General features: G+C 46.7%; 2 protein-coding genes and 1 pseudogene across 3 annotated transcripts; all 3 read left to right on the forward strand.

Moving 5' to 3' along the window:
• The first annotated feature begins 16,854 nt into the window (after nt 1-16,854).
• On the forward strand, nt 16,855-100,343 carry omd (integrator complex subunit 5 omd). 2 transcript variants are annotated; one of them, XM_050167356.3, is made up of 7 exons: nt 16,855-18,670; nt 29,732-29,928; nt 44,078-44,356; nt 62,273-62,416; nt 76,762-77,097; nt 85,919-86,317; nt 99,068-100,343. In XM_050167356.3, exons 1-7 carry the CDS (start codon nt 17,752-17,754, stop codon nt 99,584-99,586), a joined length of 2,793 nt encoding a protein of 930 aa, XP_050023313.1. In that variant the 5' UTR covers nt 16,855-17,751; the 3' UTR covers nt 99,587-100,343. The 2 variants fall into 2 exon arrangements, with proteins under 2 accessions (XP_050023313.1, XP_054920403.1); XM_055064428.2 differs by lacking the exon at nt 44,078-44,356.
• LOC129381506 (putative polypeptide N-acetylgalactosaminyltransferase 10) lies at nt 94,328-99,078 on the forward strand (annotated as a pseudogene).
• An 18,862-nt stretch (nt 100,344-119,205) lies between the features above and the next one.
• On the forward strand, nt 119,206-120,008 carry LOC126517600 (alpha-crystallin B chain-like). The gene has a single exon (XM_050167370.3). The coding sequence runs from the start codon at nt 119,337-119,339 to the stop codon at nt 119,856-119,858; it is 522 nt and encodes a 173-aa protein (XP_050023327.1). The 5' UTR covers nt 119,206-119,336; the 3' UTR covers nt 119,859-120,008.
• Nucleotides 120,009-121,896: the final 1,888 nt, after the last annotated feature.

The following is a 121,896-nucleotide window of genomic DNA, read 5'->3' on the forward strand; positions in this document are numbered from 1 at the left end:
TTTTGACAATGACCGGCTGGCAATAGCTATAACGCGTTCAAGTCAGTTTTTTCTCTTGATTAGGACGGCACCGAGGCCTAGGCTACTGGCGTCAGTGTGAATTTCGGTATCGGCGTCCTCGTCGAAGTGCGCAAGTACTGGGGGCGACTGCATGCTTCGTTTGAGTTCTTCAAATGCGTTGGCCTGCGGTGTTTCCCACTTGAACTCGACATCACATTTAGTTATATGTGTCAGCGGCTCAGAAATGCGTGAAAAGTCCTTGACAAAGCGCCTGTAGTAGGCCCACATGCCAAGGAATCGACGCATTGTCGATGGGCTGTGGGAACTTTGCGACGGCAGCAGTCTTCTGCGGGTAGGGCGGACTCCAGACTTGCTGATGACGTGGCCTAGCGAAGCGGCACTTCTCTGGCTTCAGAGTGAGCCCTGATGACTTGATGGCCTCTATAGTACTGTCGCAAGCCGCCTAAGGTGATCGGCGAAATTTCCGGCGAAGACGACGACGTCATCCAAGTAAACAAGACAGGTCTGCCACTTCAATCCTGCTAACACTGTGTCCATGACGCGCTGGAACGTGGCAGGCGCCGAGCACAGCCCCAATGGCATGACCTTGAACTCTTAGAGGCCGTCTGGCGTGATGAAGGTAATCTTTTCGCGATCTCTGTGGTCGACTTCTATTTGCCAGTAGCCAGACTTGAGATCCATCGACGAGAAGTATTTCGCGTTGCAGAGCCGATCCAATGCGTCGTCTATCCGTGGAAGGGGGTATACGCCCTTCTTCTTGATCTTGTTAAGTCGACGATAATCGACGCAGAAACGTAGGGTTCCGTCCTTTTTCTTCACCAAGACTACAGGAGATGCCCACGGGCTTTTCGACGGCTGGATGATGTCGTCGCGCAACAATTCGTCGACTTGTTCTCTTATAGCTTCACGATCTCGCGTCGAAACTCTGTAAGGGCTCTGGCGGAGTGGTCGAGCGCACTCTTCGGTGATTATGCGATGCTTTGCGACTGGTGTTTGTCGAATCCTGAAGACGTCGAAAAGCAGCATTTGTATCGTCGGAGCAGACTTCTGAGCTGTTGCTGCTTAATCATGGGGAGACTTGGATTTATATCGAAGTCTGGTTCGGGAACTATGGTCGTCGGGGTAGATGCGACAGAATCCGAGAGGATAAACGCATTACTGGTTTCCAGAATTTCCTCGATGTACGCGATCGTAGTGCCCTTGTTGATGTGTTTGAACTCCTGGCTGAAATTTGTCAGCAACACTTTAGTTTTTTCCTCCATACAGTCGAGCGATCCCTCTTGCGACGCAAATTTCACGGTCTAGCAATAGACGTTGGTCGCCCTCGATGACGCCTTCTACGTCAGCGGTTGTTTCGGTGCCGACGGAAACAATAATGCTTGAGCGCGGGGGGATGCTCACTTGATCTTCGAGCACACTCAAGGCGCGGTGACTACGAGAGCTCTCCGGCGGCATCGCTTGATCTTCCGACAGCGTTATCAATTTTGACTTCAGGTCTATGATTGCGCCGTGTTGGTTCAGGAAGTCCATGCCGCGAATGACGTCTCGTGAACACTGTTGGTGGATAACGAAGGTGGCAGGGTAAGTCCGGTAATGAACAGTAATTCTTGCCGTGCAGATTCCTGTCGGCGTGATGAGGTGTCCTCCAGCGGTCCGAATTTGGGGACCTTCCCATCTTCCCATGCAGTCTTAACGTTCTTCAACTGGGCGGCGATAGGTCCACTCATGACGGAGTAATCGGCTCCTGTGTCTACTAAGGCGGTGACTGCGTGGCCGTCGAGAAGCACGTCGAGGTCGGTGGTTCTTTGTCTTGCGTTACAGTTAGGTCTTAGCGTCGGATCACGGCAGATCCGACGTTGACCTGTGGCTGGTACGTGGCGTCGTCAGGTCGTCTTTCGTCGGCGTATTCTTTGCTTCCAGACTTCGTCGGGACGGCGGCGTGTCGTTATGTTGTCGAGGTAGTTTCTTCGGCGTCTTCGTCAGCGGCGGAGGATCTTCGTCAGTTCGACGAACAGCAACCGCACCTCCATCGGTTGCTGCTTTTAGTTTTCCGGACATGGGCTCGCAGACCGGCCCCGGGCTGGGTCAGTGTATGGTCGGCGCTGCGGCGAAAGTAGCGGCCTGGTGACGGCGAACGGGACGGTCGTCGAGGGCTCCATTGAGTGGTGGCGAGGTAGTCGGCGATATCGCGAGGTCGTTCGCCAATCTGTGGTCGCGGCGCGTTAACGGCGAAACCTCGCAGTCCCATCTCCCGGTATGGGCATCGGCGGTACACATGGCCGGCTTCTTCGCAGTGATAGCAGAGCGGGCGGTGGTCGGGGGCTCACCAAATGTCCGTCTTCCTCGCGTGGGTGCGCTGGGCGACGGGTGTGCGTGCTGGCGGCGGCAGCGGATGACGTAATTGCGGCGTGCGACGGCGGCGTATGTCATCGCTTCTGGCTGGGGCTGCGATAATTGTGGTTGCACCTCAGGAATTCCAAGCGATCGCTGCACCTCTTCTTTCACGATGTTGGCGATCGAGGCCACTTGAGGCTGCGACGAAGGCAAGACCTTGCGCAGTTCTTCGCGCACAATGGCCCTGATGGTCTCGCGCAGATCGTCCGTGGCCAGTGATTGAATTCCTGCGTAGTTGGTAGAGTTCGTACGGTGATTGAATTGCCGGTTCCGCATTTCGAGTGTCTTCTCGATGCTGGTGGCCTCGCGAAGGAACTCTTCTACGGTCTTCGGTGGGCTTCGTATCATTGCGCCGAAAAGTTCTTCCTTCACACCACGCATGAGTAGGCGGACTTTCTTCTCCTCGGGCATATCCGGGTCGGCGTGGCGGAACAGACGGCTCATTTCTTCCGTAAAGATGGCAACGTTCTCGTTAAGTAGCTGCACCCGGGCGTCCAGCATAGCTTCGGCCCTTTCCTTGCGCACGAAACTCGTAAAGGTGCGCAGGAAGCCGCTACGGAACAGGTCCCATGTGGTCATGGTCGACTCCCGGTTCTCCAACCACGTTCTGGCGGCGTCTTCTAAGGCGAAGTATACATGCCGCAGCTTGTCGTCGGAGTCCCAGTTGTTGAAAGTCGCGATTCGTTCGTAGGTCTCCAGCCAGGATTCCGGGTCTTCAGCAGCTGCTCCATGGAAGGTCGGTGGGTCCCGAGGTTGTTGCAGGATAACGGGGGACGCTGGGGTAGCCATTGGGGTTGTCTTAGCCACGATCTTCTTTGTCGTCTCAGGTAGAAGTCCGTGCTCTGGGGGCAGTCCTTGCAGTCTGCGGCTAGCACGCTGGTCTTGGGCGATGTTGGTTTTGTCCTCGGGCTTCGGGCTTCGGGCTTGGATCGCGGCTTTGCGGGGGCGTTCGGTACATGGACACATAAGCACGTCCGCCAGGTGCCACGTGGTAGTCACGGTGAAGAAAGCAGCCAAGCTGGTAAAGACGAAAGTATCGTTTTATTGGGCGAACTTGCGCCTTCAAAAACAGAAGCTTTATTCTCGACACACATGGCGGTTGCACGGCTGCCATTATCCGCCATGTTTACTCTCTGATTGGCTGTGTAGAGCTCACGTGCCTGGAAATTTGTACCGGGAAACGGAAGTTTTGCGAAATGTCATTTTGCGTTTTCATCAAGATGACGAAACGTGACGTGGAGCTGCAAATTTTATGAACTAATACATTTTTTTTGGTCCTTGGCAGATATATTGTGATGTTAGCGCTTCAAAAAGAATGTGAGCGGTAGCGTGCAGAAGCCAGTGCAATGCATCTGCAATGGCGCGAATATGTGGTGGCGATCCAAGATGTGCGCCATGCCAGCTTGCTGATTGGCTGAAGGAATATCTCGTGAGGAGCGTCACAGGAAGGGCTGTTTCGTAAACGTCATTTTGACGATGCGTGACGTTGCGCTGGGCCACCATTGCTGAGATTTTCCGCCATAATTTTTGCTGCGACGAGCCGCACGAATTATGCTAATGAACAGCCATATGCAATGGCAGCCGAGAGGAATGCGTACCGCCACATTTTCCCCGTCGTTTGGCGCCATGAAAATCTTTTGTTCGTTACGCGTGCTCATAGTATTTGCATCGCTCTCGGGTGGTGTTGGCATTTGTGTTTGGGGCCATCATTTTTTAAAAGAACGCGTTTATACGAAATAATATTGGATGAACATAGCAAACTATCGGCAATGTTGTCCACTTTTCACTGCTGCATTTGTATTGTAATCAAGATTAATGCCTTTTCGCACAATCAAAAGTTATGACAATGGCCTCTTTCTAATTTATAAAAAGAAATGTACTCAAGGCGGCGCCTTGAAGTTTCCTCCCGTGGTGCGAGTGACCAGCGAAATGAACAAGAGATGGCAGCGCCGGCGCTTGCGTCGCGCTAGTGGATATCTCTGGCGCGCGCAACGCTATCGGTGATATTCGGCCGTTTCTCAGCCAGCCGATCGAGTCGGGCTGAGTCACTTGCGTTTCATGAGATAGCGATAACGTGGCCTAGAACGTGCTCGCATCACCACTGGTAGGTCGCGTACGTTGTCTCAAGCAAGAAAACAAACGCGTTGGCGCCAACCATGCGATGACTCATTCCATTTTCCGGGGGCACGCATCCTAGTTAATGAAGCCGACGACGGCTTGTACGCAGCAGACGACGGAAGCGAGAAGCGTTTTCGACGGAATAATCATACGCTTTGAGATAGCTGCTTTATTTTCACTGCGGAGGAAAACTGTTTTGCTTTACCGATAACGCTACATTCAGTGCCTTCATTACAATTTCTTAGGCGAAACGTCAAGTTGGCGTCACGTTACGTAAGCAAAACGGGGCCACCAGGGCCATTTTGTTTACGTCGCGCCTACGTCACGCATTGAAGAAAATGGCGGAATGTCCAGAATAGCGCCCCAGGCTACACTCAAATAACGGCGACAGCGGCGAACACAGTCGGCGATCGTCGAAAAATCTGATCAGCGGGTCAAGCGCGTCGGCTTTTATACATCATACGTCGAACCTTCCAGCGTAATCGCTGGGATCCGCGTACCTTCCACAAATTTCTACATTATTCGCGTCGCGCACACATGCAATCAGATAACACAAGGCTCGGTCACAGACAGCGGATGGAAGCATCGATAACATTCCAGAAACTTCCAATACATGCAGGCGTGTCCTGCGCTGTGCGATAACATTTGTTAGGCGGTGAAACGTGTCGCCCGATAAAGACAAACAAGTACACATGTCAATACTTACCGATAACCCGACTAAACCGGCCAGTGCTTCAATGACAGCGCTAGACAGCACAACAATGATGTCAGGAAAGGATACGGTAGTCACTTGGCTGAGCACTGCAAAAAGTGCGTATGCACACCCATGTTTGGTGACATAACCTTCCTGAATAAAGGAAACACAAAAACAGAAAGATAAATAGTTGAGGCATATTTTATAAGGAAAGCAGGCGGCAAGCGCGTCAGCTGTACATCTTTGAGTTCGCAAGGTAAGAAAAGTGACGTTTCTGTCACTTCTTTATCTAGAGACCTGAACTGTTTGACCATACAATCGTATGTATGATATGATTCATTTCAATCTTTGTGTGTATGATAATGAGTGCATGATGTACGTGGATGCGCAGAGCATAAATAGATGACCGTTCCTAATAAACGCCAGTTGGAAGTAGCGCCAGTCCTGTCGTATGTGTTCCTTCGACTTTGTCTTCACCTTTATCGCTTTTTGTGGAAACCGTCAAGATGAACCAACTCACTCAAATCAAGGTATTGTCGCCATATTATGTTCTAGGAGTCGCTAATGGTATTCGGGCTCCCGACATCGAGGAAATCCAACTTCAGCAGTGTATCGGTTCTATCGGTTCATTGGTACATACTTATGCTTTGGAACGATACAAGAATGAGCGCTGCCTAGCAACGATGGTGTTTATTCCTCTAGTAAAATATTATTTATAAGCTGCAATCGCCAAGTGTTTACAATTCACAAGTATATGGCAAATCTTTCCTGATACAAATAGTTCACTGACGCAGGTATCACCACACTTATGAACAGCGAAATCTTCGAAAATCTCCCCGTTCTTTGTTCTCAGTATTCCTTCAAGATTTTACATACGCGCGAGATGTTTGACAAGTATATACAAGGCGGCCCTTTATAGGGACCAGCCAGAGCCTTCACCGTTGTGCAGTACGTTCATAAAGTGTCCCACAGTTTGAAATATATTGAGCAGAAGACAGGCGGTAGACCTTCGTTCAGTGCTCCCGTTAAATTACCTAGGTTTTTCACGAAGGTCAACCGAGGGAGCAATGGAACAAAACCATGTGAAGTTATTTACAACATTGCTTTATCACATGGCCTCAGCTGCTACATGTAGGCCCAATGGGTCCTGGCGTGGGCCATATATTACGGGAACATTCAAACATGCTAAAGGGTGTGCTACTTAATGTCTATAGCCATGACAGGTTTACTATCATGAAAATATATCGGATACAAAGAACGCGCGGGATTTTTCAAGCTTTTGCTGTCCACGAGTACGGTACGCGTGGTGCCCGCATCAGTACCTTAGTTCACGAAAGAGTTGGCATATCTTGATTGCGAATTCTAAACGTGTCATGCTATTGTGCACTTGGTGATTAAAAAAAATTAAATTATGGGGTTTTACGTGCCAAAACCACTTCCTGATTATGAGGCACGCCGTAGTGGAGGACTCCGAAAATTTCGACCACCTGGGGTTCTTTAACGTGCACCTAAGTCTAAGTACACGGGTGTTTTCGCATTTCGCCCCCATCGAAATGCGGCCTCCATGGCCGGGATTCGATCCCGCGACCTCGTGCTCAGCAGCCCAACACCATAGCCACTGAGCAACCACGGCGGGTGACTTGGTGATTACTGCGTATAAATAGCATTTTACTATATGAATAAACAGCGTACTTGTTTGGTTAGCCAGCGCTCGCGTTGACTTTAATCCAGTTGGTTTTACGGCCGCAAAACTACAATTTGATGATGAGGAACGCCGTATAGTGGGGGACCCCGGATTAATTTTGACGACCAGGGGATCTTTAACGAGCCCCTAATGCACGGGGCCCACGGGTGTCCCTGCATTTCACCCCCACCGAAATGCGGCCGCCGCGGCCGGGATTTGATCCCGCGACCTCGTGCTTAGCAGCGCAACGCCATAGCCGCTATGCCAGCGCGGCGGGTTTTACGTTATCCGTCTCCTTTTCTGTCCCGCTCAAAAATGACGCATCCTTGCATAATGAGTAGAATATGTTACTGCCAATGTTTTTGCTAGATGAGCTCAATATTGTCATTGGAAGCTTTTATCCTCCTCCCAATTGTTGTGATGAGTTTGTGGAATAGACTGCTGTATTATCTAACGCACTTGGTAAGAGTGCCCACTCGCATTCAAACCCGCTCTGGCACAATTCTTTGAATCTTTTTCTGGCTAGCAAAGACATGTGCCCCTGCAGTCTAGATGTACAAATTTATTGTGATATTTCAGACCATAGTATTGTGTCTCTCACACACCAACTAACTTTCATCTGACAAAAGAGGCAAACATTGTACCCGTGTTTTGCATGTGCTGGTGCAGTGGCCGATTTAGACAACTCATTCGCCACTCTTTGAACAATATGAGCGCTCTGTGAACTAGTCCCTCTTCAAGGTACTAGTAACTAAACGCATCAGTGGTTTCATTCCCCATAAGCACCTGGCGTGGTTGCTTAGTGGCTATGTTGGGCTGCTAAGCACGAGGTCGCGGGATCGAATCCCGGCAGCGGCGGCCGCATTTTGATGGGGGCGAAATGTGAAAACACCCATGGTGCTTAGATTTAGGGGCGCTGTGCCGTCATGGGAATGACGGTATATATGTCTGCGAGGCTTGTGTTGGCTGGTGTTCTTCACAAAATGTTTCCATTCACGCATGCATATTACTTCTTCCAGTGACGTTTACTCACCTACAGTGCATAACCAAGCGAAGAAAAGTAAAAACAGACGACAAACTGTTCCAAAGCGAACACGAATCTTGTTGTTTGTCTTCCAACTTTAGCGGCCCGCTGATACTTGTTACATTTTATATAATTGTACATGCAATAACAAGTTATCATACTTAAACAAAACATGTTTTTCTGTAATGATAAAGCTAAAACAGCTTTTTACGTGCTGTTTTAGCAGAAAATGAATCATTGTGACAGACGGAACGGTGCTTCCCTGGCTCTCCGAGAACGATGCCAATCCGAAGTCACAATATACCGGCATTCCCATGCATACCACAGCGCAGCAGCGCCAGATTTCCCTCTAGGTAATATATGGTAATATAGTGAGAAACTCTGGTCAGTCCCCTAAGCGTCCTCCAAGTTTTTGCCCCTTTTTACATTCGAGATTCATTTCGATAGGTTCGCCCTCTGCAGCAATTCGCTGGAACTTGAATTGCCGCGGCACGGCCGCCTCGATCACGCGCGCACGGCGGGGCTTCGTCGTGCGCGCGTGATCGAGGCGGCCGTGGCCGCGGCCAACCAAAAAGTGTTCTGTGTGTAAGCATGATGTCGATGGGGTCGACCGGGCGAGCTCCACCACTGGAAAAGCTGGCGCCACCATCGGCGTGACGTGCCATGAGGGATCACGTGGACACAGCGGCCGCGTCAGCTGCTTCGGAAGCACCGAAGCGAGCTGAAAACTAAAGTTTAAATTTTCACCTGAGCCGCTGTTCTGATTAAGTGGTGAGGTTTTACCGCCTTGGGTGTCTGCTTGACAACATTTGAAAGTACTATAATATGTAGTGGCTGCCTTTGGAGGCGTGCAGCATGGTTGGCTACTGCTCGGTGCCGCCGTGCCGGACGTACGCAACGGAGCCCGTTGTCAGTCTTATTCACACGTAGCCGCAGGGTAAGGAGCTGCGTGAAGCTTGGCTTGCAAAACTTAGAACCGGCAGACAGCCATCGCCTACAACTCGGGTATGCAGCAAGCAAAGATGCGAGGAATATTTCTGCTACGGCGCTGGGACTGCGATGTTCGGTGAGTAGCAGAAAACGCGTACTGAGACGCTCGCCCGCGCCCGCTGCCCGGCTAATGTCATGACGGTTTGGTCTATGAACTTGTTGATGCTAGATACTGGTGAGTTCACTGAAACGGAAAGGCAGCGGTATAGACGCACATTTAAAAAAATGCACTTGATTACGAAAAAGAAGCAGAGGGAAATCGCAGGCTGAGAAGACCGATAAACATACAGTGCGACGCTACTTGAGAAATAATATTTAAATGTCCAAGAATTTAGAAGACAAAAAAAGATTGAATCGTTGCGACGGCACATCACAGTCGCCGTAGGCGTCGAAGTCTGTATAACGAAATTAGTTTAGGACAGTTCTGATAGCGTCCACGCAACAATGGTTGCTAATCTGCTGTAAGATGTTCATATGCTGCGGCCTAAAACTCACGGCAGGGTGCGAAAATGAAAAAAAGCCAAACAAACGCGCAGACATGCATGCAGACGCGCAGTCGGTCGCTGCGAACCCGTGCGGTCGCTGCATTGAGGCTTCATTGTGTTATGCCCCATTTGGTTGTACAGACAGCCCACTATAAGAACACATTTCACATACTTTACTCTCAGCGTTTGCCTACCTTTCACGTTAGAAGCCGATTCGGGAGACTCCATCGCGGCGACCGCGCGCTGTTAAGAATGGTCATACGGGGTGGCAACGTGCCAGCTTTCAGCCCGCTGCACGTGTTTCAAGCCCACCAGTTCGGAGAACTGCGAAGAGCCGACAGCCACGAGGCGCGTGATCAACTCCGGAAATTGGTACTTGGCCGCACCACCCGGGACAAAGCAGTTCTACGAGGCCCTCTGACGTCGGCACTGAAAGCTGGGCAGTACCGAGAACTGCGGATGACCGGCAGCCACGTGGCGCGCGGTCAGCTCAGGCATGTGGCACTCCGCCGCGCCACACCAGACGGAGCAGTTCTACGAAGCCCTCGGTCGTCGACTCCGGAGCCTTTGTGTGTATGGTTTCGCACCTGTGTGTTTGCGTGTGTTTGGGCGATAAACGATAGTGCGGGGCGGCGACAAGTTTACAATGCTTGGACGAACCTTCCCGACCATTCCTGCTCCGACCCACCTCATCCTCCAAGCCGGCACACCTCACCCTCCATTCCTGCTCCGTCCTCGTCCGAACGATGACGTCGAACTATGACGTCAAGCGGAGAGCTTATAAGCAGCGTTTGCCGGCTGCTAGGGAGTGCTCGTGCCGTGATCGTTGTCGGGAGCTGACTGCTCTGTCATACTAGAAATGTACTAGTGAGCTGTGTGCTCGTAAACTGTTTGCTGTATGTTAGTTTTGCGGGCTCCATATGGGAGTCGCGCTAGTCGGCCAATGTATCTTGCTTAATCTGTTAATATGTAAATAAATCCTGTTCACCGAGTTCCTGTCAACGACCTTCATCTCCTTCAAATGGTGGCAGCGGCGAGATAGTCCGACGACTCCTACATCTGGTCGACAGCGGTAGGACCGTCCGCCAAATCTTACATCTGGTGGCAGCGGTGGGATAGTCCGACGACTCCTACATCTGGGCGACAGCGGTAGGACCGTCCGACGAATCTTACAGCGCAGTGGCGTTCACTGTACGTATTCGGTAAATAGCAGGCACGTACCCAGGATATTTTTCGGGGGGGGGGGGGGGGGGAGGTAGCTTTTCTACGCCAACCAAGGTAACTTTTCTACGCAAATGAGGGAATGGGGTACCTTTACTACAACAAATGTGAATAATGCCCACCATTCACCATAAAGACGCATAAACCCGCAAAAGATAAATGAAATAAGGTTGATCTCACAGGTACGCCTGTGAGATACACCTCTCCTTTACTTGGCAAACAACACCCTACATCAAATGTACTCGCGAATGAAAGAAGCGCAGGAAGAACACTGCCAAGAACAAGTCAGAAGCGAAAGTGTTATATAAAGATTTCTAGTAGCGTTTCTTTTTCATTAGCTCTGGAAGAATTATAGAGAAATATTGCGGAACAATCACAGTTCTTTTGGATCCCTCATTTACCGCTCTACCAAGTTCAGTGCCAAAACCGACTCGTGCTGCTATATGGGAAGCTGCGTAACGGTTGCCCCCGTGGCCGCCAGTCCCGTACAACCGCGTCGGGCGCAGGACGCTGCGGTTCTAGACTTAGTGCGGCCACCGTGAAAAGTTAGAAAAACACCCACATTAGCGCAGCAGAGAAATGGCTACGTCAAACGGCTCGACTGATAACTGTAGAAGCGTCATTCAAAGCACACGGAATTGTTCTCCCCTTCCGGTGGCGTCTTCTCTGCTTTCTTTTTAAATAAAAATATCACCATCCTCATCAACTTACTTTTGTGATCACTGCAGGACGAAGACCTCTCCCTGCGATCTCCCATTACCCCTGTCCTGCGCCAACCGATTCCAACTAGCGCCCGCGATTATCCTAATTTCATCACGAAAATTAGTCTACTGCAGTCCTCTACTGCGCTTCCCTTCTCTTGGTACCCACTCTGTCACCCTAATGGTCCAACGGTTATCTAACCTGCGCATTACATGACCTGCCCAGCTCCATTTGTTTCTCTTACCATGAATTAGAATATCGGCTACACCCGTTTACTCCCCGATCCAAACCGCTTTTTTTGTCTCAACGTTATGCCTAGCATTCTTCGTTCCATCGCTCTTTACGCAGTCCATAACTTGTTCTCGAGCTTCTTTGTCAGTCTCAAAATCTCTGCCACATATGTAAGCACCGGTAAAATGCACTGATTGTACATCTTCCTTTTCCATGATAATGGTAAGCTTCCAGTCAGGAGCTGACAATGTCTGCCGTGTGCGATCCAACCCATTTTTATTCTATGTATTTCTTTCTCATGGTCATGGTTGTCTGTGATTAATTGACCTAGGTAAGCGTACTACTTCACAGACTATAGAGGCTGACTGGCAATACTGAACTGTTGTTCCCTTGTCCGGCTATTCATCATTATCTTTGTCTTCTGCATATTAATCTTCAACCCGACTCCTACACTGTTAAGGTCCTCAATCATTTGTTGCAACTCGTTTCCAGTGGTGTTGAGTCGGACAATGTCATCGGCAAACCGAAGGTTGCTGACGTATTCGCCGTCGATCCTTACTCCTAAGCCTTCTCAGTTTAATAGCTTGAATACTTCTTCCAAGCACGCAGTGAATGGCAGGAGAGGTTGTGTCTCCTTGTCTGACCCCTTTCTTTATAGGTATCTTCCTACTTTTCTTGTGTAGAATTAAGGTGGCCGTGGAATCTCTGTAGATATTTTCCAAGATATTTACGTAACCGGTCTGTACTCCTTGATTACGTAATGCCTCTATGACAGCTGGTATCTCAACAGAATCTAATTTTCATAATCTATGACAGCCATATATAGAGAGGCTGATTGTACTGTGCAGATTTTTCGATTACCTGCTTAATGATGACTCAGAAAGGTTTGGGTGCGAGCTAGTTGGTACGGATAATTCATATTTAAAACAGCGCCAAAAAACACGGACAAGGACACAGCGCTTGTCCTGTGTGCTCCCTTGTCCGTGTTTTTGGCGCTGTTTTAAATGTGATCCGTTGTAGAGTATCCCTTCATGAAGCCAGCCTGTTTCCTTGGTTGGTTGAAGTCGAGTGTTGCGCTTATTCTAATGCAAATTATCGTGGTGAATATTTTAAATAATACTGGGAGTAAGCTAATGGACCTATATTTTTTTCAATTCTTGATCCATAAATATTTTCACGAAACAATGGTTAAATTTGTTAATTTTCGCTTTTCCTTCCTGTTTGGCTGTTGCCCTGGCTCTCTTCCTCAGTAAATTGCTTAATTTCTCATCTTGCGAGTCTTCTTTCCAGTTGTCAATGTTGCACGAAAAGTGCGGTACAATTAAGGAAAAACCAGACATAGCTGGTGACAGTCATATTGCTTATGGGTTTAACCGTTATTGCAGAGTTTGATCATGGATGCTGTTTCGCATTATTTTATTTCCCACCTTATCTAACCCATATCAAATCAAATCAGCTTATTATTATTACATCATGTGTTAATTACAGCATATAAGATGTACAGACCAGGGTATATTGTTCCAGAGGATCTGCAACCATCGCGGCGAGCCGTCACTCGAGGAAATAATAAAGCAAAATAAAAAAATTAAATGTAACTGGTGTTTTCTACGACCGCAACACGTTCTACAAGCATACAGACCAGCTGACTACGAACCAAATCCCTTTCCTCGTCCCTGGATCAGTCTAAACAAAGAAGGTTGAAGTTACGAAGCAAGAGCGATGCACATGATTGTTGAATAGATGGTGACAATTGAACGCATCGAGAATTAATCGCGCGGGAACCGAATCGGTGAGAAAACTGGCCTTCACACCCCAGGAGATGCCGATAACTATCGCCATCCTAAAGGATTGAAAAAGGCAGCTAAATCTTGACCACGGAATAGCTGCCAAGTCTCAAGATTGATTTGGCGGCGCTTTAGGAATGTATGGGAGGAGTAGTCCATGGCATGGGCGGAGACGGGGAGCGTGGGGTACGCCGCTGTATTTCGGGGGGGGGGGGGGAGGGCTCCCCCGGGCCCCCCCTTGGGTACCAGCCTGGTAAATAGATTGAGTCTGTAAACGATTATATGCTTTCAGCTTGCCGAAGGTTATTATATCGACAGCCAAAAGCTTCCCTCGTTTTGAGAGTACCTACATAAATGTCCAGGAGGGCTGCAGCGTGGTGTTCTTATTGAGCGCCGTAAGCGAAACCTATGAGGGGCGCGCCGCGTGATCCCTCATACTACGCAAGGGGGGCGCTTCCGACAGATGGCGACTCTGTAACTCCTTGCCTCCAATACGTCACGGCGTCAAGGACATTTTGTTACGACGGGTTGTGCAAAAAGGGATTCCTGTAGTGGAATGTGAAAATGTTTATACAAATAAAACTGCAAATATAAATGGCTATATTTGGCTACAAATTTGTTTCGCTCTTTTTTGTGTTTGGCTATAATTGGGCTACTATTTCTCTAGCTTTGGGCCACACCGCCTTGTCCGACCTGGCAACACTGGTATCATGGAGAATGCTGTGAAGCACGGAGGAAGGAAACTAAGGGCGCTATTCTGGACACGCATGGCGGCTGCACGGCCGCCATTATCCGCCATGTTTACTCTCTGATTGGCTGTCGAGAGGTCACGTGTTTTGAAATTTGTGCCGGGAAGCGGAAGTATTGCAAAATGCAATTTTGCGTTTTCACCAAGATGACGAAACGTGACGTGGAGCTGCAAATTTTATGGACTAATACATTTTTTTGGTCCTTGGCAGCTATATTGCGATGTTAGCGCTTCAAAAAGAATGTGAGCGGTAGCGCGCAGAAGCCAGTGCAATGCATCTGCAATTGCGCGAATATGTGTTGGCGATCCAAGATATGCGTTATGCAAGCTTGCTGATTGGCTGAAGGAATATCTCGTGAGGAGCGTCACAGGAAGGGCTGTTTCGTAAACGTCATTTTGACGATGCGTGACGTTGCGCTGGGCCGCCATTGCTGAGATTTTCCGCCATAATTTTTGCTGCGACGAGCCGCGCGAATTATGCTAATGAGCAGCCATATGCAATGGTAGCCGAGAGGAATGCGTATCGCCACATTTTCCCCGTCGTTTGGCACCACGAAAATCTTTTGTTCATAATGCGTGCTCATAGTATTTGCATCGCTCTCGGGTGGTGTTGACATTTGTGTTTGGGGCCATCATTTTTTAAGAGAACGCGTTTATACGAAATAATATTGGTTGAACATAGCAAACTTTCGGCAATGTTTTCCACTTTTCACTGCTGCATTTGTATTGTAATCAAGATTAATGCCTTTTTGCACAATCAAAAGTTATGACAACGGCCTCTTTCTAATTTATAAAAAGAAATGTACGCAAGGCGGCGCCTTGAAGTTTCCTCCCACGGTGCGAGTAACCAGCGAAATGAACAAGAGATGGCAGCGCCGGCGCTTGCGTCGCGCTAGTGGATATCTCTGGCGCGCGCAACGCTATCGGTGATACTCGGCCGTTTCTCAGCCAGCCGAGTCGGGCTGAGTCACTTGCGTTTCACGAGATAGCGATAACGTGGCCTAGAACGTGCGCGCATCACCACTGGTAGGTCGCGTATGTTGTCTCAAGCAAGAAAACAAGCGCGTTAAATTGGCGCCAACCATGCGATGACTCATTCCATTTCCGGGGACACGCATCCTAGCTATTGAAGCAGACGACGGCTTGTACGCAGCAGACGACGGAAGCGAGAAGCGTTTTCGACGGAATAATCATATGCTTTGAGATAGCTGCTTTATTTTTACTGCGGAAGAAAACTGTTTTGCTTTACTGATAACGCTACATTCAGTGCCATCTTTTCAGTTTCTTAGGCGAAACGTCAAGTTGGCGTCACGTTACGTAAGCAAAACTGGGCCACCAGCGCCATTTTGTTTGCGTCGCGCCTACGTCACGCACCGAAGAAAATGGCGGAATGTCCAGAATAGCGCCCTAAGGAGAGGCCCTACCCCCTCCGCGCGCTAGGATAAAAAGTGTGGCGGAAATGACGTAGTAGGTTCTCATTTTTTTGCTGCTTTTTTATTTTTTTTTGTTGTATGGCCACCACGGAGGAAGGAAACTAAGGAGAGGCCCTACCCCCTCCGCGCGCTAGGAGAAAAGTGTGGCGGAAATGACGTAGTAGGTTCTCATTTTCTTGCTGCTTTTTTATTTTTTCTCTTGTATGGCCACGCCTTTTGGGCCACAATGGCGGCGTTGTTATGGTTTTGAGCGCGCACACGTGTTGCTCTGGTAGGTTTCGGGCCGTGGCAAAGGCGCTGAGTGGGCGGGTTTGCGTTAGTCACCGTGTCTTGTTGCGCTGTGTTACCTGCACCGTGCTCTGCCAGATGTTGCGCGAGCGCGCGACACCACGCGCAGCGCGGCGTGGTTTCGCGAAAGATGTAAACAAGCGAGGAGGGTGGCCCAAAAGGCGGAGCATCGCCATGAGCAACGCCAAATTCCGGCTTCACTTTTGCTTCACAAAGAGTGACGTCAGGGCCTCTCCTAGTTTCCTTCCTCCGTGATGGCCACGCTTTTTGGGCCACAATGGCGGTGTTGTTATGGTTTTGAGCGCTCACACGTGTTGCTCTGGTAGGTTTCGGGCCGTGGCAAAGGCGCTGAGTGGGCGGGTTTGCGTTAGTCACCGTGTCTTGTTGCGCTGTGTTACCTGCACCATGCTCTGCCAGATGTTGCGCGAGCGCGCGACACCACGCGCAGCGCGGCGTGGTTTCGCGAAAGATGTAAACAAGAGAGGAGGGTGGCCCAAAAGGCGGAGCATCGCCATGAGCAACGCCAAATTCCGGCTTCACTTTTGCTTCACAAAGAGTGACGTCAGGGCCTCTCCTTAGTTTCCTTCCTCCGTGCTGTGAAGGCTGTGAAGGAGACGGAAAGAAAAATGTGGGAAGAAAGAATGCTCGGAAAGCCAGCGCTATCAATGTATAGGTCACAAAAACAGGAGATTAAGAGAGAGCTCTTATTTGAAAACTCGCGAGGCAGCTCACTATTATTCGAAGCTAGGACGGGGGTTTTGAGAACGAAAACATACAGGGCTAAATTTGAAGACGTGGACCTTCGGTGCACAGCTTGCGGAGCCGAAATAGAGACCACTGAGCATATAGTGCTGAGATGCACAGACCTTCGCCCAACCCTGGCAGAGGGAACAGTGGCAGATATGGAAGGGGCATTAGGTTTTCCCGGGGAACGAGGACAAATAGACGAGAAAAGAGTGGCAGTAACGAAGGCATAGAGTTTCATATTAGTTAGAAACTCTATGAACGAAGGGGAGGCTAGAGGATTGGTGGAGGACACGGAGGAAGGAAACTAAGGAGAGGCCCTGACGTCACTCTTTGTGAAGCAAAAGTGAAGCCGGAAGTTGGCGTTGCTCATGGCGATGCTCCGCCTTTTGTGCCACCCTCCTCTCTTGTTTACATCTTTCGCGAAACCACGCCGCGCTGCGCGTGGTTTCGCACGCGGAGCGCGCGCGCTCGCGCAACGTCCGGCAGAGCACGGTGCAGGTAACACAGCGCAACAAGACACGGTGACTAACGCAAACCCGCCCACACAGCGCCTTTGCCACGGCACGAAACCTACCAGAGCAACACGTGTGCGCGCTCAAAAAATCAGAACAACGCCGCCATTGTGGCCCAAAAGGCGTGGCCATGCAGCAAAAAAAATAAAAAAGCAGCAAAAGAAATGAGAACCTATACGTCATTTCCGCCACACTTTTCTCCTAGCGCGCGGAGGGGGTAGGGCCTCTCCTTAGTTTCCTTCCTCCGTGGTGGAGGAAGTCAAGGGAGAGATAATACCATAAATCGGGGAGATAATGTTTCCTCTACTGTTTTTAGATAGTTATTTTGGGGGGAGGAGGGGAGTGAAAACTAGGTTAAGGAAAAGAGGATATAAAGAAAGGGAAAAAAAGAATAATAATAAAATAAGAGGGGGAGCAAAAGGCTAGGTGTCGTCAGCCGCCGCCCGTTACAAAGGGTATAGCCGCCATCCATCCATCCAGCTTCAGAAGGTTTTCTTCTAGCCTCTGTACTTTCGCTGTTTCAATAGGCCGCTGTGATCTGTTCTTTGGCATCTAGTTTCGCGTTGGTTGGAAAGTGTGTGGGTCCGGATACTACCTTACACGAGTTCTACTCCACCTTGCGCTTATCACGCCATGCGCTCACCTGGTCGGTTTGTAGCAAACTGAGAACGGAGCATGGCAAGCGTGATGCATTCGCACGCTGACAGCAACAATGCGGCGGCCGACGCGCTCAACGACTTGCGTCTTTTTCTCGCGGGTACCTCTAGCTACGACAGCAAGGTTCGAGGTTCGGATGTGGCCAAGGCGGCGATACGGCTGCTCAAGACACTGCCCGTGGCGCGGGAGGCCGTGCTCGAGTACATGCACAACCTCTTCGACGACGCCGTCAACCGGCACATCATGCGGCTCGACTCCGAGGAGACCGGCGTGCCCGTCGAGCTCGAAGAACGCGACGTGGCCGTCGAAGAGGTGCAACGAGTTCTATCCGGCTTCATCAAGAGCAACCTGGGTGCCTGGGCGCCTATCATATCGAGCTGGTCGCTGGAGCTGCTCGGCCACCTGACGCGAAAGTACGCCGACCGTCGCATCGTACACTACTCGTCTAGCCTGCCCGAGGTGTTGCAGATGTGGATGGCGTGCCCGCCGACGCGCACGCTGATCGACCTGACGACCCAGTGCTTGTCGACGCTGATCGACACCAACCCGGACAAGTGCATCGACACGCTGCTCGAGACGTCGGTGCAGCACTCGCCGCACTTCGACTGGGTGGTGGCGCACATAGGCTCTTGCTTCCCGCACACGGTCATCACGCGCGTGCTCGCCTGCGGCCTCAAGGACTTCATCAGCCACGAGGACGAGGCGATGGGCGCCGTCGAGAGGAACGTGCCCAAGCTCGCCTCGGTCGTTGGCATCCTGGGCCACCTGGCCGGACAGCACGCGGCCGACATTCGGCGCGTGCTCGTGGCGCTCATGCAGGAGAGCTTCGCCGCGAACCCGACGCGCGAGCAGCTCGCCACCATACCCTTCCTGCTTCAGCTGGCGTCCATGTCCGAGCACCTGCTCAACGCCGTCGTCTCTGAGTTCACCAAAGTCCGTGAGTCAACGTTAAATAACAAACAGATGGAGGCTCCATCATCAGTGGTCAAACAAGACGCGTCTCTGGAGCTAACAGTTCAAATTGTCTTCGTCAGGGCGAATACAGATCCCCTTGTCGAAATGTGGCTTTAAGAGACATCTCTTGTTTGAACACCAAACATTACCAGCCCTACCATACCTTGCTGCAGATTTTACCCTTCTGTGCTACCTTATACTTTCCATGAGCGCAACCGATTTGCAAGGAAGCACCAGTGTTGGGTAGGTCACGTGACATAGATTGGGTAATGGTTTACATGCACCAGTCTTAGTAAGTCTTGGCCCGACATAGACTGTGTAATACAGTGGAACACCTTTATAATGAAGTGCTTGGTGCCTCGGTAATCGTTTGTTATACAGGTCACTCCCTTGTTAAAATCATGCGTAATGCGTGTCACAATAGAAGTGAGACATAATTATTTATTTGTTATACAGGCTATTTCGTTTTAGAGGTGCTCAACTGTATTTCCCCATCGTCGCCCTTTTAAAGCTTTTGGTACAGCTTGGTACCTCTGCCATGGCACTAGCTGTGGTCCCTATCTTACTAGAACTCTCATCATAGTGTGCTTGCTAGTTTGCAGTAACCCGTCATTATTTGGGTCATGAGCCCACCCGATACATTAGACAAAGTAAATGTGAGGAGAAAGTCGCAGAAAAAATTTAATGACTGTGTGACCTGGGGCAGTAGGTGGCCACAGTGATCTCAGTGCCTGTGGCAAAGCACCTCTGGTAGTTCTTGCTCAGTTTACCTCACCTGCAGCATTTGAAGGCAGCACCTATCTGTCCATTTCACTGTTACTGCACCAGCCATCGAGTTTTGTGCCCAGATTAGGTGATGAAAACTTGCTGCCGAAATTGTGCAATGAACATGAGAATTATGTCTTGTTCAGGGCTTTCCATTCTATTTATTTCATTATTTCTTCATTCATAAAGAATTCCAAATGCCAAGGCAAGGGCAAAAAGTGTCAAGAAAACGTCAAGGTGTTAAGAACAGGCAAGTGACCAACGAGTGATACAAGCAGAGCCATCTTGCGATACTCGCCCGAATTATCAGCAGAGATGCACGCTAGCTCACCGCCTGCCAGTGAGCAGTGATTGACAGTGGATGCTGCAACTTTGCTTTAGAAAAGCTGGGGTGGGATTTTGTAGCGATGACTTTTGCCGATGCTAATGCCTTTTGGCGCTTGTTTGATTCCAGCGAGCACCTTTTAATGCGTTTGCATTTTTGGGCTACTTCACGCACTTTTCGAGGGATATCTATCTATCTATCTATCTATCGATAACATTCATGAAATTTCCAATGCATGCAGGCGCGTGCCGCGCTGAGCGACAAAGTTTGTTAGCCATTGAAAAGCGGCCACTTTGAATAGATTGGCGTGTTTAGACAAGCTTGTGAGTTGACAATACATTATTAGAAGAAGGGCGCTAATCAACATACACACAAATGAAGGAGACATGATGGCACTCGTCCTGTCTGCTTCGTCCACATACATGTCAATTAGCGACCCCCTTCTAATAGCTATGTGGTACCTACTGGCCCAACAAGAAGTACTTATATGTTAAAGTGTTAAGTGCGAATCTATCTGGCTATCTATCTATCCATCTATCTAACCATTTGGGCTGCTGTGCTGAGGTAGCAGGGTTCGAAACCAACCACCAGACCAACTTTGGGTCACTGAGTATGTAAGAAAGTGCACACATGTGCTGCCCTTCAATGAACCTGACATGGGTAACTGTAGATGTGGGACTGGGTAGGTGCCACTGTTCGAAGAAACTCTTTGACGCCGACTTTGAGCACTAGGTATGTGCCAGTCGGTCTATGCTCGTCTTCAATGAACCTCTTTGATGCCAACTCGGCTCACGGCGTATGTGCCAGTAGGTGTCTGCCACTCTACAATGATGAAAAAGACAACAGCAATCCAACGTGTGCATTAGCAGGCTGCACCAAAAATGCACTGGTTATGTGCCGCTTTTCAAAGAACGCCTTTTGTGCCAATGTTTTACTGAGCTGCACCATGAATGCACTGGGTATGCGTAGCCCTTCTCTGAACCTCTCCCCAACTTGAGCCACTGAATGTGTGCCACTAAGTGTGCAGCAAGCAAGAAAACAAATCTCAGCTTTCACAAGCACTTGCATGCCACATTTCTTATCTCAGAGGCCACACACGGACTTCTCGGTAGTGCCACTAGATGACGCAGCGTGCCCAGAAATAAGCGCGAGAAAAGAGCTCAGTTGCCACATGATGCGTTGCTCAGCGTTCACACGCACCAACACACTGTGCGTTTTGGAGGCCACGCGCAGGCTTCGCTGCAGCAGCACTAGATGGCGCCAAGTGTTCTTAGGGAAGTGTGAAAGAGTAGTCCCATAGCAGTGTATGCCTCATGCATAATTTGTTTTAATGGTGACAACACATTGTGTAACTATATTGATTCAGTGCGAACGCATTATCATCAATAGTCGTCACATGGGTTCTGCGGCAATTTTTTTGTCGTTAAGGAGCAGCACATGTGCAGTGGCACATAACCCAGCGACGGAAGTTGGGTGTCCAAGAGATTCATGGAAGAGCAGCATAGCTCGAGCGGCACATGCGAAGTGTTCCAACTTGACATGAAAGAAGCTTCATCAGAGCTGAAGAAAAAGTGCACATTCTGCAGAAAGTTTTATGCTACCTTGGTGTCAACAGGGTCAAGCCATGCTCATGAGGGCCAGCACCACAATGTTTGCTGTGGTTTTGATGAATTACTTGAAAACAATTGAAAGAAAAAGGTCAGAAAGGAATTTGCAATGTAATGAGTGTTAAATTATGTAGAAAATGATGTCCTTGGAGAATGGGCCTGGTGGTTCTCATCTGAACATTTAAACATCATTTCTGGAAAACATGATATTTGCCTACAGAAGAAGCATTATTTCTGCAACTAACAAAATTTTCAGTTCAACATACTGCCCAATTGTTGTAAATTATCCGATGCATCTACTGAACTTGGACAGTTGTGTTACTTAAATTAGATTTCAAACGCATAAGCATTTCCGTGCCTACCCAACAAGAAATTTTTCTGTCGCATTAGACAATGAATGGCTCATACTTCCTTAAGCAATGTCTCATACCCACGTAAGGCAGAGGCTACAAGCACTCAGCAAAGTGGAGCGAACAATGCATACATTCATTGATATCACCCATACAACACACAGAACAGCTAATGTTTTAATAAATAACAAGCTCCAAACAAGTATCTGAGCCATCACTAAAGCATCGCATGCGTTCCTCAGAAAATATAGCGGTGTTTTTGCAACAGCTTCTCTAAATTAACCCTAATTCACCTTAACAACTAGCTTGTGGGTTCAACTCCCATCAAAGGTCGAGGGTTCGAGTGCCTTAACCTCACCTTAATTAAGATCAATGGGCGTGGGTTCGAGTGCTGTAATGAACTCTTATCTTAATTGGACCTGCCTTGTCATGTTTGCTATCAAGCATGATAGGCGAACAACCGATGAAGGTTGATAAGGGTCGGATCAAGTTCCATAACATAATAATGACGCTGGGCTGCACGGAAATGAGCAACTGGCACAATGCTTATGCATACTTGGACAACTACCAGAGGAGTTTCTGCACGTTTGTAATATTAAAAATTTTCTTCACAAGTTGACCTTATAGGGGGATGTCAAAGTCGAAAATTTTATTTTGAAGAGAACAATTTTGAAGGTAAATTTGGTATGTGTAATGAGGAATTCCTTTGCTAGGCACCTGCAATTTAAAAAAGAAATGGTTTAGGGGTACTTGAGGAAATGACAAAAATATCTGACGTCCCATATGTGCTTATCATCCCCCCTCAAAGCAGGAAATGTTGTCTAAGTTGTGTGGATTGCAAAAAATGGTACCTGCAGGAGTTATGGTGAACATAGTAATATATGGAAGAAGGAAGCATTGATTTCAACTAAACCTGCGCCATCTACAAATTGTGGTTTCCTTTTCGTTTTGTGGGTGTGAGCTTGGCCGGGTGGTTTGAACATGCATGGAACACATGCATGATTCATTTGATTATGGTAGTGTATTCCAACTGACTGATGCCTTGCTGCTAAGTAGTTCAAAATTATGTGCCCACAATAATTTTGGAAGCTGTAGTCCGTCATTTATTGCATCTAAACCGCCAGTGTCACAGACTGCCAGGGAAGAATCAGGGGATTTGAAAATGCCAACATAGTAGATGCCCTGTGGCTGTTTGATATCCTTAATTCAACTGCTGCAAGCAGCAATTATGGGCTTGCATATTTTCAGTGTACCTTTACGGTATAGCTGTTCTTCAGAACTTCCCTCTCAGTGCTTGTAGAAAGGTTTTAGAAACCCGTGGTGTAAGTAGAACAACACTTAAACAATGCTGATGGGCTTTCTTGCCATCTGATGAACCAAATCTGTAGCAGACGTGTGCTTTGCGCAGTGCCATACATTATGCAAGCTTTATACAGTAAATCTCGAAGGCACGTTCAAACTTGGAAGCTTTAATCACACGACTAGGTGAAATCCCATTATAGTGGGCGCATTCGCACCTCGACCCACTTGATGATATTAGTAATATCTTGGTGAGATCTAGTTGGTTCGTGTTCTGAGCTATACTGAAACAGTGCAACTGATACAAGGACACAAAGAGACACAAATACCACGTAACAAGCACTGACTGCCAACTGGATTTTTATTTTAGGAATGCCAGCCTTTATATAGCCATCCATCCCAGAATAAGCATGCATATAAATAAATATATACATGACACTTTCATAGTCCATCATGCAAAAATGCAATTTCTTTTCTGATAATGCTATAAAATATCAGTTGGCTATTGGCGCTTGTTCTGTAGTATTTGTGTGCCTGTGTGTCCTTGTATCAGTCACGCTGTTTGAGTATAGTTTCAACGATATGTTCATTGCTGCCTGCCTCACTAGATGCTGTGTGCATGCACTGAATGCTTGTCACAGGTTTTTTTACTAATTCATGGTTAGTGCATAGGTGGTTGGTATATGTATATCCAAAAAGTTGAGATACACTGCACACACAACAAATGTAGATATCATATTGCGAGGGCAGATCCACTGAAGAGCTTCCATTAAAATTATGCAGATCCCACGCACTGTGAGAATCGGAAAACATAGCTTTCATAAGCCTGCAAGGCAAAATGGCATATTGGCCTCGAGCTCCACCACTGGAAAAGCTGGCGCCACCGTCGGCATGACGTGCTGTTAGGGATCACGTGGGCATAGCGGCCGCGTCGGCTGCTTCGGGAGCGCCGAAGCGAGCTGAAAACAAGAGCTTAAATTCCCTCGTACGCTGCGGTCCCCATTTAGTGGCGAAATTTTCCCTCTTCGAGTGTCTCCTTTTCAACGCTTCAAAGCACTACAATGGGTAGTGGCTGCCTTTGAAGGCGCGCAACCAGGTAGGCTACTGCTCGGTACCGCAGTGCCGGACGTACGGAACGGAGCCCGGTGTCAGCCTTATTCACACGTAGCCGCAGGACAGGGAGCTGCGTGAAGCTTCGCTCGCGAAACATAAAACCAGCAAACAGCCATCGGGTACAACTCGGGTATGCAGCAAGCACAGATGAAGGAAGATTTCTGCTATGGCGCCGGGTCTGCAATGTTCGGAAAACGCGCACTGAGATGCTCGCCCAAGTCCGCTGCCCGACTAATGTCATGACGGTTTGGTCTAGGAACTTGTCGATGCTATAGATACTAGCAAGTTCACTGAAGTGGAAAGGGAGCGGTAAGAAGCACATTTAAAAAAAGCATGGCATATGGTCATGTTTGTGTTATGAATTAATGCACTGGATTACAAAAAAGAAGCAGCGGGAAATCACATGCTGAGAACACCGATAAACATACAGTGTGACGCAACTCGAGAAATAATATTGAAACGTGCAAGAATTTAGAAGAAGAAATAAAAGATTGAATCGTCGCAACGGCACACCACAGTCCCCGTAGGCGTCGAAGTCTATACAATGAAATTATTTTTGAACAGCTCTGATAGCGCCCACGCAACAATGGTTGCTTTTGTACTGTCAAATGCTCATATTCTGCGGCCTAAAGCTCATGGCACGGTGCAAAAACGCACATGCGGCGAAAGCGAAACAGTGCACAGACAAGCATGCAGGCGCGCAGTCGGTCGCTGTATTGAGGCTTCATTCTATTATGCTCTATTTAGTTATACAAACACTATAAGAACATATTTCACATAGTTTGCTCTCAGCGGTTACCTATCTTTCACACAAAAAGCCGGTTTGGGAGACTCCATCGCGGCGACCGCGCGCAGTGGCGTTCACTGTACGTATTCGGTAAAGAGATAGCGTCTGTAAACAATTCTGTGCTTTCAGTTTGCCCAAGATTATTATTTAGACAGTAAAAACTTCTCCCGTTTCGAAAGTACTTACAGAAATGTCCGGGAGAGCTCACGTGTGGTGTTTTCAGTAAGCGCTGACAGCAAAACCTATCAGGAGCACGCCGCGTGATCCCTCATACTATGCCAGCGAGGCGCTTCCGATAGATGGCAACTCCGTAACTCCTCGCCGCCAGTTGCGATAAGTGAGGCATGCTTCTCTATCTGGTAATATTTATTAGTGCAGAAAAGTTTTTTGATACCAGAACAGTTCTAGGTTTCTTGAATGATGTATTCCTTGTTATTAGCCCAAGAAATTCATAGCGCATCCTCTCGCCAGAGGATGTTACTAGTGTTTCTGTATAGGATGTGGCTCCAGGCCCTTGGGTTGCAAGGGCTCTGTCAAGGATGTAGTGCTGACATATTTAGTATATACATATGTTATTCTTCTGCAATGGATCTTTCATTTTTTAGTGTACATCATTAGTCATTGCCATAATCTTATTTCATATGCATTTAAGCGTGATAGCCGAAAGTGGACGTGGAGGAGCCCGAATGGCGAGACTAGAAATGAAATAGACTTTATACTCTGCACTAACCCTGGCATCATACAAGATGTGGACGTGCTCGGCAAGGTGTGCTGCAGTGACCATAGGATGGCAAGAACTCGAATTAGCCTAGACTTGAGGAGGGAAAGGAAGAAACTGGTACATAAGAAGCCGATCAATGAGTTAGCAGTAAGAGGGAAACTATAGGAATTCGGGATCAAGCTACACAACAGGTATTTGGCTTTAAATCAGGAAGAGGATCTTTGTGTTGAAGATATGAACGATAATCTTATGGGCATCATTAAGGAGTGGGCAATAGAAGTCGGCGGTAACTCCATTAGACAGGATGCCAGTAAGCTATCGCAGGAGACGAAAGATCTGATCAAGAAACTCCAATGCATGAAAGCCTCTAACCCTACAGCTAGAATAGAACTGGCAGAACTTTACAAGTTAATCAAGCATAAGACAGCTGACATAAGGAAGTATAATATGGATAGAATTGAGCATGCTCTCAGGAACGGAGGAAGCCTAAAATCAGTGAAGAAGAAACTAGGAATAGGCAAGAATCAGATGTATGCGTTAAGAGACAAAGCCGGCAATATCATTACTAATGTGAATGAGATAGTTCAAGTGGCTGAAGAGTTCTATAGAGATTTATACAGTACCAGTGGCACCCACGACGATAATGGAAGAGGGAATAGTCTAGAGGAATTTGAAATCCCACAAGTAACGCCGGAAGAAGTAAAGAAAGCCTTGAGAGCTATGCAGAGGGGGAAGTCAGCTGGGGAGGATCACGTAACAGCAGATTTGTTGAAGGATGGTGGGCAGATTGTTCTAGAAAAACAGGCCACCCTGTATACGCAATGCCTCATGACCTCGAGCATACCGGAATCTTGGAAGAACGCTAACGTAATCCTAATCCATAAGAAAGGGGACGCCAAACACTTGAAAAATTATAGACCGATCAGCTTACTGTCCGTTGCCTACAAAGTATTTACTAAGGTAATTGCAAATAGAATCAGGAACACCTTAGACTTCTGTCAACCAAAGGACCAGGCAGGATTCTGTAAAGGCTACTCAACAATAGACCATATTCACACTATCAATCAGGTGGTAGAAAAATTTGCGGAATAGAACCAACCCTTATATATAGCTTTCATTGATTACGAGAAGGCGTTTGATTCAGTCGAAACCTCAGCAGCCATGGAGGCATTACGGAATCAGGGTGCAGACGAGCCGTATGTAAAAATACTGAAAGATATCTATAGCGGCTCCACAGCCACCGTAGTCCTCCATAAAGAAAGTGACAGAATCCCAATAAAGAAAGGCGTCAGGCAGGGAGATACGATCTCTCCAATGCCATTCACAGCGTGTTTACAAGAGGTATTCAGAGACCTGGATTGGGCAGAATTTGGGATGAAAGTTGATGGAGAATACCTTAGTAACTTGCGGTTTGCTGATGAAATTGCCTTGCTTAGTAACTCAGGGGACCAATCACAATGCATGCTTACTGACCTGGAGAGGCAAAGCAGAAGGGTGGGTCTAAAAATTAATCTGCAGAAAACTAAAGTAATGTTTAACAATCTCGGAAGAGAACAGTAGTTTACGATAGGTAGCGAGGCACTGGAAGTGGTAAGGGAATACATCTACTTGGGACAGGTAGTGACTGCGGATCCTGATCATGAGACTGAAATAATCAGAAGAATAAGAATGGGCTGGGGTGCGTTTGGCAGGCATTCTCAGATCATGAAGAGCAGGTTGCCATTATTCCTCGAGAGAAAAGTGTATAACAGCTGTGTCTTACCAGTACTCACGTACGGGGCAGAAACCTGGAGGCTTACGAAAAGGGTTCTACTCAACTTGACGCAACGAGCTATGGAAAGAAGAATAATGGGTGTAACGTTAAGGGATAAGAAAAGAGCAGATTGGGTGAGGGAACAAACGCGAGTAAATGACATCTTAGTTGAAATCAAGAAAAAGAAATGGGGCATGGGCCGGACATGTAATGAGGAGGGAAGATAACCGATGGTCATTAAGGGTTACGGACTGTATTCCAAGGGAAGGGAAGCGTAGCAGGGGGTGGCAGAAAGTTAGGTGCGCGGATGAGATTAAGAAGTTTGCAGGGATAACATGGCCACAATTAGTACATGACCGGGGTAGTTGGAGAAGTATGGGAGAGGCCTTTGCCCTGCAGTGGGCGTAACCAGGCTGCTGCTGCTGCCGCCGCCGCCGCTGCTGCTGCTGCTGCTGCTGCATTTAAGCGCCTTACAGTGACTGTTTTAAGGCACCTATACAGCCACATCACATCTACCTCTCGTAATTTACCACTGCATTGCAACTCAATAACGCTAGCCTGGCACTCGCACTCTTTGATCATACTCAGTCTTTGCACCACAACACACTAATTCATCAGCATCAGGCTTTTCGATCTCTCATCGAAACTCAGTAGGAGCTCTGATGGCCAAACTCGGTATGAGCTCATGGCCACTATTGCAGCATAATGAAGGTTGCAGGGTAGGTCCTGCCATAAACAAAAATTTTTGGCGTGTAGATTCCAGTAGGCATTACTAGTTGTCCGCCAGGCTGTCTGCATTTGAGGGCCTTTCCATGGCAGTCCTAACATTCTTCAACTAGGTGGCAAAGGGTCTACTGATGATAGAGTTGTTGGCTCCTGTGTCCATTTAAGCAGTGACTGCGTGGCAGTTGAAGAGTACGTTGAGGTCTGTGGTCATTTGTCTTGCACTGCAATTCGGTCACATCATAGGATCACGGCAGTGCCGTGTTTTCCCAGTGACGTAATACGTTGTGTCATCAGGTCTTCTTTAGGAAGCATTTTCTTTGCTTCAAGGCTTCATTCAGGGTGGCATCGAGATGTTTTTATGGTCTTTTTGGCATTTTTGGCAGCAGTGGAGGATCCTCGTCATTTTGATGAGTAGCAACCGCACCTTCATCAGTTGCTGCTTTTAGTTTTCAGGATACCGATCAGCCATGTGTTGGGCCAAAGTATGGTCGATGCTGCAGCGATACACAACATCCTGGCGATGGCGAATGGAAAGGCCGTCAAGGTTACCCAGTTACTGCCAGGTAGTCAGCAATGTCTTGGGGCGTTCCAGTTGTCGCAAGCATGGCAGGTTCACGCAGAATGCTCATAGTCCCATCTGACAGATTGAGCAACTGTGGTAGATGTGGCTGGGTTCTCCACAGTGATAGTAAAGTCGGCAGTGCTCTGGAGCACACCTTACGTCTTGTCTTCATTGAGTAGTTGCACTGTGGATAGGCCCACATGCTTGCGGCAGCGGATGAGAAAATCGCAGCATGATGGGGCTTTGGCTAATGCGCGGAGGGAGAACACGGTGGCTGACAACAGTGTAGGTCATTGCTTCTAGTAGAGTCTGCAACGATTCAGGCTGCACTTGGGACACTCCAAGTGACCGTTGAAGTTCTTCCTTTTTTATGTCTATGATCGAGGTAACCTGAAACTGCAACAAATGAGTGGTAACGTGGGTAACATGTAGCCAGATTACCTGCAGAGGGAACGTCTTGCTCAGTTCTTCGTGCACAATGGCCAAGGGTAGGTCCTTCGCATACCTTCCAGAAAGTTCATCGCTATTTATGTCGTGCATACTATCTGATTGCACAATGTTTGGCACCAACATAGACAACAGAAAGAACCAAGAATAACATTTGAGAAATTTTCGGTGCATGCAGGTGCGTGTTGCACTGAGCCTTAAGTTTTTAGCAGTTAAAAAGCAGTCCCTGGAAAAAGGATAAACAGTGATGAACAATGTGCGCGTGTCCATATACATATGTCAACGTGCATGGATGTTTGTAGTAGCATTATAAGGATATACTATGCATAGCATACAAAGCACATATCACATACCTATACTTATTAAGTTAAGAATCCTGGAAAATAGTTCAACGACTGTAATTCCACACCTTGACACCAGTGTATTTTATTGTCCTCTGTTCGTAAACATTATTTGCAAAAGGTACTGAAAATTTATCGTGATAGAAGGAATTGTTTGCTGCTGCTTCCAGCATGAAATTGCTCGCTGCTAACCACCATGCCTGCCCTGACCGTCACGCATGCCGATTGACCACTTACCGCCTTTGCAGTGTCAGCGGACACACTCAATAAGCTGTCAACGTTGATGGGCAAATGGGAGTCGGCCAAGATCCCCGGCACCCGTGACCTGCTGAGCCTGACCGTCGTACTCATTGTGCAGAGCGGCTCAGGCGATCTGCGCTTCCTCAGCCAGATTTTGGACATTGCATCTGGCGAGAGCGAATTCTCCTCGGCACTGCTGCCTGCGGTAAGGACCATTGTTGGCACCAGCTTGTGCAGAGGTGGACAGGTTTCTTTATCACAGAAGTGTCTCAAGCATTTGTTCTTGCTTAAAGGAGCCCTAAAACACTTTTTATCAAAGTCGAGAAATGCATTTGCAGTCAAAATAGACTGTTTCAGACATACCTTGCTGCAAGAAGTACTTCATTGCATTCAGCAGAAGTGGAGTTACTTGCAATCAAAAATCGCTTTTGGTCTCCTACATGGTGCTCCCACTTCTTCTTTAACGCCTTGCACTACGAAGGCTATGGTGGTGTGGCGTGTGCCCACCATGCGCTGCCTACTGAACGTCACCATGGCGCGCAGTTCAAATTTGGTTTTGTATGTTCACATAGACACCACTACCGATTTTGGTGCCTACGACACACCAGACTCGCAGGTTATTCCTCAACCTACGGTTGAGTTCACAGTGCCTTATCCCTTTGCTGTGCTACAGTGAACTAGATAGCTATGTGCAGCTGTGTTTTCTCGCACCAAGCGGCAAGTAGCACATTTCCTTTCGCACTTATCACTACAGCAATCGCACAATTTTCTAGGGTCGTACGAAACCCGTCGTCTTTATGTTCACTCATGCGGGTACATCGGCAGTGTCCATATCTGGTAAGTCATAAATGCCACACTGCGGAATCACGTTGAAATGGATTCCCAACGTAACGAACTTCGACCGTGATGGCAACACACCTCAAAGGTGTGCAACTCGGAAAGCAGGTAACCTGTTTCAGGCACATGAGCCGGCCTGCCACGTGCCTGGAGCTGTGTTACCCACAGAGACGAATCGGAGCATGCTGTTGTCCTCGGGGAGTGGGCTTGCTGTGGCATCGCGCGGCGGCCGTAATATCTGTATCATGCAGCAGATGCTGCTACGTGCAACTGTGGTGGCTAACTGTATGGCAAGTATGGGCGCTGGCCAGCTGGCATTGAGCCTGTTTCAGCTTCCTACAAGAACGGCCAGTGCCAGCCGTTTGGGCTACGGCGGAAATGAGACGATTTTCTGAACAGCAACAGACGTGTGCCTGTTTAATGCCTTGCTTGAACTCCGTGCCTGCTTGAACCTGATAATCAAAGCAGTGCCTTATCTGCATCAGCGTTCGAATGCATACAGCCATGGCCGATCTGAAGCAAGTGCCTGCCCAGACTGGCCATAACACAGCATGCACAGTTGTGCTACTTATATGTGGAACATGGAAACACTCACATCAAAATAAATGCTGGCTAGAGAGCATCGTGAATGCGCAAGGTTTCCTACAGGATGTGATTCCCCTGCTCACTAGGCTGTATGATCTAGCGCTGCTGTCGGTATGGAAAGCTTGTGCATCCGGCGCCTATAGTGAAACGTTTGCTATGTTCACCACGGGGCTCGAGTGTGCACTTATGCTCATGTGCTCCAGTCTGGCCATGCATATGGTGCAGACCGGCATTGTCCTGCACCAGCTTGACCTACGGATAGTAGCCACATTCAACTTGCACATTTTGAAGCGGTGTCGATGGGTCAGTAGGAAGCGCTGCAGACTAAGGCATCTAGACAAAAGCAGCGTAGCTTGCACCTGCGCTGGCAAGCGTACATGTGGCCTGACCTTAAGCTTCTCGTGGTTTGAGGGTAGCTGAATGTCCAAAACTAACAGAAATCAGCGAGACCCGAAGGCTTCAACGCCGATATGCAATGCAGCCAAAATTTCCTTTCTCTGTGAGCCGATGTGGCTGAGCGTGAGCAGATAGTCGGCTTCTTCCGAAAGTATGTATTTTTTATTGAAATTTGAAATCACATTTTTGGTTACTTCAGCCCGTTTGCTAAATTGTGTTAATAAATATACAGAGTAACAGTAGGGAGAAGTGCACTGATTCAAACACCCTTCTTGATAGATGTCCACTATTGCCCAACAGCAGCCATGCATGGGAATCTGCTATATGACAAAATATTGCGGCCTGAAAAGATTAAGGAGTAGACTTCTCCTACAAAGAGTGTTTGAGTAAAAGGCGACTTCGTGCTGTGTTGTGCTATGCATGCACAGCTGCAAAATTTGTCTGAGATGTTCACAGCAGCATATGCTATCCAATAACTGTGTTTTTTCACCAATTCCAAAGGGTGCTTCATGACCCCCTTTAAAGGGCTCCTTACCAGGTCTGGCCATTTTGAGCTGACAAGCGCAGAGCATACAATGCGCCCTAACGATTGTGTTTGCAAAGAATTACATTGGCATGCGCCATGGAAAAGTCTGAAATTTGAAACCGAACGCTGTTTTCTCTTTCCCTTGCGGCAACCGCGCTTCAAGCTGGTCGGTGACGTACTCGTGTCTGCAGTGTGACGTCCCTCGTGGTGACAGGTGACTTTGAGAATTAATCAAGGCAACATCTGTTATTTGTGTGATCTGTTGCTTGAATTGACGAATTGAAGTTTAGAGAAATAATAAAACACACAAATGGAATGTCTGCGTGTTTTTTTTTTGTTTTACTTCGTACCAAAGCAAGAGAGATGTACTTCCACTTCCTCAGCTTGCTCCCCTGGTCGTGCAGTTGCCCGCTCAGACACCAAAACTATGCCATTTTCTGCCATGTTCCAGCACGTGATCATGCTCTGCGATGTTCTGCTTCACTATTCGTGTAGCACTCACTTGGGCCGCTAGTCAGTCTTCCTTGTGCACAGCGCGCAAAATCGTGCGCTCCGTGAAACGAGACAATCACAGCAGCTCGCGCACGACGCCGTCAGCGGAAATGCACTGTGCCGCAGAAAAGCGAGGAGTAAAAAAAATGAAGGCGGGGCCCGTGAGTTATGCGTCATGCGATCCTCGAGGTCTGGTGTGGGAGAACGCAGGGAAGGAATTTTGCTTGCGGAGGTTGGACGGGGTGAGTGGAGAGAGGGTATTTCTTGGCAGTGAAGCTCGCCTCCTGAAATCATGGGTTCGCGGCACTGAAATATTTATATGTCGGCTATTAGTGAGTCCATTTGAAAAATTTTTGTGGCAGAACGCTCCGTAGAGGACATGCAACAACTTCCAGCGTATAACCGAAATTTGCCGTGGGGCTTGGTGTGGGGCCCTTTAAGGTCTCATGGTATTTCCTTACTCTGGTGTATATTGTGGATAGATTATTTTGTATGGAGTGTGTGAATATCACCGATTGCTTTTTTTTTAGCTTTGGTGTTGATCTTGTGTTTATTTTTGTATTTGGTGTACTTTGTACTTTGGTCTTAATTTGTCTATCACTCATCAGTTTTTAATGTAACTCTACAATTTTGTCATTGACACTTTTAATATAATTATAATATTTGAGAAGTTGGTAATTAATTAAGACTAATTATCAAATTAGGCGGGATGAAAAAAATAATTTGAATATCTCCAAGCGACTGCAAACAACACTGCCTTGGTTCTGTTGAGCTACGTGGCCTTCAAATATCTTTAAACTCTGGGTAAAGTTAGCTGGGACACCCTGTATATAGCAACCTTGCAAGACTTGTCGGGAATGGGCATCCATGGAAATATGTTAAACCTAATAAAAAGCTGTTTGTCTAATTGTACCTCCCGCATCAAAATCTCCAATGTATTGTCACATTCATTTATACAGGAAACTGGTTTACCCCAGGGAGGTGTGCTCAGCTGCACACTCTTTATCATTAAGATAACTGCACTCTATGCTTCATTATCACCGGAAATCTTTTATTCCATCTACATAGATGACGTACATATAGCCTTCAATCCGATGACCTCGCAGTATACGAGAGACAGGTACAACAGTGCTTGAATAAGGTGTCTAAGTGGGCAGGCAAAAATGGGTTTAAAGTTAACCCCCCGCAAAAGTTCTTGTGCTCTTTTTTACAAGAGAGAGAGGCCTGCTTCCAAATCCTTGTGTAGAACTGTGTGGACGACAAATACCCGTCAACGAAGAGCACGAATTTGTAGGTATTATACTTGGCACTAGGCTTATTATCATTTCGCACACAATATATCTCAAAGGGAAATGTCTAAAAACAATGAACTTAATGAAAATTCAATTCCGCACAACATGGGGTAGCGACAGGAAGTGTTTAATGAATCTTTACAAGAGCCTCATTCGATCACGATTGGACTATGGTGCCCTGGTATTTAACTGTCACCCTGAGCGCACTAAAGATGCTAGATCCTGTCCACCATCTAACTATCTGTCTGGCCACTGGTGCTTTCAGAACAAGCCCTATTGAAAGTTTATACGTAAATCAAATGAGTGGTCACTCCATCTGCAGAGAACATATGTCAGCATCACATATTTTCTCAAAATTCGCTCTAATCATGAACATCAGTGTTCTAATACCATTAATGATATGACGTGTGCTACACTTTTTCATAATCGTCCCTCTATGAGACAACCTTTCTCACTATGTGTGAGGGAGCTTAGTGATGACATGGATGTTCCACTCCTAGAACATCGCTTAATGCCTTCAACCAAGCTGTTACCACCTTGGGAGTGGCAGGTGGTAGCATGTGATATATCTTTTCTAGAAGTTAAAAAGCACGCTCCAAAACTCTGAATCCAAATGCATTTCCTAGAACTACATTCGAAGCACTCATGGACAGAGTTTTGCACAGATGCTTCTAAGTCTCATGCCGGGGTATCTTACACAGCAGGCGGTCCATCCTTCTCAGAATCCGGTGTACTGCACCCAGAAACGAGTATCTTTACGGCTGAGGCCTAAGCACTATTGTTGGCTGTGAAGCAGATAAGGAAATCAAGACTTCAATGTACAGATTCCCTAAGTGTCGTAAAAGCCTTTAAGTCACTCTGTAAAGACAAAAACTGTGTACTTATAGAGCTTTATTTCATTTTGTATAGAGCGTGTATATCTAACCAGCATGTCATATGCTGGGTGCCTGGCCATAGAGGCATCGAGGGTAACATTCTGGTGGACCAGATGGCCACATCAATTGCATCGCATGCTGTTAATCCTACCGCTGCTGTCCCTGCCGCAGATGTTAAGCTTTTCTTACGACAGAAACTGCAAAGCCAGTGGCAACGCTTGTGGGATGCGGAAGCAAATAGGAAACTTCACGCGGTAGAGCTGCAGTTAGATTTCTGTCCCTCCGCTACATAAATACAGGGAACTGAAGTTCTATTCTGTCGTCTCATAATAGGACACACTTATGGCACCCATAATTTTTTTACGTACTGGAAATGAACCTCCAACCTGCAATAGATCTGGGGAGAGGCTGACCATCCTCCACATTCTCCTGGAATGTCAAGAAGCCGAAGCTGAGAGAAAAACATTTTTCCTCTAGCATACTGGCAGCACATCCCTCTTCATCCAGTAATGTTTCTTGGTTCAGAACCAATTTTTGACACCAAATCAGTCGTAGACTTCTTCAGCGATGTTGTTACGTGTTACTAGGCCAATAATTTCGTAGCGTATCCTCTCTCCTGAAGATGCCACTATGATACAGTTGAACCCACTTATAACAATATTCAAGTGCCACCAAAACTCCATTGTTATAACAGATAATGGTTATAACTAGGTTGCATGAAAAATATCAACATAGAGGTTGGCAGAGCTCATATGAGAAAACCATAATGGTGAGGAGGCCACTGCCCCTCCCCATCCACCACCTTCCTCCATCCGGCTGCTGATTGTGTTCACCCGTTTAACTGTTTAACTTTGCTTCCTGCTGCTGATTGTGTTCACTCGTTTAACTGTTTAACTTTGCTTCCTGCACACTCCGATTGTGTGTAACAAGCCTTGACTGTTGGCATTCAAGAATGGCACTGCTATAACAACTGCAAAGAGGAGTCACGGGCGACAAGCAATATGTGAGCTCCATCGAGGCATCACTTTGGTGACTCCAAAAGGGGCCTTTTAAAAAAAATGCGAGAAGGTTGCCGTGGCAGCTTCTCGCCACCCATGTATTTCTCACTGGCTTGCATGAGAAAACCTCGTGTCTGTCGGCTTTGCTTGCTTTACACGAAGCTAGCCGCCATTCTTCTTCAAGGCATCCAGATGCTCCACATAGTGCAGTGGTAAGTTCCTGGCGAACTTACCGCTGCACTATGTGGCCTGCTGCACTGATGTGGCCATCATTTTATGACAGATCCGTTGAATGAAACTGGCTCATGTTTAAAAATACACTGTGCGCATTAGTAGACCAGTATGTTCCACTCGTTAGTATAACGAACGATAAGTTGAAGCCTCGGTTTACTAAAAAGCTTCAGCAGATGAGGAACAAGAAAAAAACGCTTGTATAATATTGCTAAGTGAAATTGCACATCAGCTGCCTGGCAGAATTACAAAACGTACCTTAAATCGCACTGCTCCGCTTTAGGTGAAGTTAAAGATAACTATTTTTCTAATGATCTTCCTGAGCTGCTTTAGAACAATCCTGCCAAGTTATGGAAAATAATAAAGCCTAACAGGAAATCCGATCAATTTTCATTACAAAACACCAGCAATATTCCTATTCCAGACAGTGAATGTTCGGAGGTCTTTAATTCATTCTTCAGCTCTGTATTTACACAGGAGAACACGTCAAATATACCTTGTGTTTCAGAATTAAGCTACCAATACATGGAACCTATGCAGGGCCTCTCTTCTCTCACAAATAACTTTAACGTGTCTTCTTCATGTGGCATAGATTGTATAAACTCAAAGATTTTAAATAATACAGTAGAAATATCAAGCAAAATTCTCCTTCACATATTCATACAGTCACTTGCGACTGGCCACCTTCCTGCAGATTGGAAGATGGCGAAAGTTATACCTGTATTTAATATGGTAAGAGGAACTCCTGTGAGAATTATCGTCCCATTTCCTTGACATGCATTCCCTGCAAGTTGCATGAACGTATTATCGCTTCGCAGATTTAGAGACATCTTGAGACGAACAAATTTTTTTCATAATCAGCATGGTTTTAGGAAGGCCTTCTCATGCGAGACAGTTATTTGAATTTACAACAGATCTACAAACTGACTTAAATTATAACTTACAAATTGATTGCTTGTTTCTTGATTTTTCGAAGGCACTTGACCGTGTCGCACATTGTCGCCTAATATCAAAACTGTCCGCACCCAAATTGGATTTTCTTACCTTGTCATGGCTCCGTAACTTTCTGTCGGCAGCAGCAGCAGCAGCATCATCAGCAGTTTACTATTGCAAATAACTGCTCTTCCTCTGTAACAGGAATTTCTTCTGGTGTACAACGGGGTAGCGTCCTTGGTCCCTTGCTTTTTCTAATCTTTATTAATGACCTACCTCCTCGAAATTTGTCCTCCACTATAATAATATTCGCCAGTGACTGCATAATTTATCGCCCAATTAAAAATTGAGATGATCATCTCGTTCTTCAGCGAGACCTTCAACAAATTATTAGCTGGTGCAATAAATGGCTAATGATATTAAATACCTCATAATGCCAAGTAATGTCGTTTACCCGGAAGTCTGCAACCTCACCGTATCCTTACGATATTAATAATTACAATGTTGCAACGGCTGCACAGTATACAGTAAAACCTTGTGAATTCAAAATCCCGGATAATTCGAAGGTTCTCTGCGTTCCCGTATTTTCCAATGTAAATTTGACTGGATAATTCGAACCGGCGGCCTAGGCCAACCTGGTTAATTCGAAGATTCCGGGTGCTATGCGGCAATTCTCGATCCCCATTTCACCGCAAACCCGACGAAATGACGGCCATTCGGAGCTGCGAGGCGATGCCACATAGCAGTCGCGATTATTTATAGACGGAGCACTCGACCCGTAGTACTGCTAGCACAAAAATCAGACCACGGTCGCTGCTCCTTGCAGTCGCAGCGTCATCGCGTGTTCCATGCCGCTGCCGCTGGCTGCCATTTGCCCATTCTCTCTCCGCGCCTGCAGCGAAGTGTGTGCGCGCAACGTTGGTCTGCGCCATTTCTTTGTGTACGGTGGTTAGGAGTCTTGCAGCTAGCGTGGCGTTTCTTTTTTTTTTCTGAACTGTGCAGAAGTGCCAGTGAGCGAAGATGCCAAAGTATAAGACTTTAATGCTGCAGCAGTTCTGCTTGATCCAAGAAGCAGGTAAGAACATGTGTTCCAAGACCGAGTTGGCTGAAAGGCACAGCGTGCCCCTCTCGACGTTGTCCACAATATCGAAGAACAAGTCGAAGGTACTGGAGGCCTAGAGCGAGACATATTCTTCGAAGCGGTCGTGAGTACATACTCCCATGTACCAAAATGTGGAATTGGCTTTACTTCGCTGGCTACGGAAAGCAAATGCAGCCCCCCTTCCCGTAAATGGAACGATACTGCAGCAGAAGGCCAACGACTTGGCTCTACAACTTGGGCATGAAGAGTTCAAGCGTAGCAATGGATGGTTCAGCCGTCTTAAAGAGCGCAATAATTTGACCTTTGTAGCCGTCTGTGGCGAGAGCGGTAGCGCAACCGAGAGCGTCGTCGACGACTGGAAGAAACACACATTGGCTCCATTCCTTAACGAGTACGGCACAGACGATGTGTACAGCCTTGACGAGGCAGCCCTTTTTTACAAGATGCTGCCCACAAAAATGTTCACAGCAAAGGACACTGCAATCAAGTGTTGAAAGCAGGGCAAGGAAAGAATTACCGTTTTGTTCGGCGCGAACATGTGCGGTAAACACAAGCTGCCGCCACTTTTAGTCGGAAAGAGTGGAAAGCCTCGCTGCTTTAAAAATGCACGACTGCCACCAAGGGATGAGCTTATCTACTGGCACAACAAGAAAGCCCGGCTGAGAGGTGCAATATTTAAAGATTACGTGCGGCAGCTTGACTGCAAGTTCGCAGCCACAGGCAGGAATGTACTCTTCATCGTTGATAATTGCCCGGCGCGTGGTAACATCCAACACCTGAAAGCTATCAGGATCGTGTTTGTTCCTCTGAACACCACGTCGATCTTGCAGCCAATGAACCAAGGCGTCATTCACCACACGAGGAAGATTTACCGCCACCACCTGCTCAAGCGCATGCTCCTTTGCTACAACAACGGCAAGGAGTACTTCATCGACCTCCTCGGGGCCATATGCCTTATTGTGTATGCATGGAAGCAAGCGGAAACCACTTGATCATGCGGTGTTTTGAACACGCTGGCTTCTCGAAGGAAAGCACCATCGATGCTGGTGCTGACTATTCATGTGCACTTGATGAAGGAGCCGAGTATTGTGACTGCATCAATGCACTCTGCAAAGAGGATAGCGAATCCGGTGCAGTCGGCTTCGCTGAGTATCTGAACTTTGAAAATGAACAACAAATGTGCTACTCAGAGTTGGAGAGTGAAGCTACCACTGGTGCAACCATGTGCAATGACAGCAACGACGACGACGCTAACGAGCCCTCCCGAGCACCCGCTCTCGGGGAAGTTATCGAATCGCTGAACGTTATCCACAGTTTTGTTGAGTTCCACGTTGGAAATTCTCAAATGCTGCACGTAGTTGGCCAACTAGAAAACATGGCCCTTGGCGCCTTGAACTACAGGACGCTGCAAACCAGCATCTCTGATCACTCTAAGTGATCCAAAGATTGCCGAATAAAGGTAGTGCATTCCTGCAGCGAAATTTTTTGCCTGGGTTGCATTTCTGTGTGTTCGGTTAATTCGAAGATTTTTTGGGGTCCCAATGACTTCGAATTCACAAGGTTTTACTGTAAAGTACCTAGGAGTTCTATTCACATCGAATATTTCTCAGACAGAGCACATCACGTCTTTCAGCCAACACCTCCCATTCGTTGGGGTACTTGTGACGCAACTTTAGAATTCTTCCTTATAATGTTTGCAAGCTAGCTTGCCTAACTCTTGTTCGTCCCAAGCTCGAGTATGCATCTTCCATTTGGTCCCCTCACCAGAAATACCACATTGAAACGCTAGAAGGGATCCAGAATAGAGCAAGCCGTTTCATCATAAACGATTACAGCTACCAGTCCAGTGTAACACAAATAAAACTTAAGCTTTCATTACAATCCTTGAGCACTAGCCGAGACATTGCCCTTTTATCACTGTTTCACAAATTTCTTCACTCCACTCAAACACTCGCATGCTTGAAGCGACCCTACTCCATGTCACGTAGGCTTCATAATCATTTCAGCTATGCCCACCTTTACGGTTCTACAAATGCATTCCATTACTCGGCTCTTCCTCATGCTATCAGATTATGGAATTCGCTCCCAGACAGCATTGCATGCCGGTCCAACTATGATTCATTCCGTGACACCTTGGCTGACTACATGACTAAAGAAATGTGAAGTTGTACGGTTGTCGCACAAGGCCTTTTTGTACTTGCACCATCTTTTACACCTTATTGCCGTGTTATTATCGTTATGTCACTATGTTTACCCTTTCGTTGGAATGTCACATTAGTAACCTTTCTGTCTTTCTATTTTAATTTTTAATACTGTTTAACACTCTGGTCTTGTTAATTACACGACTTCATAGAAAACAATCTATGTGATGTATTCCTTGATATTGTATTATGTTTTCTTTTTTTTTTTTCCCAGTGAATCGTGAACTAAATAATTTTTTCATCTCGGTTGCACTTACAGTTATAGTGTGTAAACTGATGCGGTTTTATAGATGTCATATATTCTATGTATTTTTTATGTACTGCTCACCTTACTCAATGGCTCACTTTGAGGCCTGTAAGGTTATTTTTAGCCCCGATGAGACTGAATCATCTGCCAAACCTCCTGTGAAGACAACATTGCAGCAGCCTGCCCTACCGTGTCATCCCTACTGCTGTTGCTATGACTATGCAACGAGCACATTCGTGACGATCGCCTCATCATACAAGTGTTTAGTTTCCACGTCTATAGCAGTGCACTTTCTTTTCACCAGCAACATCGTGTGTTGCCAGTGGTCAGCGGGCAGATCAACCATCTTCCGTTTGTGGGGGTTCTCCTCTGTACTCTTGGGACAAAGGAACTACAACACAGTAGAGCAAACAATCACAAGGGCATTTATTGCACCTTTCATAGATCAATGCCTGCTAGCCGAGTTGCTATCCCCAAAACATGCTGATGGGCGCACGACAAATCTAGAAGTCTGACTCACCGCGACCGGATAGCGAGCGAAGATGCTCGCCCCATGCTGAATCCCAACGCCTGGTCGTTCGCGTGCACGGTCACGTGAATGGTGGCGCGTTCGAAGGCGGCCACGCGAGACAGTCTCGCAGAAGCATGGGTCGGCGCCCGCGCGGGACGTCCGCGCCCCTCGACGATCTCGAACCAAAGAGCAAGCGCCTTGTCTTTCGGCGCCCAAGTAACCCCGCCTGTCGGCGGCGTTAGCAGCGCAACACTTGCGCCATCTCTCGTACTGCGCCTCAACCACTCCGACCGCCGCGGGCGCCAGGCCACGCGAGCCGTGCAGGAAAACAACATATCAGGAAACGCGTCAGAGTCGCGCATCCCCACATCCCCCCAACCTTAAATCACTACATATTCTGGCGAGACATGTGACACGGTCTGACATCAACCCGTGCTTCGCGAACAAGATAGTACATGCAACAGTGGCCGCGCTGAGGAAATGTTCACACGCTCTCCATAACATGCGAGCCCACATTGTCCCTGGGTACACCGCTGGCGTCCGCCGGTCACAGCAGCAGCTTTGCAGACTCGACGGCACGATTCCAAGCCAGGACTCCGAAGACGACGATGCAGTAGGCGGTACGAGCAAGCGTCGCTCGCGCCGACGCGCCCTGCTGGCAAGAGCCGCCGTAGCTGTCGGTGACCGCCGGCTCTTTTGTCCGCCGCCGAGGGTTGTGAGCTGGATACAGGAGGCCGCCGAAGTCGCTGCGCCGAACTGGCCACAGCATCACCATCGCCCGGAGTGACTCGATCGTAGTTCGGGGCAGCAGCGCAGACGATGTGCATGTGACAGCAAGCCAGGGGTGACTCCAACCACGCTGCGTACACTCAACACACTCGGCAAACACTTAAGTAGTGCAAGGGAGAGGAATTATGCATGCGCATCGCCCACGTGGTACGATGTTCAACTCGGCTAGCAAAAGATTGGGTAGCTAGTCAGATGCTAAATTCATGTGAACGAAGCTCGCTTCCTTGAGTCGAACGAGTAATTTCAATTCGTGCGAGGCTAAATAGAAGGAGGGAAGCAAATTGCAACACCTCAACGCCACGGTCCACCAGGTTGTGTCCCTCCACGTGCGACAGGCAGCCTCGTAAAGCCTTAGGCCTAAACCGTCGCTACCCTGACAACAACCGGCATCCAAAAACAACACCCAAAATGAGCGCAAAACAGGCAGCCGCGAGGAGACGTCAGCTCTGCGAGGTGGTCCTACTCCACTCGGTGCACACAGCATCCGAGTTGACGGCGCCCACCGTCCCAGACGGTGTCGGAGCGCCCGGTACCAGGCCGCAATACCAGTCAGCCCGTAGTGGCACCCGTGGCCCGCGACCACCCGGCTCCCAGAGCCGCGACTTCATCAGAGTCAAAGAGATAGAAGAAGCTATTTACATAAGAAATTCAGACCACCCACGAGGCTTCCGTACTCACTCGCTTCAGGCTTGGCAATGCTCCGCGGGCGCTAAGCCTCGCTCTCCCAGGATGCAGACCACGTGGCTCTCGTACCGGTGAATGCCATTAAAAAAACACTTTCGAAAAGGCTTAGCATGTTGACATGTTCAGACACACTACAGCCACCGTCGCCTCGCTCAAGAAAGCACGCCGCCAACGCTAGCGATCAAAATCCGCGCTAGCCCTACGCTTCGGTTCAAACAAAGGTCTCGAACGAAGCAAAACTGTTAAATCTATCGTCCGATGCCCCAAGAGGTCCACGTTGGGCAGCCAGATGCAGCGTTCTCCTCCGTGCTCTTGGGACAAAGGAATGACAAACACTGTAGTGCAAACAATCACAGGGGCATTTATTGCACCTTTCATAGATCAGTGCCTGCTAGCCGAGTTGCTATCCCCAAAACATGCCGATGGGCGTGCGACAAATCTAGAAGTCCGACTCACCGCGACTGGATAGCGAGCGAATATGTTCGCCCCATGCTGGATCCCAACGCCTGGTTGTTCGCGTGTACGGTCACGCGAATGGTGGCGCGTTCGAAGGCGGCCACGTGAGACAGTCTCGCAGAAGCATGGGTCGGCGCCCGCGCGGGACGTCCGCGCCCCTCGACGATCTCGAACCAAAGAGCAAGTGCCTTGTCTTTCGGCGCCCAAGTAACCCCGCCTGTCGGCGGCGTTAGCAGCGCAACACTCGCGCCATCTCTCGTACTGCGCCTCAACCACTCTGACCGCTGTGGGCGCCAGGCCACGCGAGCCGTGCGGGAAAACAACATATCAGGAAACGCGCGAGAGTCGCGCATCCCCACACGTCTCAGCGGTGAGTCCAATGAGGCTGAGAAACCACGTGGCCAGGAACGACTTCGACACAGCCCACAAGGACAAGCGCGCGCAATCTGGTAGCAGTGCAGTTGGTCTGGTGCATTTGTGTTTCAGAGAGTGGTGTGCCACAAAGCTATGGCGCAGCCCATTTGTGTTTGGAGGGCTGTAAGGGCGACGGGAGAGAGGCGCTTGAGGCTGGCGATGTGGAGAAGGCTGGAAAATGAGCTTGCGGCGCTTGTTGGGGCGGTGAGCCATCATGCAGTGGCTCGAATTTCTGTTTTTTCTTTTCAAGGATTTCGCATTTTGTTATCTTTCAGCAGACACCCAGTATCCAGACTTCATCGCTATAACCTATAATGCGGCGTGAGGGCATTGTATTAAGCGGGTTGTTTCACCATAGAAAACGTACAGAATTAGATGGTGCAGCAGCTTCTGATTGTTATAAGCGATATAGTATTGTTAAAACTGGTATCGTTGTACATGTCAACTGTAGTAGTTTTGTATAGCACATGCCTCCAGGCCCTTGCACTTCAAGAGCTCTGTTAAGGCAGTAGTGCTTCTTGCAAATGCTTGCCTGTGGCATATTTTAGTGTATCATCATGCCTTCACAATGTATATTTTGTGTCCACAGTACCCCTCATTAGCCATTGCCATAATTTTATTACACACAGAGTTACGAAATTACAGCAGCCATTTTTTAGGCTCCTTTACAGCCACGTCCCATCTACCTCTTGTAGTTCATCGCTCCACTGCAAACTCATTAACATTGGCCATCCCTGCCCCTTGTGCCAAAAAGCCCCATACATCATCGATGGCTTTCTGCGCAGGTTCCCAACGCAGCTGGTATGCTGCTGGACAGTGTACTGCTGGAGATGCAGCAGCGGGTGTTCGCAGGAGCAACCGAGATCCCACTCTTGTCGGCACTGGAGGCCCGGCTACCCGAGCTGTGTGGCTGGCTGCAGCGCACACGCTGTGGGCCCCGCACCATGTGGCTCTGGAATGTGCTGTCCCTCATATGTGTCCACCGCAAGGAGAAGACGACCCTCACGGTGCTCAGTCACCTGCTGGGCCGCATCCGTGGTTCCACTGAGCTGCTCTTCTTTCAGGTAATGAAGCGGCTGCTTCTCTTCGTTACCGAGGAAGTTGTACAGTGACTCTCATTTTCCCCTTGAAACCTTTTAATGCGATTAGCATTCCTGGGGACATTGTTTTGGAGCCCTCTTTCCGGTTTGTCAGTTTGTATCCAACCTGTTTCTCCCAGTGACCCAAGTTGTCAACTAGCTTGGGCCTCTAGGTATGTGCTGGTATGTGTCTAACTGAGCAGACATGCACCGCGTTTTCTCATACCAGCGTTATGAAGGCGAGTTTTCGTTGTCATCGAATTAGATGCATTCATGTTTGCTTGTGCACACATGACACCATGCCTGTTTATTTTGTTAGTATGCCTATGTTTACAAGTTTATACAGCCGATAAAACTACTATACTTGCTTCGTATAGCTGTCCACTAATTGGCTGTCGCAATCGATCCTTCGGCTTTCGAGCAAAACTGCGACTTTTTTTTTTTTTACAATGTCAAGTCTAAACCTAGACGTCCCGATGGAAAGGTTGTTGGAGACAGTGTGCCACATCCGATTCTGTATGAGACAGACCCTGAATGCAAGGACGCAAAGGTGGCACTCAGTACCTCATTCTCCTTATCTTTTGCACGTGGTGACGCCGCAACAGAAGGGAGCACACCAACACGATTATGATCAGTGGCAATGACTTCGTCATCTTCATAAGACATGACACGTTAAGAACGCAAGACGAAGAACGTAAATGCAGCGCCTATCTGCCAGCAGACGAAGGAAGAAGCATGCAAGCAAGTAGACGGAAGCAGTGGCAGAGACCTAGTCCAACCTCAGCGACTCTGCCGTGGCAGTCTTGGGTGGCAGTAAGGGGACTCAGGTGGCTGAGGTAATTGGAGCCATTCAGCAAGCTGGCAGGAAAGCACATTCGCTTCCCTCCCACCGTCGCCTCACAACTGCGCTCCCCTCGCCCTGCCTCTCGACTCCCTCACCTTCGATGGTCTCCATTCAATGCACCATTCGTGCATCATGCTATGGTGCACGAGTACTTCAGGAACAAGTCCTCTTTCTAACTTGAACAGATTTTCGGGCTCCTTCGAGTTCGAATTATCAAGATCCGACTGTAGTATCATTGAGTATTTTGGTTGGCAGCGAAATTGCCGCTTAGGGCCGAAACATGGTCAATCCGCCCGTCCGTTACGCCCTCGTTTGCCTACGTGTGGATCGCTCTCCAGTTGAGACGGACAAGCGGTCGCAACTTTGCAATCCGCACGCCTGCTCGTCTCTCATTGGCTGGTCCGAGGTGGACAGCGTCGGGCGTCGTCACAGCAAACATGGCGCTTGCTCGAAGCGAAGCGGGGACGCGAGGCCTAAGCTACAGCTGCATCAGAAACCATCTATTTTGCTCCTTCTTGTGATATTTACTAGAGTTATCTGGCACCCACGGAAATAGACATTGAAGGCAGCAAGCCACTGTACCCTTCCAGGCCTCATCAGTGCATGCAATCGCCGACAGAAACAGCTGGAGCACAGGAAGTGTGTATTTTGTTGACGAGAGTGTCGGACAAAATTTTTAGCCGTTCTCTTCGTGACTTTTTGTGCCATGCTTCGTGTGTATGTCCCAAACGAGAAGCCCATCACATACACGTGCATTCTGAGCAGGACACATGTTCAGGGCGTGGCAAAATAGATAGTCTCGGATCAACGCACCCAGCGTAAGCGATTGGTATCTGTTCTGTGTATGTGGCTTGTTGCCTTGAAGTGGTGAATGCCAGTCCTTTGCAAGTTTCAGGAGTAATGATACGATCAGTAGTGATAAGCTTTCATTGCCTCATTCTCGCTGCGTGTGCTATACTGTGTGTGAGCCGTTTTGCTGGCTGCAATGCACCGTGGTGACCGCGACGTTCGAGCTGTGCTCTTGCTGTCATGAAATGTGTTCGTAAGCTATAAATTGTTATTTATATATGCGATGTGTTGCAACGTTACTAGGTGTAGAAGTGCTCTTCTACGCAATGTGCGTGTGCTCAGAAGTGAACTGCGCAGAAATGTTGCCGATCGCGTTTTCATATGTAGTACCCTTATAGGGCACTACATATGATTACGATATGGACGTAAATATTAGTGTAAGAGCAGGAACATTTGAGACTGCGAAATATTCTTGTGTGCGCATTTTCTATGCCTTACGTGTATGACAATGCATAAAATTTTTAATTCTTGTAAGTTTATTTCCTTTTTTAATTGTTGTTACTCATGAATAAACAGTACATATATACCTACGCAAAATATCTTTTCTCACTTTACCGGTCACCATAGAAAAATTAGGGTAAATTTTTTTCTAAATAGGTCCCTCAGAAGAATTTGAATCTGCAATAAAAAAAATCGACCCTGGGCGATTGCATATGGCGAAAAAAATCGGCCCCGAAAGGGTTAATACAGTTTTGAATTTACAGATTGCTTCACATGTTTATAGCTAAAAACCACAGAAAACTACTTTTATTGTGAGTGCAAGGTGACAACACGAGCATTTGTGTGGCATCTTCCCTGTCCATCAATATGGCCTTGCACTGTACATCTAAAATGTCACACCTGCAAAGCTGAGCATCCACCCTTACATTTCAAAAGCTTTTTTGAATGCTTGGAAGTTGTGCTTATAAGCACAGTCTGATAGCAAATCTGCACCACCTTAATTTAACTGCAATGTAAAGGGATGTTTGTGCATAGCTAAGCTGTTCTAGCATGACTGCAGGAATACAGCATTGTCCAATGGCGCCGTATAGTCCAAGCGTAACCGTGAACAACTAGTAAACAAAGCGGCTGATACTACTAAGCTGACCCATATGTAGGAGCATTATATTATCTAGGCCACATGCAAAGTTGCTTTCAGTGTATTACCACAGCTTTGATTTGCCAAGTTATATTACGGCACACAGCGCTGGAACAAAGTCTGTACAATGGTGAGCAATGCAGCAAGGAATTAAAGATTACTTGTAATGTGCGGATTTGAGTAGTAGATGTGAACGCATACCCAATTCACCGGTATGCGTGTTTTCTCATGGAACAATTTTAAGTTTGGCACAGAGGCTGAGCCACTGTGGCCTCTTGACTGCACATTTCTGTGCTCTCTCAGTGCTGATGGGGCTATCATTCATTTGGCTACTCGAATAGGGAATAGATAATGGAGTACAACAATCTTGCAGTTTTACGCGGAACACCTTGTTGCAGTATTCACAAAACTGAACCTAAGGAACTATTCGCTGGTTTGTTATGGAAATAAAAAAAAATGGCAATGAATCTTTCCTCATTTTTTTCAATGAAGCCCTGTCTTCTGCCATATGAGCCTTCATTTCATTGTTATGTGCATGTTAAAGCAGCTACTAATTAAGAAAGACAAACACAAAACCACTAACTACATCAACCTTTTCACACCACGAGAGGTCAATGAATTTGCTGCTAAGCTAAGTCACTTGATAATCTCTGTTTGCTTTCAAATAAAATCCAGGTTTTGGCCAGCTGTTATGCTATGCATTTTTCATTTTCCTGAAATATGGCTGTGCATCAGCTAGCTAGGTTGTTACTACACAAATGCATAAACAACATACAGCCCATGCCCAACTAACTCAAACAGCCTGAGTAGAGCTTACAGTAGTTCATGTATCATGTGCATCCTGTGTGAGCTTATTTTTTATATGTAGAGCAACCAAAATAGAACCTGCATGTATGATGCTGACAGTATGAAACAGTCTCAAGTCGATCAACCTTGTTTGCTGCCACGGGTGAGAGAGGGAGCATGCTCGTCATGGTATTGCTTAATTTTGTGCACTTTGGTAATGTTTTGTACATTGTTGAAATGCGAAATTGGGTATGCCTAAGTAGTAAGGTGGCAAAAGATTAGCCACCCAGGCTGGCAAGAAAGAATGCAGTTGTTTGATTTCACTCAAAAAAAGTTATCTTATCAGCAATAAAAATTATTTGCTTTCAAATAAATATTCTCCTTGGAGACATCTCATGAGTATATGTCTGCATAAGGTCACCGCTATATGTACATATTGCTTTTATGCCAGTCATAATGAATTGTACACTCCCAATCCTTGCTGCATCAACTTAACCACTTATGCACAACCTTTTTGCACACGGTGAGAACTTCATTCATCGCTGAACACATCATTTAAGGTTATGTTTTGTTTGGAAAGTTTACAAGCAGCAAGTATTAAATTTCTAATATGCATGTTTGATGCGTCACTTCATCTTTGGTGGCTTTATACATATACAAAAAAAAGGCATTTCATGCATCCAAGCACACTTAATATTGACAGAATTTAAAAAAAGAAGAAAACGTGAGCAAGCAAATGTAAGCATATCAGCAAGCTGTACTCAGAGCCTCGCATGCGTGCTCAGTGGTAAAAATGGGTGCCTTGGCGACCTACGTAGCTGTATTCCGCGACAGATGTGCATGTGTTCTGTATTCTGTATTCTTGCAAGCTGTCACTAGCATTACAGAAACTGCACCATCGTGCCGAACACGGAGATTTCGGATGAATCACTTCCGGCGATATTATAACTTTTGCGTAACGTAGAATGTAGCATGTTGGATGATTCGAGAGGTTTTACTGAACCAGCCAGAACAGCGCGCGCTGAAAGTAATTGTCCGAGAATACGTCCCAAGTTGTGACATGATGTGATTGCAATGCATTTTTGAAAGGTGGCGCAGATAAGATGGCTGTGCGGAGTTTCGAAGAAGGATGACGGTGCCAATGCAACACGTGCAGCTGCAGAACAGAATGTGGCAGCCTAGAGTCTCATTTTCACCATGGCGTGGAAACTTGAAATCACATCTGCAAAAATGTGCCAGTATCATCTGCAGAGGAGGCGATGTCTGCTGTCAAAGATAGTTGCCAACCTTGAACACCTTTGCTCCTCCAAACGATTGCCAGCTGTCAACAGACTGTGCCGTCCAATAGGAACTCGCGTGCGATCCGCTCGTGCGGATTGGGCATGCACCGAATTTTTCCACACGATCTGTCTTTTGGGCACCCACCCTGATCCGCATGCAGGTGAAACGGACGGGCAGATTGACCATGTTTAGGCCCTTAGCGTGCCTGCGGATGTGCCCATAAGGTTTTGTGATCCACAGATGGCACAGGTATGCAATATTCATCATAATAATCATCACAACATATAAATTATATCACGTATTACACACTTGTCAGAAGATTGCTAATCACATTATCGTCGCCAAAAGATGGATGCAGTGCCAATTTTTTATTGTGGTGCTGACTGCTGATTAGTTCTTGCTCAAATTTCGCAGCAAATTGCATGTTATTGTCCATAACGTTCAATATAACATTAAGCTTTGTTATTTGTCTGGTTTTTCAAGAAAGGGCACTTGTGCACCTTGTTTGTTACATGAGAAGAAGCACAGACGTGTTTCCTTTTCCGGCCTCTGATTTCTCTGTCAAGCAGCTGCAAATTTGGCTTGGTCACAGTCTCTAACTCCTGTTAGAGCATGCTCCACCTCATTGTTATCTGAATTAGAGCACGGTAGGAAGCAGTTGAATGAACTATAAGTATTTTCAGTGCAAACAGTGAAGACAATATTCTGTCTACATTAACACTGCGAATTCCTGCTCGGTTTTCATGAGCAATGTACCAACTAGCATGTGAACGGGTCTTACTGTGTAAATGAATACAGCGTAACTGAATACAGTAACCTCTAAAATTGTATGAATCATGCAGAGTTGAATTGAAAAATTTTTTGTTCCAGTTCAGAGAAAACGGTTCAATTCTGATTAAACTCTGGAGTGAAAGAATGGCAGTTCGAACCGGTTTAAGCCAGTTATGTCCGTTTACGCCGCAGTGCCCATTTGATACTGAAATAAAAGTTGATTGATTTAATGACTGATAAGAATGGTTGTAAAGAAGCAGCATAAATATATTTATCAATTTATTTTGTGCAGAAACTTGACAGTGCTTCTCAGCTGCGTGGAGCAAATAAAAATAAAAGTATGCCTACAGTAGGCCGGGGCACAAGTAGCTGCCAAAGAAATTGCATTTCGGAAGCACACCTCAGAAACAATATGTCATTTATACCACACCTGCTCCAGTTTACAAAGCAGTGTAGTCTAAACAAGTGCCCAGCTAGAAAGCTATTCTTTACTTCATTAATTACATACCTACATATCATGTGCGTGAGGTATTTGAGGACATGGCTTCGAATCACCGTAGACATCAATCTTTTCATTCCATTTGTCTAAGTGCTCGACCTTGTCTTCACCTAATCCTCTGGTTGCTGTCTAGCGCACTTATTTCAGCGTATCACATTGTAGTCTGTTACAGGAGATGAAGATGTGTGCTGTCCTATAGTTGCTTTACACACAGACCAGAGTGACTTGGAGATAGCCATATTGAATGCCACGAGGTCCTTCTTGCCTACAATAAAATTCGTGTTTGGCTTTCTTCGTGGACCAACCGCAATTTCTTTGTGTCTAGCCATTTTCGTAGGCTACCGATCCTGAAGGTAATGCAATCTAACACAGCATAAAATCTGTACCGTGGTGCTGTACCACCATGCAGTGGTACCAGCGTTAATATCAGCATGGTAGTATCTGTGATACTGGTACCACCATTTTTATTTGTACTACCGGGAAGGGGTATCAGTATCAGGGGTAAGGAGATTGTTCTTCTACCCTTCTCTTGTGACAGCTGCTGTTTTGATTTCACTGCTTTCACACCTTTCATTGAGATGCTGTGTCTCTGTCAAAGATGCAGACGCTGTTGCTTGAGATACCGTGCCTCTGGTTGACCAACACTGCACGAGGTTCTGAACTGGTCCTTAAGAAAGTGGCGCGTGAAGCACTGGTTGGCTCCCACATATGGGTAAGGCACGGTGGTAAGGGGAGTGCCACCCATTACATATAGTGTGACATAGTGCCGTAAATTATCACCTCCCAAAGCGTGCTAGACGCATTCTTGTGTGGCAACCAGGGCGGTGCCTCATAAATGTTATTTTTGGGATGAGACAATGGTTTATGGCATATTGGGACAAAGAAATAAGCATTGCCAGTGATGAAACGCCATTTACGCCATTGAGCTTGTCCAGCAAGTGGAGACCATGACGAGTGAGAGCTCTGAAAATGCAATGATGGTCAAAAAAGAAATGTTAAACTAGCGCGAAACACAACAGGACGTAAAGAAGACATGAACAACACGAACACTTACTTACAACTGACAATACAAGAAAGCCTTCTGCCCCCTTGTGGAACATTACACATGTGTGGAAAACCACAATCGCAATTTTTTTTAATTGTAAATGCTGATAAAACATGAGCTTAACGTAACATAAAAGTTTTTGGTAAAGTAAATATAGGTAGTAAGAACCATAAACATGGCAGAACAATAACTTTCTCTTTTTTTTCTTTCTTTCTTTTTTTCTTTCTTTCTTCAACAGCCCGTGACGAGCTACACGCAGTCCCGGAAAAGCCTAAGCAAAAGCAATCCTTTTTCCATTTACAACACGAATGGCGTACTAACAACTGTTTCCAGCCCCTGCCTCATCATCTCGGCCACCTCAAGGACCTCACATTGCCTTCTTTCTTTCCCATGGTGAAGAACGCTAGCTTGATTTAAATTGTGGATGGCAGCCGCACGGCTTGCAGTGTAATGACAAATGAGCTCATCCAACAGGCAAAAATGATGCGGCATGCTCTCTAAGGCTGTCACTAATTCAGCGACCTGTCTGTCTGATGTACACAGGGCCGCACGTCAAGGGAATCCTATAGACCACACCTGTAGCGTGCAGTACAGTTGACCAATACTTTAACAGTACTGCGTGAGCATTGACTGGCCGACTGGTCAGTGGCTTCTAACAGTGCAAAGTGACGAGATCAACAAGAGAAGCGCATGCCACCAAGTTCGCTGGAAGTGCAAGTTTCGTCTGCTAGGCTCTTTCCATACCAGCACGACACAGCCCCAGGCATGAATACCTCGGTGCATGCTCCCTGGCTTTTTGGAAGTAACGGCTTGCCGTGAACTTGGTATGCGGGCACCATGCTAGCTGGTCTCGTCGCTTTTCTCAACGCTTGCGCAGTGCTGTTAAAGAATCAGTCAACTGCACAAGTTGCCTCACATGTCTGGTTGGGCAGTGTGGTTTTTTACGTCGGGCTCTGCCAACTCTGCTGCACAGGCTCGGCAGTTTGCAGGCGGCAGTGCATGCTATATTTGCTAGCCACTCTCTTTTGATCGTGGAAAACACGGTGAACATAGGGCAGCACCTCCTGATGCATTTGAAAGATTCTTCCGACACTATAATAAAAACTTAGAGCGCTAAAAACACAAAGGACGTGCATTAAACATGAGTTGTGAGTGAGCGTGTGTAGTGTGTGTTTCTTCATCTAGGTCCCTTGTGTTTTTAGCACTCTAAGTTTTTAATACAATGCATTACCAACTGGCCCACCTATCCATCCTCTTCCGACACCTCAATTTAAAACGCCTGCTTCTTAAGCCTTTTCAGTATGGTCTCAGCCACACTTACAAGGAGGGCAACTCGATGGGAAGCCTTCAAGTAGTTGACCTGATTAGCAAAGCTGCCACATATTGCATGTGGGCATGACTTTAATAGTGAATATTTCAGACAGGAGCTGGCAATGCGTCTTTTTACAAGTCCAGCGGCAAAATTTCCTTCGCTGAGCATGGCTCGTTAGCCCAACACACATGATTGCTACGTTCAAAACCTATTTTCGAATCCAGATACTGCAACTTTCCTTCATTTCACCTGGCTGAAACCAAGTGCACTGGAACCTGTGTGAAACTTGTACAGAATGTGGTTAGCAGCATCTGCCACATGCTCACCACTGGGCAGATGCAACAAAGCAAGAAAGTCATCCACACATCTAACACTGCATGAACCTCTGTCAAAGCTTTCCTTGTCAAAATGCACAAGAAAAATCTTGGACAACACTGGGGCCACCGAGGACCCTATACCATTGCCTTTCCTTTGGATGTACAGTTTTTCCTTGTGAAAAACCACAGTTGAAGAAAAGTAGCATGTGATAATTGGAGGAAGCCATCCACTGAAATGACGCAGTTGTTCTGAAACCGCATAGGCCCTGTACTATTTATCGCATTACATACAGAAACCAAGACTGCTGCGTAAGGTACTGAACAACAGAGGTCCTCGGTGTTATTCCCTGGCACCCTGCCTTTCTTGCCACCTTCAGCCAGTTTTCTTCTTATAGCTGGGCAGCATCTATACACGCCAGTGCACAGTGTGGCACGGTGTGGTGTGGTGGGGTGTGTCGTTGCAAACATGCACTAGACCCATTTTGAGATTGTGGCTAGTATCATCTCCAACCAATCTGCTTTGCCAGTTGCCATTTCATGCTTACATCTACTCTCGATTACGGTAGAGCGAGCAATTTTTTCTCGCATTTTTGCAGAACGTATGAATGAGGTGCTACTATATCTTTAAAAGTGATTGCTTGAGATTACCACCTCTGTGTGCTTGGTATCTGTGACCAATGAAGCATGAATGACGATGTGCCATTTTAATTATGAAGGCTCATTGTAGAGGCCCTGAAACAATTTTTAGACACAGTAAGAAAATGTTGACGATGTGTACAAGAGGCTCCGCTGTGAACATATGAGTCAAATATTATTGCACTGCATGCAGCACGGAGTTTACAATCGTGTTGAAATGAGCAAAAAAATTGCTTGCTCTCGCTTCTGCAATGTCATCTTGCAGTATTATGACAAGCTGCTGAACCCTCAACAGCCATTGGCTGATTTCGTGATTGCGGGAACTTTCTCGGTAATGCATATTTGATCATTTTGAGTTTATGAAACATACACATGTCTGCGATCTCAAAAAGACAGAAAAAATTTCATCTTTGTGCCGCTGGTCTACGCGCGGCAGTTGCGTGTAGCTGCGTCTGCTGTGCCTGGCCTTTGAGATAGCAGCGGCATGCTGTTAGCATATTCTACCATGGGCACCACGGAGCACCAGGGTTGAGCCCTTTCGCCGCTGCGACACTGATCTGTTGGCTGGGGCTGGGTACTCCCCTGTGTAGCTTCCAGCACACTAGCTTAGATGAAAAGAGAAAGCCACATATTGCTGCGTTAACTCCACTGATACTTGAAGGATTAGAAAAATTTGTGCGGCATGAGATTTGTGAGACAACATCCTTTAATTGTGAGACCTTGCTAGGATTAGTTGGAAAAGTGTTTCAGGGCTGCATTAAATAAAAGGTTCCTGCGTACGAAAGCAAATTCTGCACGTCTTATCTTTTCTGATTGTGAATGTGCCATGCTATAGTTTTCTTTTTTTTAATCGTCAGCATGTTACATTCAGGTGCACTTCTATTTTCTTACTTCAAGCCTGCGAACATATTGTGCGCATTAAAATTCAACAAATACATCGCTGTGTTAATCACACAGTGTTGCATCTCTCTGTGCACTGATCTGAACAATCAGAACATGCCATAAATACATCAGCGTTGCCAGATTGGAAAGTCGGCACGACACCAGAAACTCGCTAAAATTTCCCCAGATTTCACCAGAAAATAAAATTGCCTTAAAATGCACAAAAATGACCAAGAATTAACATTCGTCAAGCACTCATCTTATTATTTATATAAAATCACGATGAGAAGCCTTTAACCATCCCTTGGAGCATCGTAGATGCCTGAACGAAACCTGCGTAGCATATCGTCTGTGATAGTGAACTTCACGCAACACCCCTCTCTAGAGGTCAACGTTGTGCGAATTCGTACAATGGAATCCAAAGTTTTCAGCGACATTTTGTTCCTGTACTTCGTCTTAACACACGTGACCTGACTGAAGACACGCTCCACCACTGCATTCGACACTGGGCAAGAAAGACATGCCAGTGCATACAATGCAAGTTCCTGGTAGGGCTTTTCCCCCATGGCATTTTTAAACTTGAAAATTCTAGCCCAGAATGCTGCAGAATCCTCAGGAAGTTTCCCGTCGAAGACTGCCTGCGCAACAGGTTTTTGTGACAGCGAAACGAGCGGAGCGTCAGCACGTGTGTTGGCTAGCCACTTGACGCATTGCCGGTGGCCCGGCGTTGCTCTTCCCGTGCTTCCCACGGTAAATTCATTCCTCCACTAGAACAGCCTATTGAAACGACTTATAACTATACGTGCGTTGAAACCTAGCGCTAGCATCACACGGTAGCACAAACCTTAGTTACAGTAAGCTTTATATAGTTCACTGTACCCTAGCAGTAGCACAGCAACAAAGGGATTTCATGAGGAATAAACCAATACAAATATAGACCTTAGCATCGTGGCGGCCGCAGGCGCTACCTAGTGTTAAATGTTTGGATGAGCAGCGCGGGTGGACGGTAATTTCGGTAGAGTGGTTTTCCCAGATTTTGTCTGGTGTAGTAGTTTGTTGGCCTGGCCACCAGGAGCTCTACATTTTCACCAGATTTCTGAAATCTGGTGGCCCATTTCACCAGATGGCAACGCTGAAATACATGCATATAGCTCGGACCTCCAAATAGTCCGATTTGTGATTTGGGGATAGCAAAAATGAAAAAAAGAAGTTATGTTTTCATCTACATATAATTGGAAGAAATTGGTCACTGAAATAATTTATTTCCATTGCACTTCATTGCATTGCATTATGGGATTTTACGTGCCAAAACCACTTTCTGATTATGAGGCATGCCGTAGTGTGGGACTACGGAAATTTCGACCACCTGGGGTTCTTTAATGTGCACCTAAATCTAAGTACACAGGTGTTTTCGCATTTCGCCCCCATCGAAATGCAGCCGCCATGGCCGGGATTCGATCCTGTGTCCTCGTGCTCAGCAGCCCAACACCATAGCCACTGAGCAACCACAGTGGGTTCCATTGCACTTCACCCTTTAGTCATCGTCTATTGCATTTCACTGTTTAGTCATCGTCATTCATTGCACTGTCCTCCGAGAGTTCATTGTAGGCGATATCTTCCCATAAAGACTCGTCTTCAGTGCCATCAGGTGCGTTCAATATCGAACTTTTCTTGAATGCATAATGGATGAGTTTCTCAGGAATGCAGGCCCAAGCGTCAGCAATCCACGTTCATAACATCGCTGGAGAGGCCCATTTCAGCCGTCTGGCACAACGTTACTAGACTAGCTTCAGTTTTCAAACTCGGCACCGTTGCGCAGAACCGCCACCTGCCCGCGCCTTCGTGGCACTGCAGTCGCACCCGGCTTCACTTCCTCACTAGCCGGCTACGCGGGCGGGCGTGACTAAGCACGCGGTGCAGCGTTGGTGTATTCTGTGGTTTGTTGTTGACGGCAAATTTCAGCAAGCATGTCATCCGCGAAACTGTAGTCTTCGCCGAGTTTTTCAGAATATCGGCAGACGATGCCAACGAGCTGCATACCTGGCTGCATAGGCGGCTATCGGAGCGATGCCGACAGGTAGGCGCACGCACCACTTTTTCTGTGCTCCCAGCAATGCGACGCTTCGCTCGGTGTGGAACAGAGCGATTCTTCGTGCTGACCGGGAACTCTCGGCGAAATCTACGGCACGCGCTCGTGCCATTGCTCCCGCGTTCGTCGTCGTCTTCCACAGCTGGCTGCGTTGCCGTTCATCATTACAGCGTGGAATTTCACTTCTCTTCTGTCGTTGTAATGGGGAGGCCGCGTTTACGGGAGTATGAGCCATTGTTTAAGGGAGTATGAGCCACTCATTGTCTTACGTAATGGACAGATTTAATTTTGAAGAAATTTGATTTTGAACAATCCCAAGCGGCAAATGGCAGGCGAAGGCTGCTAACCACACCGCCGAGCAAACTCGAGACATCGAACGCAAGTGACAACGGCGGTCTGCGGGCATACCGTCAGTGATGTCGTTCTCTCTGTCGCAGTCGACTGTGCGTGTAACCTCATAATTGAGAAATACGTTAATGAACCCTTGGGATTAACCCAGTGATAAACACAAGGGCCGCATGTTTCAGCTTCGCTGGTTAACCATTTTCACGGAGCGGCAGAAACCCTTTTTTTTTTTTTTTTTTTTTTGGCTTGTGTGTTCAAAGACTGCCCTCATCTTTATTTTTGTAGCGCTTCTTTGGCATGGTGAGAAGCTTCAGTGGGGATGAATATCATCCTACAATCACGCACATTGGCCAGATCTTCAGGCTCCTGAGTCTAAACTGCGTGAAACGTTAAGATGACGCGAAGAAACGCACGACATTTAGAAACGCAGCTTCTGCGCTTCGCTGTATGCATTTCTTCCTTTCGTGCAGTTTACCCTTCTTTCAGTATGAACCAACTGGCCCGATAAATCTTATTGCTGTAGGTGGATACCGCTTTCGCATGGTATCACTAATTCGGACAAGGGAGAACGCCAGTGAGCGTAAAACACGCGCAATGTGGCCGTCCACACGAGCTCAAGGCTGCGGCGAGGCGTCTGCAGTGGAGCTCGATGGAACGGCGCTGTCATCTGGCAACTGTCACAGAAGTGGCGACAGCAGCTGTAAGCGCGCGGACGGAGAGTTTTACAACTGAAGCTAGTCTAGTAGCGTTGGTCTGGCAGGAGTCACTTCAGGCCCTCCCAACCTCATCCACTCCATATAACAGTGCTTGATTTAGTCTTTCAATGGTTTATTTATGCACACATCAAGCGTTTGCAACTGGGACATCACCCTCCCGGGATTAAGACGAGCTCGGTTGCCAGACTTGCTCAGCAGTCGATTCCTTGGGTTGGCCAGGCGACAGCAAGAAGCTTGTGGGAGAAGTAGTCATGGTAGCCCCAGCACTGCTCTGGGCTGCTGGCACCATGCAGACTTTACCTAATCAAGCACCCATCCACCCTTTTTCTTGACAGAGGACGATGACATTATATGGAAAATTATCCACTTATGGCAGAGTCTTCCATTTGAGCACCACGTAAGGTGGTAGCTTGTGACTGTCTGCTGTGCAAGACAAACATTACGGTGATCCGTGTCTTCTCACTTCCACTTGACCCCAAGAAAACTTGCCTGGAGCCTTTCTGCTGCACCCTTAGTTCCGAGAGCGTGTTCAGATACACTGGCATTTCATTATCATTGCCAATCTGGCCCAGCTGAATGTTGACCGGCTTTCGTAGTGAAATCGCGTGATGCTGAAAGGTCACAAGCAGCATGTGCCAACATAAAGAAAATCCAGTGTGGCGCTAAAATGTGACTCTCAGTGCTCACTTGCGTTAAAGTCCATCCACAGAATGCCTTTTTTTCTAGCAATCTCTCTCGCCTTTGCTTGCAGCAGCTCAATGTTGACAGCGAGGTGCACAGCTCATTGCTCTTGAACTAAGTGTGTCAGGTGCAGTTCAACTTCAGGGAATACTTCATTCTTCGGCCCCCAGAAACTGCTCAGGCTGCTGCGCACAAAGAGGGCTTCCTTTTGCTGCCTCCAACCGTGAATGCTGTTCTCTTTCACACTGAACTACTGCCCCTGCAGCACAGCTGCCAGTGGTTTCGGCAGCTACGATCACTTTCCCTTTAAAGTAGCCAAATACTGCTTTTTTGGTCCTGACGTAGTGGAAAGTGTGGCCGTCAGGAAGTCAGCGCGGTTACAGTGGCGACTTATGATGGTGCAAAAACCTGATGATGATAGTGCCGAGCAATACCGAAACCTGAACTGTGAATTTGGGCTCAAGATCATTGGGATGTGATTTCATATCATAAAATCTGGAAAATAAAGAATGACTATATGTGGGTTTTTACGGTATGTCCCGTCATAAGGTGCCACTCACCATATTGCCATTCATGTGCATCGTTGGTCCGGGCTTGATTATATTGGACTCGTTTCCGTGGTGTCGCCATCGTGGTTGCCGACCACTGAGCAGAAGGTGAAGGTAGATCTTTTGCCGAGGTGGCATTTGGATGACCCAGGAAACAGCCGCTGTTGGGAGGAAGCCTATTCACCCAGGACCAGCACCTGGTCACCACTGCTTCGACGGCTGGTGCACTGTTTCACCTACACTTTACACTTGCTCTTGTCTTGTCCTGCCAGCCTTTCTTTCCCTCCATGGTCACAGCACTTGCCAATTTGCCCATTCACCCTATGAGTGGCATTCCCTGATTGGTTCTCTCATTGTCATGGACTTCTTTAATTGGTTCACTTATGTTATTGTCTCTCTCTCTCTCTTCTTTTTTCACACTCAAGCCTTGCCATGCATGGACAACCTCGTCCCGCACTTTCGTCTCGTGTTTCATGCTAGCATCTTTGTGCGCTTTCTTTTCCGCACCACTTCACCACATTTCATCATATTGTCACGTGGTAGTGACTGTGAAGAAAGCAGTCAAACTGAGAAAGACGAAACTAGCGTATTATTGGGTGAACTTGTGCCCTCAGAAACAGGCTACGCTCAAAGAAGGGCGACTGCGGCGAACACAGTCGGCGATCGTCGAAAATCTGATCAGCGGGTCAAGCGCGTCGGCTTTTATACATCAACCGTTGAATGTTCCAGACTAATTGCTGGGACCCTCGCGCCTTCCAGAAAGCTCTACATTATTCACGTCGCGCACACATGCAATCAGATTACACAAGGTTCGGTCACAGACAGTGGATGGAACCATCGATAACATTCCAGAAACTTCCCACACATGCAAGCGCGTCCTGCACTGTGCAATAACATTTGTTAGGCGGTGAAATGTGTTGCCCGATGAAGACAAGTACACATGTCAATATGCACGCACTCCACTACTGTCCATCCTTGTGTAAGACCTGCACCCCCACTTTAGAGTGCGAGAATGCGAAAAAAGTTTCACTAAGTGTAACACGCATATTGGTGTGCTACTTAATTTCCGCAAGCCACTACTAGATCGCATTAGTTGTTCTACCAATGATGGTATTATCACCATGTCCTGCACTTGGCAACAAACCTAACTCTGGTTGCAGATTCCGACAAGGTGGAGCTCGTTAGGCCTGGTTGGCAAGAGTAGCAGACAGCAAGCCGTTGCCAGAAGTTCGCTCTTAAAATGTTGGTACCAGTAGGCCACATGAGTGATTGGGTGCGAGACCACAAGCATGGGCTGAACTGATGGCCATGTGCATGAAGCAGAGCTTGATGAGCTGTCAACCACTGTCAACGCCTACCAAGTTTGTGTGTGCACTCACCGGATGAAATGGCGCAAGATCACATGTGGGCATAAAGCCACTGAAATTTATGGGGTATTACTCAAGTTCGCACATGCGCACCTGACCCTTCTTTGAATCGCATCGCGCCAGCACAGCGGCAGTCGCTCGCTAGCACTTTCGCAGCAGCCCTAACAGTCAGAGCTGTGTCCCCTAAGCCGCGGTTCGCAGTGAGTTGCGACCACAGTGCGTTCAGGCCAGGAGGACAAGGTGAGTCAACGGCGGAGCATTCTGCACGTCTGAGGCGAAAAACCGCACAATGTGGAAGCCACACAAGAGGCTGATAAGTGTTCAGTTCGCACAGAACGGATCCGCACTCGGGCCCAGGGGTGATCAGTCGCTCACGAAGGCTGAGCGCAGCAGGAGGACAGCGTGCAGCGGTCTCAGCGGCTGGATTGACATGCGGCCTGTCACAAGCTCCTCAGCTGAAAGACCAAGACACATCGGGGGAATAGCGCTTCTCCCCAAGCAACGGAGAGGAAGTGTCTCCGGTTCCAAGATAAGGAGAGATCGGGGTGTCCTGGTTGGCAGTGTCGTCGAAGAGCAGTGAAACATGTCTTCTCCCCACTACCCTTAGCGAGCAAGCACGTGAGCATCGCACAGGGTGTGCATGTGATCCCACAAACTCTAAACTGATTTTGGGCAGCACAGCCTAAACTGTCAGTGTTGCTGAATCAGCACTGCACGCGCTGTCTTCTCTTCATGACGACTGGCAGTGCATGTCGATCTGCGCAGTGGTGGAGCACGGAATGCACCCGTGGACTTTGCGATCATGAAATTTCGATTAAATTTTATTTTAATGGAGCACAACACTGAACAAAGTCAGTAAATTAATTTTCTGCTGTGTTGGTGCTCTGAAAAACAAGATTGATTTTATTATTGCAAGAGCAGTTATATGGACACTCCAGTCAAATTTATGCTGTCGGCGTTACTATGACATTCCATGTAAAGTCCAAGTGCATCGCGACTGTGCGCCTATAAGTCTGACGGAAAGCAGGAGGGTGAGCCGAGAAGGATGGTGGCTTGGTGCAGCGCCTCTCCTCACGCACGCAAGGGGGGAATCGGGGATGTGTGCACACTGGGAGAAGCTAGGTTAGTGCGCATCGCCTCTTTTACTCCAGCTTCTGCAGCTGAGTGCAGACATGTGCATCCCGTCTTGGAGGTAACTCACAGTGCGTTCGAAGGTTAGGTGGTCTCGCATAGATGATGGCTTCACATGCACTCTGTTCTCACGCACCTAGTTTGCATTGAAGTAAGAGGCAGCATGAAGGGAATTCACTCGCTCCTGCTGCACGCCAGGGTTCTGACGACGAGTGTCCACGGTCATAGAGTGAGCTGTTTCCACGCTTGCCTGTGTGCACAGGACAACGTACTTATTAAGCTAGTTCGGAAGAAAATGTTTAGAGCAGTTTATGCAGCTGATAAAACTTGTATCTTTGCTTCATATAGCTGTCTAATAATTTGCTATCATAACGTTCGGGTGAAGACCCGAACGTTGACTGTCTTGTTGCAACTAGTTTCTTGCGCTTTTTTTTTTTAACTGCCCAGTTATTTGGACCTTTTTGCAGCATTGTTTGTGTCCTTAAAATCAGTCAGTGACTGTAACTGTGTTCATAGTCAACTGCCAGTTGGATTAATTTGCATAGCTGTCTGGGTGCTGTTCAAGGCTTGAGTCAGTAGCCATAAGACTGCCCACACTCGGTAAAAAGAAAAAAGAAACTAAAAGAAAAGGGCAGGCCTTACATGAGCAAATATAGGCATTTGCTGAAACTGTGGCTAGTCCATAAATTGATCCGAGTCTGTAGTGGTGGTCCTCTGCATGCAGGCGTTGATCTACCAGGTCGAGGTGGTTCACGTGAACTGCCTGACTCACACCATCTCTCATCTAATGGCTGAACTGCGATCAGGCCGAGTCCCTAACCCCACCCAGTTGGTCGAGAACCTCAAGAAACTCAGCGGCAATGCTCAGGTAAGCGACAACTCCCTCGAGCACCATTTCGTTCCACGTTAGTGGCTGCTGCACATCCATTTTGACAAAGTGTACTTCTAGCTGATCATGCCCGACAAGCCATGAAACACAAAAAGAGCTCAACAGCATCAAGAATATGTCTTTGAAGTATAAGCGAAACTTCAAAAATTGGCTGTACACTTCTTGAAAACTTCCTGTAGCTGTGCTAACGCCAATGTAGTAGTGGTCTCGAAGTTGCTGAAGGAAGTTTTTGATAACTTTTTAGACCTTTATCTGTGTTTGCCTGTTACTTCAATGCCAGTGACCACATTTATTTTTTATGAGAATGAACAGGAAGTAACCATTATATAAACATAAAAAAATGTAAACGGGGCAAAAGAAAAACTTTCCCCACAGTAGGATTACATCTCGTGTTCTCTCATTGGTGAGCCAGTTGTTTTAACCATTAGACCCCCCCCCGTACCTCAGTTGGGAGTGACCGAACAATGGCAACACGTGCAGCTTGGCATAGGTCCGGCTTTGCATATCCTATGCAGGAAGAGTCTGGCATTGCTTGTACACCCAAGTCCTCTTAGCATGATTAAACCTGTGAGACATTACGTTATGTACATGCACTGCAGACGGGACATGCAAGACAATGGAGGTCAAGACAAACTTCTCTTGTCATATTGTGTGCCTCGTTTCTGGTACACGTTGCATAATGCAATGTCAACTATGCGTCAGTCCGCTCTCCTGATGCACATGTGTGTTGCAAGATATGTAGGCAAGTGAGCACTCTCCACACATATTTATGTGTGGAGAAGAGCATGAGTGCTCTGTTCTGTATATAAACACATCTGTCCAAGAAAAGGTAGATTCTTGTTGCCTGTTGTTATTGCATGTCGTTTCCTCTTTTTTTGCACTTTCAATGTGGCTACATTTGTGCAATCCACAAAGTCTGTTTTGCTAAACACAATTGAATGGCAGGGTTTTAGTCTGTGTGGACAATCAATGCAATGCAACTTTCTAATGTACAAGAAACCAAACCTTTCTAGTACATTTTACAAGCTTTAGAAACCTAAATGTACAACATACATGCAAGTATTCTCGGTCAAAAAACAATAAGTACGCCTTTGATGTGAGAGCTATATAAACATTTGAAACACCTCCTGCCGCAAATGTAATTCAACATTTCATAATACAGTACACCTTCATTAATTAACTCCAGTTAATTAGATTGTTCGATTAATTCGGTCCCAATCAAAGGTCCTAGCCAGCACCCATGCATTTCTATGGGCCCAAACTTTTGTTATTTAGATCCTCAAATTGGCCTTTGCCAGATAATGCGAAATTGAGCAGTCAGCACACACCCGCCTGACCCCTATAGTGACCCCAATACCGAATCCTATAGTGGTAGCATCTGTACCAGTGGAGCCAAGGGTACAGTGAATGCGTCGAACAGACATCATCTCTTGTCAAAAATGCCCAATTTGTACCCTCCCTAGAAACAATTTCAAGCAAAAGCAGTAGCTCACAATGTCTGATTACGGTATTTACCCGATTCTAACACACGCCTTTCTTTTTTTTACTTTTCTTTTCTTTAGAAAAATGTGTCAAAAATTGCCTGTGCAGTGAAGCTGGGCATGAAACCAAAACTGCCTTCCCAATGATTGTATGCTTTACCTCACATGGGTGTATTGTGGCAGAGCTAACTTCAAAAACTGTGTAGCAAAGCAGACATGAAAAAAACCGGCTGCCTTTATGCAACTTGCTAAAAATCGGGTGCGTGTTAGGTTTTTACTTCATTTACGAGCTTTGATTTCATTCCTACGTTAGTTTACTACTTTGAATTCATAGAAAGCATGCGTGTATTTGATTTGGGGGTGTGGTAGGATAGGGCAAATACTGCCAAAAGAAATAATGGTGTGTTCTGGAGTTTATTCCTAATCTTGTTTGATTCGACCCACCTGATAATTTGATCAATTTTGCTGGTCCCGTTAGGGACCAGCAAAACTCGACTGTAAGCCAGTATGTGTACATACCTTTCAAACCATTTCAAGAAGTTTTCTAGAAGTTTTGTGTTTCATATGAAGGTTTTATGGCAATGCTGCTAAAAGGGAACATGGCAGTAGAATAGTTGATTTGGTCTAATTTTGTTATTAATTCTTTTCCCTGGTTTTCCGATCATTCTTTCTATCACAGTGAAATATTATGAAGAAATGCACACTAGAAGGGAAAATAGCACTTAAGTGCATTGCCTAATGACATCTTATCAGCAGGCGATACCCTCCTGTCAAACAAATTGCGAAGAACTTGTATATTGAATGACGTATGAGATCATGATCAGTTCTTTAGAACTTTGAAATTGTTAGTCGAAAAAAGATCTCAGTTCAAGGGGTTCTGCAAACATCTGTGAGCGTTGTGCAAGGCACTTTGCATGATTCCATGTTTTCAGACGCTTTTTAAGCTGGAATTAGTGTGCCTTAATATTGTGATATTTTCAGGCTGAAGTACAGACAAACTCTGTGAGTTTGAGAGCCAGTACATGTGGGCATACCTGATGCCTAGTAGCGTTGAATAGAGCATGTGATACTTTAATGCTAATTTATGTCATTTGAATTATGCATTCATATTATTCTAATTCTTGCATAGCCAACCTTTGAAAAATTGTTACCATTGATCTTATAGATCCGACAATTAAAGGCTTTCACATACTTGAGCCATATTGTGAAAGGAAATTTTGTCTTCCACCAAGAACAGCATGAAGCAACAGAGAAAACTGATACAGGTTTCTCAGCAGAAGAAGCTCCTGTGTTGAAAAGTTTGTCCTGATCTGAGGATTGAGTTTTCTTTTGACTGCAAATCTTTCTTTCTGAGAAACCTGCATTGCTTTCCTCCGCAGCTTGGTGCTACAGTCAGGTGGATGACAATTTTCTAGGGGTGTGCAAATACTGGAATATTCGATTTTGGATTAAATAGCGAATGTTTGAATTATTTGATTCACAAATCGAATGGGTCTAGTATTAGATTTTTTAAATGTTTTTGGTAGCTACAGTGAATGGCCATAATCAGTGCCTTGACGCAATATCTGTTGGTACAAGGATTAACCAGGTCGACTAGAATTATCGAAACGATTAACGCTATGCGAACAGAGGGTACAACAAAAGCAGCATGTGTAAAGAGCACGGAAGCACATGTGAAGAATGTACCGATTAGCCACTGCAAGGCGTGCTAATTGTGTCAGATATGTGAGTTCGTTGTTGTTATCAGTGCTGGGAAACTAATTTGGTGTCCCCTTAATAAGACTGGAACATATTATAGTAAAGCATACTACAGAACATTGCCTGCAATATTATTGGCCTTAGTGGGTTCAGTTCAGTATAAGCCTCACCAGTTCTTACTGCTGAGGCTTATATAGTGCTGACTAACGGCCACGTCCTCTGCTACAGAGGTTTTCCAGACAAGAGAGAATATAGAGTAGGATTTCTAGTCCATAAGGACATAGCGGGCAACATTGACAAATTCTACAGCATTAATGAGAGAGTAGCAGTAATCGTAATAAAGCTGAATAGGAGGTATATAATAAAGGTAGTACAAACCTACGCTCCAACCTGCATTCACGATGGTGAAGGAATAAAACAGTTTTATGAAGATGTTGAATTAGCAATGAGAAAGGTGCAAACTCAGTATACTGTAGTCATGGTTGACTTCAATGCATAAGTGGGGAAAAGGCAGGCTGGGGAGCAAGCAATTGGCAACTATCGCATCAATCCTAGGAAGACTAGAGGAGAGATGTTGGCAGAATTTGCAGAAAGGAATAGGTTCTGAATAATTAATACCTTCTTCAGAAAGCACTACAATAACAGGAAGTGGACTTGGAAAATCCCTAATGGAGAAACAAGAAATAAAATAGATTTCATATTCTCTGCCGATCCCAGCATAGAGCAGGATGTAGAAGTGTTAGGTAGGGTAGGCAGTGACCATAGGTTAGTGAGGTCTACGATTTCGCTAAATTTGAAGAGAGAAAGAGCGAACTTGGTCAAAAAGAAAAAGGCTAATCTAGGTGCAGTAAGGGTAAAAGCAGACCGATTCAGGTTGGTACTACTTGCAAATATGCAGCCTTAGAACAGAGAGATGGAATATGACATAGAGGCACGAAGCAAGAAACATTTAGGCGTGGAAACTCTGCGGTTTGCGGTGATCAGAAAAGGTCACAAATCCACGGAGCAACTATCATGCTGGTGGCACCTGGCGACTGATAAAGAAATACCGCCATTTTGGTTGCCAAGGCAACCGGTTGCATGTGTTGCTTGCGTTTGGCCGTGCGCTTCTTTAGTGCTGGTAACCTCAACAGCAACAAATGCTACGCTTCAACCATTTGAGCACAGTAAAAAATCAAACGCATTCTTTTCAATGACCTCTATAATAATATGATCTGTAGCTTCTGGTTGTACGTGGCGCTATTGTTTGCCTTCAATTCACTTTGCCTTCAATTTCTTCGAGTATATGACCAGGTTGATTTTCCTCAAGCTCATGGGCCTCGCACGCTGTATGAACATCGCTGACGTTCACCATCGTAAATGTTCCTGGCTTGTCATGTATACTCATTCTTGATCTTTTAACGGTCACAAGACTGATATTTGATGACTCTTCCCAGGAAGTCCGCTTCTTTTTCGAGGATGTCAAATATGCTGGTGATGTAATAAAGATGCAGGGAACAGCTTTTGGACGAAGTCCAGGTTCTTTTTGGGTGGTCCAGGATTACCTCGCCTCTAAGCTCACCATAGTATTTATCCCATTTCATCATGTTTCTCCTGAAGTGCTTTTTGCAGACGTAATCTTTCAATGTGGGTTGACAGCAGTTCCCAGGAATCACCGCAGCCCATGCTTGCAGACGTTCAGGATTCACCTCTTCACCTTTTCCCTCGAAGACATCTACCCGCTTTTCCGGTTTTCAACGAAAGCAAGATCAATTCCAAAACAATTCCAAAGAAGGGGGCATTTGCGTGTAGCAGCGCTGTTAGTATTACCGCCCTCTAACAGACACCGACTGTTGCTGTTTGGCTTTTAAGGCCGCACAAACACAATGTTACGGCATGCCCGCTGAAGCGAACGTCTGTGTTGTCTCGTCTGCTTTGAGCGGAGGGCACAGGTGCCGCCAAAGGGAGCACGCTCAAGCGGTCTGCCCAGGCGTCTGCTCTTGTTTTTTTTTCTATGGCTTGCATAACGCTCCACAAGGCGCCGCCACTGCATGCCCCCCCTTACCCGTCAGCGTATGCTATTTTTGTGACTTTACGTGGTCGCTTGCGTGCGCCCACGATGATGGGAGTTTCAACTCCTAAATATTCTTCCTCCGTGCATAGGGGTAATGAAGGAAACAGGAACTAGGCTGGCTTCAGAAGCAGCAATCGATGTGGGTGGTAAGGCACCAAGGCAACTAGTAGGTAAGCTCTCCCAAGTTACAAAGGACCTAGTAAAGAAAAGACAAAGAATGAAAGTGTCCAACCCAAGAGATCAGATAGAATTCGTGGAATTGTCGAAACTGATCAACAAGGAAAAAATTAGGGGTACAGTAAAACCTCGTTAATTCGAAGTCATTGGGACCACAAAACATCTTCGAATTAAGTGGGTTTTCAAATTAACCGAACATACAAAAAAATGCAACCCAGGCAAAAAATTTTGCTGCGGGAATGTGCTACCTTTATTCAGTGATTTTTGGATTACTTAAAGTAATCAAAGATGCTGGTTTGCCGCGTCTTCTAGTTCGAGGTTCCATGGGTCATGTTTTCTACTTGGCCAACTATGTAAAGCATTTGAGAATTTCCAACATAGCACTCAACAAAACTGTGGATAATGTTCAGCGATCCGATAACTTCCCCGAGAGTGGGTGCTCGGGAGGGCTCATTAGCGTCGTCGTCGCTGTCATTGCACATAGTTGCATCAGCGGTAGCTTCACTCTCCAAGTCTGAGTAGCACGTTTGTTGTTCATTTTCAAAGTTCAGATACTCAGCGAAGCCGACTGCACCGGATTCGCTGTCCTCTGCGCAGAGTGCATTGACACAGTCGCAATACTCGGCTCCTTCTTCATCAAGTACACACGAATAGTCGGCAACAGCATCGACGGTGCTTTCCATCGAGAAGCCAGCGTGTTCAAAACACCGCATGATCAAAGTGACTTGCTTCCATGCATACACAATAAGACATATGGCCCCCAAGAAGTCGATGGAGTACTCCTTGCCGTTGTCGTAGCAAAGGAGCATGCACTTGAGCAGGTGGTGGCGGTAAATCTTCCTCGTGTGGTGAATGACGCCTTGGTCTATTGGCTGCGAGATTGACGAGGTATTCGGAGGAAGAAATACCATCCTGATAGCTTTCAGGTGTGGGATGTCACCATGCGCCAGGCAATTATCAACAACGAAGAGTACATTACTGCCTGTGGCTGCGAACTTGCAGTCAAGCTGCCGAACGTAATCTTTAAATATTGCGCCTCTCAACCAGGCTTTCTTGTTGTGCCAGTAGATAAGCTCATCCCTTGGTGGCAGTCGTGCATTTTTAAAGCAGCGAGGCTTTCCACTCTTTACGACTACAAGTGGCGGCAGCTTGTGGTTACCGCACATGTTCGCGCCGAACAAAACGGTAATTCTTTCCTTGCCCTGCTTTCAACGCTTGATTGCGGTGTCCTTCGCTGTGAACATTTTTGTGGGCAGCATCTTGTAAAAAAGGGCTGCCTCGTCAAGGTTGTACACATCGTCTGTGCCGTACTCGTTAAGGAATGGAGCCAATGTGTGTTTCTTCCAGTCGTCGACGACGCTCTCGGTTGCGCTGCCGCTCTCGCCACAGACGGCTGCGAAGGTCAAATTGTTTCACTCTTTAAAATAGCTGAACCATCTATTGCTACACTTGGAACTCTTCGTGGCCAAGTTGTAGAGCCAAGTCATTGGCCTTCTGCCACAGTATCGTTCCATTTACAGGAAGGTGGGCTGCATTTGCTTTCCATAGCCAGCGAAGTAAAGCCAATTCCACATCTTGGTACATGGGAGCACGTACTCACGACCGCTTCGAAGAATATGTCTCGCTCTAGGCCTCCAGTACTTTCGACTTGTTCTTCGATATTGTGGACAACGTCGAGAGGGGCACGCTGTGCCTTTCAGCCAACTCAGTCTTGGAACACGTTTTCTTACCCGCTTCTTGGATCAAGTAGAACTTCTGCTTGAACAGGATACAGAAACTTCTCCTATATCTAGCGATGAGGTCAGAAGGGCCTTGCAAGACATGAAACGAGGAAAAGCGGCAGGAGAGGATAGAATAACAGTCAATTTAATCAAAGATGGAGGAGATATAATGCTAGGAAAAGTGGCGGCTCTCTATACGAAGTGTCTATTGACTGCCTAGTTCCAGAAAACTGGAAGAATGCAAACATTATACTAATTCACAAAAAGGGAGACGTTAAAGAACTGAAAAATTATAGGCCCATTAGCTTACTCCCAGTATTATATAAGATATTTACCAAAATGATCTCCAATAGAATGAGGGCAACACTGGACTTTAGTCAACCAAGGGAACAGGCTGGCTTCAGGAAGGGATACTCTACAGTGGATCACATCCATGTCATCAATCAGGTTATCGAGAAATCCGCAGAGTACAATTAAGCCTCTCTATACGGCTTTCATAGATTACGAAAAAGCATTTGATTCAGTAGAAATACCAGCAGTCACAGGGGCATTGCATAATAAAAAATACAGGCAACATATGTGAATATCTTGGAAAATGTCTACAGAGATTCCACAGCTACCTTAATTCTCCACAAGAAAAGTAGGAAGATACCTATAAAGAAAGGGGTCGGACAAGGAAACACAATCTCTGCAATGCTGTTCACTGCTTGCTTAGAAGTATTCAAGTTATTAGACTGGGAAGGCTTAGGAGTGAGGATCAACAGCAACTATCTCGGCAACATTCGGTTTGCCGATGACATCGTCCTGTTCAGCAACACGGCAGAGAAATTACAATGAATGACTGAGGACCCTAACCAAGAAAGTGTAAGAGTGGGGTTGAAGATTAATGTGTAGAAGGGAAAGATCATATTCAATAGCCTGGCAAGGGAACCAGAATTCAGGATCGCCAGTCAGCCTCTAGAGTTTGTACAGGAGTATGTTTATCTAGGTCAATTACTCGATACTCCCTAATGTAAAATTTGAGCACAGCTACATAGTTGTTTTCATTTCACGATATATTGAGGCAAAGAATTTGAGAGAGACATATAGCTGAACGGGCAATCATCAAAAATCTGGTCTGCGGGTCAAGTGCATCAGCGATTATACTTGACTCGTCAAAGGTTCCAGCCTAATTGCTGGTGCCGCATGGCTTCCATAAAATACTACAAAATTCAGGTCGTGCTTGCAATCAGATTACAAAACAATTGCAAACGATGACATTCGAAGCAAGCATGAATGTGACCAAACAAGCAAACCAAACAAGTGCGAGCGAAAGCTGACATGAACAGACAATAGTATGAAACGAGCGGTCCGGCTGAGACCAAATATGAGTGCACATCAAGCTGTCGGGTGGGTCAGCATGACACCGTTTTCCCAAACGCACGTCACTGAAGGGTCTGCTGCCATTGGTCTCCGCTGTTCGCGGCTCGCATCTTTCATCTTTCTCTGTGCTCGTTCATTGGGTTATGCCACCGACGCCAACGCTCGCCACAGGAACGGCCGCCTAAAAGCTGCGCTGTAAAATCAGCAGAGACACTTAAGCCTGCTTACGTGTGGGAATGCGAAAGCATTGTACCGTTTGTAGACCTTGGAATACCAGGAACGCGTTCATGTTATACACTCATGACGTGGCCCCACCTCCTCCTCGTTGACTGAGCCGTGATGAGCCCTATGATGCATGCACTAACACCTTTAGTCAGCCAGGTGACTGTGATGTAGTGTGTGCAATGATGCACACATTAGGCACGCCTTCAGTCAGCCTGAGCCGTGGAGGCGCCGTGACGTCGAGGAAGTGTGCTCGTCTCACACCCCAGAGGCCCCATTTCAATTACCATCCGGACTGAAATTTACCAAATTTTCTTTCAAAGCCATTAATTTACTTTGTTTACAGGAACCTGCCTGAGAAATTTGACATCGATCCGAGCATTTCTTTTACGTGTTTTTACTGTTTGCATCGTCAGCCATTTTTTGTGCCATCTTTCGGTCACGCTGACGGATTTTCGCACAATGGGGCATATAATGCTTTCGCATTAATAAAGGTGGGCAGGCCATGTAATGCGTAGGGTAGATAATTGGTGGGCTATTAAAGTTACTGAATGGATGCCAAGGGAAGCAAAGCGCAGTCAAGGATGGCAGAAAACTAGCTGGGGTGATGAAGTTGGGATATTTGCAGGCAGAAGTTGGAATTGGCTAGCGCAAGACAGGGGTAATTGGAGTTCGCAGGGAAAAGCCTTTGTCCTACAGTAGTCGCAAAGATAGGCCGATTGTGATACTATAAACCTGCACCACTGCACTACGTCGCAAAAATGCAGTGGCTCTGGCCATCGGCAGTAACTTTTACACGGCAGGCACTGCATTGCCACGCCGCCACTATGCCTACCTACTTACCTCAGTAGCCGCAGGGTTTCACATGTGTGGTTCAGTTTCACAACGCAGGATTCATATTGCCTAGCTGGGGCGATAGCTTCTATCACTGCTCATGGTGACATAGGAATTGGTTGCAGTATTTTTCAGATTAAATAATACTTAATAAAACAAAATTATGTTCAATGTGCACCTGTTTCTCAAAGCAGCACCTACTACTAAACAACTGGCATTTTCACGAGTAACGATTCGATGGCACTTTGTCTTGCAGGCGGAAAGCAGACACCGACTGTCTCAGTGAGGCGGCTCAGCTGACTTGCAAGTAGTATATTTCATTGGCTGTTCATTCCGATGACATTGAGAAAACTAATTTATTTAAGCCCATATTAATCTTGCAGTAAAAAATAAGCGCACTATGACAAGCTGCGCCCAGATCACAAGTGCCGCCGGCCATGACTGCTGCGGTCGGAGATCTAGCCATATTGTCTCGCTCAGCCATGTTTAGATGTGAGCAAAATGCAAGAATGTGCATTGGGCGCACGTTAAAGAACCCCAGGTATTCAAAATTAATCCAGAGTCCTCCACTACCGTGTAGGTGGGGTCTATGCGACAGCACGTACCGTTGTTTGCAAACATAGTGTAGGACTATACATCTCTATTCATAGGTACCTAAGTTACTCATAGCTAGCAAGATTCTTGTTAAGTCTTTCGTTATCGCAAGAAAATGGTTGTTTTTGATAGAGCTTGGAAAAAAATTATTTACCACTACAAATAACATCCCGGCACACATTGCAGCGTAGCATATTGTGCATAATGAAATGTCCTTTCCACAAACATTGTTGCTACACAACAATATTTATTATGTAAAACATAAAAATTTCAGAAAGTGTCATTTTTGCTGCCAGTTGATAAAAACAACAATAAAAAAACATGATATCTAAAAAAACAATATCTAAGGAAATTCAGAATATACATTTGAAAGATAAATAACTCAGGAATAGTGTCTGAAAAATATAAATGCTCAGTACTCCGCCATTCTTCAGACACAAAAAAAATGAAGACCAGTTGATCGCTCATGTCATGCGGTAAAGCAGTTGCAGGATTTTGTGAAGCGTAGGTGCACTCCGCCCTTTTCCCACAAAACGTCTGATTTTTGTTCAACTTTGCAGTCCTCGTAACACATTTTGCAGTTCCGCCTTCTCGGCACCTTCTAAGGATGGTCCGATGAGAAGTCCAAGGAACATATTTCACCAGTTCGTCTAGAGTCATGCACCTCTTCCAGGACCGATCACTCTCAGCATAGCTGAGCAACTACAAGATTATGCATCCAAGCACATCTGTTTACATTTTTGCAGATTGTCTTTACCACCTCTGCAGAGAAAAAGAGTAGAAGGAAATCCCACACCGTTGTAAATTGACTTGCGCCTATTCGTAGGGCTGGGCCGAAATGTGCTACAGGGTGCCCCTTCATCGTGTGAACAGAAGTTTCTTTGTTGCCGATGGCAGCACATCATAACTAAGCAAAGTAGGCACCCTGAAGATAATCAGTAGAGCTCTCAAGTCGTGCAAAAATATTGGCAGATAAGTGTGCACAAAGAGACCGCTGAAGGCCGTTAAGGAAACTCACCGGTGAGCACCTGTGGATGTCCCAAGCTCGCTCAAAATATCGTCACCGTCAGAGCTTGAGTGTCTTTGCTGTCATCTTCTGAATCGTAACTTGAGTCCTCATCAGTAAATTGAAGTGCGGGTGCAGCATAGCTTCAAGCATGACACTTTTCTCGTGACGCAGCTGCGCGGGATGACGCCGTTGAAGCGACTTTCGATAACTACGCAGTAGCACCAGCAGCGCCCCTTGCAGGGATTGTACAAGATAAGCGAAACCTAAACTCTTAGAAACTGGCTGAAAATGCCAGGTCCACATGTTGGACATTAGAAGGACCTTCAGAAATAGACTTTGGTGGAATAAAACGACTCAGACTCCAAACCAAAGCCCACTAGTGAACAGCTGGCATTATTTTCAGTTAATTATCACCGCTCAGCGTTGTTGGACGACAAAGCCGGCAATATAATTTAATTTGTGACTTGCTGAGAGTCATTTGATTAAAAAGTGTTGGTGCTAGTGTGGCGTAATCGTGAGCAGCACGCTTTTTTCTCAAGCGACACAGGAGGTGACAGCCACGCCTCTTTTCTCTAGAGCATACGCACATTAGTTCGCAAAAAGGTCCGTCAAAAATCACAATATCGCCTGAGTGCAAAAATTTAAACTGATTCTGAAAGTGCAGTGCCTGTGCTAACTATTGGGTGGCCTTTAGTAGATAAGAAACGGCTCCAACATGTAAAAATTGTTGATCTAAAGCATCAATCACTGGTGATCGATTTGAATAGGCGTGGTAACGAAAGTATAAAGTCATGTGATTAGCCTCCTGAGCATGTTCAGCAAAATTTGGAAGCATAAAGATTTGTGGTACATTTTCTGATATTCAGTATTTGATTTTAAATCTACCATTTGGTATTCACGCACCCCTACAATTTTCTCTTTCGTTAACCTTGCTCCACCTTATGAGCTTCTGCAGAACTGATTTGCCCTTAACAATTTCCTGTCAGCATCAGTATTCCCATCAGTAGCCCACTATCGATGGTTGCCAGTTGGTATTGTGCCACTCTTCGGCCACTCTTGGTCAGCTAGCGCATTTCATTGGGTTATTCAGGAACTCTTTATTCCGTTTTGCATTTCTGTTTTTGTTTTTCGCCACATGCAGATATTTAAAGTGCCTCCATAAAAGGGGCCTGGTTGGTTCGATGAGTGCTCGTAGTTTTCGCGCTGCTGTCGGCATCATGCCACTCAGCCACAGAAACATGGCATTTGCGCACAACTTTTTGAACTTTGGAAGTAGTGCTGACACGGAAGGCAACTTTGGTTTGTCATATTTCAGCACGGGGTTCACTTCCTTTTCCGAACCATTTCAAAGCTTCCATGCGCTGATATCAAGACATCCTGCGTGTTTTAAAGGTTCCTCTTCTTATCTGCAGCGTGTTAGCATCCTTCAGCCAGGATCTGGCGGCCGCTTAGGGAGTCGAGTTTTTCACCAGAAGACAACCAGAAGTCGAGGTCACCATTGCACTAAGGCTAGTCACTAAGGTTAACATTCTCCTATACTATATCTCGAGAAATTCTTTACGTAGAAAGCTTATTAATAAAGGAAAAATGAGACATCCACCCAGTGGTAGCAATTGCTACAAAGGAAACCCATATGGGTTCCTCGAAAGAAAAGTCTCGCAGTTGAAGAAAAATTCGTCCTGGTCCGAAACTCGAACCCGGGACCACCGCCTTTCCAGGGCAGCTGCTCTACCATCTGAGCTAACCAGGAAGCTAGCAGATGGCTAGGCAAAATCGAATTTATTGACAACTCGAAGCAAAGGCAAGAGTGTGACGTAATAGTTCTGCAGAAACCCACAAGGTGGAGGGAAGTAATTAATAAAAAGAAATAAATGTCTTGTGGCCCTCACGGGAAGGCTACAAATTAAGCTGTGCAGGGTGATATGGGCTGTACTGGTTTTGAAGTGAGGGAAGCTTGCATTAAAATTGAGTATGAAGAACAACTGAGCAATGTGGAAGAAAGTAAATGGGCTGGGAGCGTGTTGAGATATCTCTACAGGAAAAACATTTATTCACAGTGGAGGAAAAGAACTAGGAAGCTTACCAGCAAGTATACGGCCTGTAGGATGGGCAACACAGCAAAAAAGAATGTCAAGCGGAAAGTCAGAGAGGCTGAAATAATCTCATGGGTGGCGGCAATGGAAAAGAAACCTGCCATGAGTAACTACTTGAGAGGAAAAAACGAAATCAGGAAAGAAACAATTTATGATAACTCAAAGGGAAGCTCATTACTTTTTGAAGCGAGATCAGGATGCCTTAGAACACGCACCTATAAAGCGAGATATAAGAAGGAAGAAGAAGCATGTGCTTGCTGCGGTAAAGCTAGGGAAACTATGGAGCATGTTTTATTAAAGTGTGAAGACGTCTATCCAGCGGTTGATTTAGGCACCACTGGCCTCCTTGAAGCATTTGGGTTCAGCGAGAGCAGTGGAAAAGTAAACATGTCTGCAATAGGGATTAGTAAGAGGCGATTGGAGGATTGGTGGAAGAAAAGTAGAGAAATGGCAAAAAACGGAGACGTATGAAAGCACAGGTCGCAATAGGGAATCAGAAAATTTGGTAGTGGGAGTTCATAGTGTTTTTTTTTATTATTATTATTATTGTTTAACCTAGGTATGACATTGGGCAGTATAATAGCAAGAGCTCGGCGGCGCAACCCATCGCCCCATTCCAAAGGGGACGTTCATAACATCCATCCATCCATCCAGAGATATTTGCTGGAGTATTACACTGGCCCCCTGCATTGGAATTGTATATACTGAATTTTTTTTTTTCTTTGTGTGGAGTAACAATGGTGTTTTTATATGCCTTTTCATAAAGTTCTTGTTTAGTTTCTTTCTTTCCTTTCTTTTTTTAAATTCATTTTAATGATCGTGTTGTTTGGGACAAGTACCAGTGAAAACAGCATTTCCTCCTCTACGATTGAAAATTATGTACTTTAGCTGCGAGCATGTTGTGTGATAGGCAGGAAAGTATTTACTAGACTGCCCAATAAACTGCTGCTTTTCCCACGGGCAGGAAAGTGTTGAAGTCACATTCCACTACAATAACTTAATACTTCATGGAGTCAAGCACGGTAACAGTTGTGTGACGAGATCCCGCTTTCCTGGCCTTCTGTCATGTTTCTCCACCAGGTTGGTGTGCGTGTTAGCAGCACTGTCTGCAAGTTCGCCGAGGTCTTGGCCGAGCAGATGCAGCTGTCCTCTGACCTGACGTACGCTGATGCTGTGGCGGAGCTACTCTCCACGTCTGTGCAGCCAGAGGCCATGTCCCCCACAGCCGTGGTCAAGGTGGCCGCGGCAGCTGTTGCCTACTTCTTCGCCATTGTCTGCAATCCGGCTCACTACGGGCCGTCGCGCAAGTACACGGCCGCCTGCGTCTGCTTCCGTCTGCTGTCCACGCTGTGCACGCGCTCCGTTGCGCAACACTTGGCCCTCCGCAATTTGCTCTCTGGAGCACTTGACAACAAGGTGAGAGCGTCCGCTTGACACCACCCGTCGCTCACTGCACACGAAGGGGTTTGCTATCGCAGGCGGGGCCCCCTTATGATGAAGTCGTATCTGAAACAAAACTGCGTATTTAATTGCATAATAATCGCACCCCGAACTTGCCGCAGCGAAATGTCATGCGCCAGGTCTAGCTGATGATGATAGTGCTTACCGTCTGTCGAGTGCTGTGCAAACTACTCTTCAAGACTTACCAAGCGGACTGCACGCGCCAAACAGATTCTTAAGCAGATGCCCCATTTCGTTCCCTTCACTTTCTGCACTTAAAGGAGGAAAAAAATCTACAACCAAACTTGCCTTGGCTTCATAATTTGTTGGCTTTATGATGGTTTTGGTCATCAACAAACAAAAAAGAGGTTCCTTTTGATTTCTCTCATCTGCACTCGAGGGCACGCACCAAATTGTGAGCAGCAACGGCAGTGGCCACGTTTACATTGATCGGATAGAGGTGTACCCTCTTCATATGCCAGCGCTTATAACACAGCTAAGATATTCGCCCACCCTTAGCGGAAACGTGCCATATTAGGATTGTATAAAGACAAATGCTACAGTTTTCACAGCATGCTCGCCATGTGTTTCTATGCCAGTGGCAGCTGAACGTGCCCATCTCTGTTTCTGTCCCCTCAAAGTGGACATGGCTACGTTATTGCCACAGACTTGCCGATATTAACGGTATTATTCATGATTAATAGAGAAGAAACTGTTTCACTGCACGTAAAGTACCGTATTTACTCGATTCTAATGCTCCCTCAATAGTAAAGCGCATCCTTTTTCCGTGACCTAAAAAGAGGAAAAAAAAAAAAACACCCTCAATTGTAACGCGCGCCCGTTCGCTGTGACCCAAAAAACGTCCTTTACAGTACCCCAGGCCTCATTCTTCTATACAGAAATACAACTTGCTCTCATTTGGAAAAACAAGTATTTACTCCCAATACAATAAAGTTGCGATAAATAGATAAAGTCGCAGTTTCGCCCGAAAGGTGCAGCATCGATTGCGGTAGCAAATTAGTAGACAGCTACACGAATAGTAAGGATAGTAGTTTTATCAGCCGTATAAAGTTTTAGACATTCCTTTACTAAATAAATTAACAAGCATGGTGTCACATGTGCACAAGCAAACATGAACATGTCTCGCTGAATGACCACGGAAACCCTTTATCAAGACGCTGGAGTGAGAAAGTGCGGTAGCAGGAGTGGGCAAATTGACCTTTGTGCGGCTTCTCACTTCAACGCGAACTAAGCGACGAGAACACAGCACGATGCGCCTAGATGTGTAGACTGTCTCCATCGCAGATCACTTTCAAGATAGGGGCCGCGCCGTACACAGCAGCCGCTGGAGTAGAACGTCTCTCCTGGTTGCACCAGTCCTGCACGCAAGCTTAGGGAACTCCGAACACCCATGATGCGGCCCGATTTCCGTCCGTCTCCGCAAACGTGAGCACTTTCCTTTTATTTGCTACATCATGATGAACTCGGCGTGTCTTCCTAGTCGGCACTTCCATGCACATAGAGCAAATGGAGCGAACGGGAAGATGGACGGTGGACTAACCTAAGTCATTCCTAAGCACACATACTGCAGCACACATGGAGGAAGCTACAGCAGCTAGGCTCGATGCACGTACGAGTCAGTGATTTTGAAATGCTGATCGCGATATGGTATCGCAGATGTAGGGTCATACTTCATTCTGACGTGCACGTCATTTTTGGACCCGTTCTAACAGAAAAAATGTGCGTTAGATTCCAGTTAATACGGTACTCGTGAAAAAAAAATCTCGATGGGCTCGTTCCGTCGGCTGCCATTTTTGCTTTTATGTCCAGCACTGTTACAATGGCAGCTGCCTGTTGATTGACCTGTCGTCATCCCGCAGTAAACGCATTCTGACACATTCTCATTTTCGCCAGTTTGCAAGGTGGCAGTGTGCTTTGTAGTTGTTTGTCTGTTTCGTTGCCATTACGCCATGGGGTGGTATGCTAGTTTTACGGCCGTGTTTAAGCTTAAAGGGCCCCTGAAACGGTTCGGACAAATGTTGTAGACGCGTAGGGTACAGCGTAAGTAGAACATTCACACCACAATTTAAGTGAAGCGTTACGTATTAATGGAGCTACAAGCGATTAGAAGTTACCCTCCTCCCTAGTCATGCTTTTCCTCCTCAACTCGTTCGCCGAGCGATCGGGGCTAAGCTCCGCCTTCACTGGTTTCGCGTCACGATGCGACGTCACATCGTCCACTTCCGGTTGTTTTGGAGCCCGCCCCCGCCCGCGTGAAACCTCTCCGCTAGCCGCTTGGCCGTCGACCCCAAGCGAGAGCTATCGAAGCAGCGTGTGTTGCGAGCATTCTGTCGTAGCGCCGAACGTGTCTGGTATTCCGGTAACCACAGGCAAGCTGGTCATTTCGGCAAATGACTGGAGGCATATACTCAAGCTGATGAAGGAATTTTAGCGTAGACGTACGTGCGGCCTGATCGGTCTGCACGGTCCAGCCACTTGTTGGCGCAGCGCTTAACCAGCCAAACAAAGCGCTAATATTGCTCTAACCAAGTGTAAAACATTTTAAACATTTGTAAAAACAAAGTGTTGATGATTACACTCCTGCGAAAAATACACACCAGCAGCCAAAGAAGAATACACTTCGTTACTGCTACTGTGTATGGTTGAGCTCTGTGCCACCAGGTGGCTGCACCGTGCAGACCATTTGCATTTGCGTTTCTGCTCATCCCATGGCTCATCCCGTTACGGCACAGTCAAGCGGCCAGACCCTGTCCCCTTGCGCTTGCATTTGCCCTAGTACCGGACTCGCGAAACGCTATTGCGTTAGTAATCTTCCGGTGTAAAGTGACGGCCACAAACGCGCAAGCCCTGGCGCCGATCGGATAGCGGCAGTCCGATGCGCAGCAGCCAGCTCGCTCGTATGCTGCCTTGCAGAGGGACACGATGTCGCAGCTTGACATATTGCCAGTCGCTACGTTTCCAGTCCACAAAGCAACAAAGTCGAATCATAGTGCTCGCGAAAAGACTGAGACCGACTCTGACCGCGGAGCTCTCGTCAAAATGGAGTACGTTGTAACACAAGCAGACGACACTTGCTGTGTGCCGGAAGTGCTTAATTGTATTGAAAAATCGTTCTTGTGCATTCTCTTTATGTTACTTTCTGTTTATAAAAAACAAATGAACTAACATTCCAACTATTACGAAGATCATTTGTTTACTATAAAGTTGGAAAAATTATTAATCACGCGCCCTGGTCAGCCAATCGGATAGCTCGCCCCACTGACGTCATATGGGTGATTTTCGTCATATGGGTAGGGGCGGCTTAAAATTCCGCCTAGCAGCGTGCCCCGATCGGCAGCGCTGTGCATTTTTAAAACCTTATGATAAATTACACGCTTTACGCGGAGCACTTAGATGTGTCAATTAATGATCAGAAGGACCTACTCTAACGACTCAGTACGTTTGTAGAAAATCGTCAAAATCGTTTCAGGGTCCCTTTAAGGCTGTTACATGGCAACCGTGCTGCCAGTAGGCATTTCGGCATTGATGGAATCCAAGTAGGGTACTGGAAAAATAAGTGTGAAGAGCTGATAGCTACTTGCAGGATGTTCCGGGCTTTTTGTGAACCCAAAATGGGTAAGTTCCCTCACGTTGAGGAGGCGGTCCCTGAATACGTAAGGGACCTGCACAAAGACGTTTGTGCAGTATCGTTAGAAATGATAGAGACAAAGGTGCACACAATTTCCAAAAAGCTGGAAATCATCGCAAGGGAGTTCCACACTAGCTCCAGTTGGACGACTCGCTTCATGCGATGAAATTGTCTGTCGCTGAGGCGGCGAACGTCATGCCAGTGGCTCTGATCTGCGTATCAAGACAAGATGATAGACTTTCACTGCTTCGTCACAAGGATCCGTGAAAAGAACAGCTTCCTCTTGTCGCAAATAGGGAACGCCAACCAAACTTCGTGGACCTTCAACATGCCCTGAAATACAACAGTCTGCGAGAAGGGTGCTTGGAGTATACTCTTGAAGACATCTGGTGCAGAGTAGCTGCAATGAACCATTAAGTTTGCAGTGATGGCAGACAGGCGAAAGCTGCCACCATGTGTCATGCTGAAATGCAAGACTGTTCCAAAGGGAAAATTTCCCTGTGGCATCCACATCCACACTCAAGTAAAAGGGTGGATGATAGCAGAAGTCATGGTCGATCGGATCTATACTGTTCGGGGACGAAGACCAGGTGCGCTTCTGCTTCCCTCGCTTATTGTGTTGGACAGTTTCCGAAGCAGTCTTGTCGAGAGTGTTCATGCTAAGCTTAAGGAGCTATGCACGGACATTGTAGTGATCCCTGGGGGTCTGACGTTGCTGTTATAGCCTCTCGACGTGTCACTGAATGAACCGTTCAAGCACAATGTGGATGGCGGCGACCCAACGTTATTTGACACCAAGCGAAAAATCTGAAGATTGTCCGCAGAGGTGCTTTGCTCCTGGATCATTGAAGCGTGGAGCAGTATCTCTGACGACGTAGTGGCCAAGAGCTTTAAGAAGACCGGCATATCCTACGCACTGGACAGGACGGAAGATGACTTTCTGTGGGACTGCAAAGATGCCCCAGTGGTGACACTGCTGGTTCCGACGATGAACCTTGCACCAATGATAGTGGAGATTCAGTCAGACTAGGAATAAAGTGAGGGGTCATTATTGAATGAGAAAACAAAAAATAAAAGGGCAATGTGCAATTCATGTAGTGCCTACATAATTTATTTATGTATTTATTTATTTACCCTCAGGGCCGAAACATTACAGAGGGGAGTGGGTAGAGAATAAATACAGTGCATAGTAACATAATAATAACAAAGTAATAATGAACATAATAGACGTATATCACAAAGCATGGTAAGGTATGGTAAATCCTAATTATACAATATTAGCTAAGGCATATTTAAATCTGGTATTATCGTTAATGGAAACAATGTCGGAAGAAAGGTGATTCCAATCTTGTGAAGTTCAAGGTGAAAAAGCGTAAAGAAAGGTTTTAGTATGACATGGCTCGATACCAACCTTAAAGCGATGGTCAACACGATTAGATATATAATGTGGCTGAAGAATGAATTCGTCACAGAGGGTAGGGTGATAGTAAAGCCGATGGAAAAAGTTCAAGCAAATTTTTTCGGCGGGATGCTAGAGATGGAAGAGACAAATCAGATTTCATAGAAGCTATACTAGCAGTGCGGTTATAACAGAAACAGATGAAGCGAGTAGTGCGATTCTGCACCATTTCTAGTGACGCAACCAAATTGTTAATGCTTGGATACCAGACTGGGGGTCTGGGATCCCAGACTGGAGTGGCATATTCTAGTTTAGATCGAATGAGTGTTTTATATAATAAGAGCTTTAAAGATGAAGGGGCTGCAGAAAAGTTACAACGCAAGTAACCTAACATGCGGTTAGCGTTGTTAATTATCTTCTCAATATGCAGAGACCAACTTAGATTAGAAGTGATATGAACGCCTAACTACTTATAGGAGGAAACCGCGGCTAAGGGAGAGTTGTTTAGGTAATATGGAACAGGACTACTGGATGCGTGAGAGATACGCATCACTTTACACTTCTTAATGTTTAATTCCATTAGCCAAGTATTGCACCAGTTAGATATAGAATTTAAATCTGACTGGAGAATGTTAGCATCGTTATCAGTAACTATTTCACGGAAAATAATGCAGTCGTCAGCGAAAAGATCAATATTAGAAGAAACTAAAGAGGGAACGCCGTTAATGAAAATGAGAAATAGAAGGGGGCCTAATACGGATCCTTGTGGGACTCCAGATTGAACAGGACATTGGTTAGAGGAAAGTTCGTTGGCTACAACAAATTGGGAACGATTTGAAAGGAAATCTTTGATCCACAAATAAAGACTACTATCAATATTAAGTTACCTAAGTTTATGAAAAAAAGAAGTATGTGGGAGACCTTGTCGAATGCTTTAGAAAAATCTAAGTAAATACAGCCAGCTAATGAAGAGCAATGAAGAATTAGGTGCAGTTTATGAGTAAATGATATGAGCTGCGTTTCACACGAAAATGATTTCCGGAAGCCATGTTGAGCTGGTGAGAAAAAGGAGTTAGATTCAAGAAAGGCGACAAGGTTCGAGTTATAATATGTTCTAAGAGTTTGCAGCATGTCCTAGTAATGGAAATGGGTTGATAATTACATGGTGAACTTTTATTGCCCAATTTGAAGATTGGAATCACCTTCCCAATTTTCCATTGGGTTGGAAGAGTTGATGTGTCAAGTGATCGCTGAAATATTTTTGTTATTATGATTGAACTGTAGACACAAGTATTTTTGAGAAATTTGCAATCAATAGAATCATAACCATGTGCAATAGAATCATAATAATGTGTGCGTTTATGCCTTACACAACTTTTATTTTTGGTTATGTTCATGATAGCTGTCGTACAAATTCTGACCCACAACTTGTTTGCGTTTTCGGTGCTCAAATTGTTGTTGTTGTTGTTTTTTTGCGGAAAATTTACCCCGCATAATAATTGCACCCCTAAATTTGTGCAAATTTTTTTAGAAAGAAAGTGCGATCATTATGTCAGTAAATACGTACCTTTTTTATATCCTACATGGCAGAATTGTGTTAATTCGATTTTTCAGTTAATTCAATCCCGACCAAAGGTCCTGCCCGGCCCTATGCATTTATATTTCCCCAAGTATTTGTTACTTCGATACTAAAGTTGGCATTGGCAGGGTAAATCGAACTTGACCAGTTTGCACTCATGCACTTGACCCATGTTTTTAACACCAATAACAACCCCTTTAGTTGCTGCATCTGTCTCAGCGGAGCTTAGAGGACATTGAAAGCATTGAACACACGTCATGTCCCTTGAAAAACTCCTACTTTTAGGCCACCCTAGAAAGATTTTCAAGCAATAACAGTAGCTCACAATGTCTGATTACTGATTACGGTATTTACTAGATTCTAATGGGCGCATTTTGTTTTCCAAGAAAATTGGGCCGAAAATTTCCTGGGCAGTGCAATTGGATACGAAACCAAAACCGCCTTTGCGGTGTTCGTACGCTACTGTATAGCAGGGCTGTATTACAGCGCAGTTCAATTTAAAAGACGTACAGCGACGCTGAATTTAAAAAATATGCCTGCAATTAAACAAAATCGGGCGCGCGTTAGATTCATACTTTAGTTAGGAGCTTTAAGTAATTTGTACATTAGTTTTCTACTTTTGACACACAGAAAGTTGACGTGGGTTTGATTCGGAGGTGTGTTAAACTTCGGCAAATACTGCCAAATAAATGAGCGGTGATTTTTCGTGTTCTTTTTTCTCCTGCATGCTGTTTAATTTGACCCACCAGATAATTAAATCAATATCATTGGTCCCGTCAGGGTCGAATCAACGGAAGTCGATGGTATTCATAATTAAAGGCCAACTGCAACGAAATTCTGGACCAGGTAAAAAGCCCCGTTTCAGATCATTTAGGTATACAGTTGCCTCAGGGGAAAATTTTACGCTTAAAATGCGAGTGGGCGCTTCGTAAAACACTCGCAAAACTCTATGTTTTTCATGCCGAAACTGAAAAAAATTCCGCCATTACCAGTCGCCGGAAATGACGTGCTTTAAAGACTAGAGAACTGGCACCCGGGTCGTCTGCTTCCCTTGCTTGTATGCTGTTTTCATGTATCAGCAGGCAGGTCCTGCATGCCTGCTAGGCCACAGACTCATGATACTCGGCTAGCTACTCCTTGCACTGTGCCCACACTGTTGCGTGCCTGCGATGCTCTTTTGATGCAAAGTATTCTCAGTGTGCAGCCAGTTTTCTCCATCTGGTTGTCTACGTTCAACAGTAGAGCCTTGATACATTTTGCCTCCACTCGAAGAAGAGCCCATTGGGGAGGCCATGGTAAAGGCGCAGATATAGTCCGACTTGATGCGGACGAGATTCATGTGTGACGCAGTATGCTACATCGGTGAAAATTGGACACTCTTCAGTCTAGTGTGGCTGGTGCAGGAATAGAACATGTCCTATCGCACGCAGGAGCCCATGAAACAGGGTGCATCACGCTTTAGCTTGGCTGACCAGCAGCATGCTTGTCAGCCAAGCGATGCAGTTTGACGCAGTTCGATACAGTCAATACAGTCGAATTTTCTCCTTTGACAAACAACAAAGCGCTCTCTTGCCGTGCACTTCTGCGCTTCCGCTGCGGGAACAACTGATTGCCGCACTGCTGCGGGTCACGTTTAAAGTGCTCGGTAAAATTTTAGACGATGAGCAAAATGAAAACAAGGTGAAAGCAGGAGCCACCGTTTCGACAAGTGGACTTGTCTTCTTCAAGGCGACATATGCTTTCCTCACCACAGTATATATAGGTGGGATTCTTGTAAAGGGGAGAGGGCGTAAGGCGGGTGGGTGCAGCAACGAGCGAAGGTGTGTTAGCAGCGAGGATGTCGAATTGAGAATAAAGGAGTGCTGTGCACAAGGCCACAGGTAATAGAGGGCAGTGCACTTCAATATGGAGTGCATAACACAGTGAACAAACACAAGCGCTGTACTGCAACTAGTATTGGTTTATTACTGGATAAGCATACATAAATACACGTTCCAACACATGCACGGAGCACTTGAGCAAGAGAATGATGCAGATAGTAAATTTCCTGTGCAGCAGATTTTTACTCTAAAGGAGTTTGAGGGCACCTTTAATCTGGAGCCATTCACTGCCACGTCCCTTGTAGCCCATCATCAGCCTTGGAAACCAATTGATTAATCAATCATTGCAGGTCTCTTGGCGATTTGGCTCGTGCCCACGACGGAGCACTGAAGTGTCCCTGCGACGACCTCGCTTTGTGCACCTCCTTGACGAGAACCAGAAGTTCGCCACGTCCATCAACTTCCCGCAGAGCCACTCGTCCATAGTGCGTGTTGGTGTCATTGGCTCTGGGCTGCGGAGCGTGCCTCCATCGCCGCCCATCGCAGATGAAGAGGTGGTGTTGAACAAGCAGCTCCTGCTGGAAGCGATCACGGCATGTTGTGCCCTGCCGTGGCGCAATGACAGGCCATCACCCACGCGCACTTCCCCCGTTGGTGGCATGAAAATTGTTGCACTGCTCTTAGTCGAGATGATATCGTCGGATGTCATGTTCAACGGGCTTCCTTGGCCAGATGAAGATTTCCTCAAGGTAATGACCCTTTGTAGTATTTCCTTGTGGTGAAACTTGTATTTATGTTTTTATTATTAATATTTTTCCGTGGATGAGTCTGTCTCGTCCACGTGTTTAGGTGCTCTTTCAGAGTGCCAGTAACAGGATGCGTTCATCCAAACCATTTTGACGTTCTGTCGAGATCTCTGTTTGTTCTGCTAGGGAGCCCATAGACCCTGTTTGTCCAGCAAAGATTCAAGAAGTGGCAGCTGCTAGTTGCATGTTGCAGTACCCATCATGTTGCAGTACCCATCTTCGTTTGACTTAGTCATCAAGCTCCAAAGGTGATTTGCTTCTGCATGAGAGCATTGATAGTGACAGCAGTGTTTTCAGCGCTATGACACATCCAGTAACTCTGATGTCACCGACTACAACAACAGTTTAGATATGGTGCAGCACTGGACAAAGATGGGTGGAACCTTCTGCTAGTGCCTCCTAATTTTACATTTGTGTATTTTCAGACACAAGTTGTGAATTTGCCAGCTCGGTGTTATATATATTTCGAATCTGCAAAAATTTGCTTTGCTATCCAGATATGCAATGAAAAAAGAATTAAATTTTCTGAACACATTTTTGGATATTTTGCCGGCACTTAAGGGTTAAAGGGACACTAATGGAAAACAGGAAGTCAAACTAGATCAACAGATTATTCATCTAGAACTCTATAATCATATCCTGTATGCCAATAAATCACGTTGAGGCATAGAAAAAAAATTCACAGACGATTACAATACTCCCTTATGCAAATTTTTAGCACACTTGTTTAGGCATTTTGAATTCGCAAGACATTGTGGCAAATAATTTGATTCTCAACGACAGAGTCCTGTTGGCGGCGGCACTGAGCCTTTGCTTGGACAGCTCATTGTTCAGAAAGGAAGCGTGAACACAGAAACGCATGCCTCGTGCAGAGCGCATTCTCTAGCGGCGGCGGCGCAGGCGAAGTAACGCATGTGCAATGGGTCTAAAGCCCATGCCAGCGCTTTGCTTCCATATATGGTATCAGTGTACGCGCTCGCCGCATGCCTTGTCACTGCCGTGAAGCATGTCTCATGTGGCACGTCTTTCCTCCTCACCCTTTCACCATACTCTCCTCCTCTGCTTTCCCCCGCAGGAGCGTCTGCGTAAGCAAGTGTTTTACGTGTTGCGACACCACGTACCCAAGCACACAAGGGTTGGACCCTCCCGCGTTTAACCGTGCGGCGCTTAGCCATGTCCGGGGAAAAGGGGATCCTGGGGGTTGAGCCGATGCTGAGTGTTAGGACCTTTAAGGACCCTTGGCGGAGGCAACACACTCGTTTGGGCTCGGCATCACGTAGACGGCACCCCGGGACTGACCCACCTGGGGGAAATATGTAGTTGCCTTTTCCTGTCTCCCTCTCCCTCCAGCCTTCGTATTTCTCTCACTTTTCATCTTTCCTGTCTCCTACTCATTTCTTTATTACTTCCGATCTTCCAGGCAGCAAGGGTTAGCCTTATGTGAGTAGCCAACATAGGTTATGTCATATTTGGTTATAGTGGTAAAGTACAGCTGGCGTTTGAAGGCCCTGTTTTTACTGACCCTGCAGCATCCCCTTGTAAGGCTCCATGGTGGGTGGCTGGCATTGTTGCTGAAAACTGCATGTCTACCTATGGCTACTTCCTTCCCTCCACTACCTGATCGCTCCCTGAAGAGAGGGCGCACCGATGAAATCTTTGAATGTTTTGGTCGCCAAAAAGAAACCTTCCTCCGATTTTACGTCATCCACTCTGAAAAACAAAAAAAAAAACAAGCACGAACCATGTCACCTTTTGTTGTTTCGAAATCCTTAACTCAAGCATTTGGACCAGGCTATAAAGCATCAAAGATGCCTAGCAGCGATCTCCTTTGGAAACTCCGCGACAAAAAGCAACATGAGAAGCTGCATAACCTGGTATCGTTTGGAGATGTACCAGTGGCAGTTACCCCGTGCTGCACAATGGACACCACCCATGGTGTTGTTTCCGATGATGACCTGATAGAGCTAACAGAAGGTGAATTATTAGAAGGCTGGAGGCGATCAAAACGTAATAAATGTTAAGAGAATTCTGCTAAGGCACGACTGAAAATAGATTAAAACAAAGCATCTAATACTTACCTTTGGTTCAAGTGTGCTCCCTGAGAATATTGAGACAGGGTATTTGAAGATCCAGGTCAGACCGTATGTCCCAAACACTCTGAGATGTTTTAAATGCCAGCGATTTGGCCACAGTTCACAGAACTGCCGAGGCCACCAAACTTGTGCTAAATTCAGTGCTCATGAGCACTCCCCTGAATCGTGTGAGAACTCTCTCCACTGTGTAAACTGTGATGTGGAGCATGCCGCATACTCGCAGTCGTGCCCTTTGTGGAAAAAAGAAATTGTGACAATAAAAGTAAAAGAAAACATCTCATTCAAGGAAGCATGCAGGCGTGTGTCCTACCTGCCTAAAGTCAGTTTTGCCAAAGTGACGCATCATGGGGCAGCACCACTACAGCCTCCAGCAGTTTTCCAGCCCACACTTCTTAGGTGCTGGTGGCACCGTCTGGCTGCTTGTTGTCACAACAACCAGCCAGATGGCGCCACCAGCGCCTAAGGAGTGTCGAGACTCTCGCGATCACTCCAAAAAAAAAAAGACAAAACTCACGTCACGGCGCCACAAAAGGGCCTGTGACCTAATCTTCATCTCTTAAACACACAGCACAAAACACATTTATCATAATGGAGACACAAATAATACAAAGGAATGTTAGAGGACTTCATAACCATGATAATATTAGAGAACTCCTACAAAAACATAATCGAAAGTTGCTGTGTGTCCAAGAGACACATCTGAAACCTACGAACACAAATTTTCTTCGAAATCACACCATCTTTCGAAAAGACCGTGATGAGGCTAACGCCTCCGGCGGTGTAACAATAGTAGCCAACATGTCTGTAGCTTACCGACACGTCGCCCTTCAGGCGTCCCTTGAGGCACTGTCAGTTTGGGCCATTCTTAATAAGTTGGTCACTGTATGTACCATTTATATACCCCCAAACCACCATCTCGAAAAAACACTTTTATAACCTCATTGATCAGCTTCTTGAGCCTTAGATGCTCGTGGGAGATTTTAACGCTCACAACACGATGTGGGGAGCCTCACGATGGGGCACGAGAGGTCGACTCATTGAATACTTCCTTTTAAACTGTGGTGTGTGCCTCTTGAATAAGAAGGAACCAACCTATTAGAATCCTCACCATAAGTCATACTCGTCAGTAGTCCTGTCAATCGGCTCCACTTCTATATTCTCTTATTTAGAATGAGGTGTAATTAAAAATCCATTTGGAAGTGATCACTTCCCAGTAACATTGAACTTAGTAAACCAACTTGACTTCCCTCCGCACGTCCCTCGCTGGAAACTGGCCTCAGCTGACTGGGAATGTTTTAAGGAATTCACCTATTTATCACAAGACTTTATAGATAATTTTAATATAGATCATGCTGTTTCATACCTTACCAATGTTATCATTGACGCCACCGAAAAGTTCATTCCTTAAACAAGTGGCACCCCATTCAAAAGATGGGTCCCCTGGTGAAATGACGATTGTAAAGAGGCACGGAGGAGACAAAATAAAGCTTGAGGCAAACTATGTGAATGTCCTACAACCGAAAATCTATTAGAATTTAAACACGTTAAATCCCAGGGACAAAAGACGCGACGACAGGCAAAGAGAGCAAGCTGGCAAAGGTTTCTCTCCAGCATAAATTCATATACTTACTGAAGAAGCTAAAGTATGGGATGGGCTGAGAAGGCTAAAGGAACAAGAAATTAATTTGTCGTCCCTAGTGGGCAATGAAGTGAACAGCTTGGAAGACCAAGCTGATGCTCTTGGCAAACACCCCCACAGCATAGTGGGGGTTGAAAGACGGCGATAGCGAGGAAAGTGGAAGAGGAGGGTATGGTGAAAGTGTGAGAAAAGAAAACATAGTGTCGCGCAAGACGTGTTCTGCGGCGATGATCGCTATGAGATGACATTGTTTGTTCTCCATTGACACCATCAATAAGGCATGCGGTCCACTGATACCATATATCGAAACTAAATGCTGCATGACCGGAGGTCTGTCTGCGGCAGCTGCTATGAATCGTGCCCATGCATCACCCACGCGCTGCCTCTCGCGATCTCTAGATTAGCGAGGCAGTCGCACCACACTTTGCTCCATTTGCAACATGCTCCATTTGCCGCACAAGACAGCTTGTCGGTGCTGTCAGATTTGGCAGATGTAGCTGTAGAGATGAACTTGGGACGACAGGGCTAGGTGAGCAGGATTTAATTGCAGGATTTACATTTAAAGCAGGACATACATTGGCTGACTAGCGCGACTCCCATATGGAGCCCGCAAAACTAACATACAGCAAACAGTTTACGAGCACACAGCTCACTAGTTCATTTCTAGCATGACAAGGAGCACTCAGCTCCCGACAACGAGCACGACACGAGCACAACCTGGCAGCCGGCAAACGCTGCTTATAAGCCCTTGCTCGACGTCATAGTTTGACGTCATCGTTCGGCGGGGACGGAGCAGGAATGGTCGGGAAGGTTCGTCCAAGCATTGTAAACTTGCCGCCGCCCCGCACTATCGTTTACGCCCAAACACACTCAAACACACAGGTGCGAACCCATACACACAAAGGCTCCGGAGGCGACGACCGAGGGCTTCGTAGAACTGTGCTCAGTCTCGGGTGGTGCGGCCAAGTACCACATTCCTGAGCTGACCGCGCGCCACGTGGCTGCCGGTCATCCGCAGTTCTCGGTACCGCCCAGCTTTCAGTGCCGACGTCAGAGGGCTTTGTAGAACTGCTTTGTCCCGGGTGGCTCGGCCAAGTACCAATTTCCTGAGTTGATCGCGCGCCACGTGGCTGCCGGCCATCCGCAGTTCTCGGAAGGACGCTTCGACTGGTGGGCTTGGAACACGTGCAGCGGGCTGAAAGCTGGCACGTTGCCACCCCGTATGGCCATTCTTAACAGCTCCTCCATGGCCCGGAAAATCTCGCCTGGCCAGTGCTGGCAACCGCTGGGCAGGAAGAGAATGGCTGGCGAGCAAGACGATGGCTTTGCTCTCTGCAACCCCTGCGTACTTGGAATGCCTTCAACCATCTTACAACAACTGGCACAGAAGAGCCGACCTGGCAACACAATACCGCTCAGCGTTCAAACGCCCGGAATCAGCTGCTAACCCACCAGGCCTCCTATCACAATTTCCATGCAAGTCACTCAACTGGGAATCCCAAATTTTGCCCCAAAATTTCGTGCCGCCAAAGCGAGCGTTCACGTTCCTCCTGAGTTCGACCAAACCCGACCGTCGCGCTGCACAAGAGTAAAGGTTTACGCAGAATTAAACCGAAGCCTTTCAAACACCAATACTCAATCATAACTTCAGCAGCATAACTTCGCGAACAGCCTGTTCCTACCCTATCACAGTGGCGTACTTATCTCATGTACTGCTGCCACTGAACCGTCTGGCCAACTCCACAGGTACGTCATCACAGACGCGCTAAGTTTGAGGTCCCTATTCCGAACACGTGCTTGCATCATACAAAGTTTTTATCACGCTGACTCACATTTGTTCCTTTAATCCACACAGGACACATTCCTTAAACCAACAACCACACTTGCGTAACTTACGCAACACAGAGGAACCTTTGAACAAATGTGTCTTTTACTAACTAGCTCTTCGCACGCGTACTAGAAAAGTCAGAATACGGCTGCCTTCGACACACCCGAGCAACCCAGTCATAAACGTTCTGCTTCCTTCCGTCCACACAGGACATGCGCTAATGGACCTAAGAGCTCTTCTTAGTGCAAATCACGCACTTACTGAAAATCTACGCGTTTAACCTTAGAAAATTCAAAAACACTTAAAAAGAAAGAAGGTTAAATAACACACACGCGCGTTAACGATAGGCCTCTCAACGATAACCTTGACCTTCAGGTTACTCACGCATACACAAAAAGAAAGCCTATATACTTATTAATGAACACCTCGCGAGACTACAGGTTTACTTAAAACGCGTCTTTCAAATCTCGAGCTTCTCAAACAAATCATAAACAGAGCTCATACCTTACATATTGAAAGAAATCCTAGTCTCAAATCGCGAAAATTTGCAAATGTTCAAAAATAAAACAAAACGTTTTCCTACTACGGAAGCTCTTGGCCTCCCGTTCCCGATTACTTCTGACTGACTCATACTTTCAGCCGTACCCGAGGTGGCCGCGGTTTAAAAGCTACTCTGGCTACGGAGGAACAACAAAAGGGCTGACTCACTATCAGCTCCCCCAAGACTTTACGGTCTCCTGCCAATTTGCGTCCTCGCGCCCCGCTTTCAACATGACCTCGACTGACCGCGTCGCTACTCCCCACCTGGTCTCGTCTTGCCACCTTGCGCTTCTTTGTACTGCACGCTGAGCTTCGAAGAGAACGACGGAACGACGAGGAATTTGACTGCCCCGTGCCCTTTGTCCGCGTCCGTGCAGAACAAGCTTCTCGGTCCCCCTTTGACCGGTGGCTCGAACGTTTTCGATGCGTCAACATCGTCAGTGACGACCGCACCTTTTTCCTCGCGCCCTGCCCTCTTGGGTCTCTCGCCATCTTTGGCGGCGCTACATTAGTTACCGTCTTTCGGTCTTTACCGCGCTTCTTTTTACGGCGCTTTCTCTTCGCACTCACTTTCATGTTGCCTTCTCATGCCTCGTGCTGGCCGGTACACATTTCGTCGGCCCGGATCGGTCTCTTACCCGCACAGTCTGAGTGATTTACATTTAAATCTACTCTCACTTTGCCTCGACTGGCGGACAGCCCAACCGACTCTGGCACAATGCAGCAGGCTTTACTCGAGTTAGACAACTCGCACTCTTGCGAACTGCCCTCTACTACATTGCCCAGCTCACGCTGTGCATCTGCACACAGCCCGTCGGTATCGATCGCTGTCTCACGCGCACAGTCCGAATGATTAACAACTGAATCATCCCTATCTAGGCTATCTAGACTGGCGGAGAGCCGCACCGATCCCTGAACAATGCAGTTGTTCTCTCGTGAGCTACGGAGCTCGCCACCCCGAGAACTATTCTCAACTGCATCGTCCAGCTCGCACATTACTTCTGCACGCAGATCTGACTCGACATGGGTGCTCGCGTCTGTCAAGTCCGTAGTATTCTGTACCTCGCTAACGACCTCGCTACCATGAGATGCGACGCACACGCACGGTAACTGTGCCAATTTGTTCGCAGCTGGCCTAGCTGTCTCTACAGTCCTCTGTTGGCACAGCACCTCGTCGCTCTCACTCTGGCCTCTAACGGCCTCTGTTGCCACTAGGGCTTCGTTAGCTGCTAGCACTTCGAGTTCACCTATGAACGTGCTGCTACTCTCACAGGTACTACTACTTTTCTCGGCTTCGGCGAAAATCTGCAATCTACTTGTTCACACTTTTGCTGCGTCCAGCCTACAGATTTCTCAAGCCGCTGTTGTCTCTGTGCCAATAACTGATCACAATACTGTATCTCTTTGATCAGTGCTGCCTTCTCTCTCTCATACTTTTGTTCCCGCTCACGCTTACGTTCCTGATACTCACGTTCGCGTTCATTCTCACGTTCGTGACGCTCACACTTAAGAGTAAGTTCTTGAAGCTCACGCTTCCGTTCATTCTCGCGTTCTTCACGCTTACGCTCACTCTTACGTTCACGACGCTCACGCACCAGTGGTTCCTTTCTTTTACTTAGAATTCGTTTGCCCATTTGCTCTATGAATTTCAAATCATTCTCACTTTCGAGAATTGTCTTACGAATTTCTGATTCCTTCAAGCTCTCATCTACGTTTACCTCGATCTCCTCACACAACCACAACAGGTCAGCTCTCGTCAAACACATTAGGACCATGGTCGCTGCTTTAAGCTTTGGCTCTGCTGTCATACAATACTTGCTGCAATACCCACGCAAATCAGAATACAAGTAACAGATCCCAGCGAATCAAATCCAAAAACACAGTGAAATTGAAGCCTGGTAAATCTTACAGCCAAAACCAAACGCTTACCCACTGAAGCAGCACCATATCACCAGTCCTTCCCCGCCGTATCCAGTCAGTTGCAAGAGGTGGTCAATCTCAAGTCGCCTCCAACTTGATCAGGATGCCGGTCGGTCACCATGTACCAACGTCCGTCAGCTGCCGTTGCTGTCTCCGAGTCGTAGGCCGATTTACGAGCCGCAGGCCGATCCCTCCGCTGCCATTCAGTTATTAGATTTGGCAGACGTAGCTGTAGAGATGAACTTGGGACGACAGGGCTGGGCGAGCAGGATTTAATTGCAGGATTTACATTTAAAGCAGGACATACATTGGCTGACTAGCGCGACTCCCATATGGAGCCCGCAAAACTAACATACAGCAAACAGTTTACGAGCACACAGCTCACTAGGTCATTTCTAGCATGACAAGGAGCACTCAGCTCCCGACAACGAGCACGACACGAGCACACCCTAGCAGCCGGCAAACGCTGCTTATAAGCCCTTGCTCGACGTCATAGTTCGACGTCATCGTTCGGCGGGGACGGAGCAGGAATGGTCGGGAAGGTTCGTCCAAGCATTGTAAACTTGCCGCCGCCCCGCACTATCGTTTACGCCCAAACACACGCAAACACACAGGTGCGAACCCATACACACAAAGGCTCCGGAGTCGACGACCGAGGGCTTCGTAGAACTGTGCTCCGTCTCGGGTGGTGCGGCCAAGTACCACATTCCTGAGCTGACCGCGCGCCACGTGGCTGCCGGTCATCCGCAGTTCTCGGTACCGCCCAGCTTTCAGTGCCGACGTCAGAGGGCTTCGTAGAACTGCTTTGTCCCGGGTGGCTCGGCCAAGTACCAATTTCCTGAGGTGATCGCGCGCCACGTGGCTGCCGGCCGTCCGCAGTTCTCGGAATGGATCCCTGTCTGGTGGGCTTGGAACACGTGCAGCGGGCTGAAAGCTGGCCCGTACGGCCATTCTTAACAGTGCCAGCCGATATACCGGGAAATGGAAACACGTCGTGGGTACGTACGCATTGGGTGGCGCTTGCCAGCTTCAAAGACATGGATGGATGCGCCTGGTGTGCAACGTGAGGTGATTGTTGTGATCCAAGCAGCTGCTGAAGTCTCTGCAATCTGTGGAACTTCAGCTACTGTGACCTGTGAAGTGTGTCGAAACGCTCGCGGAGTCCATGTGCTAGTGTTTGAAACCTCCGACTAAGCAGGCAGCTTTGGACCAAACCCAGATGAGGCAGTGTGTGCAGATTGTGATAGTGGCGTTTCGTTGCCTTCATATCGCGACACATCAAAGAACTGGTTTTCAGCAAGACCACGTGGCATAGGCTAGGATGTGTGAGAGTCGCAACTGTTCCTCCTGACAACGCTAGCACCCCACTGCAACCATTCACTGCAACACGCGGCATATGCTGAAGCAGGCGCTGGCATTGGTGCTGTGCTCCACACTTCTGTTCCACAGCCTAGCCGGCAGCAGGAACCAGGTGCTGGACTATGTGCCTGGCGGTGCCTCCTTCCTGCCCAGCGTGCCACGGGAACCCAATGCCGGCACAGAGTTGTTTCAACAGCAAAGTGGCCTCGTTGAGCCATCGGCAAATGGGAACGGCGGTAAAGCGGAGGTTAACTTGGCACAACATCTATGTGCCCAGGCTGCTGTAGCCAACAACCGGTGCCGGTGGCAAAGTGGACACTGATAGCAAGGAATGGCACGTCCGCGCCATGGTCAGCCATGATGTACGGGACAAAGGTCCAGGTGAGCAAAGTGCCACCTACTTCCTGCCGGCGGGCATGGGCAAAAGGAAGGATGAGCTATACAAGGTCAATGGCTTCAAGCGCTGGCCAACGATTTCATTGTGCTCAACAGGTCACTGCCTAGCATCAGAAATCCAGGGCGCCAGAAGAAGCGCTATGTGTAGAAGCTCTTCACAGCGAGCATGGTTGTCCCCTTCCACAACGAGCACTGGACGACACTTCTGCATACAGCCACCAGCATGCTTAACCAGTCGCCGCAGTACCTGATCAAGGAGAACATCCTGGTCGATGACTACAGCAACAATGAGCAGCTGAAGAAGCCCCTGGAGGACTACATTGTGAAACACTGGACCAAGGTGCGTGCATGCAACACGGCGCAAGGGCCTGTTCCGTGTGCGCCTGCTGCACAAGCGGCAGGCAACAGGCAATGTGCTCATCTTGCTCGACTTGCACACCGAAGCAACGTGAACTGGCTGCCGCCACTGCTCGAGCCCATCGCCAAGGACTACCTCACTGTAGTGTGCCTCTTCATCGATTTCGACTACGAGACATTCGCCTACCACGCTCAGGGCAATGGCGCATGGGGCTCCTTCAACTGGGAGCTCTACTACAAGCGGCTGCCGCTGCTTACGAAAGACCTGGCAAACCCTACAGAGCCTTTCAAGAGCCCCACAATGGCTGGCGGCCTATTCACCATCAGCCAGCGCTTCTTCTGGGAGCTCGGCGGCTGCGACAAAGGCCTGGACATGTGGGGCAGTGAGCAGTACGAGCTGTCCTTCAAGATATGGCAATGCAGCGGCACCATGGTGGATGCACGGTGCTCTCGGGTGGGCCACATCTACTGCAAGTGCGCCCCATTTCCTAATCAAGGCATAACAAGCTTTGTCGGCCAAAACTAAGCCGCGTAGCTGAGGTGAAGATGGGCAAGTATCAGAAGTACCTGTACATGCGGCGGCTGTAATACTGCAACCTGTAACCCGGTGGCCTGACGGCGCAGGAGCAGCTTCGCAAGCGGCTCAATTGCAAGTCCTTCAAGTTGTTTATGGAGAATGTGGCCTTCAATCAGCCTCCAAGTACCTGGCCATCGAGCCGCCCGACTATGCGTGGGGAGAGATCTGGCACAAGAAGAGCTCACTGTGCATTGACACATTGTTCAAGGCCAGGAGGAGCAATTCACATTGGAGAAGTGCATCAGTGACGACTGAGACCAATCTGCCGAGCAGCAGTTCATGCTCACCTGGCACAAGAACATCCGGCCGCAGAAGCGCATCGTCTGCTTCGACGTGTCCAGCTCCAAGCCCAGGGCACCCGTGGTGCTCTGGAGCTGCCACGGAATGCACGGCAGCCAGCTGTTCAATTACAACGTGACAATGAAGCAGGTTAGCCACCTAATCACAGCCTCCTTCCTCCCTTGACTGCGACACGAAGTGACGCGAGGTGTTCATGAACTCGTGCGACCCGAATTCGGTGTCGCAGCACTGGCTCTTCAAGCACGTGAAGCACGTTGTTCCTCTAAATTTATGCCTTAACAAATTTGCAGCATTGCCTTTGCTTTGCCCTTCACTCGATGTCGCCACCCCAAGCGAAAAGAGTGCAAGAAGCATTCGTTGCACAGTGCACCAAATGGTGGTAACTAAACTCTGGCACCTATCTTTCCTCATTGCGGCAGGCTATTTCATAAAGCTACAGCTGCTATGGCTCAGGTGAGGCCACTGTGGTGGCGCCGTGGCTGCAACGCATTCTGCTGCCAAGCACTAGCTTGGATTCCCAGCTGTGCTGATCACATTTCGATGAGGGCAAAATCGACAAATGATTGCGTACACTGATTTATTCTTCATCTCACACATCATTCGCAGCACTGTGGAGGCTGCAGGAACTCTTAGCCTGTGGGAAGGCCGAATGATCCCCGAGATGTGTCCATCTGCCTTGGTCATCTACCCACTACCATAGTAATTTACGGTGTACACAGTGCATGCACAAAGGTCCTAACATGTCATGAATCACTGGAATGTATCACAAACCAAGAAGAGATAAAACTCTCTAATCCCACCAATAAGCAATTATGCCCGGAACTATATTCCACTGCAAGGGAGCCAACTGCTTGGGACAAGAAAAAGTCTTATACTAGTGTCACATGGTCACTTTCGAGTGCGCTTGTACCTTCGGCAGTGCTGCAAACGACTTGTGAGATCGAGTATAGGTGCTTGTTAATTCTTCACTGTGAAAGCACCATTATTCTAAATTCTGATAAAAAATGTCCACATTTTTTTGCTGTGGAATGCTTTGCAAAAATTGACAGCCACTTAGGTATTACGTGATTTGAATGCAGAAGCATAATGACTTCTCTAATTAATTGGTTGTTTTATCATATGTCATACACACGTCCTTCACAACTTTATCTTAATCCACCTTTGTCTAATTTGTACGAACCTTAATCCACTTTAATTTATTAATCTTCGCTCACTTTACTTCACCTTAATTCACTTTACACCATCTTAAATCATCTTACTCTAACTTGTTCCAACTTTAATCCTGTATTACTATCGAGATTATACAAGACACTGATGACGTTGCTAATGATGATGACTTTTGTTACCCCTAGTTGCGGACACCGCAGGCTTTTCTGCCTCGTGGGACATATAATGCTTTTGCATTAAAAAGCAAAGCGCATAATATTTTGAGCATTTAGTAAACAAAGCTGCAATAATTGATTGCAGAAGTGAAGGTATACAAAAGACTTGCAAGAAAATGAACAAGAAAATAACCAGCAGAAAACTTGCCAACCCAACTCTTCCATGCCGTCGAATGGGTTAAGGAACCACGGGTGGTGATAAAACATTTGAGAGCCCTCAACTACAGCATTCCACATAACCCTCAGTGCACTTTCGGGACGTTAAAGCCCACAATTACGTTCTTTTTTTTTTTTTTGCACAGGTGACCATCGAGCGTGACCTTCACATCCAGGCCATGTTTGTGGATCACCCAATTCTGTGGGACCTCTTACGACTGGTGGCATCAGTGCGGCCGTCGCTGTGCTACTGCAGCGTCCTTCTCCGTGCCGTCATGGCCGTCGCAATGACCCACTGGCGCAACTGCCAGGAGAAGGCAGCCGCCTCGAGCCCCAAGCATCTCGAGACCACCCGCACGGTGCTCCGCATCATGTCTTTGGGCCAGCTGCTACCACCAGCCATGAACAGTCTCGGCGAGGTGCTGCCGCTCTTGAGCCCCTTCGAAGTCTTCTGCGTGTTGTCGGATGTCTGGCAGTACATGCGGAACAACGTCCCCAGCCCGGCACTGTTCACACAGAAGAACCCCACGACTGGCGAGCTGTGGCGCGAGTTCAAGGCACCCGCCGCAGACCTCAAGTACATGGAGCGGCTGAGAGCCATCATGATCAGCAACATACAGACGTGCGGACTGATATTCCAGAAGTTCTTCAGTGTCGACACATGAAACTGGTGTGAATGTGGACCTTGCTGAATGTTGAAAGTGCTGGTCATTGAGGACCCTAGGTTCGGTATGCCACCAATGGTTGCAACATGTCATGTAATGTTTCATCAGCATGGCTGTCTAATACCAGTATTACATGGCCACTTTTGATCAAGCCCAATCTGGATTGAATTTCTTGATCGCGATCAAAAATTATTGCTTCTACACGGTCCAGTTCAGATTGAGTTTGGATGAGTTCAAGTGCACCAGGTGCCATTAGTGGGTCCAAACTACTTATCAGGTTTCTCTAATACGTTGCAAAAATTGCAAATAAAATGTTTTTTTTTTTCTAGGAAATGTTTTATTTCTCATCGTGGGTAAGGCTTTCATTGTCTGCTGATCGTTGGCCGCCCTCAGAACTACATAATCATCAGCCTACGATCATCTAGAGGATCTATCGCCATGCAGGGGTTGTGATTGTCTGGATTCATAACGTGCGAGATCACAATCAAAAGTGACCATGTAGCAACACTATACCTGAGTTGAGCTCAATCCAAATCGGGCCCAAGCGCAATTGAAAGTGACCATGTGACACTGGTATGAGGCTGTTTTTACTGTACGAAGTAGTTGGCTCCTTTGCAGATGTTTCTGAGCCGGTCTCGTGCCACTTATGTGTCATGGTTTTTTATTGTGCTCAAATTAGGAACTAAGAAATCAGTTCCTATTTGCTCTGTTCCTTAGAGCTGTGATACATATTCAATAAAATAATTGCTTTACCACAGCTGCTTCTGTTGTGTCAGTATGACTGCACTGTTATGACTTGCCTCTTAGTGTATAAGGTAAGCATGGCTTGCTTGGACGTCGGCTATATAAAAGTGCAGCTCAAATACACATGTGGCCCATCTGCATAAGTATGTTTGTCTCTGGATCTCTAGAGAGAACTTTGCTGGCTAGTGTTGTCTGTTCACAGCCATTCAAACCATTCTGCACTTGATGCAGAAAGAGAGGAGAAGAGAATAAATTTGTTTAAGGGGACGACAACTCGACCAACACTAGGTATGTATCGAAGTCTCGCATGTGATGCTCCACAGTGCGAAAATGATTTTTTTGTCCACCTTTGGTGGACAGTGCTTTGTTGCCAGCCTCTTCCAGTCTGTCGCACTCCCGTATGAGGTTGGGGTCCTGATCAGCATATTTGTTTGGCAGTAGTTAGCGTTCGTTGCCATTTAACAGGGAGAGGCGGGCTAGTTGGTGGTCCATATTGGAATGCATTATATAACCGTGCAAACTACAACAGACAAAGAAGGAAACACACAGGACAAGTGCGCTTGTCCTGTGTGTTTCCTTCTTCATCCGTTGTCATTTGCGCGGTTACATAATGTATTCCAAGTTCGTTGCCAGACAGTCGAGTAAGTACACTGTCGTTCTGGCAAAGCCCGCCTGCACTTTAATGACTGCCACTTGGGCAGCTTAGGTTGTCCTTTTGAAAAGCAATCAACTTGCAAAGGCTGACAGAAAAGGCAAAATATGTAACCATCTTTGTGTGTTTTAGAGTGTAGCTCCTAGGTGCCCGTCCCGGTGGCAAGTGTTGGCATCCCTCGGCGTAACCAGATGAACAAGCACAGCGAAGAATGAAAGAGCGAACGTGAACCGCAGCAGGTGATGAAAGACGGCGATAGCGAAGACAGCCCAAGGAGGAAAGCGGAGCAGGAGGGTGTGGCGAAAGCCTGAATAGAAAAGCTGTGTCATACAACATGGGCTCCGCGGCGACGATGGCTCCAGAGTAGCGCATGTTGTCTGTTCAGCTATGACGCCACCATATATGGAAACAAAGTGCTGCACGAGGGGAGGTCTGCCTGCGGTGGCTGCTGTGAATCACGCCCATGCGTCACCTACGCGCTGCCTCACGATCTCCTGATTAGCGAGGCAGTGTCACCACACTTTGCTCCGTATGCAATGTGCCACACGAGACAGATTGTCTGCGCCAGCCCATATGTCGCGAAATTAAAACATGTATAGAGCTGCACCCAAATTTCGCAGTAGGGAGTATCATGATCGTTGGTGAATATTTAGTGCAGACACTTAAATTAGCATGTAATGGAGTTTCTCAGAAGTTCACCACAGCAATGTCTTTCTGAGCTGCTCAAACTCGTGCTGCGCATGTGGCAGAACACAGCAGCAACATGGCTGTGCAATTTTAGAACGCTAGTGAACTGGGAGTTCTCGGCAATATTTATTTTACGAGGGGTGTTCCAAAAGTAAGTTTCGCCTTTTTTTCTTTTTTTAAGAGAAGGCAGTACACTAGGAGAAATAAACAATCACCATAAAAATCCACGCCCGTTGCTGGTTCAGTGACGGAAGGAGCGTTAGCGGAAGAGGAATGACGCATGCGCAGAGCACCGAAGAAGAGAGAGTAGCAGCAGACCAGCGTGACTGAGGTTATTCGAGTACAAATCGTGATGGCAGACAGACGTATGCTGACGACTTCGTCACCAATGAAAGTGCATCCGGTATGAATCGGCACCTGTTACCCAGCATTGAAAGCCGCACTCTCGGGACGTCACTTCTGAAACAATGCTGAGATGGAGCAGGCTGTGTGACAATTTTTGCATTTCAGCGCACAGAGTTTTACTAGAGTGTTTTTTTTTAACTGATTGCATGCTACGGCAGATATCTCAAAGTCGCTGGTGACTATGTGGAACGATAGTGCAAGATGTGTAGTTTATGGTGCCATGGTGTTATTTTTTTTGCAATAAAGTTTTTGCGTGAAAATAAATGACAAAACTTGCTTTCGGAGCGTCCCTTGTATTATAGTTATTGTTGCCTCTTTGCAATATGGCTGCGAGAGACAAATGTTGCAAACAGTGTGCACATTTAAGCACGTGCTGAATAAGCACACAATTTGAAGGAAGAGGCACAAAAACCTTCTGCTGGACCATTCGGTATATTTGTTTTTCCCAAGGTTGGTGAGCCTTGTCAAGCAGTTGTTTGGGCTGCTTTTTCTCTTGCCGACCTCAATTTTCTGTGTAAGAAAACTGAAACAGATTGGTTGATTAATAGTTCTTATCCTGATTGCGGCAAGATGATTCTTAGCATAACCACTGTGCTTTTGTGCCCAGTCTGCCTCGCACTTAGTATGTTAAAGTCATTCACACATGCATATGTATATGTAGAACTCTGGAAGCATAAGTTGGCTACTAGCTAGTTGATACACTTGAGCAGGCTAGAAGCAGCTAGAACTATGTCAGTCTATAGTTTAGACATCTTCAAAATGGCTAGCACTTGATCTCTGCAAGCCATACGCTTCTATCCATTGTGAAGACAGTTCCTTAGAATAAGTCAAAATTTCAAAGGCATTTTCAAGGAAGATCCAGGAAAGCCTCAAGGAATTGAAGTGGGGGGTCGCCAATGCATGGAGGGGCGGGGGGGCGACATGGTCAATTTTGTAAGTGCGGACGCTGCCGGCATGCTTCGGAAAAGGCGAGGGGATAGTTGCATTGATGGGGCATATATGAAACCCCTTGTAGCGTAAGCAGCACCACAAATCGAGCGCATAGAAACTGATTCTTCAAAGATTTCCTATGCATGTATAGAAGCACACATCTTTGCCACTTCAAATCTGATGCCACATTAATGGTGTGCTGCAACTTGCAGCCCGCAAAGGAGGTGTGCAATTTAATACGAACATAAAGGGCGAGTAAACAAATAAAATATATCTTGTTCAAAAAACATAGCTGTGCAATAAAGTTGTTTTAAAGTTAAAATATGTAAGCATGAGAAAAAACTAAAAAACTTTATACAAGTGAAGCACGGGTGGTGAAGGTAGTGCCACATGTGCACCAGTGCCCATGGTGCCGCTTCATGCACTTTTTGCCGATTTTGAAACTTTTGGCAGCGGTGGCGGCGGTTAGTTTGTGCTGTTCATTTGCTTAAAGTGATGAGTTTCCGAGCGGACAACTTCGGGGTCGTGTTTGCAAGAACGGCAGCAACAACATCGATTTATTTTGGTTCAGTGATTTTAATATATAATTAAATGGCACTCTGTACTCTGATCAACCTCTCTATATGGCTTTCGTATCCACAATGCCCCGATGCCGCATTATCGGTGATGAAGTCTGGCTACTAGGTGTCCCAGACGAAAGGTAGCGGAATTCTTGAAAAGAAAACGAGGAAGTCGCGCCATTGCACGATGGGCCGCTGCTCCAACAGCCGCCGCGTGCTCATTGTCCAGCCACGCGGCGCTCTCCCGTCGCGCCCTTCCACCCCTCGCAAACGCCGCGCCACCCTCCGAAACACAAATGGACCGCGTCAACTATTGCGCGCACGTTGCTCGCTGGCTCCGCAGTTCTGCGAACAGCTTAATCGCTCGCATTCGCTTTTGTTGGTTGTGTCGAAGTCGCTCCTGCCCCCCCATCCCCCCCCCCTTCCCTTTTTCTCAACTTCGCTTGACTCACCGTCGAAACGGAAGATGGCTGATTCGCCCGCTGATCATCGGCAAGGCACGCCGTTGCCGGTGCACAAGAAAGCGCACAGCTTAAGTGCTTCTAACCGATGAGACGATCGTCGCAAGCGTGCTTGCATCGGATAGCGACGACGGCAGCGATGACGTGGTAGGGCAGGCTGCCTCAACGTTGTCATTACAGGAGGCCCGGCAGATGATCGATTCAGTCCCTCTGCAGGGCTTCGTTTCCGCGAGGAACGTTTCACTGCACTTCGTGGAGCACTTGGATGCCTTGGAGAAGGGTGTCGGCAAGCTTCGCGTAAAGCATGCATGGCTGAGGGACATAGGCTTTTCTCGTGCAAGCCATGAAGTATGTGGCGAGATGCTTGTGGCGATCTCTCCTTGCATTTCTTCTGGATTTCTCAAGCTGACAGCTAGGCTGTCGCGGCAGCCTTCTCGCAATATTCAAAAGGCCCCTTAATTTGGGGCCACCAAAGTGACGCCTCGGCGGTGCTCGCATATCGCTTGCCGCCCGTGACACCCATTCGCAGTTGTTATAGCAGTGCCATTCTTTAACGCCGACAGCCGCGGCACGCGATCGGAGCGCCCAGGAAGCAGTTAAACCAGTGAACACAATCAGCAGCCGCGCGGAGGAAGGTGGTGGGGAAGGGCACTCCCCGCCATTTTCTCGCAATAGCTCTGCCATCCCCCTATTTTTCATTTTTTTTCATGCAACCCGGTTATAACAATTATCGGTTATAACGATGGAATTTTCGTGGCACTTGAGTATTGTTATAAGTGGGTTCGACTGTATTATGGAATTTGATTCAGTAGAAATACCAGCAGTCATAGAGGCATTACATAATCAAGGAGTACAGGAGGTATACGTGAATATCTTGGAAAGTATCTACAAAGATTCCACAGCTCCCTTGATTCTCTGCAAGAAAAACAGAAAGATGCCCCTAAGGGAAGGGGTCAGGCAAGGATACTGTCTCTCCAATGCTATTCACTGCATGCTTGGAATTGTTCAAGCTATTAAACTGCAAAGGCTTAAGAGTGAGGATCATATGGCAAATATTTCAGCAACCTTCGGTTTGCAGATGACATTGTCCTGTTGAGCAACACTGGGGACAAACTGCAACAAAAGATTGAGGACCTTAACAGAGAAAAAAGTAAGAGTGGGGTTGAAGATTAGTATGCAGAAGACAAAAATAATGCTCAATAGCCTAGCAAGTGAACAAGAGTTCAAGATCGCCAGTCAGCTTGTAGACTGTGAAGGTGTACATTTACCTAGGTCAGTTACTCACAGGGGATCCTGGTCATGAGAAAGAAATTTACCGAAGAATAAAAATGAGATGGTGTGTATACGGCAGACGTCGCCAGCTTACCACTATCAATATGCAAGGAAAGGTGTACAATCAATGCATTCTTTTGGTGCTAACATATGGGGCAAAAACTTGGTGGTTGACAAAGAAGCTCGAGAACAAGTTAAGGAACAAGCAAAGAGCGATGAAACAAAGAATGTCATGTGTAACATTGAAAGACAGGAAGAGAGCGGTGTGGATCAGAGAGCAAATGGGAATAGCCGATATTCTAATTGACATTAAGAGAAAAAAAGAATGGAGCTGGGCAGATGTAATGCATAGGATAGATAACGGTGGACTATTAGAGTTACAGAATGGGTTCCAAGAGAAGGAAAGCACAGTCGAGGGTGGCAGATAACTAGCTGAGATGATAAAATAAGGAAATTCGCAGACGCAGGTTGGAATCAGTTGGCGCAGAACAGGGATATTTGGAGATCGCAGAGAGAGGCCTTTATCCTGCAATGGACATATAAAAATAGGCTGATGATGAAGGGTTCTTACTTTGCTGGAAATCGTGTTGTACGATTTCAACAGCATGAATGTCAGTTAACGTTTCAGATTGTCACGTTCACTCAGTCATTGATGGAGGCTGTTTCAGACTGCAAGGCGTTTTTTTAGTTTGTTAGCAGCATTCTTTTTCATTTGCCTCTTTGCAACTTGATTATGGTACTGGCTTTGAGGCTACGACGGGTGCCGTGTAATTCCGTTACTGACTCTATATGCAGTTGTGATGCTATATTCATCACTATGCATGCACTGTATTAAAACACGATCGCGTAAATAACACTTGAGCGGGCTATGACTACAGACGAAAAATAGGCGAAACCACAAAAATATAATGTGACAGTCGCCTCAACACCATTCGTTGACCTCCCAAATCAGGGAAAAAAACTTCTAATGACCCCACATTTAGCTCACAGAAGTGTGTCCACTCCACTATTAGGCACGAGGGCAATGCAAATAACACCAACGGCACGTAGCAAACAAGTGCGGTCACCGAACGTAACGGCCACCTGCAGCTGAGGCCTCTCTTGTGCAATGATGACAGTAAAGGGCAGTAGCTTATGATGCTGTTTCAAGGGAAGCCACAAGGAAGTAAAACAAAACCATCAGCAGCTCATAAGCATACATATGCAACATTTCATGAAAATTATTTAAAATTTGACCGGCACTGCGTGCCATGTGCAATATATATATATATATATATATATATATATATATATATATATATAATGTTTAATGTTCCTGTGTGAGATGTAAACATCCTATCCACAAATTATGGTCAACTTTAAATTACTTTTGCGTGTATGTTGTTTTGAGTGAATGCATATAATTTATTTTTTAAGTTTTGTTTATGTAAGATACATTTTAACCGCCAGTTGGCCTTTATTCTGTTTTTACTGAATGGTCTCTGTGTTGCGCTATCCCATGTGACTGTCAAGACAGTGGTCTCGCTTGCAGTGTTGTCACAGAGTGGCGTGTGGTCGATGTAGTCTGCACATTGTTCCATTTTTGTTGTTCTGAGCATATGAATCTTTTCTTTCAGAGCACCCGTCTTCACTCGGAGGTCGCATTTGAAATTCTGTGCAAACTGTCACTGTTAATACGGCGTTCTGCCTTTCTCACTGCAAGAGGAAAACCGTGGATGAAGCAATTCATAGCTGTCATAGAATGTGAGCTTGAAGTAATGTACGGTTAAATTGGCTGCAAAGAGAAAGCAATGACAGTAAATTTGAGACAAAAACCGAGGCTAAAACAAGGTCCATATTGTTTGTTGAATAGTGAGCTATCACATTTAAACTACTTCCTTTACATAAGCCAGTGCAGCTTAAGGCTGTTAGTAGCCAGTGTGCTATTATTTTTCTATTCTAATTTAAGTAGTCGTATGTGCTATCCGCATCAGCTGATCAATGTTTTCTGAATTTCAGACGTGGCTAGGAACGACCCAATGTAAGCTAATATCCTGGTGTACCACAAGCGCTTGTGGTGTCGTCTTCTCGTCTCGTGTCCCGTCTATGTTTTGTGCTGGATGGAAAACCGAAGCTGCTATTCTAGTGAGTTAATATGCTGTCACACTCTATCAAGACAGTGGCAGACTGGCTGACAAAACTGCTGCTTGAGGCTGTTTCACGTCATCTGCACCTCAAATGTAAATGTGATGCATTTTCTAACCTTAATTACATGGAATTCTTACTGTATTTTTGGCATATATGAAAGTAAGTTATGCTTGCATTTATTGGTGGGCAACCTCTAGCTTCTTAATTTAGTTATAGATATAAGTCTGCTTGACAAATTTTAATGTTTAAACGCTGTCAGCATTTAAACAGGAAAGGGAGATTGATGTCAGTAAGGAAAATGTCCTTTCCCTTTTGAAATTCACGATATCCAATGTGACTTTGACATCGGAACAATGATCATAAGGTTGTTTGTTATTGTTTGTGCTGACGAGAGAGCAATTAGCTTTTCTAAGAGTGTACCACAAAATTTTTGTCTCGTTATTTAGCAAGAGCTAGTGGATAGCTGTCAACGTAGTTATTATGCCATCGAGCCTCAACTACTTGTGTAATAATACAGAAATATTATTCATTAATACATTACCTTTTAGTGTTACAGCTCAAAACATGTGCAAAGTGTAGTGTCGCTTTGGACGCGAAACAGCAGCCTATTCATGTCACAAGTACCCAATGTGGCAGTCTCATGGTACCAGGCACAACTGACATATACACATACACTATGACCATGCTGCGAAAACAGAGATCATTCAACACCTGCAGGATAACAGGGGAGAGAGTCCAGCATTTCAAAAAGAAGCACACGTGAAAGGGTCAGTTTGATGGCTTTTACTCACAAGGTCATCATATTGCCATCAACTTCTGCACTGAGCCAACTGTTTCGTGCTTGAGTTGTTTGTGACATCACATGAATTCCAACTATGGTTTTGGTGTTGTGAATAGTCCCCCGTTTCACGTGTAAAATAGTGCTGCACTTGGAGTACATTTTAAACTAGCTGCGTAAAATGTGATGTAATAATTATTTGTGCTGCTCAAGGAATTAAGGCTCCATGTCATAAGAGTGGGGTCGGCAACTACCTAGAAAAGCAAGAAAGTGGGGCACGATATTTTTGTGTCAGTACTCCCTTAATGAATTTTTCCTAGTGCATTAATTGATTTTAAGAGAGAGTAATAATTTTTATGCGCAATTTATTTTACACTGTTGATGTCTTGCTTTAACTCGTGCAGAATCCTATAAAAACCATTGAGCCTGCCAATCCTTGTGTAAGCTGGTACACCTTTCCAAGGAAGCTCTGTAGCTGTGATCTCATTGACCATCTTTCTGCATGGCAGTCCCATTTGTCCATAGAAGATTACAACAAAGTATTCCAGGGTGAAAATCAAGCCTTTCCGGTTAGCAGGAATGGTGGGCCTCCTAATCAAAACATGACTGTAGGGCCCAGAACGAGCTCTTTGTGGTAGGCCAGCCGCAGTCCAGTTGCGATTCCAATTGATAACTTTTGAAAGCACCACAAATCAGTTTTGTTTGTTGGTGTGTTGCGACACTGGTATAGTTTCTGCAGCCATGCTTTAGGCAAAGTAAGTATTTTAGAACATTGGTTACTGGAAAGATACATTCAAGAGAGCATTGCGAATGCGCCTTTGCTGCTTTTTAGGCTTACAATTCCATCTAAGTCTTAGCCTGCTCTTTCTCTGAAATGTTTACTTTAATTGAAAATAAAGTCGACAACATTTAGTGATGCTCTCGAAAAAGGCTAATTAGTCCCTGTTCCCACATTTTAAACCTTTGAATTACTGTTTTAACTATACAATTTTAGTTTTTGTTTCATTGATAGTTAAGATTTCTATGTTCTGTATAAAGAAGTTGCATTTACTAAGGACCCGCTCTATTAGTCATATTCATAGCAACCATGCTGAATCACATTCGTATTTATGAAATAAACTGCATTTTTTACCCCTCCCTTAAACATCTATGAGTCGTTATATATGCAAGGTTGTGTGTGTGTGTGTAGAGACAGGAAACAGCCTTTCTGAATGCTGTTTTATCTTCCTTAAAATGCACTCTCCGCACACTTGCACTCGGTTCTTGTGCTATTAGTAGTGCATGCAACCGTTTAGAGTGCAGTTTACCTAACGTGATAGTGGTATTTATTGGCTGTATTCGGTCGTGGAAATGGTATATGTGGCTTTTTCATATGAATCCATGCATTCATTCACCCTGGAATACCAGTGCAAGTCTACTGGCAACTACTGGCCCTTGCTAATGGCCTTAGGGACAAGGGAAGTAGAATTGTACATTTGTTGCACTATTTCAGAGAGACATGCTTATTAAGTGCACTGCTATAGCCGGCATGCATGCGTGGTATGGTATTCTAATACTACTATCTCAACCACCATACTACCATTACTATCACAAAACAATGATCCTTTAATTTTGACTCTGAAAAATGAAAAGGTAGAACTATTTACGGGCATGGTGCTCGAACATTGAAAATGGCTGAACAAAATTAGTGGCGTGCAATGCATTATGTGCACTCGGTGTGTGCTTAGGCTGATCCGCTACACTTGTTCAAACTGTACCTTAATTTCTTAAAAATAAAGGGGCATAATGAAAAGCCGCTTTTTCTGCTGCACATGAGTAGCGACAGATGTCATACTTTGTATGTAAACCTCCAATAATGTTTCATTGCCAGCTTTCGTATACATTAAAGTTGGTTAGTGCTGACGCCATTCAATCACTAAAAAGGCTTATATTTGCTCGAGCTTAGCTGAAAATTGCTGTCTTGCAGTTTACAAGAAGCAGTTTACAAAGAGCGAGAGAACAATGCATAGAGCACAAATACATTTCTTTGTGAATGTTGGGGTAACTATATGAGTACTGGTGTTATATATGTATTGAAAAATGTATTTTGTTGCACTGTATCTATAACTTCTTTAAATCAGTATCAGTTTGGTATTTGTGCAACATTACAGTGGTATGAAATCAAGGGCTTGACAACAGCTCATTTTGTTGGGACATATGGCACAAGAAAGACACACAAAGTGAAAATTTTATTGTAGTCGTTGCCTTTCTTGCAGTTCTGTAGTGACATGTAAAATGAGAATTCAACCTTACAAAATTGTAAACATGGTAAGTGGAGCTAACCACAGCACTTGCGAAGCTGAAACGAGCCTGGAAATTGAATGTCTACACTGCAGCTACAGCAGTGCTTTCCAATGTGGCTACTACAGCCGTAAGTTCTATTTATTTATTTATTTATTTATTTATTTATTTATTTATTTATTTATCATTACTGCAATCCCCACTGGGGATTTTAGCAGGGTGGGAAATAATACATATGTAAAGAACACTGTAGCATAGGCAATGAACACAATACAAATCAGGTCAACAGAGCTTGAACATAGCAGTGGCACAGCAAGATAAAAAATTTTTACTCAATACTTGAAACAAATGTTGAAAGTGATGATTTTGAAACTTGGTCATTGGTTAGATGATTCCATTAAACCACTGTTCGTGGAAAGAAGGAATACTTAAAACAATTATTACGCGTACTAAATGAGGTTATTGTTCGGCTATGTCGCTGCCTAGTAGCATAACCAGGTGAAAAAGTAATTATTCCCGTGAGATCTGTCTTATAATGACCGTTGATAAGTTGAAAAAGGAATTTTAGTCATGATACACGGTTTCTTTGCAATAATGGTGGCAGGTTTGCTTTGTTGTTAAGAGGTCTGTCACTGAAGTGCGTCCGAAGCTGTTATAAATGAAACGAGCTGCTTTTCTATCTATCATTTCTATCTTGTTAGTGCCAGTTTTAGAAAAAGGGTCCCAAATTACACATGCATAGTCTAGCATCGGCAGAATTACAGCTTTATATGCGAGTAGGCGTACAGTGGGAGTAGAAAGTTTCAAAGCCCTCCTTAAAAAAAAGCTTGCGGTTAGTATTAGCTACTACATATTCAAGGTGGTTAGCCGAAGTGAGGTCATTAGTGATACAGAGATACTTATAATGTGTTACTTCGGAAATAATTTGTTATCAATACCGTATGGAAACGTTAATTCATGCTTCTTATGTGAAATGTACATAAAAACAGTTTTCTCGAAATTAATCGACATTTGCCAGGCATTGCACCGGTTGACAATTTGTCGAAAAGCATCATTCAGCAACTCCTGGTCAGTAATATCGTCTATTTCTGAGTACAATACACAGGCATCGGCATAAAGCTTAACCATAACTGGAATACTATGCAGCATATCATTAATGAATAAAAGGAACGAGAGGTCCAAGGACTGAGCCCTGGGGAACACCAGATTCTACCGGAAGTCGTTGAGAAGAATGATTATTAAAAGCAACAAATTGTTCTCCGCCATCAAGGTATGCTGTGAGCCAATTAATTAGTTTGGAGTTTTTCAGTATCTTGCTCAATTTGTAAAGTAGTTTCTTGTGAGAGACCCTGTTGAAAGCCTTTGAAAAGTCCATGAAAATAGCATCTATTTGTTTCCCATTATTAATTGCTTTCGCAAAGTCGTGCACTGTTAAAACTAATTGGGTAGAGTAGCCGTTCCCCATGTTGATGCTTTGTTAGTATATTATTGTTTTCCAAGAATTTTGAGATATGACTATGGATTATGTGTTCCAAAAGTTTACATACCGTAGGTGTTAAAGAAATTGGACGGTAGTTTTGAATGCAGTGCTTTTTTTCCTGTTTTATGTAGTGGCTTTACTCTGGCTGTCCTCCAGTCACTCAGTACTTGTTCGTCACACAATGACCTTGTGAATAGAACGTGCAAGTACTTTGATGTCCATTCTGCATACTTTTTTAAAAATGTGTTTGGAATGTAGTCTGGGCCAGAAGATTTTTTACTGTTCAGTTGTAAAAGCATGTTTAGTATACCTGGTTCGCTTATTTGAACATCGGGTATAGGCGGCATAGACATTTCAAAAGGTGGCATTACATCATTATCATTTGTATAGACGGACTTAAAGTGTTTGTTAAACGCATTTGCTATTTCTTTGCTTTCGTGAACTGCCTTACCATCAACATGAAATACAACACATTCCTTGAATGTTGGAGAAATAGAACGCCAAAATTTCTCTGGGTCCGTGGTTATGAAACTTGGTAGCGATTTGCCATTTATAGTAGCGTTATTAAATTGTCAGCATGCACTTTTAAGCTGAGAGGAAACTTCGTCGATCTTTTTTGTTTTACCGACTGCACATTTTCGATTTTTAATTGTTTCTTTCCACATTTCAGTTTCCTTTGGAGCAGCAATGTCTCGCGGGAGATCCAGGGATTATTGCGATTTTTCTTTTTATTTGACAATGGGACAACGATTAATCCACTCTATTTTTTTAAACCTGCACCACAGAGACACTATGTCTTCCGTGGTACTTGAAAAGTTGTCAAAACTAAGCGAAAGGATATCAATAATTGATACGTCATCGGCTCGTAAAATATGAACATTCAGATTTTTTATTTAACATGGTGTCTGCAACGGTGAGTAGTACAGCCTCGTGATCCAATATGCTAGGTACTATCTCGCAATTAGTTTTGGCACTAATTGATCCAGTGACAAAAAAAAAAAAAAAAAGCTCAAGCACTGACTGAGAAATGCCTTGAATTCGTGTGCTTTAATTGTTCCACAATTTACAATAAGTCAATTAAAGGCAAACGCAATGTTCTACATAGCTTCCCTTAGAGGGTAATGTTTTTTAAGTGAGAGCGTTTCCCAGTCCACATTAGGCAAATTAAGATCTCCTGATAATATAATACGATTACCGGGTTTTACATTCGTATACATGCAAAAATTGCCTAAGTGGAGGGAGCATTGGCTGAGTTACCAGCTGGCTTGTAGAGGTCTAGATCTGGAGTACAGCTTACGATATACGGCTATTAGCTGTGGCCTCAGCTAGATCAAGCTGGAAGGCAGACGTCTACTAGCTATAGCGCTGCGTGCTTACTGGGAAGGAATTTAAGACACGTACACTTGCTTTAAAATAATTATAATGTACGTTTACTGACGCTACTGCCAGCGCGATCGATGAGCGAAAGATAAATACAGCTGAAATGAAAGAAGCGAACGTCAGTGACGTACTATTACATACACAGTTACAAGGAAAACACATCACGTGCTAAACGCGCCGCTTCAACGGCTTCTTATTTTTCAGTCACGGCAGCAGATCGAGTGGTCGACTGCCCGCTTGTCGGATATGGGAATCGTCCTGGCCTTCTTGCTGGGAGGCAGCGCCTTCGAAGCCTCGATGACGAGAACGCCGTTGACAGAAAGCCAACCAGAGCGCTGGACCATCTTGTAGCAAACTACGGTGATCTCGGTGCCCAACTACGCTAAACTAGACCTGAACGCCTAGCAGACGACACGGGTGTTTATTCGTGGAAACACCGTTTGCTAAGGGAAACGAGAACCTTCGAGAGCAGTGCGAACACTTTCATTGGCCGTCCGGGAGGGCAGTGCCCTCGACGTCAGCGCGGTAGCGCTTGGCGTCTGCTTCCGAGCCGAACAGACTGAAGAACAGTAAAGTAGGTAAAGTTGAGGATTCGTAGCATAATATGACAATGGATATAAAAATGCTACAATTAAAAGTTCACACTGTTGCATGTGGTCAGCCTGTCGCACTGCAAAGCTATTGGATTCCGAAATGAATTCGGGAGAAGCTTCAGGAAACGGCCACGGCGAGGACCTTAGCGTCACGTGCATGTGCATGAGCAATCTGCCGTGGTGCAGTGGTTAGAGTAGCTAACATGGGAGCGCGAGGACGTGAGTTCGAATCCTGCTATCAGGCACCTTTTGGTGGCTCGCGGACGCTCCTGTGGACGAGGCTTCAGCGACTTCGTTCGTAGCTAAGTACTCTTTTATCTTTATTAGCTAGTGTTTTGAAGTGTTTTCTTTTGCATGGAGTAGGGGCGCAAATTTTGAATTTTTGGTAGGAGTAGGAAACGTACCGGCTTTGTCTAGGTCTGGCGGATCCCCCGTTAGGCCTAGGGGGTATTTCTTTCAGCTAGCTCTTCGGATTCTTACATGGAGTAGGGAGTGATAATTCTTTGTTTTTGTTTGGGATAGCGGTCGTGGTCGGGTTTGCGTGAGTGATTTGGCGAACTTGCTCGTTGGGTCTAGGGACGTAGGCCTAGCGATGACATCGAAAAACGTGAAGGCCGCGGGGGACGGGGAGCAAGTGCAGTGCGACGAGTGCCTGCGCTGGTGCTTCCTCGACGAGACTAAATTCCAGAATTTAGCAGACGCGGTGGGGTCTAGCTTCACGTGCAGGTCGTGCGAGGGCGTCAGGGAAGCCGTCCAAAAACTGGAAGGGAATTGGGCGGCTAAGTTTGAAGAGCTTAAGGCAAACCTGAGGGAGGAGCAGGAGAAGCGGGTAGCACTGGAGGCGAAGGTTGAAAATTTCGTGAAGGTGGAGGCGGCCCAGGCCGCGCAGTTGGTGAGGACTGTGGCCGAGCTTGGGGAGGCGAAAGAACGGAGCGCCGAACTGCAAAGGCGGCTCGACGCTCTTGAGACTCGGGCAGCGGACAATGTCGGGTCAGGGCACCAAAGCGAGGGCAAAGTGGAAGGCAGGGAGCCAAAGCAAGCGGTCGCCAGCTCGCCGCCGGTGAATCGGCGTAGCTATAGCGAAGCAGCGCAACACGCCCCGAGTGAGGCGACGCTGCAGCCACAGGAAGCCGGTAAGCAGGGAGAGGTAGGAGAGAATGAAAGAGTGATTATCGCTGGCGACTCAAACATGGCTGGGTGCTCAAAAGCAATTGTGGAGAGGGTGAAAGGCGACAAAAGAGTGGCGGTAGGGACATTTCCAGGGCAGACACTGGGTTCTGTCATGGAGCGAGCAAAAGAAAAGCTCACGGAAAATGCCCACGTGCGCAACCTTGTCGTAGTAGCAGGTGGGCTAAATGACGTCCTGAACAGGAAAGGGCCAGGACTAGCCCAGCGCTTGGCGAAGGGGGTGGACGACTTGCGCGAGCTATCCCCTCAGGTGCAGATCGTGGTGTGCACGGTGCCGGAGGTGCCTGTGCGTGACAGTCATGTACAAAGAGCCGTAATGGCTGCCAATGAGGCAATATGGAAAATGAGCCGAGAGAAAGGATTTGAAGTTGTCGAGGTAAACAGGGAAGTGAGAAGTTGTGGTGGTTTTAAACGAGATGGGATCCACTTCAATTACAGGCTAGCACGAGAAGTGGGCTGGCGACTTGGGGGTCGCGCTGTTGCTTTTTTAGGGGGCCCGCGGGCGCTCAGGAGGTCAGAGTAGGTAGTAATAAAGAAGGTCCCCTAGGGGAACATCAGAAGAGCATCGCCGTCGATAACAGGAAAAGGAGGAAAACAAGAACAAGAGCTCGCCATGCAATAGGCTACATAAACATGCAGGGCGGCAGAAGAAAGGAAAAGTGGGCAGAGATTGAGGAGCAGTTACATAGAGAACAAATAGGGGTGTATGCGGTTACAGAAACGCACCTTAGAGACTCAGAAGAGCCGCCAGTTATTGGGAATTATGTATGGGAAGGGTGCAACAGAACTAAGTCGGAAAGAAAGGGAGGGGGAGTCGGAATGCTCATCCATCAGGGAGCCAAATGGAAAAGAGTAAATTCACAATGTCAAGAGCATCTTTGGTTATCAGGTACAATGAGTGGGAAAGAAACTTGGCTTGGAGTTATGTATTTGTGGACCGGAATAAATTGCACAGAGAAGAATAAAGAGTTAGTGGAATGCATAAGCGCTGATATCAGGGGTTTCGGGAATGGTGCTGAGATAGTCCTATTAGGTGACATGAATGCCCACATACAGGATTTAGACGGCTATACCGACAATAACGGGAAGTCAATGCTAGACCTTTGCGAGCAACATAATCTCGTGATCGTGAATACAGGGCCTAAGTGTGAAGGACAGATCACGTGGGAAGTGGGAAACCGGCAATCGACCATTGATTACTGTCTGATGACAGAAGGAATTCATGATAAGTTGAGAGAAATGGTCATCGATGAGGAAGGGTTTAGCAGCATAGGGAGTGACCATAAACGCATCATTTTGAAAATGGGATATGTAGTTGGGAAAGAGAGCAACGAAAGCAAAATGGCCAGTCCAAATTTGAACGCTGAACAAATAGCAAATATAGTCACTAGAGTGGAGGAAGAAATTGGCAAGTTGCCAAGTAAGGGGTGGGAATATGGTGAGCTTCTAAGTGTAGTAACGACAGAAATACGGAAAGAGAAACAACATGTTCATTGGAAAGGAAAAAAGAAACCGAAAAGCTGGTGGAACAAGGAGATACGAGAAGCCATCGCCGAACGACAGAAAGCATCTCGAGAGCACAGGCAGGCAAAGAAGGCGCAGTTGCCACAGGATGAAGTAACCAGTAAATGGGAAATATACCGGGAGAAAAAGTCCATGGTTCAAATACTGGTGCAAGCAAAATTAAAAGGTGAAAGTGAACGTTGGTTGTCAGAAATACGTGAGAAAAAGAAGGCTGCACCTAGAATATTTTGGAATCACATAAAATTATTAGGCAGGAAGGCAACAACAATACAACAACATATCCTAGACGAAGATGAAAACAGACTGGAAGGAGAAGCAGCAATAAATTACATCCAAAAAGTAACAGCCGAATCTTTCCAAGGCAAGGACAAGGTTGTATTTGAAGAAAAAAAGAGCATGAAAGAGACCCAAGGGGGAAAGGAGCTAGTGCTTACAAATTTAAACTGGAAGAAAGCGGAAGAGAAAATTCCTAAGCGCACAGCCACAGGGCTAGACGAGGTTCCCGTTAGGCTGATAAATGAACTGGGACCAAAAAGTAAGGAAGCTCTCGTGAAAGCAGTTGAAAAAACTTTAAAAGATAGACGAATACCAGACAGTTGGCGACAAAGTAGAATGAATTTAATTTATAAAGGTAAGGGGGAGAAAGACAGAATTCACTCGTATAGACCGTTGACCATTACATCGGTAATATACAGGCTAGCAATGCAGGCAGTGAAATTAAAGCTTCAAGCATGGGCAGAAAATAATGGCATTTTGGGAGAGCTTCAGAATGGCTTTAGAATAGGTAGGCGTTTGGATGATAACTTGTTTGTTCTTACTCAGTGTATTGAAATATCAAAAGCAGAAAGCAGACCGTTGTATGTAGCCTTTTTGGACATTACAGGAGCATACGACAACGTAGACCGCAGCATTTTGTGGGATATTCTGGAAGGGGAAGGCTTAGGTAACGATTGTATACAGCTCTTGAGAGAGATTTACCTAGAAAATACTGTTTGCGTTGAATGGGAAGGGATGAGGAGCGCGGAGAAAGTTCATATCAACAAGGGACTGAGGCAGGGGTGCCCTTTATCCCCGCTGCTGTTTATGATGTACATGGTGAGGATGGAGAGGGCGCTAGAAGGGAGTAATATCGGGTTTAATCTCTCATACAAACAGGCAGGTACAGTAATAGAGCAGCAACTCCCAGGTTTATTTTATGCGGACGACATTGTGTTGCTCGCAAACAAGCAAAGTGATTTGCAACGTCTGGCTAATATCTGTGGACAGGAGGGCAACAAGTTAGGTTTGAAATTTAGTGTTAGAAAATCAGGTGTTATTGTATTCAATGAAAACAGTGAACAGACAGTGGAGATACAGGGCCAAGAAATACCTCGGGTAACAGAATATAAATACCTTGGTATATGGATAAACGAAGGCAACGGATATATGGAAACACAGGAAAAAACCATAACAGTCAAGGGGAAGAGAAATGCAGCCATAATGAAGCACAGAGCGCTATGGGGATACAATAGGTACGAGGTCCTCCGAGGTATGTGGAAAGGGGTAATGGTTCCAGGACTTACTTTTGGAAATGCGGTTGTTTGCTTTAAATCAGGGGTACAATCAGGACTCGACGGGAACCAAAGGTCAGTGGGTCGCCTCGCATTGGGCGCTCACGGGAAGACTACAAATGAAGCTGTGCAAGGGGATATGGGCTGGACTAGTTTTGAAGTGAGGGAAGCCCGCAGTAAAATTGAGTACGAAGAACGGCTGAGGAATATGGAGGAAAGTAAATGGGCTGGGAGAGTGTTCAGGTATCTGTACAGGCAAAACATTGATTCACAGTGGAGGAAAAGAACTAGGAAGCTTACCAGCAAGTATGCGGCCTGTGGGGTGGGCAACACAGCAACAAAGAAGGTCAAGCGGAAAGTCAGAGAGGCTGAATTAATCTCATGGGTGGCGGCAATGGAAAAGAAACCTGCCATGAGTAACTACTTAAGGGGAAAAAACGAAATTAGGAAAGAAACCATTTATGATAACTCAAAGGGAAGCTCATTACTTTTCGAAGCGAGATCGGGATGCCTTAGAACACGCACCTATAAAGCGAGATATAAGAATGAAGAAGAAACATGTGCTTGCTGCGGTAAAGCTAGGGAAACGACGGAACATATTTTATTAGAATGTGAGGACGTCTACCCAGCGGTCGATTTAGGCACCACTGGCCTCCTTGAAGCCCTTGGGTTCAGCGGGAGCAGTGGTAAAGCAAACAGGTCCGCAATAGACATCAGTAAGAGGCGATTGGAGGATTGGTGGAAGAAAAGTAGGGAAACGACAAAAGACGGAGACGTACAAAAGCACAGTTCGCAATAGGGTATCAGAAAATTTGGACGTGGTAGTTCATAGTGGTTTTTTTTTTTTTTTTTTTTTTTTTTTTCATTGGTGAACATAGGTAGGATATTAGGCAGCATAGTAGTAAGAGCTTGGTGGCGCAAGCCACCGCCCCGTTCCAAAGGGGACGCTCATAACATCCATCCATCCATCCATCCATGTGATCGGCATCGACCAATCCGCATTCGATAGTCGCGCTGCCCGAACATTCCAGAAAGCGCTCCAAACCAGCGCAGGGGGTATAAAAAAACGTGCTCCCGCCGATGCTTGGCAGACCATAAGCATTGACTGCAGCGTGTGCTGTGTATACTTACTAATCGTCATGTCGCTGTTTCCTCTTCTGAACGAAACGTCGGACCTAGCCCGTCTTCTTGCGGGCGGCAGCTACCTCGATGGTGAGCTCTTCGATCCTCCATTTTATCACCAGCGGTTCTACATCCAACCGCTGCTGAATCAGGAGAACCGAAACCGCCAGGTGTGCCCGATGAGGGGAGGTTCTGCGTCAACTATCTGCACTAACGAGGATAAGTTTGCCGTTCGGCTTGACGCGCGCAACTTTGCGCCCGAAGAGCTCACTCTGAAGACTGTCGACAACTGCCTCGTGATTCACGGCAAGCACGAAGAAAAGTCCGACGACCGTGGCTGCTACGTTTCCCGGGAGTTCACACGCCGCTATGTGCTTCCCGAAGACGTCGACCCGCAGACCATCAAGTCGCACCTCACTCCCGGCGGCGTCCTGGCCATTGAGGCGCCTCGCAAGAAAAAAGACAAGCATGCCAACCTCACCCCTATCAAAGTTCATCACGAAGGCAAAGCTAGTGGCGACAGCCAGAAGTCAACTTGAATAGTTACCGCGGTTTCTCCACATTCCGGGGCTCGAATGCCTGTATTATATGTTCCTCTTCATATTTCGTTTATCACGCATGGAACTTGTGTGACATTGTCATGTTAATTTATTATTGTCGAGTGAGTGCAATAAATGTTTCGTTTAAGACACTGTGTCTGAGGTGTCACGCCTGCGGACAGTGAGCTCGCGCGCGCCATCGGCGCGCTGCTCGCAGGTGCTACCAAGCGTAAACAAACTTACGAAAAGCAGACGACGTCGCCATTAAGGTTGTGAGCCGCATCGCCGTACGAACTTGGCTACTACATGGCTAAAAGGTTTCTCGCAGCAAAACACGCGAAGCTGTCTAAAACTTGCAGAAGTAAAGCATATTAGTACTGCTGCAACAATGCACGTCAGTCAAATTACTCGCGATTTTCGCAAAACCCCTTTCACCGTTTAGCGCCACAGGCGCGCAGGGATACGCGATGCCGCCACAGAATACATGCCGCTATGGAGTAGTCCGTGTAAACAAGCGGCGAGACACGAGTTGCACTGGTACCGCAACGAACGCACTGCAGTCGGTGGTGATCCAACGTAAGTTCAGCGCATATATCGCGCGTGTTTCGGTTCGAGTGGCCGCCATGCTAACCAGTTGACATAAATCACATGGCGCGCGGAGTGAGCGAAAACGCGAGAGGTGCTGCGCCCATTTGAAAACACAGGGAAGATGGCTGCCGCTTCGGTGTCGCCGTCGGAAGGGTTGGAGGAGCCCCCCAAAACCTCAGCAGAGTCGGATAATTCGGCCGAGCCCGACAACCAGGCGGAGAATTCGGAGGATGCCGAGAACACGGTGCTGCCCGGAAATCTGGTGGAGTCCGTGCTATCGGAGGAACCAGACGCGCAGGAGCCGCCAGCCAAACCGGATGAGTCCAAGAAATCGGAGAAGGCCAAGAGGTCTTCAGAGAAGGCGAGAAAGCCCGGGAGGACCAGGAAGCCGGAAAAGCCGAAGAAGGTGGTGGTAATAAAGCCCAAGAAACCCATCAAGCCGAAGAAGCCGGAGAAGCGTAAAAAGGCAGACAAGAAGGCGTCCTCCGCCGAGTCCGATAAGTCGGCCGAGAGCGCGGCAGACAAGCCGGAGAGACCGAAGAGGTCCGACAAGAGCAAGAAGGCGGACAAGTCCAGCAAGAAGCCCGAGAAGCCTGTCAAGAAGAAGCGCGAGAAGACACCGGAGCCCGAGCCGGAGCCGCTGATCAATCCCGCGGATTACCGCTACCGTACCAAGCCGTCGTTCTACCCGCTGCAAGCGAAGCAAGTGGCGCTCAACGTTCTCGGCGCGCTGATAACCGAGACCAAGAAAGGGAGCACGACGAGCATCTACGAGCGCGCCGCGGTGCTGACGGGCGTCAGCATCCGGGCCCTCTTCAAGTGGGTCGCCGAGCACGAGAGGAACGGCCACGTCCTGACGCCGCAGACCAAGCTGCGCGGCGGCAAGGGCAAAAAGCGCAAGCGGAGGAACGCCGACGGCATCCTCGTCACACCCGAGGAGTACGAGCGTGCCAAGGCGCTCGCCATCGTCGCAGAAGGCGGCGACCCGTCCGCGCCGCCCAAGAAGAAGCGCAAGCAGTCTCCCAAAAAGAAGCGCGACCCGAACGCCCCTCCGGAGTCGGCCGACGGCGCGCCGGCCGCCCCGAAGCGCGTCAAGCGCCCGCCGGGCACCGGCTCCCCGCGCAAGAACGCCAACAAGGACCCGGCGGCCGTAGCAGCGGCCGCGGCTGCGGCCAGAAGTGTGCCGGCGGCGATGATGCGCCCGCCGACGGACGTGCGCATGGCGGCCGCGGCCAACAACGCGATGGGCGCGTACGGCTTCCCGACGCCGTGCTTCGACGCCCGGGAGTACGCGGCCCGGATCGCGCCCATGATCCGGCCGCAACTGGACGTGCGGACCGCCGTCGGCGACAACGGCGTGGGCAGCTGCAGCTACGCGTCGCCCCGGCCCACGGTGGCCGCGGACGACTTCGGGGCTCGACACTCGCCGGTGATGCGGCCGGACGGTGGC

Source organism: Dermacentor andersoni, chromosome 11, assembly GCF_023375885.2.
Source record: "Dermacentor andersoni chromosome 11, qqDerAnde1_hic_scaffold, whole genome shotgun sequence".
Lineage (NCBI taxonomy): Eukaryota > Metazoa > Arthropoda > Arachnida > Ixodida > Ixodidae > Dermacentor > Dermacentor andersoni.

Coding starts and splice junctions, on each gene's coding strand:
- omd (XM_050167356.3), top strand. CDS start 17,752: ATGGCAAGCGTGATGCATTCGCACGCTGACAGCAACAATGCGGCGGCC. Junction 62,417..76,761: donor AACTCAGCGGCAATGCTCAG/GTAAGCGACAAC, acceptor TTTCTCCACCAG/GTTGGTGTGCGTGTTAGCAG. Junction 86,318..99,067: donor CAGATGAAGATTTCCTCAAG/GTAATGACCCTT, acceptor TTTTTTGCACAG/GTGACCATCGAGCGTGACCT.
- LOC126517600 (XM_050167370.3), top strand. CDS start 119,337: ATGTCGCTGTTTCCTCTTCTGAACGAAACGTCGGACCTAGCCCGTCTT.